The sequence below is a fragment of the Lissotriton vulgaris genome, chromosome 5, assembly GCF_964263255.1.
Source record: "Lissotriton vulgaris chromosome 5, aLisVul1.2, whole genome shotgun sequence".
In the NCBI taxonomy this organism is placed as follows: domain Eukaryota; kingdom Metazoa; phylum Chordata; class Amphibia; order Caudata; family Salamandridae; genus Lissotriton; species Lissotriton vulgaris.
In genome coordinates this window covers 1,223,552,527-1,223,696,705 of record NC_141693.1, presented here as the reverse complement: position 1 = coordinate 1,223,696,705, position 144,179 = coordinate 1,223,552,527, and the positions used below count along the sequence as shown (strand labels likewise).

Sequence of the window (144,179 nt, the reverse complement as noted above, 5' to 3'; positions counted from 1 at the left end):
TGACTTTAGCAATAAACATTTTATCATGAGAGACCAGGCATCTCATTAGGTAGGAATAACCTTTCATTAAATGTAGAACAGTTAATCAACCAAGGTAAACCCTTTCAGTAGGTAAGGACAACCATTTCAATAGATACCTGTAGGCATTCAGGGATTGCAGCACTAAACAGGATAAAACATTTCATTGGAGGTGTAACGTTTCATTACGCCAGACTAAATATTTCATGCAGAATAAGCCTGTCATCAGGTAAAGGTGAACACTTCCTTACGTAAGAATAAACCTTTTTATATGCACTCAGAAATACCCCAGACATTAGAGGTCAGGCAACATCACATTAGGTAAGGCCAACATTTCATTAGGCAAAACCCAACATTTCCTAATCAGGAGTAAACAGAGCATTAGAACTCAGGCCCCATATTATTATGCTGGAACAAAACCTTTCATTGGGTATGCATCAACATTTCATTAACCATGAAATAACATTTCATGAAACCAGCATGTCATTAAACCAGTTTGTTGAAGGGTTAAACGTTTCATTACCCTTATGTGGTGAATTTCAGTACGGCCAGAGTAAGCAGGGCCTAAGGTAAAAAAAGGAGCATAGACACACTAGGCATCAAGAATCAACATCTCCTCAGGAGTAAACATTTCATTTGCTCACTAAAGGCTTTCAGGGAATATCGCATTAGGCAGGCGTAAGAACCTTTCCTCAAGGATCAGGCATCATTCAAAGGTACAGTAACCGACCCCCAGCCAGGCATCAGATGAAAATGTGCATTCAATTAAGCATATAAACTTGGCTTAGGCATAAAAAAACATTTCCTTAGGCCAGACTGAATGAGCGTTCTATTACTCAAGGGTAAACCTTGGGCCCAGGGACCTAATTCAACATTCCACCGGAAGCAGTAACAGACCCCTAGCCAGGGGTTAACTCATGCCCAGCTGTCCCTAATGGCCTTAGTCCATGTTCTGGCCCAGCTCAGGGGCCTTCAATGGGTAAATAGGGCCAATGGGGCCCAACAACAGAGTTCCCCAGGGGAGGGGCGGACTCGGGTCCTCCTGTGATCTTCCGCCCCCTCCCCGGGGGTTTACCTTGGTTCTTCGGCTCCTCTGGGAGCCCTTGCGGAGGTTTCAGCTGGTGGGGAGGGCTCGTGCTCTTTCTAGAGCTCTCCGGTGGCGTTTCCTCCTGTTCCCGGGCCTACGATGACTTCTGAGGCCCGGGAACCAATCCAGAGGCTGGCGTGAAGGGGGCTCGTCCTCCTCGGCCAATCGTAGCACAGGCACGGTGATGTAGGCGGGGAGGCGCTCGAGACTCCTCTGAGCCCACCCCGCGTGCTGAGGCAGCCCCCTGCGTAGGGCCGATAATGGCAGGGGCTGACACGGGGCCTCCGGTGCAGCAGTGGAGGCCCGGCTCTGGCGAGGGACGGTCCCCGGGCCTCCTGAAGGTTCCTGGGGCCGGGGACCAATCAACGAGCTTCTTTGTGGGGGCGCGCCGTGGCCGCCAATGGCAGCGCGGCGCCGGGCGGGGGCGTAGCCGGTGACGTGGCCGGCGCTCCCCCGTCACGTGAGGGGCACAAAGGCTTCACTGAGCCTAACGCGGCCCACTGCAGCACCGCTGTGGCCCTCTCCTCACGCCGGGGGCCCCCGCGAGGATGTCGGCAACAGCAGGAGGGCCCTCCTGGTTAGCGCCGGGCCCGCGGCGGTATCAGACGTCACGTCCCCCGTCACATGACGCGAGGGACGGCTTCAGGCCTAGAGCGGCCCACTTGGGATTCCGGTGGCCCTCTCCTCACACCGGGGGCCGCCGCGACAACGCTGGTCAGGCCGGGAAAGCCCTCCTAGGATCCTGTCCCATGGCGATGGCAGCGGTGCTGGGCAGCCGAGCCGGCTGCGGCGGTGAGTTCAGCAGCGCACTCTGACTTCGCGGCGCTGCGGGGGCAGCCACAGCCCCTTGGGGCACCGACCTAGGGACGGAGGCAGATTCAGGCAAAGCGCTCCGTAGGCGGCAAATGTCTTTAAAGACCCCATGCTTCACAGGGGCATACAGCGCGCTTGTAGGCCACCACGATTCCGGCAGTCTGCAGCTTCCTCTTGGACATAGCCCTGCAGGGCCACAGCTTGTCGCAGGCAGGGAGGCGCTCACGGGGGATAGGGTCTCTGGGGGCCCAACAGTGGGGTGGCACAGCGCTGAGGCTGACAACAATTTTCAGGCAGATTTGGCAGAACAGATAAGGCAGGACAGGCCACACGTCAGTGGCAGATCAGCAAAGTGGGCCCAGGTGGAGTCCGGGAGCGCAGGGGGTGGCACAGCGCCAATACCTGGTTGTTCCCCCGGTTGGAATTTAGACTTCTTCTTGGCGCTTGATGGATTTAGCGCCCTTGTGGATAGTTCCTTGTTTCTTGAAGGGAGGTTGAGTTGAGGGCTGCTGACAGGAATCCTCAGCAGGTCAGTGTAGATGGTCCCTGGGTTCCCCTCCCGCCGGCCAGATCAGTGGGATAGTTCAGGGTTCCTCACTCAACTTGAAAGGCAGCACTAAGCCCTGTCACTCCCAGTGGCATAGGTCCCTGACTAGGCCCTACCGCCTAAATCTCCTGCGTGAGTCCCCCAGCTCAGTGATGCCCCAACTGACTGGAAAGTTTCCCTCCCTTTTCTTTTATAGGCCCAGGTCAGGTGACCACCCTCTAAGGTGGCAAAAACAGACTCCGCCCCTATTCTAGAAGGTTCCAGGAGTTTCACTACTCTAACTGTGGGCAGGCAAGGCAGGCTGGAATAGTTACAATGTTTAGGGGTTCCAGCCAGCTCCTGGCTTCTAGAGTGCGCCTAACACGACCACGCTGCAGTAGCAGGGGTCAGTGGCAGCCATGTTGGGGGAAGAGGGCACCTGCACCTAGCATAGATTTCAACATTACACCGGGCATCTCAACTACACAGGGCCTATACAACTTTATTACGAGGGGGGGACATCCAGAATTAGGGGAGCGAAAAGCGAAAAATGTCAGGGAAAAGGGCCAAGTCCAACAAAATACGTATAAAAAATCATGAAAAATTAAAAGCAATTTGATTGAAAGATTCATTCGGACTGAATTAGTGGTCTATACAGAACAGTTGTTTTGCTCATTGTTTTGTGAAATACATAAAATTATTGCGCAGCACTGGCATATTGTTTTGTTGATTCTCATAGTGGCGTGGCTTTGCTGCGCTGTAGCCAAACCCCTGTTGTTTTTTTGCAAGGCACGATGAGCAGGGGGCAAGCCTCCACTTTCTCCACTTTTTTAAATAGAACAATCCTCTGGTGCAGTGTTCGGTTGCATCGAAGACCTGGCATTGGTCTACCCATGCAGGCTTTTCTGGTGCGCCCCCTCAGACTGTTACTCTACTTTAAGACATTGTTCTGCACATTTATACATTAGGTATGGGCCAAAGCACAACCTTAAAGTTTTGTAAAAAGTTGATTGCAAATTGCACAAAAAACGCATTAAAAAAATAAGACTTTTTAACTTATATATTTTTAAAAAACATTCCTTCAACATTTGTAAGTATTATTTTTAAAACTTGGACACATTCAAGAATATCCTGACGATAGTGCCACACGTGACCGCATGTCTCCAAGTGTTGCTTGTGTCATTTGGCCAAGAAAAAAAGAAGTGTGATTTAGTAGTGGTATGAGGATGATTGTAATGGGGGTGGCAACGCAGCGGTGTTCTTGCCGACACCCCAGACTGACCGCACCCATTTCGTAGCGCCCACAGTCATGTGACCTCAGATGGGGCTGCGCGGAGGCAGTCCAGAGTTAAAATCCAACTATGCGTGTGTCCTTTTTTGAGCGCCGCAACACAGCACAGGGCCTAGACACATGTCTCTGCCCGAAGCATACAGGCCCCAGCGACACGACAACTGGCAACAGAGGCCTTGCAGGATCCACCACCCACAACACAGTACAAGGCAAGCTCTGCTCTGCTCTGCCAGCACCTTCTGCAGCAGGAAGGTGGCTCCACCCATTGACCAGAACCGATCCCAGTTAAGGTTCTGCAGCAGTTTTAGTGGCCCTGCAGCTCTTGGCACACCACCCACACTGAATTCCTATGTCTGTCTAAAAACATGTGCTCAGTGAGCCCAGTTTTTGGAAACCCCAGAAGTCTGGGGAGGGGGAAAGGAAACTTCAAACCTCCATCCCTGTGAGCCTGGCATCCAAGAGGCACAAGCCAACCAGCACGGTAAGCATAACCCCATAGGGCTCAAAACAGAGTAGAGGCCCTTCTCACACCAAAACCCAGTGGAAAAGAGGCAGTAAGAGCACCCAAGCAAGCCAGTCAAGCACACAGCCCTCACCTGCACATAGCCAGTGCCCAGCAGGAATAGGACTAAGGAGGCCATCACACTGTCACCAGTGACCTCACCACCACTGAAGGCAGAACAAGTGCCAAACGTCCACACACATGACATCTGTACTCACCATTGCACCTTTTGTAGTCGTAGGGGCACAATCTTCTCAAGCAGCCAAGTGGGTAGAGCGTCTACAGACATACTTCGCCACAGCGGCACTTGAAGAAGACAGACAAGGACAAACGCTTCGACAACTCAGAGGTACAGCTATCCACAAACTGACTAAGAAGGTACAAGAAGACAGCCCCCCTACACACACCTACACCATGCTGAAAGCAGCCCTCATGGCTCATTTTGCTCTTCTAGCCAATCCAGTCTATGAGCGATTCCTACTCAGGCAAGCGCATCAGACACCTGAAGAATCAGTAGAAAGGCTCTGCGAGCTTGCAACAACATGCACTCTCCCCGATAAGCAGGATGAAATCTGTGGCCAATTCATTTGGGGTTGTGCGTCAGCGAAATGGCATTGGCATGAACACATCCTGCAGGTACCCTGCATGACAATGGATGAGGTCTTCACCATGGGCATGTCAAAGGAGCTGTCAAATCCAAGCGGCCCACAAGGAAGCCATGATCCAACAGGCCATCAAGGCCGAATCTGTCAGCCAAGTTGGTGCCGATGCTTCGATTCAAGCAAAGCCAGACCATTCCAAGACACGGCAAACCACCAGACCATGCTGGTGGTGTGGGGGCCCCACACCGCACATGGGAGAATGCCCAGCCAAAGGACAAAAGTGTTCAGCCTGTGGAAAAATGAACCATTTAGCCATGATCTGCAGATCAACGTCAGCTACAAAGGGACCAAGGAAGAAGTCAACCAGCCAGATGGGTGCAGAACTCAGAGCCGCGGATGAAGAAGACTGTCGACTGGCACTGTCCACTTCTTTCAAATCGTGTCCTGGCTGAGTCTGCCGGGCCCCGCAATGCCAAATCATGGTCGAAGGACAACTGTTAGTGGGGGTAATATACATGGACCTCGATCAAGATTGCTGCACAGGAAGATGGACACACCTCTAACTCTGCGCCCAACCATCATGAGTGTACGCCTGTGCAGGGGCGTAACACAGGCCCCTGCAGCCCCCGCGCTGTGGGGGGCCCTCACCCTCCAGGGGGCCCCGTCAGCACCGCACTTCTGCTGGGGAGCTCTAGATTGAGTCCGGAGAGGGCCCCTTCACGTACCCTGCAGGGGGGCCCCCTCAAGGTTCATTACGCCACTGGGCCTGTGGCACCTCTACGTGCCTCCTGCTAGCATGAGTCTTCAACGCCACCATCAGCCACCAAGGACAAGCCACCCAAATAAAAATCTACATCAGAAAGGAGCGGTGGACATGTTGCTCAGCTGCCACACCGCTGAACGATTACAGCTACTCCACTTCACGTCTGGGGCCCACATCAGCACCATTGACTCTTTGCTGGGCAAATTCGAACAACTATTCTAAGGCATCTGATGCCTTAAAGAGCTATCAGTCCACCTCCATATTGACAAGACGGTGGAACCAGTTGTGCTACACCATCATCGAGCGGCGCTCCCCGCCTATGCCTCAAAGTGGAAGTAGAACTACTTAAGCTGAAGAAGGCCAACATCATCAATAATTTGGAGGGACCAAAGCCATGGGACATTATCAGAGGTGTATTGGCCGTCCTGACTGGCTTCCTGAATGTCAGCGATTACATCTTGGTCAATGCCCCCACCAAGGAAGAACATTGTCATCGACTGCAGTCTGCGTTTCATGGAGTCCAAAGCTGAGGCCCCACTCTACGCAAACAGAAATGTGAGTTTCCGAAGGAGATGTGCATCTTTGGATACTAGTTCTCTGCAAAAGGAATCACGCCTGACCTGATCAAGGTCCACGACACTCAAAATGCACCAGACACCTCCACTGTTATAGGATAAAGAAGTTTCTTTGGAATGGTCACGTATTATGGCCATTTCCTACAAAACCTAACCCAGCTCAATGGGCTGCTGCAGGAACTTACGAAGGTGTCTGGAGCAAGAAAAATCATTCCTAGACACAAAACAAGCTTGGGCCTCCAACACCACCCTCGCTTATGTTGACCCCAGCAAAGACACTGAGTTGTCAGTAGATGCCAGCCCCACAGATCTGGGGGCATTCCTGTCCCAGGAGTAGCTGTGCTGAGAGTGGGTTACCATTGCTAACTGCAACCGTGCTCTGACTCCCACTGAGCAAAGGTACTCCCACATTGAGAAAGAGGCGATCGCTATTCATTAGGGCTGCAGCCATTTGCAAATCTATCTCTAAGGTCACCCATTCGTGGTCAACACAGACCACAAGCCTCATCTACCTCTTTTCAAAGGTTTGGTGTCCAAGCCTCTACAGAGGATCGAGAAGTGGATCCTACATCTCCAAGAGTATCACTTCTTCATGAAAAACTGAAACAGGTCTCACAACCCGGCAGACTACCTCTTGAGGCCCGCAGGACCTGCTACCCCAGAGAAGAGCAAGAGCCGAGGCATACGCGAGAGTCTTAGTAGAGAGCTCGAGTCCACTAACCATCTGGCTGGCCGAGTTTATCAAAGCTACACAAGCTGATGACTGCCTCCAAGAAGCTATAACAGCCACCCAGTCGGAACGGTTAGACACGATCATGGCGACACTGCCTCAGAGGATGGCAGAGGCCCAGAACATGCTCAAATCACTATGCCACGTGCAGGAAGAGCCCATCATCTCAGCCAATGGATGTCTGCTTTGTAGACCTCTCCTGGTGGTGCCAGCCAATCGGACCCAACGGATGGTAGACCTTGCAACCATGTCCACCAATGGTTTGTCGAGACCAAGAGCAGGTTAATAATGAAGTTGTGGTTCCCCGGACTCGATGAGAAGGCAGAAAGGACAGTCCAACAGTGTAGCCTCTGTCAAGCCACTGGGGGAGGTGACCCTCCACCGCCTATCATCACAGAACCATCGCCCGACCGCCCCTGGCAACGCACCAGTGTAGACTTCAGCAGCCTGCCAGGTGTCAACGATCTCCTCAGTGTCGGTGGGGACAATGGAGCGGTGCACTACCAAGTCGGTATTTCATCAAATAAAGAAGCCCGATCAGTGTCTTTGTTGCATCAATCTTTATTATAACAATCCATGTGGTTAGGAACAACACATCAGCCAATGGTTTTGTTCAAGAAATGAACTTCGTCAGGGCTAAAAAGGAAGTTTAAAAGAAAACACAAATAAATGACATATATAGACCAATACGTGTCACATAAGATGCAAAGTGAACAAAACAATGACCACAAATCTATACACTACTTGACATTTGGACATTATACATAAAGAAGGTGTATAGCCGACATAAATACGTAAAACATTAAAAACAGATTGAGGGTCAAACTTGTCACAAAACTAGGTATGCAAAATTGGTGATTGCCAATGTAAACCTTACAGAAACTAATAACCAACATGAGCAAGTATGTGTCAACATATACTCAATGTTGTCTTGTGCCTGTGCGTGTTGTCTAGAATGTCATATAACTATGCACATGGACTCTGTATTGCCCCGGGTCATTGTTTAGTACTCGTGTAAAACAAGAAGACATAAGCTGTAAACATATAAGAAGTCCTGGGTTGTTGATAAACATTAGAAAAAACATATACAGACTATCTGGGTTACGAGAAAGGAACAATCAGGGAACAGCTGGGGTAGGAGAGTCTAAGGTGGCGATCAATATGTGGAGAGAAATATATTTAATCCAAGTCGTTGTCACAGTGCGCATGTGCCCAAACATTTAGCGGGTGGTGTGCAAAAACAGCCCCATTTATTTATTTTGCTTACTAATCATGACTGGATTAGTTAATCGGCAAAGCGGTTTGAGCCTGAAAAGCCTGAAGAGTGATCATATAAACCCGAATGGATGTATATTAAAACGAAGGGTACATACCATAAAGGTTGAAAAATGGATGAACGGCTTGTGCACTTATTGTGTATGGTAACACGGATGTGGGGGCCTCCTTGATATGGGCCAGCAAAGTGGTACCTGAGGATAATGAGAACCCATAAATCATAGAATGTCCTAATCTGGCAGCAGCAACTAAGTAAACGTTTCGTAATATCTAAAGCGTGCGTTAAAAAGAGAAAGGATGGAAAAAGACAGTGGAAAAAAAAGTGGAGAAAACAAAAAATATATATAAAAATACATAAATAAAAACACCACAAGCGTGCCACTGGGGTGTATCCAGATTTTTGGTATAGGAACAGGGTGGCACTATCTATAACGCTTCTCGGGGATGCGAGAGGTTCTCGTTCAATGCATGGACTGCAGCAGTGACACCCTTGTTCCACAATGAGACGGCAGCAGCTCCAGCGGCAACACTTCTCCCACGATGCGTGAAACATCCCCACGATGCTAAACTACAGCGGCGACATCCACGATGCGACAGCAGCAGCGCCGACAATAGCAGCTCCAACAGCTGCGCGCTTCTCAGGGATGCGAGGTGCTCTTCTTCGATGCAGTGCAATGCCACAGTTCCAGCGGCGACACCCTCCTTCGGAGTTGCGACAGCAGGCACAGCGACTGCGACGCGCTCCGACCTCATTGCGAGATTCTTCTCTTGATGAGGTGCAATGCGACAGCTACAGCGGCGACACCCTCCTTTGGAGTTGCGACGGCAGCAGCAGCGACGGCGACCCGCTTCCTCTTCGTTGCGGCACGCTCCTCTACGATGCGGTGCAGTGCGACAGTTCCAGCGGCGACAGCCTCCTTCGGAGTTACGACGGCAGGCACAGCGACGGCGACACGCATCTTGTTAAGTCGTGCTTCCAGCTCCTTGCGACACGCAGTTTTTCAAAAGGCCGAAAATAGCAGTAGGCACTTCCACCAGAACTCTGGGGAGATGGGGGTTGAAGGCTGTTGTCCCGGAGACTTCCGCAGGAGGCAAGCTCTTTTCTAAGCCCTCTGAGATCCTTCACAAGTTGAAAGCAAAGTACACAAAGTTCCTTTCTCCTTCCTTTGGCAGTAAGGCAACCACTGCAGGCCAATTCCCCCAAGCAACACTTCAGCTTGGGAATAGTCTCTCCTCAGTTTCTTCAGGTACCTATCCTCAGTAAAGGTTTCTTTATGTAGTCCAAAAGTGATCTAATTTCATGAGATCAGGGTCCCAATATTTATACCCCAAAATCCATTGTTCTCTGAGGGAAGAGGGGCCTTTGCCGAGTCCAAACCAGTTCTGAAGCACTCAGTTTACCAGACTTCTCCTTTCCTTTCACAGTGCAGGGCAGACACATCAGACGGCCCACAGGAGGTGGAGCCAGCATTGTGGAAGGCAAGTACAGTCCTGAGCACTTTGTTTACAGGACTCCTTCTCTTCTTTCAGTGTGCAGGGCAGAGACATCAGCCGCTCCCCAGGAGGTGGAGCCAGCATCTCGGAAGGCAGGCACAGCCCTCTTCAAGGTTCAGGTGCAACTCCTCCCTCCCATCTAGATGCAGAACTCTCTATTTACCACTGGGCTCACTCATCCTGTCTCTTGGAATCCCCCAGCCCTGTCACTCACAAAACCAGACAAAGGAATACACAACCTAGCAGAGGAAGGTTTGAATGGTTAGACAAGCAAATACCTACTTTCTAAAAGTGGTATTTGGAAACACAGAATGTTAGAACCAACTTCACTAAAAGGTGTACTTTATCATTCTGAGTTCAGGCATACTAAACTCGAATTTCTACCAGGTTCTCTGAGACAGTTAGGATTATAAACATGTAATAATCTAACAGCCCATTCTGGCATATGGAGAAAAGGTAGCCTTGCAATAGTGAAAAACGAAAATGGCTGTAATTCACTATTAGGACATGCCACACACACCAGGGCTTATCCTACCTAATACTTACAATGCACCCTTCCCTTGGGTCTACCATAGGGGTGACTGATGTGAAGAAAGGGGAAGGTTTAGGGACTGGCAAGTGGGTGCACTTGCCCAGTCAGCATGACAGTACCAGACTGCATGCAGGCTCTGCATTGGCAGACCTTAGACACATTTTACAAGGCTGCTTCTGTGGGTTGCACAACCAGTGCAGCAGGCCCACTAGCAGCATTTGAATTTACACGCCCTGGGCACACTCAGCGCACTAGACTAGGGTCTGACAAGTAAACCAAATAGCCAAACATGGAACCACTGATTAATACATCAATTTACAATAGGGAGCACTTGCACTGTGGCACTGGATAGCAGTGTCACAGTGCTCAAAGCATCTAACACAAGCAAAAATACATGAGGCAACAGCAAAAATGGAAGGGAGACCCACACCAATGGTGCTAGGTCTAACAGACGCGATACCGACTTGGGAATGCACCGCTCCATTGTCCTCACAGTTCTGTTTTCCTGCTTGGCAGGTGACATCCCACAACGGCGGGTGCAAGAGCAGATTGTGCACACCGACTACCAACTTTCACCTAAATTACTACCTGGGGAATACACAGAGGAAAGTGCGGCAATTGGAGTCCGCCCTTGGTTCTGTGCTTTATTGATCTCCTCAATGTCATGGACGCCTACTCCCGCTACCCAGATGTGGAAATAGTCTGGATCACCTCAGCTGAGGAAACCATCCCAAAACTAGAAAAGTGATGGCATACCACAGCCTCATCCGAGAACTGTGCACGGAAAATGGCCCACCTTGATGCCCTCAACCCAACAGGGAGGCCGAACGGTTCATGCAAACCCTCACTAAAACCATCTGCATTGCACGCAGTGCAGTGAGAAATCCAGCTACACATTTTTGAAAGACTATCGGCTGTTGCCCCACACGACCACCAGGGTGGCCCAAAGAACTCAGTTATGGGAGGAAGGTCACTAATGTCATCCCCCATCACCATCTGGGAGCAAGCCACAGTACCATTGAACCACAACAAAAACCGCTGCAAGGGAAAAAAAACGCCAAGAGGGAAAGTGCAGAAGAGCATAAACCTCCAAACTCGCCGTTGGAGACAGGGTGCTTGTAAAGGGCTGACACCCGGGGATCAAGTTTCAGCTTCCCTTTGAACTGAACTTATGGAAGACATCGAAATTCAGCGGGACCATTATAACCGCTTCTCAAGGCGAGAGATAGTCACATGAAATGCATCCCATTTCAAAATGTTCATAGCTGAGCTGGGGGAATCAGGACATGCTGGAGTCACAAGACGACCAAGAGGGAGCAGACCTAACACCCACTCCACATCTTGAAGGACTGGGTTCTTTGGACCCAGCGGTGCCAGGGCACAACACCTGAAACCTTCGTGGGTAACCTGCTCCGGCGTACAAATCACAGAGACACGGGACACTTCCTTCGGCGTCAAAGAGTCAAGGTTTATTTACTGCAGGGAACACAGAAGTCACAAGAAGTACATCGAGTGTAGTTCGGGGAGACTGCTTCAAATTGTATTTGTGGATCGCTCCTTTTATACAGTTTCTACCCATAGGATAACATGATACACAATAGTTTACAACCTGGTTCCCACAAGTCGCTCTCAGAGGGGTCGCTTAGATCACTTTGAAACACACAAGATCCGGAACATAAGTGCGGAAACATTTGGCGGTTCCCAACTGTAAAAACCCATCTTCCCACCATTAGCAAATTCCAATCAGTAGTAAAGTAGATCGAAACAGGAACGAAGACAGGTGCAGAGGAAGACGGAGACAGTGGGGAGATCGGAAAGGGTGTAAAAGGGGAGTGTCGAGAAGCACGAGATACAGGCATCAAAGGGACGTGCCTAATGAGATGCACGGCTGAGACAATAAGCCCGTGCGGCAAGATGAGCCTCGAGCGGCGCCATCTGCCTTACAGTAGCATCCCCCTCGTCATAAAGACACTTTCAAAGAACATGTGTCTTCCGCAAATATCTTGGAAGTCCCAGGGTCGCGAAGCGGACAGCGTCCGTTCGCTGGCTACTTGAGGGCAAGAGACAAAATGGATGCCGTATCTAAGATGGAACCCGTGGGTACAGATGACAAACCCACATAACAAACGAACGGTTTAAGTTAGCACAGCGAAACTGCGCACACTTGCTAAACTCGTCATTTGCGGTTCATAGATACTAGACTCGACCATATTCGTGTGAGTCGAAAACACCACTTACAATTGTCACGGAACCTCAGACGCTCCTTTTGCCCTCATGTAGGCAAGCACTAGTCGGAATACTCGATATTCATCAGACCATCAAGATGTCGTTGTAGCATAGCTCTGTCCAACCGAGTCCCCTTGGTAACAGATGGTTGTCTCATACACGTTGTAGCACAGAGGCCACATAAGGCAGGACCACACTGCACACAAAGGCAACACGTGAACAGGAACACTACCACAACCCCGATGATCGTCAGAATCTTCCAACCCCAAGTCGACACCAGGCCCCAAAACCAACCAAGTAGCGTCCAATCCCCTACATCCACGTGTATGGATTCGGAGATCTTGTGCAACTTCGAGATGGCTTGATAGACAGTAGGAGCATTATCTGGAATGAAAATGCAACAGCTCGAATGGATCACTTTACATACCCCACCGCGATCTGCTAAGACAACATCTAAAACCATACGGTTTTGTAATGTCATAAGTCTCTCCGCCTGAAGTTCTGTGGTGATATTACCAAGGGCACTGGCAGTAATGTTAGCTGTCGATTCTACCACTCGAGTCAAATGTCTCAGGTTCCTACTATTAACCATAGGTCCCCAAAACGGGAGGAAACCCTTGAAAAAGTCTCCTGCCTCTTGACCGGCAGTATCCTCTTCACTAATTACGCCTCGTACAACTCTAGTCTTGTGGTAATCGGCATCTACAGTGAACGTCGGAGGCAACAGATTTGCAACAAAACATGAGCCCATGAAGTCTGCGGGCAACCATGTGTATGCACGATCATGACAGATGAAGTACGTACCCTTGGCAGCCAGAAACACAGGGATCGGGGACATTGACAGAACGTAACTTTCAGTGCAAGCACTTACTCCAAGTGAGGCTTGCGAGCCACGACCCACAAGACAAAGATTACCAGTGTGGGGTACGACCCATATTGGAGACGAGCTTTTAAGCTGCTTTTCATTAGTGAACGTACTATATTCCCCTTTATTCGGTGCCCTATAGGCTTGTACCTCTGCCTTAGGGATGAGATAAGCATCATAGATCTCATCTTCCAAATCCTGTATTATCATCGATACCACCCACTGCCATGAGGTAGGACCCGGTTTGGGGGAACGTTCTGGAGAGGGGTGGAAACCTAGTGCGCTTCGAAGCATTGTTTGGTATGCTCGAGCTGACCCTTGGGAACTATACGGTAACACCAGATATGGAATTCCCTTACCCGTAGTATGTGGCATCAACCCACACACCCAACAATTAGTAGTGTTAACCACTAACTGATGCTGATGGAGGAGCTGGATAAAGGAATTGTTGCGGAATTCTACACGTCTAGCCTGTTCGTGTTCTGGTAACATATGAAAGGAATGAGGAGAAGCAGTAGAAGTAATGTTAGGGTAAGGAGTAGGAGTAGGGGTAGGAAGTAAGAAGTAAGACATAGTGTAATACACCCCACCCGCCAAAAATGCGGAAGCAGTTAAAAACAATACAAACAATTGGGATACAAAACATTTCGTACGACTAAGTTTCTGCAGTTTGACTCTATACGCCTGCGTTCCTTCCAAATCGTTCAGCTTTGAAAATGCCATTTCCCTATGACCGTCCGCAACGTTTCTTGACGCACTTCGTTCTGTGCAGCAATAGTCAATTCCCAGGAGTTCCTAGGAACCGACGGCCTTTAACCTAGCGTCAAGACCTACTGTCCAGAAGGAAGTACGCGCGCGGCCCTACGGCCCTCAATACACAATATGTATTTTATTTAGCACAAATAATTCAGCTGTGGAAGGAAAAAGATACAAGAAAAAAATCTTGATATATGTACAAAACAATTTTCAGTGATACGAATCGTTCACAGTTGATCAGGGGAAACGAAGATATTGCAGTTATCAGTTTCAGCAAAGCAAGAAAAAAATTTATTTGTCCTTAGTATGAGAACGCAAAGAATATCGATGTTTCCCAGGACGTGTCTGCTCGTCAAACAAAGGATCTGTCGAAGAGACAGCGTCCTGCTGATCAGTTCGTTGGTCTGGTCTTGAGTCTCTTGCTGACAATGTTCCAACAATGGCTTTCTGCTGCGCTGAGTGTTCACCAACAAGTTGTGCGTCACTGAAAGGTACAAACGCCGGCAATGTCGCTGCTTCTGTTGACGCAATGCCTTTCCTCACCCACGGGTCTGCCGGCAAAGGAATAGGGACTCGCTTACAATGGGTAGCATGTACCCAGTTCTTCCGTCCCTCAAGACAAACGGCAGTCCTCGTGGCCAAAAGCACCTGGTGAGGTCCAACAAAGCGGGGGTCCAGATTCTTCTTGCGCGAAAAATTTCGGGTGACAACCCAATCACCAGGCTGGAGCTGGTGGCCTGGACCCTCCGTCTGCGTCGGCAAGGCGTCGTAAACCTGTTGATGAATTAACCTCAGTTTAGCAGTCAAGTCATGTAAGTAGTCAATCAACATCGGGTACTCAAGATCAACAAACATACCTGGCCTAGGAACCCCCCACACATTCGCAGGACGGCCGAACACTATTTCATAGGGACTAAGCCCTATTCGGGAGTGTACAGTCGCCCTAGTTGACAGTAATGCTAGAGGCAAAGCGTCAGGCCACGAAAGTCCAGTCGTAGCCTGGATCTTCGCTAATTTCAGTTTAAGGGTGCCATTGTACCCTTCAACCAATCCAGCTGACTGGGGATGATTGGCGCTGTGGAATTTTTGACTAATTCCAAGGCCCTTACACACACTCCTCATCACACTTCCAACAAACTCACTTCCGTTATCTGACCACACGACTCTAGGCATTCCATACCGAGGAAAGTATTCCTTCAGTAGGATTTTCGCAGTAGACAAAGCAGTATTATCTTTGAGGGGATAGGCCTCGATCCATCGGGAGAATGCGCAAACCACAACCAAAACGTATTTCAGGTTATTGCATCGCTCCATATGGATGAAGTCCAATTGGATCACCTCAAAGGGATACGAAGGAGGAGCAAAACTGCCAGGGGGAGTTGGTGTTCCTTTGCCAGGATTGTACATTATACACACCATACAATTCTTCACCAAACGTTCAGCACACTTAGTAATTCCATCATTCTTCCACACATCCGCCAACAACTTGCAAATACCTTTCGCGCTAATATGTGCTAACCCATGTGCCATTTGCACAACGGCCAGTACATACGCATCAGGCAACATCCATCTTTTCTGATCTGACAAATCAATCCAGCAACCATTCACATCCAACCTTCCCGTACTTTCTTTCCACTTCATCTTTTCAGTGTCGGTGGCCTCATTCTGAATTGCTTTCACACTCTCTATAGTATTCTCACACATACTTGATTCTGTAGGCCACCTAACCGAATTCGTCACATACATTCGAGTGCTAAGGTTCCGGGCAGTCTCCTTAGCAATCTCATCTGCAAACGCATTACCACGACCAACATCATCCGTCACCTTACGATGCGCACTACATTTAACAATTGCAACTTGAGCAGGCAAAGTCAATGCATCCAAAAGATCGTTCACAAGCTGGCCATGCTGTATTTTCGTGCCATGTGACGTCAAGAAACCACGTTCTCGCCACAATCGTCCGAAACTATGCGCTACACCGAAAGCATACTGACTATCGGTGTACACATTCACACGTTTACCTTTTGCTAATACACATGCTCTAGTAAGAGCGATCAGCTCTGCAGCTTGGGCAGAATTCTGATTCAATCTCGCAGTCTCAACAACAGTATTCAATGTCACCACAGCATAAGCAGTAGTCACATCACCATTCGGCAATTTAAAACATGACCCATCCACATACAGGATGCCATCCGGGTCTTCCAATGGGGTGTTTTTAAGGTCCACACGACCTTTTGTTTCCTCCTCTGTCCGCAAGTAACAGTCATGTTCTGTTACTGCATCTGACTCTGCACTAATTGGTAACAAAGTTGCCGGATTTAGGACATTACAACGTTTTATCTGAATGTGGCTTGCCAAGAGCGTCAATTCGTACCCAGATAACCTCGCACTCGTCAAGTGCTGAGTTTTCGTACGGTTCAAAAGAGTATCGACTGCATGCGGAACCATCACCGTAAGCATATTATCCATGACCAATCCTGCTGATTGTCGGATGGAGACCGCAGCTGCCGCAGTTGCTCTCAAACAACTCGGCAATGCTCTAGCTACTGGGTCTAAGGTCGAGGAAAAATATGCACATGGACGTTGCTTACCACCAAAAGGTTGCGTTAAGACGCTTAAAGCACAACCTTCCCTCTCGTGAACATATAACGTGAACGGCTTGCTGTAATCAGGGGTACCTAACACAGGGGCCGAACACAATGAATCACGTAATTCAGAAAAACGTTTCTGACATTCTTCCGTCCATGGTAAAGGAGTCGAAACATCCTTGCACGTAAGAGCCACCAATGGTTTCGCTAGCAATGAAAAATTAGGAATCCACTGCCTGCAGTACGATGTGATACCTAGAAAGGCACGCACATCTCTTTGGGTTTGTGGCACAGCCATGCGCGCAATCGCTGCAATTCTCTCTGGGGCCAATCTCCTTCCCTCCTTTGACAATAAGTGACCTAGATAGGTTACTTCTTGACAACAATATTGGAGTTTAGAAGGTGACACCTTGTGATTTAACTCACAGAGATGTTGCAGCAACGACACTGTAGCAATTTTGCAAATGTCCTGAGTATCAGCAGCCACCAATAAGTCGTCGACGTATTGGATTAAAGCCGCACCAACCGGCAACCTAAACGCATCTAGTTGACCCTTCAAAGCTTGACTGTAAATCGATGGACTTTCACAGTAGCCCTGAGGAGCGCGTTTGAACCGGAAGCTACGTCCACCAAGAGAGAAACCGAAAAGGTCCCTGCTCTCTTCGGCAATCGGGATGCTGAAAAACGCATTTTTCAAATCAATCACCGAAAACCATGAAGCCGTAGCTGGAATCAGAGTCAGTAGCGCCGTAATGTCAGGCACAACAGGGAATTGAGGAACCACAATTTTATTCACCTCCCGTAAATCAATAACAAAACGATAAACAGGCGGTTTGGTAGGATCAGTACGTTTAAGAATGGGCAGTACAGGACTATTGCACACGTTTCCCCGAGTTTCTTCAATGACATCTTTCTCGATCAAATCATAGATGATCGCTAACAAAGCTCGTTCACCATCCAGGGAGATACGATATTGGGGAATACGTGGCAATCGCACATTCGATTTCAACTGAACAACATAAGGGGAGACATCAAGTAGGCCCACGTCGTTTGGACCCGTCGCCCACAAAGATGCAGGAAGAGAACTCAATTCCGGTGGAAGCTTATCGAGGGACAAGTACATGGGAGAGACTACCCTCTCTCCTAACGTAAGCTTTATACCCGCAGGAGAACAATACAAAGTCGCATACAAGCGTTTAAGCAAATCCAGACCCAAAAGATTTTCACCACAACCAGTGGTTAAAATCAACGGAGCTTCGAGCTCACGAGGCCCAATTTTAAGGGGCAAAGGGCGCGAAACTGGATTGCTAACGGGGGCGCCAGAGAATCCAACAGATACATTTGTTAAGCCAGACAAAGGTGCGCCAGGGAGTTTCGAATGCATGATAGAACTTTTCGCTGCACCAGTGTCCAACAGAAAAGGCTCAACGACGCCCGATGTAGCAACTGCGACGTAAGGCCCTCTCTGATCAACCGGAACTGATACCACTCCCTCTCCTTGTCTTTGGCTGTCCTAGTAATTACTATCGTCAGTTCCCTGATCGACGTAATAATCGTCTACATTGTACTGCGCAGATCGTCCTTGCGATGATCCACGTTGGTCGAAACAATTATTAGAATTTGACGAGTTATCAGAACGGTCGTTCTGAGCACCACGACCTCTACCACGTGATGCGTTCTGTGAACCACCACGACCTCCTCTAGACGAATTACCACCACTACGGTCATTTAAAGCAGGACAATTGAATTTAATGTGTCCCTCCTGTCTACAATAAGCACATTGGTTGTACCCCAACGAAGATCTCTGAAAAGATGAATCATTACGCGGCTGCGATCGATTTGATTGCGACTGCGATCTATTCTGCTGAGGCGCATTCTGATTAGAACGCGGCGGATATGCTTGTTGTAACAACACTTTAGTTTTCAGCTCTTTCGTCTTTTTATCGGCACGGTCATTTTCCTCTTTTTCTCTATTTTCGTAATATTGTGCCGTAGCCAGAATCTGAGCTGAGGTAGAAACGGCCCATGAACTTTCTGAATTTTTCAATTTATTGCACAAGTCGGGCAATAAGTTCGATACAAATTTATCCACAAACAACCTCTGTCCACCCTCAGTACCCATATCCTGCCCACTATGATCGACGAATGTTTCCTCGAACCTCGTAAAGAAGTCTGAAACACTCTCATCTTTCTTCTGCTTACAGGCTGACAACTTGTCCCAATTTACCCTCATAGCTGGCATAAGCGTTTTCATTAACGTAATGATTCGCTGGGGAAGAAGTTCAATCAACTGATCGGGTTTAGTAGCAGCCACTTGTCCAGCGTCTGCCGCTGTAATGGCAGCCCAATCACCACCTAATTCATTCGCGTGATCTTGGTGACGAATCTTGGCCCATACCGGTTGCGGTACGACATTGCCAAACAACATGTCGATATCGGCCAGATTCATTATCGTAGCGTCTACGAGCTGCGATAATTCTTTGTAATACCCCGCAGGATTTTTGCGAGGATCAGGCAAAGTTTGTTTCACCTGAAGCACTTCCGATCGTTTCCAAGGGAGGTGTATCCACACTCTCTGGAAATGTGCTGGTATTGGAGCATTAGCATTAGTATTATCAGCGGGTACCCAAACTGGCGGAACTTCTCGCATAGGATATTGGCCAGACCCATCTCGTTGTTCAATGTCCTCAACGAACAATGCATGAGGAATAGGAGCAGGACGAAGAGATAGCAACCGTTCAATAGCACGTCGGACATTAGTATCGACTATCAGTCCAGTTGCGAACTGAAGCCGAAGATTAGACAGGGCGGTCAGCACCTCGTCAGGCGCAACAGCCGCTATCTGATCATGTAAGAACTTGCACATTTCATCAAACACATATCTCTGAGTAGGTATGTTGAATTGATCAAACGTTTCGAGGACAACACGAGGTGGATTTCTAACAGGGTTTATCATCCAACCCATCGCCATATTGTATAGCGCAACACGTTCTCTATTACCAGGAAGCTGGCTACGTCTCTGTGGACCATCAGAACCAGCAGACCCAAAAACAGGTCCGAGCGACTGAAAGAAGTTTGTCGCAAGGGGAGAATCACGATTACGAGTAGAGGGAGAAGAGTAAGACACAGGACTAACAAGAGAAGGAGTAGAGACATTAGCAACGACAGGGGTTAACAACACAGGAGCAGTAGCGTGAGCAGTAGCGGGAACAGGAGTATGTGGAAGCGGAGGAGCAGTAGGAATAGAAAGAGGCAAAGGAGCAGGAACAGTCGGAAGAGCAAGTGCAGGTTGAGGAACTGGTGGAACAGGTACGGCAGGGACCACAGGAACTGCGGTACCCTGTACGTACGGAGGTGGCGACTTCATAAGATAGGACATTAAAGAATCCTCAACTGCCTCTTCCTTCTTATCCGACTCCGTAGACAAAACAGGATAGCATTTGTCTATGGACATACGCTGTAATCTCTCAAACACTTCCTTATCCTTATCCTCCTTATCACGCTGAAACTGCTCAGCTTTCTTCACTATAGTAGCAACAGTATCTCGCTGACTACGTTTATTTTGTCTGATCTCTTTCTGTCGGGCTTCTTTGCGCCAGAACCGAAAGGCATCAAACATGGCCGGCCTAGATTTACGTTCGAACAACTTTATTTCCAAATTATCTAAGATCGACGCTTCGAAGCTACCGTGAGGTGGCCAACGAAGATCGCCGTCTTTCTTTGTATATTTGATCCAATAATCGTTAAAAGCAATCGGGCCTAGCCCATGTTTGCTATATAAGTCATATGTAGGAGTTCCAACCGGAGGTATCGGACACGAGTCCTCCAGCAGGGAATCCGCACCACAAGGTCTAAAGCAACTGAACAAAGTACTGCGACCAGGCATCTTGCACACTAGCCGAGTTTCACAAACTTCAAGGGTTACGGGATTTCGGGATTTACCAAGTCCCAGCAAAGAACTAAACCCTCGGTCTTTGGCGGCTGCAGTCGTCAAACAAATACAACAACAACAAAGTACGCTAGCAAAGTGTCACCGACAAAAACACTCACACAGCGTGTACAACAAAGACACCCGCTAAAGTGTCTACAACAAAAACACTCGCTAAAGTGTTTACAACAAAGAACTCTGGGAGCGACCCACAAATACTTAACTCAAAGATCAATGGCGTCCTCAGGAAGGCCCGTCAATCGTCTCGCTATACCAAGGTCTACGCCAGGCGCCAAAACAGGTCTACAGTCAGGGTAGCAGTCCGTCGCAGCCGTTAGGAGGCGGGAATCTTCGCGGGAAAAGTCTTCGGGCCACTTATTTCGACAACAGGATCGATGAAGCGGGGTGCACCTTCCCTCGGAGATTTCACACGAAGTTCCTCACGATCGTCAGGCTTGGACCGGTACCACTGATGCAGCCCCACGTTGGGCGCCAACTGAAGGACTGGGTTCTTTGGACCCAGCGGTGCCAGGGCACAACACCTGAAACCTTCGTGGGTAACCTGCTCCGGCGTACAAATCACAGAGACACGGGACACTTCCTTCGGCGTCAAAGAGTCAAGGTTTATTTACTGCAGGGAACACAGAAGTCACAAGAAGTACATCGAGTGTAGTTCGGGGAGACTGCTTCAAATTGTATTTGTGGATCGCTCCTTTTATACAGTTTCTACCCATAGGATAACATGATACACAATAGTTTACAACCTGGTTCCCACAAGTCGCTCTCAGAGGGGTCGCTTAGATCACTTTGAAACACACAAGATCCGGAACATAAGTGCGGAAACATTTGGCGGTTCCCAACTGTAAAAACCCATCTTCCCACCATTAGCAAATTCCAATCAGTAGTAAAGTAGATCGAAACAGGAACGAAGACAGGTGCAGAGGAAGACGGAGACAGTGGGGAGATCGGAAAGGGTGTAAAAGGGGAGTGTCGAGAAGCACGAGATACAGGCATCAAAGGGACGTGCCTAATGAGATGCACGGCTGAGACAATAAGCCCGTGCGGCAAGATGAGCCTCGAGCGGCGCCATCTGCCTTACAGTAGCATCCCCCTCGTCATAAAGACACTTTCAAAGAACATGTGTCTTCCGCAAATATCTTGGAAGTCCCAGGGTCGCGAAGCGGACAGCGTCCGTTCGCTGGCTACTTGAGGGCAAGAGACAAAATGGATGCCGTATCTAAGATGGAACCCGTGGGTACAGATGACAAACCCACATAACAAACGAACGGTTTAAGTTAGCACAGCGAAACTGCGCACACTTGCTAAACTCGTCATTTGCGGTTCATAGATACTAGACTCGACCATATTCGTGTGAGTCGAAAACACCACTTACAATTGTCACGGAACCTCAATCTCCCTGAGAAACTTTCTGTTTCCTTGCCCTCCAGCACGGAGGGAGAACCAGCCCAATCAGCAGCCATGGCCCCGTCACAGAGAGGGCCCACTCAGGGACTGAATTGCCTGGACCAGAGTGGGGTCTCCCGGGGTACCACCTCAGGCAAAACCTGACACTGTCTCAACAGTCCCAGGACTTCGTGATCGTCTGACCTAGAGGTGGCAGTTGGCCAGTGCGGTACCTTCTGTATCCTTTTTTTTACTTACCCTCTGTGCTGGTCGTGCACAGTGTATCCAAGTATTAGCCCTTGTACAGGGCGATCCCGTTGTTGGGACCTGATCCACACAATATGTGGAGGTAAACCTCACAGTTCAGGCAGTTAGCCGCTTTGGTTTATGGTTTTATTTTTGTTATAATAAAATGTATTGGGGCCTGCCACGCATTGGTGTTCCTGCCGACATTCTGGCCAGACCGTGCCCGTTTGGTTGCTCCCGCAGTCATGGGACCGCCCATATAAATAAACAGGTGCAGCTGCACTGAGGCAGTCCTGAGCTAGAATCCAACTACATGTTTGTGTCCTGTTTTGTGCGCTGCAATATGGCGTAAGGCCTAGCCATGTGTACTGGCCCTGAAGATACAGGCCACGGTGACATGACAATGATCATGCAGTTTAGTAAAGCGTAAATGCTGGGATTTGATCCCAGGATTCGTAATGACATGTTATAATTGGCCACTGATTAGATATGTCTATCTCATTCCTTCTCAAAACGAAAACCCACCACCCCGCTCCTTACTTGCTTTCCTGTGTCTTCATTCATAAAAATGAACGTGTCCTTGTGCATTGCAATTAGTGCTCATGTAAAGAGTGGGAATACCTTTGGATTGAGTTCCTGCAATATAAAACTGCAACACCAAAAAAGCTGTGCTCTGGCTGCCCAGCATGGCCTTTATCAGCTGTCGGAGACAGGAGACGAGCAAGCAAAGAGGCAGTGGTGCAGCACCTACCACACGGAACTCAGTGAGGATGGGCAGGGCATCAGCTACCATGAATGCAGAAGTAAGACAGCAAAGCAAACATGGGTCTAAAGAGTGCTTACTTTTATGCAGTTTATTCAATTCCTTTCGCGTTCTATTTTTTATATAGAGCGGACTTGGCCCAAAGGTATCTCCTAGCAGGAAAGACAGGCCGGGTCCTGCCGTCAATTAGAGTTTTGAGTAATGTAAATCATTGTAAAGAATTTGTTGTACCTATTAAATATATATATATATATATATACATACACACACACCTTTTTGCTAGTTTATTAGTTTATTATCCTTTACTGAGTGAGACTTAAGGATTTTCTTAAGCACACAATGCTCACGATGTAGGCTACGCCCCTAATTGTCAGGGTGTAGACTAGCGCGCCTACCTAAAAGACTACGATTCCCTGCACTCCCTGGCAAAGGACTACTTTTCCCACAATCCCCGGCGGGATTACAGGATATCACCGGGCGGAGTCTGCCATTCGGTGCTAGTGATTCCTGTGTTGGAGGCTGCTTTTGTTCCTCAGCTCCAAGGGTTCCAAGCAGCCGGTTTGTTTCCAGCTTGGGAGAGGCGAGAACCAGTAACTGGGTAACATTGTGAATGCGCTGGCTAGCGCGTTCTGTTTTGCAACTTTGTATCGGATGGTTTGTTGAAAAAAGGAACAGCGCTGAGAGTTTGTTTCACCTCTCTGCTGCGAGGGACTGTTACAGACTACATGTTGCAACTTTGTAACGGATTGCTTGTACAGAAGGGAACAGCGCTGAGAGTTTGTTTAGCCTCGGCTGCGAGGGTATTGTACAGACTACATAGCTTCTTGGCACACGTTCCTGGAGGTTCCTGAGCGTGTGTGGTAAAGGAATGAGATTTGGCTATTCAAGTGGCGGAGTGCAGGGGGGGAGTCTGGGACCTCCGCACTGCCGTCACGAAGCATAGGTTTGGGGCTCATTTACTTGGAACTAGTGGATATACAAATACCAAAGCGGAGTGCTGTAGTGAAGAAACTACGCCCTGCCGTGTTTGGTCATCTTTTTGTACTATTTTGATGAAAGGAAAACATATGGGCTTTCAGTTCACAACGGAGTGGATTCCTTTGCTTTTAAGTTGAGCATAAGGGTGCTCATTTACTCCTGGTGATTTTGGCGCATTTCTTTGGAACTAGTTTACAAACATACATAAGCACAAAGGGGTATGTGTATGTTAACGACAATGGCTTCTAGATAATGGAGTACTGTGGGTTGTTGCTAATACCTTCTTTTGTATTGAGCAGGATGGAAGGAAGACGGGAGATGCAGCAATAGGGTGGCGTAGAGTCCATGTATTACAGGTGAATTCAGGGGTTATCGACCTAGTGAGAATTCATGAGAGTAGGTTTAAGTATTGCATTTAACCTTTGTACTTTTGTTTTTCAGTTTCTTTTTCCCTGCTGCCCCTTCCTTCTTCTCTTTGTTCTTTCTGGGTTTTTTCCCCATTTGGGGTTTTTTCCCTCATCGTATCGTCTGAATACCCTGTGTTCATACTTCAGGGTGTTCGGAGGGTCAGGAGGTGGAGCATAGTTGCTGCATGCGGATCCTGCGGAGTGTACATCTGACAGAATCACTAGCCCAAGAATTTCACTCTGCCCGATCCGTGTGTAGCAACGATGGCGTCCATGGAGGATGTGTTACATGCTTTGGTCCTGGTACAGCAGGAATTGGCTTCCTCTAAGGCAGAGACCACTGCATTGCGGGGAAAAGTGGAGCGTCTGAGTAGTAATCCTTTTAACGCCTCCGCTTCGTCTTCTAACGTCCAGGTCACTGTGCCTCCACCAATACCACTGGCTACACCTGAAAGGTTTTCAGGGGACCCTAGGAAGGTACATGTGTTCATGACACAAATCCTAATGCATTTCTCATGTAAGCCGTCTTCATTCCCCACAAACCATTCAAGGGTGGCTTTTTTGATTTCATATCTGACAGGTGATGCAGCGGATTGGGTGGTACCCTTGGTGAAACGTGACGATGCTATTCTGACTGATTGGTCAGCGTTTAAAAATGAATTTGAGAGGGTTTTTGACCGAAGAGCTACTACATTTAGTGCTGATCGGGAATTACTGACTTTGAGACAAGGCAGGGGTGAACTGATTACATATCTTACTGCTTTCAATAGACTTGTGGCAGAAGCAGAATGGCCAGAGGAAAAAAGATTGTCCCTGTTCTATCAAGGGTTACATGATGATTTGAAGGATGTAGTGGCTCAGGTGGATCCACAGCCTACTTCTTTTGTGGACATGGTAAATTTGGTGTTAAGGCTCGATAGTCGTCTTACGGATAGGGGGAGTAACAGGAGACGATGGGAAAGAGGAGCTTACAGTGGTGAAAGAAACCCGCGGAAGGTATCTGGGGGTACTGACAATCCTCCAGAACCTATGGAGATAGGAGCAATTAGAGCACCTCTGTCGAGAGAAGAGAGGGAAGCCAGAAGAGTACAGGGCCTGTGCATGTACTGTGGGAAGAAGGGGCATTACGTTCGGGAATGTCCTTCTAAACCCAAGTCCTCGGGGAATATCAGTAGGTTCAAAAAGGTTGCTGTATCTAGTACAGTACAGGAAAGAGAGAAGAAGGAAGACAACACGTCTAGAGTAGAAGAGGGACATGCGTGGAAACTCACATCTTTGTCCTCTCTGGGTGATGATGAAACAGAGCCGCACTTGGTGGTGGTAATGACACTAGAATACGAACTAGAAAGATGTCAGGTGATGGTAATGTTAGATTCTGGAGCGACTGGTAATTTTGTGGACGAAGGCCTGGTGAGGCGGTTAGCTTTACCTTGTGTCTCTAGAGAGACTCCTGAGGATGTGTTGGCAGTTGATGGGCAACCATTAACATCAGGTCAGATAACGGAAAGAACAGGTGACTTGGGGTTGTCAGTGGTTTCCCATGGATATGTGCATTCTGAGGTGTTGTCTCTGAACATCATCGACGCACCTCAGTACGAAATAATTTTGGGTATGCTTTGGTTACATAAACACAACCCTGTGGTGGATTGGCAGTCGAAAACGTTTCAATTTGTATCTGAGTATTGTAAGGATCATTTAACTCCATGCGTGTCTGCTAATGTCACAGTATTAGCCACCCCGTTTTTGGCAGCTACGGCGGCAGAAAAGAATGTCAGGCTACCAGTTGAATACTCGGCTTATAGTGACGTGTTCAGTGAGGTAAAGGCAGAAAATCTACCCCCTCACAGGGAATACGAATGTCGCATCGATTTAGTGGAGGGGGCTACAATACCATCTTGTAGAGTGTACGCTTTGTCGGTGCCCGAGACCCAACACTTGAAAGAGTACATAGAGCACTATTCTCGTCTGGGGTTCATCCGACCCTCTCGCTCTCCAGCAGCTTCCCCTCTTTTCTGCATAGCGAAAGCCAACGGGGATTTAAGAGCGTGTGTGGACTACCGCGTCTTGAATAGAAACACCATCCGTAACCGGTACCCTCTTCCGCTCATCTTGGTTTTGCTCGATCAGGTGAGAGAGGCCAAGATATATACCCGTTTGGACCTCCGTGGGGCGTATCACCTGGTTCGAGTGAGAGAAGGAGATGAGTGGAAGACGGCGTTCAAGACGCGATTCGGTCTGTACGAATATTTAGTGATGCCTTTTGGGCTTTGTAATGCTCCTGCAGCATTTCAATTTTTCATAAACGATGTCCTGAAGGAATATGTGGATCAATTTGTGGTGATGTACATTGATGACATCTTGATCTACTCACAGGATTTATCATGCCATAAGAATCATGTCTGTAAGGTTTTGGATAAACTAAGGGAACATTGTTTATATGTGAAACTGAGTAAATGTGAGTTCGGGGTGCGTGAGGTGGAGTTTCTGGGTGTGATCCTTAGTCCTAGCGGATTACAGATGTCAGAGAGAAAAGTACAGGCAGTGAGGGATTGGCCAGCCCCTAAGAAAGTGAAAGAGGTGCAGAGCTTCCTGGGGTTCGCAAACTATTATAGGCGGTTCATTTTGCACTTTTCCCAAACCGCTGTCCCCATTACCAGGTTGTTAAGAAAAGGGAAGCCTTTTGAGTGGACTGGGGAGGCGGAGGAGGCGTTTAGAGCTTTAAAAAGGGCATTCACCACAGCACCGGTGTTAGCACATCCTGTCTTGGAACATCCATTCATAGTTGAGGCCGACGCTTCGGATGAAGCCATAGGGGCAGTTCTGTCTCAGAGAGATGTCCACACGGGTCAGCTCCCTCCTGTTGCTTACCTATCGAAGAAGTTGAGCTCGGCTGAGGTCAACTATTCCATCGCAGAGAAAGAACTATTGGCGATTACAAAGGCTTTTCAGGAATGGAGGCCTTATCTGTGGGGGGCTTGTCAGGCTGTGATGGTTTATACCGATCACAGAAATCTCCAATCCATGTCCTCCGCCAGACATCTGACACAAAGGCAGATGCAGTGGATGCTGTTCTTTTCCGAATACAACTTTGTGGTCACTTTTCGTCCTGGCTCAGAGAACAGGAAGGCTGATGCGCTTTCCAGACAGGAAATCCCCTTGAAACAGCGAGAGGAGCAGCAACCCATCATCCCTCCTAATAAAGTGGTGTGTGTGATCCGGGCCGAGCAGTTCCTGGACGACATCAAGGGCTCCAGGTCTTTGGGGTCTTGGGTCAGATGGGCGGCTGACAAACCAGGCAGGAAGGTGAGACAGGGGTTGCCTTTCCAAGGGGAGTGTTTGTTTCTCCCTAATGAAGAGATTAGAAAGAAAGCTTTCAGTTGGTGTCACGAGGCTCCAGCGGCTGGACATCCTGGGATTACCAAGACCGTGGAACTGCTTAGGAGACATTTCTGGTGGGAGTCATTGGTCAAAGACGCGACTCAATAGGTGGGAAGATGTGATACCTGTGCCAGAGCTAAGGGGGAAACAACAAAAAAGAAAGGCTGGTTGATGCCTATGCCCACGCCTAATAGACCATGGATGAACATAAGTCTGGACTTCATTACGGGTCTCCCATCTGATCAGGGAAACACCGCAGTGTTGGTAATAGTGGACAACTTAACAAAGATGGGACACTTTGTACCGTGTGTAAACCTTCCCACGGCTAGTCAAACGGCTCAGATTCTGGCATCTCAAGTGATCCGTTTGCATGGCATTCCGAGAGTCATCATGTCTGATAGGGGACCACAATTTATCGCTCGCTTTTGGCGGATGTGGTGCAGTGCTTTGGGCATAGAGACAGCGCTATCGACCAGCTTCCATCCCCAGACGGATGGCCAGACGGAACGTCTAAATCAAACATTGAAGAAGTATCTGCGCTGTTACGCCAAGGAAGCAAATGAGTCTTGGGTGGACTTATTGTGGATGGCGGAGTTGGCACACAACAATGCTTGGCACAGTTCCATTGGTATGTCACCGTTCAAAGCCAATTATGGTTATGATGTGCAGACCTTGCCTATCAATATCCCTGAGGAATTGGGCGATCAGCCCTCGGTGAGGAAGCGTGTACTGACAATGAGGAGAGTGCATAGAGCGGTGCAGAGACATCTGTTAAAGGCCAAGGAGGTGTACAAACGATGGGAGGACAAGCATCGCGTACCTGGTCCTCAGTTCGAGGTGGGGGATAAGGTGTGGCTTTCGACCAAATACATACGTTTCAAAATGAGAAGTATCTTCCATCCGCGATTCATTGGGCCTTATCCCGTAGTGCGACGTATCAACCCTGTTGCATACAAGCTGAAGTTGCCTAACACGTTGAGAATCCATCCCGTGTTCCATGTGCAGCTACTGAAGAGAGCCCTTACGTCGCGCAGAACCGCGCCCCCTGTCCTGGCCAGTGACGGGAACCAGGAGTACGAGGTGAGGTCTATCCGAGACTCCAAATTCCGCAGAGGGGTGCTGTGGTATCTGGTCTCGTGGAAGGGCTACGGGGCGGAGGAGGATTCATGGGAACCAGTGCACAATATCCATGCTCCTAGGGCGGTGAGGTCTTTCCATGTCAGGTTTCCTGCGAAGCCTGGGCCTAGGAGGCGCTTGGGAGGAGGGCGTACTGTCAGGGTGTAGACTAGCGCGCCTACCTAAAAGACTACGATTCCCTGCACTCCCTGGCAAAGGACTACTTTTCCCACAATCCCCGGCGGGATTACAGGATATCACCGGGCGGAGTCTGCCATTCGGTGCTAGTGATTCCTGTGTTGGAGGCTGCTTTTGTTCCTCAGCTCCAAGGGTTCCAAGCAGCCGGTTTGTTTCCAGCTTGGGAGAGGCGAGAACCAGTAACTGGGTAACATTGTGAATGCGCTGGCTAGCGCGTTCTGTTTTGCAACTTTGTATCGGATGGTTTGTTGAAAAAAGGAACAGCGCTGAGAGTTTGTTTCACCTCTCTGCTGCGAGGGACTGTTACAGACTACATGTTGCAACTTTGTAACGGATTGCTTGTACAGAAGGGAACAGCGCTGAGAGTTTGTTTAGCCTCGGCTGCGAGGGTATTATACAGACTACATAGCTTCTTGGCACACGTTCCTGGAGGTTCCTGAGCGTGTGCGGTAAAGGAATGAGATTTGGCTATTCAAGTGTCAGGACTGTGCCGACCCCCAGCAAGAGACCCCTGTCAGTCCCGGCAGCTAGGGGAAGATTTCCTGTTGAGAGGCTGTTCCCGCTTTGGGGTGCCTTGCAGAAATTGGCTCATGATCACGGCTGGACGGAGGAGTAGCTCGCCTCCGGCTTGTGCCGCCATTTCGATGCAGTTAGCGTTCTAGTCTTTTTCTGCAGTCCGCCATTTCCTAACGCCGCACGTTCTATGTGGCGCACTTCAACTGTCCCTTTCCAGCAGTTAGACGCCCTGAGTTTGGCTCCTGTCAATTCACCGCGTTCTGTCATAGTTTTCCGCAATTCCAGTCAGCTTTCACAGAGACTCTGTCCCGCTACCCCTGGAAGCGTTCCTCGCTTCGTTCCTGAGGATTCCTGCATTCCCGGTTGTGTGCCTCTGACTTGTCGCGGCCTGTGTCTGGCCGTGCGGACTTTGTCAGTCCAGCATTCCTCGTCGGAGTTTCGTTCCAGTGGGCAAGTACCTTCCGCATTGTCTCAGAACCCCGGTAAGAACTTTCATTCTTCAGACTTGCCGGTTCTGTCGTAGCCCAGTGCTTTTGCCCGTCATCTACTCAGAGCCTTCAGAGAATGTTTCCAGAACTGTTCTGAACATCCAGTTGTGACCAGACTTTGAGTGTTTCTCCTTGATTTCGAAATTCGTCAAGTAAATGAGAGTATATATTATATGCATATGGTAATACTGTTGTCTACCACCTCTAACCTTCACATCATCTTTGCAACATCTCTACACAAGCAACAAGAGTTCCAACCCTCACCTCACCTTTGGGACTCATTAAGAGAGAAGCTAACTCCACACAATAACCAGGTATGATTGAGGAGAGTCGAGAGTGAGTGAGTGTGTCGCCCATGATTTATTAGAACGTTAGTAATGTTCTGCTCCCTGTTGCAGGTGTTCCCCAGCCACTCCTTCCAGAGGTAGTACGAGACACCAGTGTGGAAGACTCTCTTTGTTGTTTGTTATCCACTTCCCCTTTCCCTTCCATTCCTGGGCTTGGAGCAATCCGGGTGCAGGGGTGTTTGGGAATTCGGAAACTAGCATCGCTGAAGATAGCCGCTCGCTCCCACGGAGATCTGGATATTTCAGGTACTGCTTCTGACAGATTGAAGTGCCTCAATTATCTTCCGTATGAGCGAGATGGCCGAGGGATTGGATGTCAAAGCTTTGGCTTCTGTGTTAGAGGGACTTCAGAAACAGTTGAGTGAGACGAGGGAGGAAGTTAGGAAATCCAACCAGGAGGCTAGTTATTTAAGACAGAGATTAGATGAACTAGCAGAGAGCCCGCGCCCCAACTTCGGTGGTATAAAATCATCTACCTTTGGTACCGCTCCCTCCTCATCCTCTTCTACGGAGTTTACCACACAGGTGGTGCACGCGATGTCCCCTACCATTCCGTTGGCCCCGCCCGAGAGATTTCAGGGAGATCCCCACAAGGCCCAAATCTTTCTGACCCAGTGTTCCCTGCATTTCTTGTGTAAGCCCATTCTGTTTAAAGAGGATCAGTCGAAAGTGGCTTTTGTCCTGTCTTACCTGAGCGGAGATGCCGCCGCGTGGTCTTTGCCTTTGGTGGCAAGCAACGATCCGGTGTTGTATAAATTCGAAGAATTCAAAGCTGAGTTTTTGCGCATTTTTGACCGAAGAAATGTTTCACAGACCACCGACAATGAACTATTGGAATTGAAACAAGGGAATCGTGAGTTGGTGGCTTACTTGGCACAATTCAATAAATTGATCGTCGAAACGAGTTGGCCAGAGGCTAAGCGGGCGGCCATTTTCTACCGAGGCCTCAAGGATGAGCTGAAGGACGGTTTGGCGCAGATTCCCAAACGACCCACGGATGTGTCAGAACTCATCGACCTTGTATTACAGATTGATCAGAGACTTGCAGAAAGGCGAAGTGAACGACGAAAGGACATCCGTACTCTCCCGCCACGATTCGATCGGTCTCGACCGGAGGTTGTGAAAAACCCAGAAGGCCAAAGCCAGGAAGAACCGATGCAGGTGGGAACCATTCGAGGCCCTCTTACGCAGGAGGAACGAGAAAAGAGGCGCCAAGGTCGATTATGTATGTATTGTGGGCAATCGGGCCATTTTGTCAAGGAATGTCCGAAGAGATCAAAGGCTAGTTCGTGGGTAAAAGATCGGCTCCACCAGTAGACGGAGTTGCACTGGTGGGAGCGAGTGACGAGCCAACTCCCAAGCCACAACTGTTAGCCAACACCCTGCAATCCGCAGCCCCGCATCTGAATTTACTGTGTAGGATCGAGTTTGGAAAAGCTCAGAAGGAGGAGGTTTCGGTGATGGTAGACTCGGGGGCTACAGGGAACTTCTGCGACATCCAGTTTGCCAAGACCTTGGGAATACAGTTTGAGAAGAAACCCAGACCGGAACCAGTGCGAGCAGTGGATGGCACCCAGTTGTCGTCGGGACCCATCGCTTATGATACTGAGTTGATGACAGTGGTGGGCCCCGGAGAGCACCGAAGCTTCATTCGATTTAGTCTCATAGATGCCCCCCAGTTCCAACTCATACTGGGGTTACCCTGGCTCACCGAGCATAACCCGCAGATTGATTGGTCACGGCGTTCTGTAAAGATGAGTTCCGAGTTTTGCTCTGAGCATTGTTTCCAGTTGGCTCCGGAGAGCCCAAGTTCCACGTTGTCCCAAAACCTGGCCAATCAGGTGCAAATGGTGTGTGCTCTGGAGGCCCCAGAGATCCCCGAGGAATACCAGGATCTGAAAGAGGTGTTCAATGAGAAGGAGGCTAAGAAGTTGCCACCCCACCGAGAATATGATTGTCGGATCGAGTTGGAACCAGGGGTGTCCTTGCCATGCAGTAGAATCTATGCGTTGTCGGAACCGGAGAATCTCCATTTGAAGGACTATATTGAACAAAATCTAGCCAATGGATTCATCCGCCCCTCTCAGTCTCCAGTGTCTTCGCCCCTCTTCTTCATTCCGAAGAAGGATGGGACCTTGAGGACTTGCATTGATTATCGGGCATTGAACCTGGCCACCAAGAAGAACCGTTATCCTCTGCCCCTGATTTCAGAACTCTTAGATCAAGTCAAAGATGCCAGTGTGTATACAAAATTGGATTTACGGGGGGCCTATCATTTGGTGCGCATGGCCGAAGGAGAGGAGTGGAAAACTGCCTTTCGAACCAGGTTTGGTTTGTATGAATATCAAGTGATGCCCTTCGGGCTCTGCAATGCCCCCGCAGCGTTCCAGCATTTTGTCAACGATGTGCTTCGGGAGTGTCTGGACCGTTTCGCAGTGGTCTACATCGATGACATCCTTATTTACTCCAACAGCTTAGAGGAACACGTTCATCATGTGCGAGCCATCCTGAAACGCCTACTGGAAAACCATCTCTTTGTCAAACTGGAGAAGTGTGTCTTTCACTCTTCCCGAGTGGAGTTTTTGGGCTTTGTTTTGTCTCCGGAAGGAGTTGCCATGGACGACTCTAAGTTGCAAGCGATCAAGTCTTGGCCGGCGCCCAGATCTGTGAAGGAGATCCAAAGTTTCCTGGGATTCGCCAATTTCTATAGGCGCTTCATCTTGAACTTCTCCGAGAAGGTGAGCCCCATCACTAGGCTGCTAAAGAAAAATGTGCGATTCGTTTGGGAACGAGAATCGGAGGAGGCGTTTCAGCAATTAAAAGAAGCGTTCGTGACAGCCCCAGTACTGCAACACCCCTGTTCGAGTGAGCCCTTTTTCATTGAGGCCGATGCATCCAATTTGGCCATAGGAGGAATCCTGTCGCAGCGCCAGAAGAACACCGGGCAGCTTCATCCAGTGGCGTTCCATTCCCGCAAGCTTACCCCGGCGGAGATAAACTACTCCATTGCTGACAAGGAGCTTTTGGCCGTCAAAGAAGCATTCAAAGTGTGGAGACATTATTTGTTGGGAGCGAAACATGTAGTCACGGTTTTCACAGATCATAGGAATCTACAGTTCCTCAAGTCAGCGCGCACGCTCACCCCCAGGCAATTGCGTTGGTCGCTCTTCTTTGCAGATTATGATTTTGTCCTCACTTACAAGCCTGGCTCCTCCAATGGAAAGGCGGATGCTCTGTCCCGTCTGAGTATGGGAGAGGAAATCAAAACCAAGATGGAAGGATTCATTATTCCGGAGGAGAAGATAGTGGCCATAGCTGTCGAGGACGATTTGGAGGCCCGAATAAAGGAAGAGTTTTCCAAGGCCGAATATTCAGATTGGGAATCAGGTGGTCCAGACCGCAGTGTGAGGAACCAAAGTCCCTTTTGGCAAGAAAAGATGTTTGTCCCCAGTGAGAAATTGCAAGGTGAGGTCATTCAGCACTTTCACGACCACCCGCTAGCAGGCCATAGAGGAGCGAAGAAGACCCTGGACTTAATCAAGAGAACCTTCAGTTGGCCCGGCATGGATGCTCAGGTGAGGCAGTACATCGCCACTTGTGAGCCCTGTGTTAAGGGTAAAAGTATGAGACAGTCCCCGCAGGGCCTGTTAATGCCGTTGCCCATTGCCCCGTCTCCTTGGCATTCAGTCTCCATGGACTTCATAGTAGACCTGCCATCTAGCCAAGGGTATTCCGTCATTTGGGTGGTGGTGGATATGTTTACCAAGATGAGCCATTTTGTCCCTTTGAGGTCCCTCCCCACAGCCTCTCAGTTAGCTACTCTGTTTGTGGATCACATTGTGAAATTACATGGGGTTCCCAAGGTGGTTATCTCCGATCGAGGCCCACAGTTTGTCTCTCGATTTTGGAAGGCTTTCCTCAAGGGTCTAGGAGTGGACTCCCGTTTGTCCACCAGTTTTCACCCGGAAACGGATGGACAGACGGAGCGAGTGAATCAGGATTTGGAACAATATCTCCGCTTGTATTTGATGGATCAGGAGGGGGAATGGCCCTCATTGTTGAGTACGGCAGAGTTCGCGTACAACAATGCCGTCCATTCGTCTACAGGATTTTCCCCTTTTTATCTGAACTCGGGTAGGCATCCTAACATGCTAGTGGGTCGGGTAGACGTGGAGGTCCCAGCAGCCGAAGAGGTTATACACGAGCTACAGAAATCCTATCAGTTAGCCTCTTCCAATCTCCAGAAGGCCAAAGATGCGTACAAGGTACAGGCAGACAAGAAGAGAAAAGAGAGTCCAGTGTATGAATCAGGAGAAAAGGTGTGGATTTCCACTAGGCACATGAGGTTGAGAGGAAATCGAAAGTTCCAACCTAGATTTGTGGGCCCCTACCCTGTGGTGCGAATGATAAACCCAGTGAGTGTGAGAGTGGCTCTCCCCAAGTCATTGAAGATCCATCCTACGTTTCACGTGTCATTGATTAAAAGAAACCCACCTAACTTCAGACGTGTCCAGCCCCCAGCTCCAGTTCAAATTCAGAGTTCAGAGGAATTCGAGGTTAAGAGAATCCTAGACTCCAAACTCAAGAAAGGGAAAATCTTTTACCTCGTGGACTGGAAGGGTTATGGTCCCGAGGAAAGGTCGTGGGAGCCCAGCAGCAACGTTCATGCCCCAAGATTGGTCAGCGAATTCCACAAGGTTCACCCCCAAAAACCCAGGGAGGGGGCTTTGGTGGGGGGTACTGTCAGGACTGTGCCGACCCCCAGCAAGAGACCCCTGTCAGTCCCGGCAGCTAGGGGAAGATTTCCTGTTGAGAGGCTGTTCCCGCTTTGGGGTGCCTTGCAGAAATTGGCTCATGATCACGGCTGGACGGAGGAGTAGCTCGCCTCCGGCTTGTGCCGCCATTTCGATGCAGTTAGCGTTCTAGTCTTTTTCTGCAGTCCGCCATTTCCTAACGCCGCACGTTCTATGTGGCGCACTTCAACTGTCCCTTTCCAGCAGTTAGACGCCCTGAGTTTGGCTCCTGTCAATTCACCGCGTTCTGTCATAGTTTTCCGCAATTCCAGTCAGCTTTCACAGAGACTCTGTCCCGCTACCCCTGGAAGCGTTCCTCGCTTCGTTCCTGAGGATTCCTGCATTCCCGGTTGTGTGCCTCTGAGTTGTCGCGGCCTGTGTCTGGCCGTGCGGACTTTGTCAGTCCAGCATTCCTCGTCGGAGTTTCGTTCCAGTGGGCAAGTACCTTCCGCATTGTCTCAGAACCCCGGTAAGAACTTTCATTCTTCAGACTTGCCGGTTCTGTCGTAGCCCAGTGCTTTTGCCCGTCATCTACTCAGAGCCTTCAGAGAATGTTTCCAGAACTGTTCTGAACATCCAGTTGTGACCAGACTTTGAGTGTTTCTCCTTGATTTCGAAATTCGTCAAGTAAATGAGAGTATATATTATATGCATATGGTAATACTGTTGTCTACCACCTCTAACCTTCACATCATCTTTGCAACATCTCTACACAAGCAACAAGAGTTCCAACCCTCACCACACCTTTGGGACTCATTAAGAGAGAAGCTAACTCCACACAATAACCAGGTATGATTGAGGAGAGTCGAGAGTGAGTGAGTGTGTCGCCCATGATTTATTAGAACGTTAGTAATGTTCTGCTCCCTGTTGCAGGTGTTCCCCAGCCACTCCTTCCAGAGGTAGTACGAGACACCAGTGTGGAAGACTCTCTTTGTTGTTTGTTATCCACTTCCCCTTTCCCTTCCATTCCTGGGCTTGGAGCAATCCGGGTGCAGGGGTGTTTGGGAATTCGGAAACTAGCATCGCTGAAGATAGCCGCTCGCTCCCACGGAGATCTGGATATTTCAGGTACTGCTTCTGACATCAAGTGGCGGAGTGCAGGGGGGGGAGTCTGGGACCTCCGCACTGCCGTCACGAAGCATAGGTTTGGGGCTCATTTACTTGGAACTAGTGGATATACAAATACCAAAGCGGAGTGCTGTAGTGAAGAAACTACGCCCTGCCGTGTTTGGTCATCTTTTTGTACTATTTTGATGGAAGGAAAACATATGGGCTTTCAGTTCACAACGGAGTGGATTCCTTTGCTTTTCTGTTGAGCATAAGGGTGCTCATTTACTCCTGGTGATTTTGGCGCATTTCTTTGGAACTAGTTTACAAACATACATAAGCACAAAGGGGTATGTGTATGTTAACGACAATGGCTTCTAGATAATGGAGTACTGTGGGTTGTTGCTAATACCTTCTTTTGTATTGAGCAGGATGGAAGGAAGACGGGAGATGCAGCAATAGGATGGCGTAGAGTCCATGTATTACAGGTGAATTCAGGGGTTATCGACCTAGTGAGAATTCATGAGAGTAGGTTTAAGTATTGCATTTAACCTTTGTACTTTTGTTTTTCAGTTTCTTTTTCCCTGCTGCCCCTTCCTTCTTCTCTTTGTTCTTTCTGGGTTTTTTCCCCATTTGGGGTTTTTTCCCTCACCGTATCGTCTGAATACCCTGTGTTCATACTTCAGGGTGTTCGGAGGGTCCGGAGGTGGAGCATAGTTGCTGCTTGCCGATCCTGCGGAGTGTACATCTGACACTAATTGGGTTGGCTACACCCCTTTGGCAGGTTTGCTATGCCCCTTTTAAAGACCCCAGCCTCCCCCTTCCACCTTGCAAGTACTGCCCGAGTGTGTTCATTGGCTCACCCGATGGCATGCAGCGCCGTGTTCACTCCTCATTGTAAATTTGTATTTTTTTTCTTGTACATTCCTCACTCCTGCGTGCTTTGTTGGTTTTTGTGTCTATGTAACCTTCATTTTTTGGTCTCCCTGAGCCAATACGCTTGCGCATTGCTACGGCGAGATTATAGTAAGTGGAAAAGAAAAGTCTACCAAAACATCTGCGGATCGCATACAGTTCATGTGAGCTATGCGCGTGCACGTCAGCCATATACCACACCACCATTTGTTGGTGTCTCGGCATCAGACTTTAAAGGCTGCCGCTCCTCCGCCCCCCGTGTGCGCATCGCGCACCACCATTTGTCTGTGCCTCGGCATCAGACTTCAAAGGCTGACGCTCCCCCGCCCCCCCCCCACAGCAATGCCAAGCACACCCCTCACAGTTTAAACTTTTCATTCATTCCTTTTACTTCGTGCTTAGTTTTCTTTCTTTCCACCCCCAACGTATGTTTATTACTTCTTACTTTTATTAGTATGCTAACCTTTTTTCCATCATCCACTATTTTACGTTGTCATTCGTAATATGTTTTCTTCTTTTACATTTTATTCCTTCTGGTCTCTAACTGCAAGATTCGTTCAATCTCTTTCTCATCTTTTATTTCTTTCATGTTGATTTGATTGGTTTTCCACCACTTACTTTTTTCACACACTCCCCTTGCCACTGTTTTTAGGCCATTCCTTTCTTTTACTCCTTAGTTTGCATTTCTTTCCTTTGTCTTCTTTAACACTATTAATCTGGGCGTACCTTATCTTATATTACCTACATTCCCTGATCTTCATTTACTTCCCAGGCCTGGTCTCTTCCTGCAGTTGCTAATCCCATATTCTCGCCCTATCTACATTCACTTCTCGCCTCTTTCCGTAATCGCTCAGCTACTCTGCCATTTCCAGGCTTTTGTTGTCTTTCACTGGTTGACTTTGACATAACTATCACCCCTTCTGTCTTACTTTCACTTTCGAACGTTACTTCTCTAATTCCCTTTCTTTTCTTTCACCCCACTGGTCTCTTTTACTTGCTGCACCTTTACTGCATTTCCTACACTCTCACAAGCATCGCTCTCCCATGGTCCCTGCAGGTGACGTACCTTGGTGTATGCATTGGATAACAGGCTGTTTAGATGCACAGTCAGCCACATAATGCACAGGTGCCTGTAAGAGAGGAGTGACCCTGGGTGCTGCGGTCTAGTGTGTCCGGGCCACGCGCTGTGGCTAGGGGGGTGGTGCTGCTGACAGAGTGGAGAGTGCTTTTGATAGCAGGGTGGAATTAGTGAGGTTGTGAGTCTGCAGCATAAGGGAAGACAATCCCAAAGCAAGGGGTGGATGTGTTTCTGAAGACTCCTTCCTCCCCACCCATGAAAAGGCCTACATGCATGTCCCTCGGGAGACAAGACGGTGGTATGATGCTGGGCAGCTTGCCACCAAATGACGGTCCAGGCCATCAGTCACTCAGGAGATTATGCATACCCCACTTCTGCAGATGGGGTCTTGGCAGTCATGAAAACAGAACTTTATTTTTCTTTTGTGAACCTACAGAACATCTTTTTCCCGATGCACTTCGAAGCAAAATAAGGGCAGCTGAGTAGTCGCAGTTCACAGCTGAGCTATTCGAGACTGTCTGCAGAAGTGCTCTCCTTGGCTTCCTCTTCTACTATTTCTCTTTTCACCCTTTTCAACCACTTTCTCTCTTTCTTCCTAACTATCCCGCCCTTTTAGTCTCGCCTCTCTTCTGTCCGTCTCTTCCACACTCTCTCATTCATTATCTCCTTTTCTCCTCCCCTATCTTCACTTCTGTGTCTTTGTTTGCTGTCATCCCTTCTTTCTTTCTGTTTTCTTCTGCCCTCTCATATATATATATATATATATATATATATATATATATAAATCACCAACAGTCCTGTGCTACTATATCTTATAGTAGACAAATCAGGTACAGACCACAAACGTGTGAGGTAATCTTCTTAGTGCTTTTTTTCTCCATAGTCAACATGACTGGTTTCGGCTGCGTCGCCACAACCTTGATCATATTACATATATATCTCCCAGACGTTATCCCCACTTCTCTACCATTCTCTTTTCTCTATCATGCTCTTGCCTGTCCACCTCTGTTTCTCCACCACCCCTGCTCCCATAATGTGGCCACTTTCTTTTCCTTCTCTGAGCTCCTCTTTCGCCTAATCTCTCACTGCCTTTCTCCCAGTTTCAACCCTGCATTGCTTCTCTGCCCGCCTCTATCAATTTATTTTCTCCTTGGCTTTTCTACATTTCATGGTCTAAATCTCTGTGCCCCTCGTTCTTTTTATGTCTCACTCCCCACAGTCACTGCCTGCCTCAGCTTTACGTTGCCAAAACACAGTTTGCTCTCGAGTATCCATTTCCAATCTCGCATCCAGATACAGGCTGTACCAGAGTAACGTTTTATTAGAAATCACGCAGCAATTCGTTTAATCAAACCGTGGGGAAATGTGTCACTTGCTCAGCCATTTTAATTCCAGGCTGTGTGTTTATCCTGGCCTGTTAGAACCGGCTGTCTCTAGTTGGCAGAGGTATGCACTTCTGACAAATAGGGACACTCCTTTTCTAGTCAGGGCAAGGGGATCACACCCTTCGATAACCCCTGCTCACCCCCTTGGTAGCTTGGCAGAGCAGAACAGGCTTATCTCAGAGGCTGTGTGTTAAGCAATTATGACCACATACAGTAATACAGTGAATACACTACAAATGGACACGACACAGTAGTATTATAAAAATAAGTATTTTTTTATATAAGGCTTAGCACAAGACCAAATAACGGCAACACGGTACACAATCGAAATAAATACTCTGGGAAGGAAAAGGGATAGTTCAAAGGTAGTTTCTTCTTCAGCACGAAAAAGTCTTTAGTATCAAGCAATCTTCTTCTTGGCAATACAGTTCTTAGCAACCGGGTAACCCACACGGGGGCTACACGACGTGGAGGCAAAGTTAATCCAAGGGTTCGGCGTCGACCGCGAGGTGCGCTACGTCGAGCCCGGAGTCACACGGACCCCCAACAACACAGTACCTTGGAAAATGAAGCACACGATGATCAGCGGCGTCGAACGATCCGGCGTCGCGCCTTCGGTGTCAAGCAGGCCTCAGCAGGCGTCGTCGATGATGCGGTTGCACAGAGTGAGCAGCGCTCACGGCGTCGGTGGGCACACGGTTGATGCGATCAGCAGCGGTGCAGACACGAGGTCCTCTGGAGCTAGAGCCGTACTCCCACTCACTGGCGTTGCTGCTGGCGTCGGTCGGGCCCGGCGTCCGGTCGTCGTGATTGCTGGTTCTTTCAGAGGCGCTGGATTCACACTTCCAGCAAATAGCACCTTAGCAGATGAAGTCCTTTAGCCCTGTGACTTCAGCAGGAGACTGGCACTCTTCCAGTCCTTGGAGATTTTCTTAGCAAGCGTGAGAGTACACACACAGTTCCTCTCTCCTGGTTCCTTGGCAAAAATAAAGAAGCACTGCAGGATTCCCCCAACAACAGCACACTGGCAGAAGGGGTAGGCAGTCCTTAGATCAGTAGGCCTCTTGTCCTTGGTTACAGGGTTCCTTGTCAGAAGTGATCTGATTTCCTAGTTCAGGGGTCCTTCTCTTATACCCCTTCTCGTCTTTGATCCCTTTGTCCATGCCGGGGATTTCCCAACATCCTGGGTCTGTGGTGGGTGGAGCTAGGCAGTAGCACCTGGCCTATTCATTGAGCAGGGCTGGGTCCTCAGACGCCCAGCAGGAGGTGGAGCCAGCATTGATACTGGCAGGAGCAGAGCTATCGCCCTCCTGGCAGGAGGTGGGGCTAGGATCGTCCATGGCAGGCACAGAGCCATCAGTCGCTTAGCAGGAGGTGGAGCCAGCATTGTATCAGGCAAGGCAGGCTATCAACCACTACTCTCCCCCTACTCTCAACGTAAATGTCCCACTCATCCCACACTGACTCATCCAGACCTGTGGAGCCACCCAGCTCCTGTCACACACACGCAAGACCAGCAGAAACCAGATATGATTAGACAAGAAAATAGACACTTTCTAAAAGTACTATTTTCGAACCCAGGGCCCAAAAACCATCCACACCAACGGATGCGTAGTTAAACCCCGAGTTCAGGGATACCAAACTCGACATTGCACCATGCTCCCCGAGCCAGCTAGGATCATAGCGTTAACAATCCCGGCGGCCCATTCTATCCAACGGAGAGCAGGCGACCTCACAATAGTGAAGCACGAAGATGGCGGTACTTCACTATCAGGACATGCCAACTTGGTCAGGCGTGTCCTACCTTAGACGTACAATGCACCCTGCCCGTGGGCCTACCATAGGGGTGACTAACATGAAGTCAAGGGAAGGTTGGAGGGGCTGGCAAGTAGGTATACCTGCGCAGCCGGCGTGACAGTACAAGACTGCACGTGGGTCTCGCAATGACCGACCCGTAGACATTCTTTTACGAGGCCGCTCCTGTGGGTGGCACAACACGTGCTGCAAGCCCACGAGCGGCATTTGTATTTACAAGCCCCGGCACGCCGGGTGCACTAGACTAGGGACTGACAGTCAACCAAAATAGGCCAAACATGGATACAATAGATACATCAATTTAACATCGGGAGCACTTGCGCTATGGCACTGATCAGCAGTGACACGGCGCCCAAAGCATATACCAGCAAAACATCGTAAAACAGTAGAGGCAAACAGAAAAAATGGAGGAGAGACTCAAGCCAATGATGTCAGGTCTAACATGGCCCTATTCAGAACTTTTAACTGGCCTGTCCGGCTTCACGGAGGCCCCCCCAAACAGCCCTTTCTTGCATTGGCTTAGGGGAGTTCGTGTATTCACGCTACTTAGTCAACTATGAAGTGCACGTGCTCTCTGGAGGGCCTGCCTGCACTCTCTACCTACATCAGAAGGTGAGATGGCCTGTCTCACTCTATTTGCGTGACATTGGCTGCCTTCTCATTGGACACAGCGCAGCACGTTTTTTACCTCAATACCTCTAATAGAGGACCCCCCCCAAAGTGTGCATTTTTCTCCTGCACATTGCGTAGATGCCTTTAGAGGAAGTTAGACTGCCTGGGGTTCATCTGTCACAAACTGTGGTAGACGATTCAGAAAAGGGGGTGGTGATGAACAGAGTCTCTGAATTAAGCAGACCACTCTTACCCAGTCCAAAGATCAGGGCTTGATCCATCACCGTTATTTATCTCACTGCACCATCCCAGTTCAGAAGCTGGCTATATGCAAATCAGTCTGTCCCTGGCCCAGTGCATCATGGGAACAGGGCAGACTAAACTACCAAGCCAATTCTTCACCAGAAAGGAGACAAGCTACCAGGGACCGGTTTCTGGCATTTCAGCCGTCGTCGGCCCGGCTTGCTTGAATCCTGATGGTGCAGTGAGAAAGGGACTCATGTCCGAGTATACCCTGCCACACCTATAGTGGCCAAAAACGTTTCAGAAAAGGGGGTGGTGATTAACAGAGTGTCTGAATTAAGCAGACCACTCTTACCCAGTCCAAAGATCAGGGCTTGATCCATCACCGTTATTTATCTCACTGCACCATCCCAGTTCAGAAACTGGCTATATGCAAATCAGTCTGTCCCTGGCCCAGTGCATCATGGGAACAGGGCAGACTAAACTACCAAGCCAATTCTTCACCAGAAAGGAGACAAGCTACCGGGGACCGGTTTCTGGCATTTCATTTCATTTCAGTGTGCATTTTTCTCCTGCACATTGCGTAAATGCCTTTAGAGGAAGTTAGACTGCCTGGGGTTCATCTGTCACAAACTGTGGTAGAGCAGAGCCCCACTGAGGATGCCACTGTTTCTTCAGAAGTGTAAACTCCCTGAGTTTACAGTCACAAACTCGGACTGCGAGTTTACTTCGATTGCTCAAGGAAAATAGTCTATTTGATGTCCCCAGGGTGGTCCACATTTTCTACCTAATGGTGTAATGAAACTTGAGGGTGCCCCCCCTGAAAAGTACATAGAGGGCTTTCCTCTGGACTCACTCAGTAGCTCTCAGGCCAGGGTACTGTGCTGAGGGCTCCCCTGGAGCTCTGCACCCCTCTTTATTACACCACTGTAACATTCTACCACTGACTCACCGTTTGGTACGTACTGGTCCCGCTTTTGCCACTCCTTGTCTCTGGGTCTTGAAGGCAGTGACTATAGCAGAACGTACACTGGACATCGTGAGGGGTGGTTGTGTGTGTCAACACTTGACCTCAGAAGAGGAACAAACATTTGCAATGCAATAGGTCTCGCATTACTAAAGTTTAGGCTATTGGTGTTGCATTATTTAGCAATGTCAATAACTCAAACTTCAATCATGCGAGACCTATTGCATTGTAAATGCTTGGTTTTCCTGTTAACCCTTGCTTTTTCCCGGCTCAATCATTCTGTGCTTTGATAAACTGAACATGCTTTGTTGCACTCAACCCTGCGTGTTCTTAGCTTCAGTCTCTGTGCTGCTGCACCACATCACTCAGGAACACCACCGCATCACTCTGGGACACCACCGCATCACTCGGGGACACCACCGCATCACTCGGGGACACCACCACATCACTCAGCCCAACGACATCATCACTCAGCCCAACGACAGCATCACTCAGCACCACAACAGCACTGTCCTTGCGTACTACCAATAATCATTGCCATAGCCAATAGGACTCGCATTAGGAAAGTGTAAGCAATTGGCTTTGTGAATAACAATGCTATTAATTTATATATTTTCAAAGCCAACACATATTAAAAAAATGTGTCATTTACAATACCAATAGCTCACACTTTCCTAATGCGAGACCTATTGCATTGCAAATGCTTGTTAGTCTCCTGTTTTTCTTTGTAATGTTTTATTGAGTTTCCACTGTACTCTTGTAACGTAACTGGCTCTATTTTACAGCGCTCTGACACCTTCGGTAATGTCCGCGCTTCATTAAAATGCACTAAAAAAAGAAAAGAAAAAAAGAAAATAACCGCCATTTCTAGCTTGGTGCTAGAGATGAAACGAATGGCTCTGCATTGTTCTGTGACGCACTTACTGGGCAAAAACGTTTACAAATTAGGAGTTAAGTGGCGGCTGCTGATAGTGCCCATAACTGGCAAAAGATACATACTTTAATACAAACACCAGTGGATTAAGGTATTCGCGGCCACAACCTCCCACTCCTCGTGTTGGCACCGCGGAAGTTGCTAGGAAACAACAGGTGGTAGGCCTGGGAACATGCGCGTCACACCCTCACCTCCTTGTCACAGACGAACCTGCGATGCACAGTGCACCACACGTCACTAAACCAAAACCCCAGTGCAGAGGGGGCGCCCCGGTTCTCCCTCCTCCTCACAGCCAAGCTGCGCACAAACATCGGCCTCGGAGCCCGAACAGAAATGAGTCATCCGCGCTAGGAAGACACGTCGCAACGCTTGCACTTGAAGTTTGTTCCGCTTGCGGCTGGCAGGCAGGAAATCACTGCAGGCAGGAAATGATTGCGGATTGGAATGAGTCTGCCCATGTGCTGGCTTCTCTTTGAAGAGTCGGTGTAAAGTATGGTAAACCTGTGAACACTGGCGATTCGGGGCATCCGGTTTCTGCACAATGTCCCACCTCGTAAATGCGGCAAAACAAACTCGCTTTACTGTGGAGCGAAAATCTCAGAACGGAAAAGACCAGAACCCGTGGAAACGGAAATTAGAAAAATAGCCCTCGAATGTGGGAACTGAGGCAGAGTTTGCAGGAGCCTGGCCCGTCTGTCAGTGTGGGGGTCCTGGGATATACAAATATAAAGGAAGTACAAAGGGGCACGGGGAGGACTACTGGAATTGTGAGGCACGATTCACTTTCTTGGAGTAAGCAAAAGCAGGTAACAAACCATTTCATACATAAATGTTGGGAAAGGCTAGTTTCCCACACAAGCATAAACAAAATAGAAGAACTTTAAAAGGGATATAATGAAGCTAGGGAACCTTGAACTGGTGTTTTATAGCAAGAGGAACTCATAAAGCTGAACCGTGTCCCTGGCAGGAAATGATTGACTTTCCAGCTTGACATCACCAGTCAGGAGTACCCGGATACCCAGTTCAACCTTGCAAGGGCCAATTCACCAGTGACCAATTATTGTGAAAGGCGTTTTGGCAAATCTAAAACCAACATATATCTTTGCCAATCTGGTAGAATAGAAGATCTTCAACACATAAGGCCCATGGTACACTGGTGTGCCCATGTTATCACAAGTTAAACTAAAGGGGTTTTGTCCTACAGGCCCTGGCTGGACAATCAATCTTTGTGCAAATAAGGGGAGTGCCGGGGCTCGAATTTCATTAAAGACTGCTCTTTATTTAACAGCAGCCCTGGAACTTCGTTTTTTGGATTGCGAAGACTCCTGTATTAATTCATACATTATATTTCAATTTACATGAATTTACACATTTGACTTGAGTCAGAGGTTTTAACACACCTATAACTTAAAACAGTTAATACAGACATAAATCATATACATAGTGATATGTGGATACATAAATGACAACATTCAATGACAATTAAACATATTTATTAAACAAAATTGTGTAAATGAAACAACTAAATTCGGTACACCAGAGTTTGTTTCTATAGTAGTCCTAATTTCGCAGTATTCAAAGTTTGTAGGACTAATCACAATGGGCCTTTCAAGTTTGTAATTCCTAAAAATTGACTTAGATCGCCCTATTTGTGAACTTGGATATTCCAATCCTATGACCACCAAGGTGTAGCTTCCCTTGGAATAAGAGCAGTCTTTAATGAAATTCGAGCCCCAGCACTCCCCTTATTTGCACAAAGCATGTTATCACAAGGGCAGAGAAACAATGCTGAAAGGAATATTGACAATATCTCAGATCAAGAGACACTAGGATATGGAACCAGTCCTTCCACATATGATGGAGAATGGCACTATCCCTACCAACACCCTAAAGATGCACACTGCAGGTCGCTTACTAGACACTTATACTGGGATTGATGAACCAAAAATTATTTATTGGTTTCGGTTTACTGCTGACTTGTCAGGCTAACCTACATGGACCTTTTTTTCCCAGATGCTCTTCTAGATATGCAGCTATAAAACGAACATGTGTCTAACCTTATTGAGTGGGCATATCGTCCACCCCTTTCAACCACTGTCTTTCTTTGACTAGCCTCTGAGCCATGGGCTCGAGACTTTGTCAACCACATTTTGCCTCAATCCTGCAGACTAAAAATCTCTCACCTAATGTTATTGGCTGCCTCTGTGCATTCCCCTACCCCTCCAGTTCTTGCACTGAGTTGCAAAAGGGAATACAATATAACTATTACCCTCTCTGTCTGCTCCCCCTGGAATCTTCCCAAGTACCTCGCTTTAATCTGGTAATGCCTCTTGTGTAAGCAAATTAAACCCAGATCTACTGGCTTTGCTAATGCTTGATCTACTTACCCCCTACCGGCTCAACATCCCATCATTACATTACCTTTGGATATGTAAATAATTAACTTTTGAATGCCGAGGTCAAGAAAGAGTAAATATAACTGAATCTAGAGGAAAGTAGACTGATAGGGAAGAAGGTCGCAAGGACAGAGTGGGACCCTCTGATTTTAGGAAACATTCCAGCACATCAAATCGCTAGCCATAGGACATCGAAACTTTCAGGAACTTCCACAGAGTGCTCCTGGTGCGGGGTGTATCATAGGTGTTGCCTGTGTTCCTTTTTCATGACCCCTGGTGTCCATCTAAGTAGCCTCCCTGAGCATGCCCTAAAAGAAGCGGACACCTCTGTGGCCTTAGCAAAAGCGACCATCTTGACATTCATGGAAAGGAGCAAATCTCACTATAGCAAGACAGGGAGGGGAAAAGGTGTGGCTGGTGCAGGATGATCTTGCCACAGTGATGTTCTCAATGTGATGTGGGGTAAGTAGGCGTGGCACATCAGGTCAAAGAGGGGACAAATGTCTTTAGTAATAGGAAACTATAGGGCGGGGGAAAGGCACCATTGTGATGTGGAGAGGAGTCCACAGGTGATGGGGGATAAAGTCCGGGTCTCTCAGACCTTGATGTGCAACTCCTGCATGACACCTTCAAACTAGGGCACTAACTCCATTTTCAGCGGGCTCCCCTTCGAGCAAAGGGCGCTAGCACAGGCCAGTGTCGCGTGCCATAAACGTGGAGAAGACGGAGGCTTCTGAAGGAGCTCAGAATACAGCCAGGCTCACGGACAATGCATGTGACGCAGGCAGTCTCCATGGGTCACGTGACAGCAGGAGAGGGCATGCAGAGGGCGAGGGCCAGACTGCGCTTGTGCTTTACCCATGTGGTGGTCATCTTGAAGGAGAACTTTCTAGTAAGCAGGCACTAGAAGCTTCTACCACATATCTACGAAATGTGACCGCAAGTTTGCACAGGTGATAGACATTTCTTATTTTAGTGCAACTATTTATACATGTTCGTGGAACAGTTTCAGCCAAGGATCTTCATTTCCTGTCTCCTAAAATATTTAGAAAATCTGTGTAAATGTTATTTTATATATGTTATTTTATATACAGTGGTTTCTTCCCTTAATAACTTATTGCATTGTAGGGGTAATACTATTTCTTCGTATGTGGCCGTCAGTAGGGCTGTTTTGAAGTGAAATCTGTCTATTCACTCAGCAGATGAATGTCTAATGTGCAGTGAAATTACTCTATGTTTGTGCAGGGGGATACTTCACACATCCTAGCCACTGAGGGAGGGTACTCCATAATTTCCATTGTTTGCAGATTTCGGAAAACACTAAAGCTGTCCATAGCCAGACCTAAAAAAACGCAGCACTGGTGTTAGATGTTTTTTACATACATTGGAAGGATGAACGTGTAGAGTTTGATGTACATGGGATGGGAGAGGGAGGAGCGCCGGTGCCCTTTAATAAAAATACACACTGAGCATCCTTCAAAGGTGAGCTTCTTCGAGCTTGGTCTGTCACTGAAATAGGACATTTAACACAACATCATCAACAGCTGGTAGAGCGTAGCAAGGTATTTTCAGCAGCTAGTAGTATACTTTAGTAACATGAACAGAACAAAATTCAGGCTGCAGGTTATATATGCATTTTACAGCTTATGAATAGGGAAATAAGACAGCCACACACCCAAGTGAGTAGTTTTTTTTGTTTTAATAAAAGTTGAAATTAAATAAAGTACAGGATAAGCCACTATAAATAGAAATAGGCCTTGCAGAGGAAAGTGCAAGTTATTTGTATTGCGGAATGTGGAGTTAAAATACAATAATGCCCACTCTCAGGATACAATCCTTTAGAACAGTGGAAGGTTGCAGAGTGCAGCTGCCAGCAGAAAACATGCAGGGCATCGACCGGACTGCAGTCAGAGGACTGTCAGGAGCTGCACTTACAGTACAAACCGAAACACAATGTGCACAATCACACGGCAATCCCAGAGTACCGAGAGCTATTCACAAGGCCTTTGAGGAAGACCTTGCAGGGAAAGAGTTTAAGCGTCAAATGTGCGTTGAGAGATTAGGAGGGTTCAGCGTGAAAGCATAGAAAGAGAAAACAGACTTCAAAACATCTCCAGTCTACAGAAATACCCATCACCATAAAAGTGAACTTGTTCTAAATTCTGAAATACGGTAAAACTTGTGCCGCACCTGTTGTAGGACTAGACTGACCGGGTATTCTAACTTCAGTCCAAGTATGTTTAGGGACAGGCGCAGGAGCGGCTTTACCTGTATGTAAAATGACACGTATGTACGATAGGTAATTTGACAGTAGATGTTCTGGAGCCCATGCTTTTACACACCAACCACAAAGTATACACCTTAGACCCAAAGAGCTTAAATTATTAATGGTTTGTTGCAGTGTTCCTGGTGTAGATGAGCAGTAATCTGATGCTTAAAAAGGAGACCCAGACATGTGCTTAGAAACCACGTGTGTCATACATGCTTCTCTCCTCAGGCCTGCAGGTCACTCCTGGGGGAGAAGATTGTAATATTCATTGGGTAACCTTCGCAGCATCCAAGACACCGCTCTGCAGGAGAACCGCCCCAACAACCGCATTTAAATACATAAATACATATGGTTATAACAGTTAACATAGAGAAATAATCCCCAACCTCACCCTTTAATCAAAGTGTGTTTGCAATGCCGCATAACTGGCACTGTGGAGTATTCCAACTGCGAGGGTGTCTTTTACTCATTGAACTGGTAGGGATCCTTATTACTTGGCAATAACTACAGCGCAGTGGGTAAACCCAACTGGAGTTTGCTGCAGGTTAGGATGATCCGGGCCAGTTTTTCCCACAGTGAAAGTAAAGCATGGAATTGTGAGGAGTCAACCGATTTTACCCGCAACGGACACGTTTTTTGCCAATCTGAAATGTGGTTACAAGGTTGAGTGCCCTCACTGTGGAGTCCTTGGGGTCGAAGCACATGAGTTCACATGCTATGAACTGTGTATCTGCAGCAAGGTTAGCACGTGCTACTGTCCAATCTATGAAGATTTTCCGGGGCAGTACTTCATGCAAGGAAGCGCTCTACACCAATATTATTGTGGGCCCATAAAAGAGAACGCCTGGGCTATGAATCTTCCCCAAGCACTTTTTTCTGTAATGGGACATCCGCTTTGAAGGCACTACACACTGCACTTCAGGTAATATGACAGAAAACTCATAATTTAAAATATATATGCCAGACTCACCTCATATAATTTAAAATATAATTCATAAGTGCACGTGGCGGAATGTGAGCTCCCGCCCTGGCTGCGCTCCCACAGATAAACTGCACAGGAGCGGTTTGTACCGTCATACCAGACGAAGGAGGTGCGCAGCATCAAAAACATGCTGGTTTCACTTGCAGGAACCGCCAAGAACGGCATCTCCAAGCCCGCTCAAGTGGAATCCAGGAGTGACCACTTATAAGGCACACACCACAAACTGAAAGGCCTCTTGGTGATGAAATACTAGTTTGGTGGTACACGGAGCGCAAGGAGAGCCGTAGACTCTAGAAGGTACCACAGCAGCTGCCATGGGAGTGAAGTGCAAGCAACACAGGCACCAAACGCTGGACTTCTGCAGAGCAAGACTTCTCTGTAGAACGAAGGCGAGCCATGTTGTGTTTGGGCCGAATGCTTTGCCCTTGCAGTGGCCCGCATACAGAGCAATATTAGTGACACAGCTGTGTACAGGAAGTTCTTGCTCTCATCTGCTAAGAAGGTATTTTTGAGATACACCAGTATCGCACATATTTATCAGTTCCTGTGCAGGGGGCACCCTTTGGTTGGCACCAATTTAGCACCTGGTGCCAAACCCACCCACTGAGAGTCGGGTACCCTAGGGCAGCGGGAGTAGCAGCAAGGAATCCACATCATTCAAAGGAGCAATGGTGACAGGCCCAGCTAGCAAAAGGCACAGTATGAAAGCTTGTGTAGCAAACCAGCATTCTCTACAGGCAATTATTTGGTTCTATGAATTCAAGTCTAAGTAGAAGCAGAAAGTGCAGGGGTTGCTTTAAGATGCCCAGCTCACAAAGACCAGCCCCATGGAGCGGAAGGCTCTGTAACAGTGTAGGAGGGTAGGTGTGGCAGAGGAGAGTCCTGGGGCCACAAATGCACCGCCTCAATTCACAACTCACGCAGGATGGATGACTAGATAGATAGATAGATAGAATGGGAAAGTTGGTTATAAATATATAAAATAAAAATGGTCTAGAATCAAAGCTTTCTGTATTGTACCAAATAATATGATGTTATCACCAGATACTAAGCATGCCTGATGCCAGGACACAATCCACTTCAGCATTGTAAACTACAGAAGAATAGATTGCTGAACGCTTTGAAGAAAACAGTTAAATAACCAAGAACCCACATTTTCTTTATTTGGGGTTGACCGTAACTTCGTGTAGTGTAATCACGCAGCATTACTAAAAACTCTGAGATTACACAAGAAGAAGAATTGTGCATTTAGCACTATTTTCTCAGAGCAAATGATTTCCCTCAAGTACAAAATATGCACGAGGATACATTTTGCGTTAAGCAGTTGCGCTATATGCAACAGAACAAGAATAGCGAGCACAAGCAGCTACTCAGGCACGCAAAATGTTCACTTGGGGTAGGATTTCCCCAAACTTACTCCAGGCATTTAGCTCTATTTTCTTCACAAAAAATGTACCCTTGCGTATAAAATGAATGCAAAGATGCATTTTGCACTAAGAAAGAGAGCTAAATACAACAGAGCACTATTCATGAGCACAAGCCGTCGCTCTTGCCACAAATTGTGCTCTCGCAGTAGGATTTTCCCCCCAAATTACTCTTAAATAAGCGAGCAGGCTTAATTGCATTAATATCCGTAATTCCGTATCAAAAAGTAGCACGTAATTACTGAAATTTCGTCAGTATAATTGGAACTCCTCCTAGGCCTACATTTTTTTTTTAATGAAATGTATAGACCAGATCAGAGACTACTGGTGCCACTTGCACCAAACACTTTGTGGCCTCACGCGGATGTGAACTAGGCCCTCAGTGTACAATGATCATGATAAGGGTTTCAGCAAGTCTGGGTGGTCAACAGCTCACTGGAGATTGGGACCACTACGTCTTTATCAGAGTATGACACCAGTGAATCAAAGGGTTCACAGGCCAAATTAGGAGTCTTGAAAAGAGGCAATACGGGTAACCAAGTTTGACCTCTTGTTGCTTAAGTTCCAAGTTATAGTCTTAATATTTGCCTTCATAAGCTATCCAGTCATCCATCACAGCGAAGTTGGGTCTCAGCTGTTAAGTGCAGGGTTTTGTTTGGAAGATTGCTTGATAATCAGTTATCCAAGGTACAGACCTCTGGGCAGGCCACTGACCCCAAGCTTTTACTCCCCACACAATCACTAGCACCCGGGGGCGTCTAGTTGACATTATTGTTAGTCTCAATCCGTGGCAGCAATGTGGTCAGCAGCTTCTCCATCATCTTTGCACTCTCCCTGCCAGCTTTCAGCACCTCTTCGTGGTTGGCTCGTGCCTCGCTGTTGTAGTCCATCACTGCCTGGTTGGTGATGAGGGAAATGCCGAGCACCCGCAGTCCGCAGTGACGGGCAACGACGACCTCGTGCACCGTGCTCATGCCTAGAGAGTAGAAGGGAGACACAAGGCGGCAAAGTAATGAGGAGGGAGTGGGCTCCAAACCTTACCGACAGAAAGCGCTCCATAAATAAGGGTGGGTGTAACAGGAATGCATGAGTGGGGCACTAAATCTGGTCACCTATCAAACAGTTCCCTAAAACAAAGATTCATCTACTACATAGGAGAACTGTGAAAAACCCAAGAATTTCTGTTTTGGGTGATCAACAATTATTCAGGCTGAGCGACCTTGTCGGTTGGTACTCTCTCGCCCCTTTACTTTCAATCAATATTTCCGCACCTGAAGTACCCCAGAAACGGCACAGCATCCTTACCCACAGCATCTGCCCCCAGACGGTTCAAGAAGCGGCACTCTGCGATGGTCTCGAAGCTGGGGCCCCCTATGCCGCAGTACACCCCCTCGTGAAGCTCCGCCGCATAGCCCAGGTCTCTGCTGGCAGACATGGCCAGCTTCCTCAGGTCACGGTCATAGGCGTCGGACATGGGTGGGAACCGGGGGCCGAACCTGCACCGGCAAAGAATAGAAATTATCAACCAAACACCATGTTCCGAAAGAGACAAAACAGGAGTGGCAACAAGGAGAGTCGACTAATAAGATAAGTAATGAAGGGAAAGTGGAGTGAAGAGAGAGAGAGAAACTGAAGGAGAGTGAAAAGAGAGAAACTGGAGGAGAGTGAAGAGAGAGAAACTGGAGGAGAGTGAAGAGGGAACAGAAAAGTGGAGAAGAGTGGGAAAGGACGAATATGGAAGGGGCACAGAAGGGAGATGAACTGGAAAATAAATGAGGGCCAGAAAAGGGGAAGCAAATGGGAGGTTAAAAAAGAGGAACCGTAAAAGAGATAAGGAAAAAAGGAGAGGGGAGGAAAACTTATGATAGGAAAATTAAAAGTGGACAGGACAGGAAGGTATAGGGTATGAAAGGTGTGGCATTAAGAGGGAGCAGATGGGGTAAAAAAATGGAAGAGGAAGGCATGAAAGATGAAAGGTAGAGAAGAGGTGAGGGGGAAGGAAGATGCAGAAAACAAGTGAGGGAGAGAAAAGTAGCAATGAAACTGTGAGCACTATCAGCAAAGAAACCCACGATGAGAAAGTAAGACTTGGTAAGGGAGTACAATCTCCTGTCAAGGAGGCAGGTCTCCTCACCTGTCTTCATTAGGACCCATTAGTGGGTTCTGCCCCGCAAAGCCTGGAAAGTTGATGTGGTCCTTGATCACCATAATGTGTCCCACTCTGTAATCCTCGTGCAGGCCTCCGGCTGCATTGGTTACGATGAGAGTCTGCACACCAATCAGGTGGAAGACCCGGATTGGGAACGTCACCTTAAAACGAGGGACAGACACATCAGAACTGCATATAGCGACAAGGTGCTCCGCTGAACCTAAATGGTAACACAGTATTAAAACCAAGATCGCGTCTAACCGATATATTGTGTCCTAAACGTGGTTTACAAAAATAATGCCCGCCTGGAGTGAACAATAGAAAACTTACAACCCAAAAAATGTAAACTCATAGGAACGATATTTCGGTAAAAAATATTTAAGACGCGATATTTCTGTCAGACGTATTTTTTCAAATAATATTTTTACATACAACCAAGTGGACCAGCAAGATGCCGTTTGTAGATTTCTCTCTCAAATTCCGACTCAATAAAGGAAAAGCAAACTGTTACCTTCACCTAACTTTCCCAGCTGTGTAAACAGTGTGAAAAGATCTACTTCCTAAACATCTATGCCATTGTCCAGAAGGACAGATCACTACTGGAGCTCTGATATTTGGCAAGCTCTCACGGAAGACATGCACTCAGCAAGTCCTCCACTCACCCACCGGTCGATGGGTCTGTGGTTGAGGCACATTAGTGCGCCGGTTTGTCGGAGGCCATCTCGGTCTCCACCACACGGGCACATCTTCAAAGGCTATAGTTAAAGCCTTTGCATGCATATAATAAGCCAGACCGGATGCACATTTAGGCCAGGCTAAGGCACTGTCGGAGGCAGAATGACAATGGGCTGCTCGGGCTGTCACAGCAGGAGGCGAGTCTGCCCTCTGGCTCCTTAGGTGTGACAGCGGCCTCAAGGAACTGGTGATCGGAAGCTATTAGCACTTGCTTTGCAGGGGACTGGGGCAGGGGAGAGGACTAGAAGGGGCCAGCAAGGGGCTCTTCAGTTATTTTTGCCCCTCCCGCATGCAACAGGGGAGTTTCTTCTGCTCTCCTTTGCCTGCCTTGAATCAATTAATGCAGTCAACAAGGAGGGATTGTGGCCTTAGCAAATTTTGCAACTGGGAAATTCCAAGCACCAGCTCAACATCCTGTGATTCTGGGCAAGTCACTTAATTTACATGATCCCCCAAAAATTAATCTGACCGTTTGGAATGTTTTCTGGTGCTCATGTAAAGCACTGCAAAGTCTCTGGGCCAATTGTGTGCTATATAAAACTGCATGGATGTGAGTAAAGTGGCACTATTTTATGCATTTGTACATTTACACATTAGCGTCATTCCCTTTATTGGAATTTAAACGCGATGTTAGTAGTAAACCCCAAAAAATAGTTACACCTTTCACCAGTCTCTGAGCATTGGAGCGCCTCTCTAAACTACTGTAAAAACAAATATTTAAAAGCCTAGGGCAGTCTAGGTCTAGGTCATTTCCGGTTTCCCAGCAGACATTAATCAAAACGTCCACAGCAAACTTTTAGATAAAAAAGCAATTAAACACGAGTTCCTTGTATTTTTCATAATTCTGAGCTTCGAATATTTTTTGCCACTGGGATGGTGATTTTCAGTTTCAGTACTGGCCCTATAAGCCTTAGAATACTGTACATGTTTGCCAACCCTTCGCTCCATGATCGTAACCAAGCAGTTTATTGCAAAAGGTCGTGATCTGCGAATGCCAGCCTCTATTTTTGGCTGTGGAGGCGGAACTGTGGCCCCAGTCCAACCCTGTCCATGCCGCATTCCACCGGTGTCAGTCAAGATCCCGCCGTCCAAGCTCAAAGTGTCCTTTTTAGGACTCTAAAGTCACTTTAAGTTATGAAGAGACCAGCTGCACCGACTCTTTCTGAATCAGCAACAACATCCTGGTCTAGCACACTTCAAACTGTGAATCTCTGGCGAGGATTGTGTCCGTATATCATGGTCACACATCATTAAAGAACAACATCAACTGCAGAATATGCACCATATCATCAAGGTAAGTATGCTACTCGCAGAAAAAACGCTTCGACGCCTCGTCAGCGGGTAGTAAGTGCTATATAAATGCTATATAAATTGCAATACAATATAGGCGAGTATATGTTTAATATTATTTACACCACATCTATGTACCTTGATGATACGTATATTGTGAAGTTGAGAATAGTTATTCTATACGTACGTGTATATTATTACCTTAGTGATAATTGTTCTTTTATTAACACTCAACATTCTGGCAGTACATGCCTAGAAATACAGCAGTGCCCGTGAGAAAAGCTCGTGGAGTGAACACACTCACCTTCCACAGCGGGTATCCTTCATACATGTGAAACCGCCCCTGCATGCAGACACATGGCTTGCCATTCAAGTTACCAAACACCAACCGCCCAGCGTGGCCAGGGACTGAAAGAAAAAAGTAAACACAATCATGAGAAAAATGCAGTGTGTACCCTCTCCCCCAATTAAACGGTGGGTTATACCCCTGACATCAGCGGGAAGCCATAAAAAGAGACAGCAGCCGAGTAAACAAGAAATCATAAGTTGTCCAATGCCACCGCTACACAAAAGGGCAACAAGGGTTTATTTTATTTTTTTTTTTTTTTTTTTGTGTGTAAGACATTTATTGCACATTGTCATAGAGGTGGTACATACAATTCGCCTACAACCCATTAAGGCCGGATGTGCACATTTCCAGAGAATTGAGTCAGAGGGACTTCCATACACAGCCCATCAGCCGACAACCAGAGGTCCGGCGGCGCGTTTGCAGTGGCAGTGTAGGCTTATTATACAACAATGCAACAGTATGGTATACATGTTCGTTCAGTCTCACATTTTCAGTATTTTTGGCCAGAATCCCCAAAACCCAGGGGAAGGGCATAACATCAGAACAAGAACCCCCCATTAAAACTCAAAGCACTGTGTCACAGCATTCTTCCTCCTTCATTGCCCCGCCATGTATCTCGCAAAGTAGCAGATGACCCGCAGTCAGTGTGCGCTCAGCATGTTTCATTGTCAGAGGCCACTGACAGCAGATATTGTCGGAAAGGTTCCCAGTAGTCTCTGGGGCGGGATCCCATAGGCAGGTCTTCCTCATACGTGAGTAATGTATCTTTGCAGTAGGTCAAATCCTCTAGCCAGTTTTTTACCTTCGGTTTCCGCTTGCTGTTCCAGTGTACGGATATTCTCCTTTTCGCCACCAGTAGTGCAATCACACACAGTTTACGTCGCCATGCTCTCAGTTGTGGCACCAACCCCAGTAGACAGACTTTAGCAGTACATGGCAAGGTAGCTCCCAAGATAGTGTTGACAGTTTGCACCACCTGAACCCAATAGTGCGCTACCGCATCACAGTGCCAAGCTAAGTGTATGAAATCTGCGTGTTCCTGTCCGCATCTAGTGCAGTTGGAGTTGTCTCTCAGACCATATCTATGTAGTCTCTCTGGTGTATGGTACGTGTGATGTAGATATTTATAATGGATCAGCCTGAGATTACCATTTGGTGTCAGCATCCCCGTTAGCATGCAAGAAGTCTCCCACTCCTCCTCCGTTAGGGTGTCCCCCAGTGCAGTGCTCCATTTTTCCCTTGCTTTTGTAGTGTTACCCCCGATGCTAGTTTGCGCGCTGCGGTATAGTCGTGATACCAAGTGAGATGCTGAGGGGGTGGTTAGAACGAGTGTCAGTGGAGCAAGTGGTTGTGGTTCTGCTGGGAACGTCCGAAAATGTTCTTTCACCGCCCTCTGCAGTCTGTAATAGGTGAAACTGAACATCAGGGTTGGATTTTGGATATATGATAGTTGGTCTAGTGTTATAAATTGCCCATCCCTATACAAATCGCCTAGGGTATCAATGCCAGCACTTTTAAGAAGGTCCATCCCCACCTGTTCTTGTGTGACAGATAGTGCCGGATGGTGAGCTAATGGGAGTGTCGGGGCATATAGTGGCGTACACTGTGCCATCCTACTGAGTGTCCTCCATGCGTCTACCGTCGTGTTCACGGGGTTAATGTCGTGATCGTGCAGCCTTGGTCGATTATGTGTTAGAATATTTGTCAGTGGTATGGGATCAGCATCCCCTTTTTCTACTGCGACGTGCGTTAGGAATGGAATCTCGTGGAACCAATAATGCGCAAATTGCGCCTGCGCACACTGATAGTATAGGTAGATGTCTGGTACCTGGAACCCCCCTTTTGCGTACGGCAGTGTCAGAGTCCGTAGTTCTAGCCTAGCCTGTTTCCCCGCCCAGATTAAGGAGAGCATGAGAGATTTTATGTTACGAAACACCTCCGCCGGGGGCTTGATAGGTATATGGTTGAACAGATATAAGAATTTAGGCAGGAGTACCATTTTTACTATGGCGAGCCTATCTGCCAGTGATAGCGGTAGCCCAATCCATCGTTTGACCTTGTCCTCAAGTGCAGATATGGTTCTCCCGTAATTGGTGCGGATGACCAGTTCCGGGTCTCTGTGGAACCATACGCCCAAGTATCTCGTCGGCTCTTCTTGCCATTCCAGGGGGTAGTCCAGCATCGTGGGCTGGGTACTGTCCGTCAGCGGGAGTATTATGGATTTACTCCAGTTGATGTGAAGACCCGAGTAATGGCCGAACTTAATGTATTCCCGCAGCAGCGGGTTGAGGTTTGTCTCCGGGTTTTTGACATAGAGGACCATGTCGTCAGCGTACAAAGCTATGTGTATTGGTCGTGTGGGTAGCTGAATAGCTGAGTAGTGGTAGTGCTGGCGTATTTTACATGCCAGTGGCTCCAGTATGAGGGCAAAGAGCATTGGCGATAGCGGGCATCCCTGTCTAGTGCCACGCTTGATGTCTATCGGAGCTGACAGATGTTTGTTCACCCTTCAACAAGGGTTTATGACAAATCAATCAAGACAGAGTTCAACTCGTTAGGTGGCAGCCACTGTGCTCCCTGGATTAAACAATCAAAAACGTAGCCCCCCAAAACATAAGGAAACAAACTACTGGCCATCTACAAATCACCAACAAAAGTCAGGGCACATTTGCTGAAGTTTGAAACCCGTCCATTGGCTCCTCACAGAGCATAAGATGCAAATCAAAATCCGAGTTACCAAGAAGGGGGGGGGCAATAAAACCCATGTGTTAGATCCATGCAGAAACTATCATGCACAAAGGTTTAAATGCAACCTTAAAAATCCAGTTAAGGTATTTGATTCAAGCACACCAACCCTTTTGTCCACCAGAATGTTTGAGAGGGACTGAAATTACAAGCATTACGTGCCCTGTAAGGCCCTAGCAACGAATCTCATTCCCTAACATTTTTTGTTTTAATAGTCCGACAAGCTCATGAAAACCTACCTTTTTTTCCGACAAGTGTCCTCTACTCTTCTTCTTTCTCCCTGTGACCACATCTGAGTGATCATTACTTGTCCACTTCCCATAACTGAATTTCAATGAACTAAAATCATCTTAATGCTTTATCGGTGTGTTAAAAATACTCCACACTGTAACACAGCAGAAGGTTTAGTGGGGCATTTTCTTATTATCGGAAGCAGAACATCTTTCCACACTTGAACAGACGCCATACGCAGAGCGTGTTTACTCGTTTTGTGGTACAGAGCCCCTGCTTACGAAACTATGCACCCAGTTCCTCCCCATCCAATGCCTTGGTACTTGTGAGATACAGGAACCCTAATCACAGGGGCATCATCAGCTACCACACTGACTTTGGAGGTGCATCACGGCACTGCCGTTTGTTGACTGGACAGACAGAAGAAAACCTTACAGGAGGAAATGTATTGTTTCTGTAGATTTTTTTATTCTGCAGCAAATTCATATATCTGCACTTACAGATCCTACCTTGGGCGACATCCCGCACCAGGAGAATGAACACTAATTATCATCAGATTTATAAAGTTAGAAAAAAGATTCCCCACCAACTGGTCAATCAAAGGATGTAGCCCAGGCTCAAGAACCATTGCTATTGGTATATAAGGCTATATACGTTGTAACGCCTGCATCCACAATTCCAGCCTGCTCAGCAGGGCACCCATCTTGCCCAACCATCCCAGCTAGAAACCTCATGACATATCATTTACAATTACAAGACATGGTAGTTGAAAAGACAAGCTGCCCTCCTACCTGTGCTTTCAGGGAAGTTAGGAATATCTTCATATTTAAAGGCCACTTGCTCCTTTAGAAGATCTGCCAGGTTTCCTAGCCCGGAGCCACAAACAACAGCCACCAGGGGGCGGTGCTCAGTTTTGGCCAGCAGCCAATCGGCTGTCTCTTTGTACTGCTCATAGCTGTACCTGGAAGAAAATAGGACAGAGGTTAGAGACCCACCAAACAACGACAATGGGACTATTTCTGCCCAAAAGTTACGATTACTTGCGTCAATGAACAGAACTATAAAGGAACAAACCATCAAGCTTTAATTTCCTAGGGTCTTTAAAGTTATATATTTTTAAACACTATCAGTTATATGCTGAAAAGGTGAACCCCACTAATTCTTTTTGCCACCAGTCTCAATCATAAGAATCAACATTTCACCAATATCTCCAAGCCAAACAAATAACTAAAATACAATTTAGAAAATCGGCAGTCGTTTTGTGATTAAGCATTAACTTTAATGCCCAAAGACTGAGCAGCAAACACTAAACCAGGCAAGGCACACAGTGCTGCTGTGTGTCACACTGGCTTCCTTCATACGTCACACTTGACAGGCAATGTCACACAGTGAGCTGCAAACCGCTACATATTGGAGTAGGTTCCCAGCTCTTGTGCTGAAGGCTTTTTGCGGTTAAAAACCATTTTGCATTTTAAAAGCCCCCCCTAGTCAGCTTTAGAAGCCTTGGTGGGATGTAGAATGGCCTTTAAAAGCCAATATGGTTTTAAACTCTGCCCCCTCCTCCAGGCCCATTTAGTCAGCGGTGAGCTGATAGGGAGATCTAATAGAGGCCCCACCGCTCACTTGCAGTGAGAACATTTTCTAGGTTGGCATGTCTGGAACACACAGTTACTTTACAGGGTCATATTGGTAATGTGGGCACTCGGGAAATGGCAGAAGGGCCGGTAGCCGAGTTCCAGCTGGGGCTGTTTTTTGGGCAGCCTGGGGGCTGTCTTTGCTGTTATGATGCCGCCAGCGGCCCAGTGGGTACCTGAGTGGCCTTTCTAGAGGCAGATGGGCGGAGGTATCACTCCCTTTCTCTCGCTGGGCCGGCCCATGAGTGTACGCGTATTGAGCGGGGGAGGGGGCCTGAGCAGAAGTGGTCTCACTTGCATTCATGTGTGGCTCAGCAGTGTGAACTAGTCTGTGCATTTCTTTTTTATCTAAGTGAAGTTACTAAAACATGCCTCAACCCCCTTTCTTTCCATAAAACTTCGCTGAAGCAGTGTTTTGCGGAAAGGCAATACGCAAATGTGGGCCAATTTTTTTTGGGTGTGCCCGGGCTCATTGTTGATCCCAATCCAATCTTGCTTGTACAGTGGGTATTATGTGCTCCTCTCATCAAGACATGTTGCCTTAATTCAAAGCAAGGTCGTCCTCGTGTGTTCACCACCACTCCCACACTAAACGCCTAGCTCTTGTGGAACACCACCATGCCGAGAGAAGGTGCCAACAACAGGTGACTGCTGGATGGTGAGTACAAGACTGCGCCAGCGCCTTCGGCAGGCACTCTGTGTTCAGGATTCTGAGACACACAACAGCCAATCTGTTCACTAAAGTACAAACATACTTTGTTAGGCTACAACATTCGGATCCGTGCCACGTCACGCTCCTCATCAGTTCTGTCAGGCATTCGGCATACTGCTCCGGGCACCAGGGAGGGCACGCAGTGAATAATATGCCCATTAATGCGTGGACAGAATCTCTGACCTGTAGGATGAGCAGAAGGGTACAGCTAGTCCACGCCTGACTGAGGGATCGAAGTGTCAAAAGAAGTAGAGGAGCCTAAAGGGGGCAGTAAGCAGGCAGGGCAGACATTTCCCTAGAAGCAGACATCCCAGCAGCGGGTTAAGCGCGCTCACCAGAGGCACAACATTTCACCACTAAACATCGGCTCCCACTCCAGAAGCTGTAACAAGACCCCTCCACCAGATGCTGTCCCATGTGAATGTCACCCCTTGCCCGCTTCTACTGTTCAGCTGGTTTTACTTTACCCTTTTACTGCCCCTCGTTAGGCCGTCACTTATTGCTATTGGCAAAAGGCTTCAAGCCTCGCAAGTACTTGCGCTTTAATATATACATTTTGCAATTATCTCTTTTTTTGGTTGTGTTTTCAATTTCTGCTTATGTTGAGTGATTTTTCGGGGTTTATCATTAAGAAATATTGGTTTTCCAAATGTACTAAGCTACCGACAGGACTATTTTGTTACCTGTACTACTTGACGTAATAACCCAGAATATATATCTTGTGGCATTTATTCCTCATAGTTTAAATTTGGCATGCCATCAGACGTTGGCCACACTACTACAATTCAGCAAAAAAAGAAGGGCAAAACAAAAAAGTGTGATACAGATCTTCAAATATTCACATTTTATACAACATTTCTTTGGAAACATCTTTGAAAAGCCGTATAAATATTTTTTGCCTCTTAATTACGTTGCTTACTAAGGAGTGTGTGCATTTCTGTGACCGGAACAGGTGTGATAACAAGCAGCTGCTATTTCTAACTCATTCCTGAACTGGACCACTAACTCTCATGCAAATCCTGAAATTAGGAGCAGAGGGGTGGGGTTGGTGATGGGGAATAATTAAGATCTTTTGCCGGAGCAAAGCCCCCTTGGCCAACAGGGGTATTGTGAGGCTGAAAAGGTTTATCTAAGGGAGCAAAACTATAAACACTGAACAATGCCAGCTCAATTATCCATAAGGAGGGGAAAACAGCCAGGTCTTTGAGGCTTTCCTGAACTTCTCAAGAGACAGTTACTAACCTAAGAGAAACAACGTTTAGCACGAACTATCTTTAACACGCAGGAACGTTATTCCTTTTTTTTATTTTTTTAAATAACATACTTTATAGTTATTAAAGAAAAAAAGAAGTGGTTTAGGTGCCAGTGGAGGTAAGACTGATTTTAGGTTTTGGAGTGGGTAAAGCAAAAGGGGGTTAAGGAGGATTTTAGGATTTAGGGATGGGTAGGGGGTAGAGGTAAAGGAGGTAAGGGTGAATTTAAGGCTTACAGGTGGGTAGAAGTGAAGGCAGGAAAGAGTGATTTCATGTACAGGTAAAAAGGTATGGGTAATTTTAGGGTTATGGGGTGGGTAGAGGCAAGGCATAAGTCGTGGGACTACGTGGCTATACGGCGTCTACCAACTCGTTTCACTGGGTGGACGCCGTCTACAATGCCAAGAAGACGGGCCCACCTAAATATGCTAAACTCGTCGTGGTTTAATTTTCTTGCACAGGGACACATTCAGCAGCACCTGCATGTCGTTTGCTTTCTGTCTGAGCAGCAAGGTGCAGCTGGCGAGGGGCCTTGTTATTTTACATTTCAGCTGGGCCCAAAAAAAAGGCCTAGTTTAATGGACCATCAGGCTTTCTTTTGTTCCAGTATCCTGGTGGAAGCTATCTGGGCCTCATACCTAGATGAAAATGCAATGGAGGGGAAACAAAGGCACGCAGCTTGTTGTTACTTCACAAGTACTTAAGAGAACCTGCTGTTGACTTTCTTCAGCCCCAGTACATACGAGATATGCATGCACTGTAAGAGTGGCAGAAGTGTTGTTCTGTCCCATTATTCACATAAATAGCAATTTACCACTATTTTGTTTTATTTCTTTTATCACGCTACTTACCCCAACGCAGGATTCAGAGCGCTTTACATCACACTTACACATTATACATTAATATATCATATAAATGTGTACATCAATGTACAGTATGTGTTACAAAAGACAGTGAGTTACGTGGTGTAGGAGTCACGTCCTTCATAGCTCACTGTGCTATTTTAGAAGGATTACAATTTATGAACTACAAGTGAAAAAGCGATCTCTGTCTTAAAAGCAGTAACCACAGTAACCTACTTTACTATCTACGTACAATATAGTCATCTGCATGTTATATGATGTGCTTTGCAGGGGACATATTAACCCTCCATGCTACATTCAAAACTGGTAGTAGACAAACACAGATCTTGCCAGTAAATGTGTTAACCTCCAGAGTTATATGACCATTAGTATTATTCCCTGAGATTTAATTAGCAAACAAAGATCTCTGTAGCACGTGCCTGAACACCAGAAGATATTTTAAAATGCAGACTTTGCAACCAATTAGGCAGAATAGACTTAACACGTTTCTCCTTGTTGCCAATTTCTTTGTGGCAGTCTTAAAAAATAAACATGTAAATTGAGGACCAGATTTTGCTTCGGTGTTGCGTCACTTTTTTGACACAACCATGACCCAAAATCTACTTTGTTAAATATTTTGAAACTCAAATGTACATGTGATAGACTGCTAAACACATGTAAGCAGTCTTAAGTTCGGATGCCACTTCTTGTGATATCGCTTCCTGAGAGGTAATGGGTTGTGATGCCACGCACTGTGATTTCATGCATCATGATATCACTTGCATTCTGCTTAAATTGGTTAGGCCCCACTTCATTTTTTAGGACTGGTGCCCTGGTTAGAGGTAAAGGGAGGTAATGGTGACTTTAGGGTTTGGGAAAGAAAGGACAGGAGGTTAAAAAAAAAAAGGGGGGGGGGGAAAGGGGGGTTTGAGTGGGTTTCCACAAAAATCGAATTGTGTATACATGTATTTTACATAAGGAAGTTTGGGCCCACGCCTCTCAAAAAAATATATGAACTAAAAAATGTGTGGTAAAGGCTAAATAATAACACACGCTGTAAAGGTCAACATGTGGTAGTACACGCGTGGTAAAGGCATGCGTTGTAATGGCACACCCTGTTTCCTTACCGAGACTGTAAGGATGATTTGTATGTCAAGGGCAAACATGAGCATAAAGAAGCAGAAGGATTGAATGAATGTGCCAAAAAGATCATACAAAGATTAAAAAGCTGGGGCCCAAGACCGAGAACTAAAACTACACACCCCAAAGTTCTGGCTGAAGGGAAAAAAGAACGATATCTGTTTGACAAAACATAAAACATAGTTCCCAATAGCTCCAAGCTTTACCACAAATGCTAACAAAACGTGGGGTAAATAAAATAATTAAATAAAGGCACCATGTCCTAAAAGGCATTAATAGCAGGCAGAATCTTCCACAACCTGCCAGAGTCAATTAATTTAATATAACAAATACAAACGAACTATGTGTTTTGAGAAGTAAAACCCTAATTTTCGAGTCTTCCGGTCAACAGCTTTTAATTGAGTCTGCTTGGTTGGTCAACCGGTTGGAAGCAGAAAAGAAGTCTCTTTGATCGTCCTGGACCTTACCTCGGCTAGATTTTGTGAGAAGCGGTTGGGGTACTTATTCAAAGAATCGGAATTTCCCATAACAAATGTAGAACCACCAGGCCTCGCATTTAGCACATCTCCCCCTCCCTTCTCTGTTTTTATTTCACGCAAGGCATTAGGCAACGGCGTGTTTTACGAGTAACAAACACTGAAAGAAAGCGTGTCTACTTAGGAATGGCGAAACGGCTGTCTTACTTAACCCCTTGTCCCCTCCCGCCATGGCACACAGTGTAATTGTGCCCCATCGCTCATTGCTTCCTGAAGACATCGTGCGTCACAAGCCACCCGCCCTCTGCCAGGAACAGGCGCGCCGGTGCTTTCCTGGCAGAGACCACAGTGTGCCATTTATTGAGCAGTCAAGCGCCTCCACGCAGTCTGCTAGACCTGCGCGCGCCTTTTTCCTCTAATACATTTCTCAACGGAGGCATACAAAAAGGTAGTTGATAAAACTAACGTGTAAAACGGCTATGTATTCGACCCCAGCACTCTCCACAAGATCTTGCAAGATCACTTCGCTCATTTTACCCCCATTTTGTGCGCGAAATCGACCAGAAAGTATTAGAGTTATTTGCACGAGCACAGGTTACATTAGAAAAGGTCAAATTCATTTTTAGGCACAGGGAGATAAGGTGACTTGCAGCATCACTGGCTCGAGACATAGCAGGGAATTCAAACCTGGTTCCCAAGTTTAAAAGGCGGCGTCTCTGACCGTACAGCCATATCCTTTCATTCTTCACTAAAACACATACACCCAACCAGTCTCCAAACTCACATCTAAGGAACTATCTACAGCTCCGAGACTATAAACCGATTCTCTTTCAGAACACACATTTAACCCTGGCAGATAGGATGTGCTTTTGATTAACCATTTCGCTCTATTGCCTCCATTCAACTTGCAAACCATCCTGGTGTTTAGGTGATATATTGCGTCATAAAAAATCATTAAATAAACAAATGAACACCGGTTTCAATAGCAAGTGAAATGGCACCAAACTGTAGCCTGGACAACGGAGGTGTCCTCTCCTCAAGTCTGTGCAGGGGACAGGACTCCAGCATCGCCAAGGAGGTTATTAAAAGATGGAGGACCAAGTCTCCCACAGAATCGAAGGAAAAAGGGGTAATTCGTTATTCTTGGGAAACTCTGTACATATTGCTCCAGCAAAAGCCTAAGGGTTTCTTCTTTAGGGATTCGTTCGCTGAACATCTATCTGTAGATACGAATGTCAGCACCAAGCAAAAAGGTGTTCCACAGAAAGCTAAGGAAGTGCAACTTAAAGGCTACCACGGATACTCCTAGCTGGTCACATACAACCAACAGATCAATCCTTTGGGGATATGATCCAGAAGCAGCAAGTGAAAGAAGAGACTCTGTGGCCATCCATCCTAATTAATTCAAACGTTCCTGAATTAGTATGCAGATCCCTTCCAGAAGATTGACTTTGGTTCTGTTTATTTTTTTCACTTGCAGCAACAGGAGTGGACCTCATCTCTCAGATCAGACAGAGTGCGATAAGAGTCAGTGTTGCAGAGAGCGCCCAGAAACAAAGAAATGGAAAGCACCCGAATCCCACTACAATCAAATTCAAAAGAGGAGCTAGAAAATTAAAATGCCCACCACTGCTATCATGCCTCTAATCACACCGAACAAGCAAAGGGAGCAAACCGGATCTTCCTTAGAAGTGTTATCTTCTGCCTTTCACACTCCTTCCATTCATCTATTCCTCCACCTGTTCATCCCTCCATCAGTTGATCCCTTTATCTCTTCATCCATCCACTTGTTCGTCTTTTGATACATACACACATCCTTACATCCGTCAATATATCCATGTAGCCATGAATCCATCCTTTTATTCTTTCCAATCTTTCCATTCTTCCAACCACCAGTTGATCCTATCAATCTTCTAACAATCCCATCAACATTTGATCCATTTTCCCTTCCACTCTCTTCTTTTAGTCTTTTCAAACTTTCATCCATGCAATCTTTTGCCCCTCCTTAATTTCTCCCCTTCATCTTTCCTCGCGATCGCTTCAATTCTTTCAACCTTAATTCCTGCTTTTGTTCTTTCCTTTCTATGTAGCTCCGTGTTTACCATACTGTGGGTCGGCGAGCTAATTTTTGATGGGTCAAGCAATAAATAAAGATGCCTTTAAATGTTGTGTTTAACTTGTCACAATTGCTGGTGATTCAAAGACAGAGGCAAAACCATGGGCTGCTTTTTTTAGATTGGGGTTTACTTTTCTTTCTCTGACTGCTAAGTGAAAGCAGTTTTTAAAGAGAATTATGTAACAATGTCGGATTTTAGTTTTTTTGCGAAACACATAAAACTGTAAATACCTGTAAATGAAGTGTGTGCATCCAACAGTCAGGAAAGCAAAACTGAAGCACTTTTTTGTATTTCTGAAGTGTGCTGGAAACAGATTTTTTATAGGATCAAAACAAATCAAGACACTTACTTGGTGATGTACAAATGATAAATATTCACAGAAATCTGATTTCCACACATTATCCGTTGTGCGCTATAAACCTTTTAGTCAGTCAAACTGTACGTTTGTCCGAATTTAGAGGTCTTTTCAATGTAATAAGTGCTCTATCACACAATGCTTTAGTTACATTCAAACATCGCCCTGACTCTTCCTATAAAAGGTAGTTGGGTCACAAGAGTTTGTTCTTCTAAAAAGTGGGTTGTAGTTCTAAACAATTTCGGGACCAACGATTTAGCCGCTTTATAAAATGTTCTATTTCTCTCGATTTTCATCACTTCTTGTTCTTTGCTTCCTTTTCCATTTGTCAGCCCATGGCCCATACCATTTTGTCATGGTATTCGTAACAGTGTATTTTATGAGCATTTTGTGCACAGAAAGAAGCGACCCATGAGCTAAAAATTAATGTTTTAGTTTGGTACAGTTATGGAGCCCAAAGGAAGCTGCCGTTTAAAATGCTACATAGGGGAGGTCACTACGCCCCTCATTGAATACTGCTGCAACCCCAGAGGGCTATTAGGAAAGGGTCTTCCATCATGTGCAGATGTTTTTCGGTAAACACATCTAATTATAGAGACCAATCAAAGGGGCCAAGCTTGTACGACAAAGTGCCATGATTTTATCTTTCTCCACATATTTCTGCGGCAGATGAGACTGTTCAAGAGTTGTGTAGTTTGAAGTACACTAACACGGTGGGGGCTTCAAGCACTCACACCAGCTGCACTCAGAAAAGTTTCTATATGGGATCACCTTCCTTCATGATCTGTAAAACGTCTAAACCTCAAAAGCAAACACTATTGCTTTCTGTCCCATAATGCGACTAATCTGTAACCCTGTTATTTCTATCTATGTCAATATTTCTTTTTGAATGTATTTGTCCATAACAACAATAAATATGATAAACAAGGGTTGGGCTTGGGCACAGGCAAGTCCCTCGGCTCAACCCCTGTTGCACACAGTCAAAGGCTATGCGCAGCAGGGGTTGGGTCGGGTTAGCACAAGGACTATCAACAGATAAGGTCCTGCGCTTAACCCACCCCAGCAGTCCACTGCTGCCAAAGACCGTGAGCAGCAGGTTTGTTAATAAAGTAAATAAAAATAAACTCACTGAAAAACCCGCAGTTAACTGAGTTATAGCTCTGGCACAAATGCCTAAAACCACGTAAATTTGCCAGTTAAGGTTATCAACACACGCAACACTTGCTACAACTTACTCCGTCCGCAATTTTGCTCTCATGATAACTAATCGTGTTTCGATCCAGCAGTGTGTAGTGTATGCTAAACCATAACTGGAGAAATTCAGTAGGTTTACATGTTTGACCCAGAACCATAACTCAGCTGTTAACTGTAGGTTTTTCAGGGACCTTTTTTTTTGTAAACAATTTTCTTACTTTGTCTCAATACCGCTGCACACTGCCTTTGGTGGCAGGGAGTTCTTGGCATGGCCAGGCCCAGCACTCAACCAACCGCAGGTGGACAAACCCCCAAAGCGCAGAGCACAAGTCACAGTACTTGCCTGCAGCCAGGACTAGTGCCCAACCTACTCCGGGAGGCAATACCTGCTCTGCAGGACCTTTGGACCCTGCGCAGCATTGGGTTGGGCAGAGGGCCTGGCCTGTGCCCAATTTAAAGTGGGCGTCAAATGCCTACTGCCTTCTGCTGAAATGAGGCACTCTAATCCTGCAACACCCCCTTTTTTCTTTTTAGGTCGGAGGCCTAAAAGGCTGCGCTTGCGCAGACTTAGGCTGGAGATTTAATGACTCTTAGTGCGCTGTAGGTCCCGCCTCCCTGCCCTCTCTCTCCTTCATTGGCTGGCTTCCTAAACGGAGGCCAGCCATTGGAGGAGAGATGCGTCACTTCAAACAAGCCCCGTCTTTTTCGGATTCGGGGGCGTCATTTTTGCTGTTCTTTAGACAGTGACGTCATCCGTCACTCAGAACAGCAAAACACGCCCCCGAATTCGAAAAATTCCCGAAGCTTGCGGCCGCCATTTTTTCTCACCCTATTATTGTGTTGCCAGTGTTTACAGCAAGCATGGGTGTCGCCCCTGGCCCCTGACCCCAGCAAAGTGCCCCCACTCCCTCCCCAGCAGAGCACACACGGACAGCAGACGAGCCCGCTTTTCACCCCCTGCATCGGTGAAGGAGGCTGCCGGAATACTTAAAGATACACCCTGCAGTACCTTCCTTTGTCCCAAGAGGGCCGGGCCGGAGCAGTCCATTTTTTCTCCCCCTATTATTGTGTCGCCAGTGTTTACAGCAAGCATGGGTGTGGCCCCTGACCCCTGCAAAGTGCCCCCACTCCCCCCCCCCCCCCAGCAGAGCACACACGGACAGCAGACGAGCCCGCTTTTCACCCCCTGCATCGGTGAAGGAGGCTGCCGGAATACTTAAAGATACACCCTGCAGTACCTTCCTTTGTCCCAAGAGGGCCGGGCCGGAGCAGTGAATCAACCTTGAGGTGAGTCTGGGTCCCGGTTCTTACTCGGTAGCAGCTGGAGGCACACGCGAGAGAGAAGGGCTTCTCCCCCCTTTAACACCCGCGGGGCAGGAAGCTCTCCTTCTACACACCCGCAAACCCGCCCCAAACAGCAGTGGGGACTCGCACCATCACCGTGTGGGCGATAAAGAGTAACCAAAAAAGGGAAGAGGTTTAGGGAAGCCTGGGGGATAGCTCGGGAGGTTGAGAGGTTGCTGCGTGATCTGTGTGTGAACTGCAGTTTACGGCTTACAATCCATTTAGGGGCCTGGGACAGTACAGTCCGTGACGTGTGATATGTACAGAGTACATATTAAGTATTATTGACAGCAGGGGTCTGTAGGATGAAGTACAATAAGGGCTGCAGTATGCGTATCGATAAAGCAAAGAAAGGGTTGTATAGAGGGCGGTGCGACCGGGGCCCCCGCCCCGGGCGCTGACTTCAGGTGTGGGCGCCGTGCTTGCAAGTTAATAATATGGTTTTAAAAGCGCCTGTATATTGTGTGTGCAAAGGGCGCTATTTCCATGCCATATCACGGATGTATATTTTATGTTATCTGCTAAGAGAACCTCCTGCTGTCCCAGACGTCTTTCTTCGACAATGGGGGGTATGCATATTTGTTAATTGCTTTTAAACTTGCTTTTGTTGATCGTTGAATTTTGCCAGTTTGCTACAAAAATAAAATGAACTACAACATATTCAGAAACAAGGTAAATAAAAATAAAAAACTTGTGAAAAATGCAGAAATATGGAAAGTGAAATGTGCCAATTACGTGCGTTAAGTAGTGCATGGTGCGCAATCTTGCCGCTTTGTGGTGCTGCAATAAAAGGTGATCTTAATGTCTAGGCTCTTTGGTACTTATTATATGAATCTTCCATTTGCCCTCCTTCTCCTCTCTCCATTCTCCCCCAACGGAATCTGTGCACAAGGGCATATTTCTTTGGCAGAGTCATTCACCCACTGCACTATATTTCTCTGATGTGGACGGCACCCTAAACCATTTCTTAATATCCTTGGTGAGTACCTCTAGTTGTGATTCGAATGTGCCTGCAGATCTCTTGATCATATCTTTCCAGGCCAACTGATCATCCCATCCTCCAATGCTGATAAAATAAGTATCCTGCGTTGGCCAGTGAAATGCCTGCAGGGCGCCAGATTGGCAGCAGCGTCTCTGTAAAACCAATTTCATATGCACAACAAATCAGAGCTAGCAGTTGCAAATCCTGTGTTATGTAAATGTGTATTTGATGGCCGTGACTCATTGTGTTGTGTGCGGTGCCAATAACGTCTTGTCGGAGATAGCATAGGCACTTCCTCAAAGTTCAGCACGGTGTTGCCACAACACTGGGCAACAAGCACCGGCCTGGCTGCAGTCAGGTATGCGATGAAAGGAGTGTTGTGCACGCCAACGCGCAGTGTGTGGTGCTGAGAGGACAATTACAGCCTTCCTGGGGGCAGTTCAAGTGCAGCTTTTCAAGGCCAAGAGTAATCCTTTTTGAAAATGCAGCTCAGGTGTTTCACAACTTGATCACAATCAAAACAAAACAGAAGATTTAGTTACGGTGCTTAACGCGAACCCTTGCTATCTCTGACGCATCGCAAAAATACTTCTTAGAAAAAAATCAAACCGTGTGGGCACTGATCACACCTTCTCCTCCAGAGATCACTGAGTTTTGCCTACTACATGAAGAAGTTTAGAATTGCTAGCGGCGGAGACAACTCAGTGGGCTAATGCACTAGCTGCACGGGTATGTGGGCTGTGGCAAGGTTGAATCTCGGACTCAAAAAGAGAATCCCCCACATTCCAGCCTCTGAAAACCACTTCGAGTTTTTTTCAGTTTTAAAGAAGGCTGAAGTGAGGCTGCTTTCCAGTGGGCGAGATGCTGACAAAACATTAAGTCATGTCGCCACCTACACTTGTGTATGCCTCGCAGCACCAGTGCCCATCTTCACCACTGAGGTCTGCCCCAACACCATGTCTGTCCTTACACCAGTAAGAGTCTGCCTGTTTCCCTACGCTGGCACCAGTCCCTCAGCAACAGTGTCTGTCCCCAAATGTTGCAGTTTCTGTCTCAGCAAGGAGGGAGCGCATATTTGCAGACGGTATACATGTGAATAGGTCAGCAGCTGTTAAGTGTCTGGGAACCACTAGGAATCCATTTCAGGAAGGGGCCAATGCCACCAGGAAGGCAACATTTTCCCTCTACATGCCTCCGCCAGGCATGCCCTCCACAGACATTTAGGAGCAGTTAGAAGTGTGAGTGCATGGAAAGGAATGTGGGATATGCTCCTTATGGACACCAACTGCTGGAGTCAGTATCAAAGGGTCGCCTCTTCCCCACTTTCCAAGAAGCAGACTCAGTTATAGGTGAGACTCTGTGTGGGTTGCTCTGTGTGTGTGTGGGGGGGGGGTGGCTCTGTGTGTGTGGGGGGGGGGGGGTGGCTCTGTGTGTGTGTGTGGGGGGGTGGCTCTGTGTGTGTGTGTGGCTCTGTGTGTGTTGCTGTGTGGGGGTGGCTCTGTGTGTGTGGCTCTGCGTGTGTGGCTCTGTGTGTGTGTGTAGCTCTGTGTGTGTGGCTCTGGATAGATTTTTTTTGTAGGTGGCTCTATGTGTGGGTGGCTCTGTCTGTGTGAGGGTGACTTTGTGTAGGTGGCTCTGTGTGTGTGGGTGGCTCTATGTGAATGACTCTGTGGGTGGCTCTGTGTGGGTGGCTCTGTATGTGTGTGTGGGTGGCTTTGTGTGTGTGGCTCTGTGTGGGTGTAAATGCAATAGGTCATGCATTTGCAGGGATTAAGCTATTGGCATTGTAAATGACAATGCCATTTATTTAACGATTAAGCTATTGGCAATGTAAATGACAATTCCATTTATTTATGATTTTTAAAAAAAATGTCATCAGCAATGCCAATAGCTCTACCTTTAATAATGCCGAGACCATTGCATTGTAAATGCTTGTTAAATTTCCACTAATGTGTGGGTCCTTTATGGCCCCGTACTTCGGGCCGGGGGACTAAACTGAGCCCTAAAGGCCATTAAAAAAATGCAGGACAAGATGACTGTGCCCATAGACATGTAATGGCTATGGTACAAGACTTTTTTCCGTTGCTTCTGCCAATCAGATCTCTTTGATCCACGGTACCAACTCTAGTAGCACTGACTGGAAAGAGACATGGGAGAAAAGGTTCCCTTGTACAACTAGATTGTTTTTTTTTTTTTTTTTAATACCAGGGCTCCCATACATTATTCACTAGCCCGAATACAGTAGAAATGTACAGAAGTAGGAATCCTTTAAAACTCACTCAGCTAATTTTTTTTAGATGCAAATATTTCTAAACTATCAAATGGATTTACACCAAGCTAATGACATATATACAACAAAATGGTCCTAATGGACACCTAGGATAAACTAGGGCCAATCTTCAGAGGACAGTGCTTCCCCTACAAATGAGGTGCCAGTTGGCCTTCACTGCCAACAGGATCCATCAGTTATCTCCCTCACCAGATTGAGCAGGATTCCAGGTGAGCTTTTCCACATTAGGGAAAGAGTCCGTACCAACTTTACATACATCTTTACTATTATGATTTTAATTATAGTTACACTCCCTCTCCTTCTTAGGTTGCTCCCCTTTCTATCGATCATCCTGTCCTGATGAAGACCAGCATCTAAGGTTCTAACTGCCCATTCCCCAGTTCTGGGTCAAAACGTCGACAATTTCTACTTTTTTCAGCATGTATTGAATATATTTTCCACAGAGGCAATATTGATTCAAGCCATTACCTATATTTAATTGAAGAGAATCTAGCGCTTTGATATGATGAACAGACAGGCTCAAATTGAATTGTTTAAACTGTGGTTCTCCTTTTTTCTTCAATAACTTACGCACAAGCACTTTCTCCGAGAATCTTCTTGCACTTAATGTAGCAACCATTGTATGTAAGTAATGTATATATACTGTTAATTTTCATTATTATTTGAAATACTTGCACCTAATTATTTTTCTTTGTGTAATGTAATGTCTGCGTGCTCTTCCCTTTTCAGAAAAAATATTTACCCCTTTCCTGTGGATTGGTGGTCTATGATTATCAGTGTTGAATCAGGATATGTTAATTAAGTTAGTTTATCCTAGGCGTCCATTAAGACCATTTTGTTGTATGCATCGCATTGTACCCAGGTCCTTCGGCTTTGTGGGTTAGCCCATTATGCAATGACCAAACTAATGACAGCACACTTTCTGAGTAAAGTTCTACATACATGGCAAGTTTGTTCTACATTTTTAGTGGTTCAGGCTGTAAGTGTGAGAAATATTCTCTATAGGAGATAAACTGGAAAAACACTTGTGGTTTTTGGTGTAAAATTGAATTGTGAACGGGTTCAAAACTTCTAGACAAATCAAATAATGGCTTTTAATCGAAAGAGCATCTGAACCATAACTACAAACTACTGACCATCCTGATTATATATATATATATATATATATACACATACATACATACACACACACACACCCTCACTTTCCACTCGTGATAGAATGTAATGCAAGCCCCTCCGGATTTATGCTTCATTGAGAAGCTTATTTGAAAACAAAATGTGACGGTTTTCCACCATTTCTCCTGTCTTCAAATAAACTTCATTAATGAAGCACCATTCCTGAGTGGCTTGCTTTACTCCCTGAGACGAGTGGAAACTGAGATTATATATATATATATATATATATATATATATATATATATATATATATATATATATATATATATATATATATATTATATATATTCATAAAATTTAAATTCTCTCACCAACACTCGACTCTTTGAAGTGGCACTTGAAGAAATAAACTGTACTATGTTAAAGCATAAATAGGCTGCGTAAAATAGAACATAATTCCCAAGTAACACAAATTGAGAACTTCCAAACATGGGCAGATTATCGACACTGCCTCAACCAGTTGCATAGCCACAGGACTATGAGGTTCGGGCCATATGAACACCACTGTACAATTACTTGTATTAGAGCCAGATAGCAGGGAAGTGCCTTTCAGTGAGGCAGGAGGTAGGAGCTGAAAACAATGAGGAAGTAGACGTTACCCATTGCTACCCTGTTAATCCGCTGAAACCACATGGCAGATCGTTGGCTTTTGAAACGTTCCAACAAAGTGTAACTTTATTTCGACATGTGGTCAACTGGTCAGCTTTTGCCATGCTCATCTAGAATTAATGGACACCTCCCCGCCCTCTCCCCAAGTATCCTACACTCCCCTCTGACCTCGAGTCCCAGCACTTGCTCACTTCTTGACCGCCGAAAAAGGAATGAACTGGAAAGGTTACTAACTGGCACCGTGCAAGGAGTCCGCAAATACAAAGGTGACGTTTCTTGCTTTGAACCTTGGTACAATGTGATCTAAGCCAAGACCATGTCGTCCAGAGATCACGCTACAGCACTTTATGAGGCTGGTATCAGTACACCAGATCTCAATGAAGTAAGTAAGTGTTTTATGAACTTGCCAACAGTCCATTACTGATTGATCAACAGACCTGCAGAGTTGCTATCAGTACAGACTGTCTCGGTAGAGCTCCACTTCCCTTCAACCCAGCTCCTTATCTCACTTGATGGCGGTAACCTTAGGAAGCTGAACTAACAACACTCGCTCCCTTCCCTTCTACCTCCACTCTCACTGCCTGCTCTCTCCATCTTCTACCTCCACTCTCTACTCAGCTCCCGTATTGGCTCCATCTTCCACCTCACTCCATTTCTTAAAGCTCCACTCTTCAGTCTCTGCTCACTCCAGCTTCGGCCTTCTTTCTCTCCCCCTACCACAGCGCTCTCTTCAGTCTACATTTGCTTTTAGTCGGTGGCAGCTCCTAATTCTCCCCCTTCAGCTCGTCTTCCAAGCCTAGCTCAAGGATGCCGGACCTGGGAAGGCCGTGAAGAGGTGTGAAAAGATGAGACCGTGAATTAAACACTACTATGGTCTGCGGAAGTGGTAGCAGTATTCGGAGTGTCTCAACCACTCCTGTCCACACCACTTCTGTAAAGACACGTTTGCCCTTTTCTTCCCACCTCTTTGTGTAATCTTCCATCTAAATGTCTTGCACGTCATCTCCATCACTTCCTTCCACATGCATTTCCTTGGGCTAAATCTTTCTCTCTTTTCTAGGTACTGTCATTATTTCAATAGTTGTGATGTTCCTTCACACACTTTACATGAAATGATAATTTCAATTAGTAGGTAAGTAACCATGGCTCTGCATGCTCTACACAGAGGTCAAGGACTGGATGGGCACAGTCAGAAAACCTTTAAGATCCACCGAGAAGCACTGTGAAAACGTGCACCATCTTCAGCTTCAACCCCAGAGCTCTCCATTGTTCATATCATGAACACCCACATCTACACCACCTCTCACAGCCTCCACACTCACACAAATCCATTTACTCTGCCTCCACACCTTAATTTCAGTCTCTCCAATGGCCTCCACATACACACAGTCTCCCACACGGCCTCAATAGCCCTGCTCATACTCTCCCATTCGTTTTCTTCACACTACAACCTCCCTTTCACAATCCAGCCTCTACACACACACACACACACACACACACACACACACACTAATCGCTACATACACACACTATCCCACACAACCCTCTACACGCGTAAACCTCTACATGTAAAAGCAGTGTTAGACACTATTTTCAGTCTCACACGTTTTTTTTTAATCACCCCACCCATCATTTCCCTCTATAGCCTTCGAACACACACACACACACTCTCTCTACTGAGCAAATATTTACCCATCACTCCCCCCCCTAAGGGTCAATATCCTCTCCTTAGCCTCCCCTCTAGATATCTCATCCTTATCTACACTTCCTCACTTGACCTCTACACACTCCCTCTCCCTCAAGCTTTCCACACTTTATCATACTCCTTCCTCTACACACACTGACACTCCAGTCTCAACACATTTACACACGCTCCAGCCTCTACCCAATAACACAAACATACACACTTGCGTCTACAGACGCCCTCTCTTTCCAACCTCCTCATATACACTTTACTCACCCTCCACCTCTCCCATCACTTGCCATCGACTTCACCCACCTGGGTAAAAAAACAAGCATTTTCAATGCTATACGTCCCACATTTGCGAGTGTTTAAACTATTGGCATTGTAAATAACATTGCCTTTTATTTATGTATTTTAAAAGCAACGCATATATAAAAGGCATTGTTATTTTTAATGCCAATGGCTCAAACTCTCCCAAATGTGAGACGTCTAATGGTGGCCATGCCCCTTTCTTTAGATGCTGCTCCTGTATTCAGGTTACAGTGAGCAGCGTCTAAAGAAAAGGGTGCCACCAACATTAAAGTGAAATCATTAAAGAAAATAGTGCTTAACGACTTATAAAGCATACCGTATAACAAAACACGTAAAAAGTCCAGTTGTTATGGGAGGTTACAAATGCAGACAAGGCGGTACCTAGGAGGGACTTTTAAGCCTATTTCACAAAAGAAGAACAAAGATTTAGCAAGGACAGTAACAGGAGCCAATTGAAAAGATGGGCGGAACTTCTATGCCATACCTCAAAGAATGCCTCGAAGAGCCATCCAGGCTCAACCTAAAAAGAAGTGGTCAAATAACTGAAGGCTCAAGGCAGATGTTTTCCTCAGCTCGAAATCCTTTTGGCTCAAAGCGAGCCAAGCTTTCCAGTAGCCACTGCCACCCACCCATGCTCTAACTTCACATGCCAAGAAATAAAGAAAAAGCATTAAACTTTGATGTACAACAAATGAGGGAAAAAGATACCCAATAGTGGCTACACTGTATAAAGTGAAAATAAAAAGCTTGTGATCAATCCCAGTTTCCAGTTCACCAAACTGTAGGTAAAAATATTTTATTTCAAATGCCTCCTATTCTTCATTATCTCACATGAGAGTACCTTGAAAGTTGTGAGTACAGGATGTGAGCTGCATGAAAATCCGATGTATTAAGGTCAAACGCTTCCACAGATTAAGGAAAAACACTTTTCTAATTCTGATGAGTTTGTCCTCATAGTTTTACATAGGTCTGTTGCGCGATTTAAATGCCAAAGGATTTTCATTGTTCAGCTCCTGCACAGGCTCTTAAAGCCCAGCCAGACCCTTCGCTCGGCTCCCCCTGTCCATTTGTTGGCTCGCCCGTCTCTACCAAAAACTCTCACCACAGTCTGTTTCTGGTCTGCTCTCTTTTTGTACATCTCCACACAGTATTCAGCCTCTCTGCACTTTTCATTTCAGCTTCTACTAGAACTCTCCACCCTAAGCCTACACATGCCGTTCTGCTGCCACACGAAATCCGCACAAGTAAACATGCCAAAAGACTAGAGCTGGGCGAGCCACTGAAAGCTCAAACCAGGCTCGAGCCTGAAGCCTGACTCTGGTTCAGCTCAAGGTCCTGTTGGAATCTCCATCCCATAACGAGCCAAGCTTTCATGTGGCTTCTGCCTGCCTCCCACTCTTTAGCTTGGATGTGGCATTGTGGCCTGAGCTGTCGTCTTTGGAACTCGTGAATCAGGTTTAAATCTCGGCATTTGCTCAGCATCCAGTGATTCTGAACAAATAGCTTAATCTTTCCATCCACATAAATAAGGACCTTGTGTAAACCAACTGGCGTAGGTCAAGCATTCCAGTACTTCCCTCCAGTTCCCACTATATACAAATAACAGAAAAAGGTGAAAAAAAGATAAAGAAATATAAATAGATACCCATTTACGGGTTGATTTGTACGAAATAAAACCAAGAACTAGCATAAATCAGGGCTTCCCTGCTCAAACTGTGATTTTAAGCAAATACTTTATTTCACCAAAACTCTTTTCTGTTCATTTTCGTCAGTACACACTTTCAAACATGTGTCTTCATAGCATCAGTTGTACAAAAATATATTGTGCTTGAGTTAATACACTAAAATGTTGCTTTATAGTAATCTCGGACACATACATGATTTACATGGCAGCTATCGTGCATTCTTTGTTCACTAATGGTTTGTGTTTAAAAACTGTTACTTTTAATAAGTGATTCTCAGTGCAGTACTACGCGACGTACTAATAATGTCAAGTCTTCCACCTCTTAATTAAACCTATTTTTTCCATTTTGAAGAAAACGTCATCATGATTTACGAGGTGATTGTTATATGAATTACATAGCCAACATTTTCAGGGCTTAGTCGTGCATGGACTCTAAGATTCTCGTCAGGTGCTTGGCTCGGCTCCGTTTTAATTTTTTGGCTCGGTTACCTCTAGAGACCCGAATCCCACGGGAGATAGACTCCAGAATTTTGAAGGCAAAAACTACTTAAATCTAGCAGTCTCGAGCCTAGTATGACCTTTCATTCAACACAAGTCAATGGGGGAAATACATTTTGTTGGTCTCCACTCTAACCCCCTGAGGGCTCACCCCCAGGGGTTCAATCTCCCCCTCTATATCCCTGCTCATGTTCCCCTCTCGACTTTAATCCTCACCCGCTCCTCGAGCGCACCTCCTCCCCGGGCTCCTCGTGTTCCTTCCTCCGGGGGCTGTGTGGATGCGGGGCCATCACCGTAGCGCGAGACACAGGACTGTCACAGGGCAGACCACCAACTGCAAAGAGCACAAGCTTCCGAAATCACCAGCACGCGTTAGAGACAGCAAGCACGAGGGGGAAGAGCGCGACCTCACAATACCAGACAAATTACACAGCCAAGCGGTTTTAAAAACTCAGTCTATGGGGTTACGTCACACGGCACTCCCATGCCGAGCCCCCTCTGGATCAACACGGAACAGTCATAGATCCGCCCGCCTGACCCCAACATGGCCCCCACCCAGACATCAAAAGTGGCAAAACGCGTGATAGGTTAGCTTCCACATGGTCTAATCCCTGTATTATATAGCACGCACCTCGTGACTTAAATTAATATGGTCATCGTCCTGTGAGCGCAATTTCCTGCCCACGTGTTTATCGATTGTTCCCGTCACTACTTGCAACATAAGGGAAACTCCATTGTGACACAGTTAGCTCTTCGCCGGGGAGACTGATGTGTCCGGTTCCCATGACTTCGCCAAGGGCGGGACCGAGCCGTTGGAAGGGATTGGGTGGTAGTCAATGACGTCATAAACCGTCCCTGTGTATTTATGTACAGCTGTGCTGCTTGAGGTTACCCACACACATAGGCCAAGGTGGGTTATCAGTTGGAATGGCGTGAATAACTCATGCAGTCAAGGTTTTTCTTTGCACGCAAGTAAACTGTAGACATTTTATAAACCGACAGCTCATTCCTAACAAGCATTTGCAATGCAAAAGGTCTCGCATTACTGAAAGTAAACCTATTGCAACATCAGTTCAACTTGACTCGTATACATGTCAATCTTAGTTCCAAATCGATTTATACCGCTTCTGCCCTTTCTAAGCATTATGTATCCAATCTAGTAATACTCAAATTAACCGAACTGGGAAGGATTAATTGGTTTTGCCAGCGTGATCCATACACACGAGACGTCAGCGACAAGTATTAATTAACTGAGCAATGTAGGCACCTTAGAAATACTGTCGAATAGTTCCTATCTGTTTCTGTGCACTTTGTGTTGGCTACAAGGTGGAAGCCGTGCGTGTCACAGCCTACCACAAGTGTTGCACGGATACGGAAAATCGCATTTACGTCTCAGGTAGAGGGGCACTGTGTTGGAGCTCTATTGGGAACCAGGTCAAGTGCCAAATCATGTATAATTAACTATTGTGTACTGGTGTTGACAACATTTTACAGCGATACTTGCAGTGACAATCAGGTACAAATCCAAATTTGCACTGATAAAGCAGCTAAAAATAAAATTGTCTAATTTTTCTACCACTTGGAGGGTCCAAATATTGGTACAAAAATTCCCAGCATCCGGGCAAAACTACATGCCACTTGTGCAGATCACGAGGCTTGGTCTATACAGCCCTCTCCTATCCCCTTGCAGTGCTCTGAAGTGGCCAGCAGACGACCAGTAGTTCTATGAGCTAAAGGGGAGGGCTCCTGCATATGATGACTCTGCGGAGGGGAGCGCCCTACGGACTGTGTTGTACCTGTAGACCGTCGGGGGACTTCGTGGGACCAGGATAACTGCCTACTCCTTGCCTCTGTGGGGCTCATAGACTGTGTGGAACTGTGCTTCTCTGCACCGGCAGGGCTGCGAGCAGCTTGGCAGGGACTCAATTGCCCAGGAGTCCCTGCTCGTAACAGCTGAGGCCGCTCTCCCTGCCGGTCACGCCCCCTGCCCTAGCTCTACTTAAGTGTTTGGAGAGACCGCTGCGCGGTAGCGCGCGGGAGCGCCCGGGGCTAAGCCCGGGCAAAGGGCGGGCCCTCTACGGCCCTCAAAGGCCGGATACGGACGGGACGGGCCACCCCCCTTTCGGTTGACACAATAAAGGCATATTATTCATATGGTAAAGACCCCTTCTATTTACCTGGTTTATATACCTTCGGATTTCTGCATACCCCACGGCCCTATAGCCCATTCCCACCATGACCTCCAAGGGGGACCATACCACCGGTGAAGCGTGCGCTGGGGAAATGTATTCTCTAATAGATGAATTAAATCTTCTTTGTAAAACCAAGTATACCACACTGGAAACTCCACCCATGACTAAAAGTGCAGGTACCCCCATAGATATGGCCACCCCTCCAGATTCCCCAACATTAACTAACTTTTCCCTCAACCCGACCATGTTAAGTACTGAACTTTCTCAGGCTTCCTTCGCGAAAGGGAAACTTAACGATGTTAACCGTGGTGGAAATAAATCCCAAATTGAAAAACAGTCTCGTACCCCATCCTGTGCTAATTTCCCAACGACTCCTCTGATTGCTGAATCTCCCCAAGTACAAACACCCCCCCCCTTCTCCATTTAATACCCCTTATTGAACAAATGGTTAGTGCTATGATAGCCCCACTGTTAGAAAAAATTGTCATTTTAGGGGATAGGCTTTCTGGGATAGAGAAAGCCATTAAGTTAAACTTGCAGGCTGATAAATGTAGTGACGCCTCCAATTGCCCTAAGACATTTCCTACCCGTTTAGGTTTAAATCCACCTGTGCAGGAAAAAACCTGTCAACCACAATCTATTGGCCCTGGCGCCCCAGGGCAACAAACAGCTAAACACCCTGTAAAAGTCCCTCTTTCTCATCCGGCCGCACCCAGAGCAGGCCTAAATAATGTGCATTCCATCCACTTACCACCGGAAGCGGCCCCATACGTGTGCATCCTTGCGGGTGTACCCCCCCTTCCACCTGGCAAAATTGAGAGACAATATGACCTGCTTCATAAAACTAAATTTTGGCTGTCAAAGCATAGGCCACTGCCCCGTAACTTATACGGAGCAATTAGGAGCGTTAGAAGGGTGGGCTGGTTGGGCTCTCTTCCCAAAGATGTGGCGGGGGACTTGGTACTTGTGCGTTTTAGAGATCGAAATATTGTACCTTATTTGAAAACCTGCCCGCCCCAAGTAAGAGATGGCCCAATATCTTTATGGGACCTACATGATTTCTACCCCATAAAACCGTGTTTCCCTCCCTGAATATCTGGAATGAACTTAAGTTATTCTTTATGAATTCCTCCGATACTGCCTAAATCTTTATGTTTGGGACTCTATTTTTCTGTACTTTGGTCTCTTAAAATGTATTTTAATAATTGGTCTGTAAATTGCATCTGCTGTAAACTTTTATGGTTTTTTTTTCAAGAACCGAATAAAGTATTTTGATGATGATGATGATGATGACTCTTGAAGGCCCAGTGATGCTGCGACTGTCTTTGCTAATTATTGTTCTAGATAACGCAAATTCCACACAAGGTCTCAGAGCTCTGTGCACAAGAGGTTGTTCGAACACAAGACAACTGTGAATTGTTTGGTGACACAACAGAGCAGAGCAGATTGTTGACAATGCAATATTGTCCCGAGATTAGCAGTGGATTCCAGAACAAGAAATGTACAATCCTCTCTGTAGAGGATGCTGCAGGGCACACAAAGTAGTTTTATTAACAAACAAATTACACTGAAATGGGTACTTGTGCACTCTAAACTGGAAACATGGTGAATAACACAAGAAACGTGGGATTAGACAGTGCTGCCACATCTGGGACTGATAGAAAGGCCATGATGAGGCAGGACACACAGCTCCTGTCCTGAAGAGCTGGGTGATCCTCTGTCTTGACAAAACACCAGCTGGGTCACGCAGCTTCTCATCCACTTATGGCAAGCGTGTCTCTGAACCTGCGAGAGGAGTAATTAGCCTCTGGCACAACACAGACATCTCTGCCTCAGCAAGGGTTCGGCTGGGAGTTGCCCCAGACCAGACCCACACCCACACCCACCCCTGCATAATACAGCTTCTCTTCAACTTCACTCAATCTTTTCTAAAAAAAAAAAAAAAAATGACTGCTACACGTTTTACATTTTGTACATTTACTTTAGGTACAATCCCGGCACCGGGCTTTGGCTGTAAACATCTTCAGCTAAAGCACGGCTGCCGTGATTGCTTTAAAAATAAAAAAATAGTAAAAAAAATGCTTTTCTATTTCCTTTCTTATGAAGCAATCGCAGCAACACGCTTTAGCCTAAGATGTTTAAAGCTAAACCGCGAGTGCCGTCATTGCATGCAAAGGACTAAACAGGAAAAAAGGCATGCAGTAGTCCGGGCTGCAAATACATTACAACCTCAAGCACTATTTCCTTAAATGGTTTTCTCCTGCCTCCTTTTGCTGGTAGAAGAAAACCATTTAAGAAAATAGTGCTTGAGGCTGTAATTATCACAAATGGAGTAACACCACAAGTGAGAGGGCCAGTCCTCAAGAGATGTTACAAAAGGAGACCAGGGGGTACCAAGGAGGGACTAATAAGCCTATTCACTAATGAAAAGTAACAACTTAGAATGGACAGTAACAGCAGCCAATTGAAAAGATAGGCGGGAAATGGGAAGAGCTTCAAGTCCATACCTGAATACACCATGCCTCACAGAACAGCGAATGCGCTGACCAGGCTCGACCTAAAAAAGAGACGGGTAGCAACAAATCTTATTCCGTGGGCCTATGTCATGGATCCAGGTGGTCCCACAATTGTAAGGCTTTACTACATACCTTTTTTGTTTGTTAGCAATCCATTTTATTCAATTGTGAAAACAGGACTGCAAGTTCTTGAGAAGGGCTATTGTTGTAAAAGTGTGTTTCGCGTTAGGGATGCACATTCTAATAGGGCAAGAGGCGTAGTTAATTAAAAAAAAGTGTTCCTAGGCTGTCTGTGGTGATAGCAGAGAGGCACATCTTCTCTGCAGCAAGCTGTGTTGTGTTCTGTAGTTACAATAAAAATAGGATAGATATCCGTGTTTTACACCTTAAAGTGAATTTTCCTACAATGTTTCTAAGTATTGGTTCCTAGAACAGGCTTCTTTAAGAACTAGCCCGTGAACTACAGGTAGCTCTCCAGCTACCTGTAAATAGGTCTCTAGTGTGCCGCACAGCTTACTAAATCAGAAGCTTTTGCATGGTTTAATTATTATATGTACACGAAAACAGAAAAACATGTACTCAAGATAAAAATGTATTTTCAAAACTTTTTTCAGAAGCTTATGTTTTGAGAAAAAGGGTTGAATTTGCAAAATATATTTAAAGCTGACACACGAGTGATTAGTCATGTGGCAGAGGGGAAACATATTACTCGGTAGCCAAGGGCATTGCAGCTGGGGCTGTGATGTATAACCCATGTACAGGCATTCAAAACTGATAGACGCCTTTTTTTACACTACTGCAAAAAACCCTGACTGATTCAATAAAGTGATCCGTACTGGCAATTGTGCATGGGGTGGCCACCACTGTAATTGTGCCCGATATGGCTACTATTACAACACTAAAGATATTAGTAGCGCTGGATGATTTTCAATAAATATAAGTAGGTCTTGTTACAAAAAAGGTTGGAGACCCTGCTCTAGAGCCCTTAAATCTCACATCCCACCTTAGCCCTTTGGAGAAATGTAAGTTTACTTGCATCCCCTGGCTCCTCGTCCTCAATAAGTGTAATTCCACGATAACTGCTATGCAGAGTTCACACACATGATGTAAAGGTCCTAATTACAGATTGAAAGAATGCCTGGCTGCCGTCATGCTATGCCCAGTCTGAGGTGTAAATGTGAATCAAGGAGGGAGGTCACTCCCAAGCCACAAATGAATCCTCTTGATGTCAATCGTGGCTTGGGCGTCCTTGCTGTGGTTGGTACAATGAAACATTGCCCATAACAAGCATTGAAAATGCAATAGGTCTCGCAGCATTAGAGTTAGTGCTTTTAGAATTGTTTATGGGCTTTTTTTGTAAATCTTTAGCATTTTTTTTTCCTGTAGCCAATGCTAAAGAATTAGAAATAAAAAAAGCCATAAACAATTCTAAAAGCTCTAACTCAAATGCTCCGAGACCTATTGCACTGTGTGAGGGTGAGGGGTTGAGGGTGAGTGAGGGTCAGGGTGGGTGAGGGTGAATGAGGGTGAGTGAGGGTGAGTGAGGGTGAGTGAGGGGTTGAGGGTGAGTGAGGGGTTGAGGGTGAGTGAGGGGTTGAGGGTGAGTGAGAGTGAGTGAGGGTGAGTGAGGGTGAGTGTGAGTTAGGGTGAGGGGTTGAGGGTGGGTGAGGGGTTGAGGGTGAGTGAGGATGAGTGAGGGGTTGAGGGTGAGTGAGGGTGAGTGAGTGAGGGTGAGTGAGGGTGAGTGAGGGTGAGTGAGAGTGAGTGAGAGTGAGGGTGAGTGAGGGGTTTAGGGTGAGTGAGTGAGGGTGAGGGGTTGAGGGTGAGGGGTTGAGGGTGAGGGGTTGAGGGTGAGGGGTTGAGGGTGAGGGGTTGAGGGTGAGTAAGGGTGAGTGAGAGTGAGTGAGAGTGAGGGTGAGTGAGGGGTTGAGGGTGAGTGAGTGAGGGTGAGGGGTTGAGGGTGAGGGGTTGAGGGTGAGGGGTTGAGGGTGAGGGGTTGAGGGTGAGTGAGTGAGGGTGAGGGGTTGAGGGTGAGTGAGGGTGAGGGGTTGAGGGTGAGTGAGGGTGAGGGGTTGAGGGGGAGGGGTTGAGGGTGGGTGAGGGGTTCAGGGTGAGGGGTTGAGGGGTTGAGGGTGAGTGAGGGGTTGAGGGTGAGTGAGGGGTTGAGGGGGAGGGGTCGAGGGGGAGGGGTTGAGGGTGAGTGAGGGTGAGTGAGTGAGAGTGAGGGGTTGAGGGTGAGTGAGTGAGGGTGAGGGGTTGAGGGTGAGGGGTTGAGGGTGAGGGGTTGAGGGTGAGTGAGTGAGGGGTTGAGGGTGAGGGGTTGAGGTTGAGGGTGGTTGAGTGAGGATGAGTGAGAGTGAGGGTTAGTGAGGGGTTGAGGGTGAGGGGTTGAGGGTGAGTGAGTGAGGGTGAGGGGTTGAGGGTGAGTGAGGGTGAGGGGTTGAGGGTGAGTGAGGATGAGTGAGAGTGAGGGTGAGTGAGGGGTTGAGGGTGAGGGGTTGAGGGTGAGGGTGAGTGAGGGGTTGAGGGTGAGTGAGGGTGAGTGAGGGTGAGGGGTTGAGGGGGAGGGGTTGAGGGGGAGGGGTCGAGGGGGAGGGGTTGAGGGGTTGAGGGGTTGAGGGTGAGTGAGGGTGAGTGAGTGAGGGTGAGGGGTTGAGGGTGAGTGAGTGAGGGTGAGGGGTTGAGGGTGGGTGAGTGAGGGTGAGGGTTTGAGGGTGAGGGGTGTCCCCAAACAGAAAGTTCCAAACTTTGCCAATGTCAACATTGAATGAGTTTGCTCAAGCAGCGATTTGCTCCTTTGGCATACACAGAACTAAAGATGCTTAATAAAATCTTTTTTTTATGTCCGAAATACAAGTGCCAGACATGCAAGTTACTGAGGCTCCTTGTTTGAGGAATTTGATAGATGATAAATCTCAACAACTATGGAGCCTACTAATCAGTTTACAAAGCGCAGAATAATACATGCGTAAAGACACGGTTTACGGAACAAGAACTACATGCTTATAGCGGTATCTTTTTTTTAGTTTTATATAGCGCGAACTAGACCCGAAGATATCGGGTATAAGAGCACGTTACATGAGCACCAGTTTTGTTACAGATGGACACATTCATATTTTTTGTTTGTTTGGGACGGGGAGATTACTTAGGTAATTTGCCAAGAATCAAGAGGATGTTGAGCGTCGTTCCCGATACTCGAACCCGAGCTCCCAGCTTTAGAGGTCGATCGCGCGAGCCTTAAGCCTACATCCTCTGTATAAAAGAGTTAAAGAACACAGTTTTAACTGACTTAAACATATATTTTTTTAAACAAGTAATGAAAATCGAATGCATAAATTGAAAGCGGGATAAACATGAACCAATTGCCGCTGCTGTTCATCAGCAGCGAAGATTTTCTACACTCTAGGGCACTTCGATATTACTAAGCTTTACACATTCTAGCCGGTCGTGTTCTAGCTGGCACTTTTCGATTCAATAAAACTTTTAGCTACACATACCTAACCCCACGAAATCTAGAGCGATGGGATCTATGGCTCTGTCTTACATTTTCCACAGCAATTGTTATGAATGAAATTCCTTACACACCCAAACTTAGAAAATAAGTTCTACGATAAGGTGGGAAGAAGAAAGTCGTCATTCACAATAGTAAAGCCTTACTTCTGTTAGAATGCTTCTGTAAGGAGGATAGACAGGGAAACGACAAGGGGTTACAAATATCACACCATGGTCTGGGCGAATTGTATATATATATATATATATAACATATTATATAAGGAAGCTGCCGGGCATTATAAACACCGCCACGGTCCTACCTAAAAGAAGTCACGGTGTAGCCATGTCGAAGTCGGGTCCGTAACAGTCTGTGCCCCTGACTGGGCCGGCTGTGTTGTGGATGAGAAGAGGAGAGTCTGAGTGCAGCAAACCCGGATGAGTCTGGCATTATCTACCTGCCAATGCCATGCGCCGCTCCCTCGTCTGCCCCGGATCTCAAACCGTGGCTCCCGGTGATTGGTTTGCTCGTGGCTCCATCTAGATTCACACCAATCACAGTCAGACGGGTAGCCAGAAACCGAGCAACCGCTGTAGTTGGATGGACATCATTGGATGACTGCAGCACAGACCCAAAAGAAAGACTTCGAAGGTGTGCTAAATAGCGAGGCGAAATGAATGACTGCAGCACAGACCCAAAAGAAAGACTTCGAAGGTGTGCTAAATAGCGAGGCGAAATGAAAATTGATGTACTCACTTTCAACTCTGTCCACACACGTGTTAGTTATAAACATGGTCTCAAAATATTGTCTAGTCTGTGGTACATTTTTCTAAAAAAATTGCGAATAAACGTGAATGGGGGGAGGAGGGAGGAGAAATGCGTCTCGGCCGGAGCAGGGAGAGCGGGCTTTGGAATGTAATTGACACGGCCGGCCGGTCGTGAAACTGAAAGCATGGCCGGCCGGCCGTGAAAGCCTTTGATGCGGCAGGGGAAATGCGAGACGGCGGGAAGGGGAGGGGGCGGAGCGGGTAAACAAAGACGGACGTGCGCGCGCTTTTAAGCTCAATGCGCATGCGCATTGAGCTTAAAAGTCACGGGCAATGCAAGGAATCGCCACGATTCCTTGCAGTGTGGATAAAGAGTTGATAAGCCCCCATAGTCTCGCTTGCTCGATGCGCATGCGCATCGACAGGCGAGACCTAAAAACGGGTGATCGAAGAGGAGACTGCCTTGGGGAGTGCGCAGGGCTCCGACACAACACATCAAATATGTGAATGAGACTGGCCGGGTGACTGAGGGGTGTATGCCTGACTAGTCTGAGAGTTTTGTAGAAGTGCTCTGGAAGAATGAGGGGCGACCAATTAGTCTGCAGTGTTGGGAGTTTCCTTGAACAACTGCAGCTGCAGCCTTTGCATCTAGCACTTCAGTATTCACTGACAGCAGGGGAAGGTATGACATTAGTTATTACCCTCATCTGCTGTCCCTAGCTAGACTGTAGACATGTTCCTCCTTTCATAGTCCATTGCTATTGGAGCAACTAGTAACATGAATTCATCTTTTCTGTAAGGTGGCCTTCAGTTTAGAACAGGACATATTTCCACTTACGGATGAATGGAGGAGCCCAATCTGTTCTTTTGCTCCTCCATTCAAATACTGTGATTGCTTGAGAGTTCTTGCGACTAGACGTAGACACCGAATTTATCCAAAAGTGCTGTTCTCCTCCACGTTCTTCTCAACACTCCCATCATATGTGCCTTCTGGTACAGATTTTCCGAAAATCATGTTTAACCCTTACTATTTTCTCAAGTCAGACATATTCCGAATAATAGAACGCTGATCCAATAGTACAGAGACTATTGTTCACTTGAGTAGCTTATATAGTTGTGTCTTCAAAGGTGGTATAATTTTTTTCACCTCCCAGTTGAGTACTTGGGCCATAGCTTCTTTTTTTGTCTTAGCTTTTTATTGGTTTATTTCTGCGGTAGTCTTCTTGTGTCTTTATTTTAGTGATCAGCTCATTGGAGATTGCATCCCAAAAAGATTTAATATGTAATATCACCCTGTGGTGCATTCTGGGTTGCTTAACTTTGCAGGTATTCTGGGTAATTCTTTTGAGGCGCATTGTGCATTGACTATTCGTGTTGGGTAGTGTAGTCTTTTTTTCTTTGCTGTTTTGAATATTGGTTTATATGCCCTGTTATGGCTTAGTAGAACGATTTTACCCTTCTAGTCATTTGACTTTCCCCATTTACGTTGTAATGCCCCCAAATATTTTTTTCAGTTTCTTTATTTTTGTCTTTATTACATTGGGCTTTGTTCTTTGTTAAGCTGCTGTGAAAGTCTTCCCTGGTATCTATTTGCTCACGCCATTGGTGAGCCAGTTGTAGAACATGGCCATTTGAACTCTGTAAGATAATTGGGTGAGGTATGAATCCAATGTTCTGACGCTTACTTTTTTCCATTGTCTGTAACTAATATTTTTCTGGGTCATCTCAGTTTAGCTGTATTTGGCGTAGAGGTTAATGTTGAAAGAGATAACCTGGTGGTCGCTGTAGATTATGGCAGATTTTATTGCAACAGTGGTATGTACATGGATGGTAAGATTACATTCAGGTGTGTCCTTCTGTAGGTTTTGATCCTAGTACAAGTTCATAGAAGTTTAAGGCCTTTTTTTTAAACCCAGATGGTCAAGAATGTCAATGTCCTCTAAGGTATGTACATTGCTGTGGTTTAATGTGGTCTCTATTACATCAGTTAATTCATGCTTGAAACTCCTGTCACTTGGAGGTGATCTTTATTTCAGAAGGACTAAGCAAGAAAAAGTAGGAATGGGAAAATGTCTAACCAGTATAGATTCACGTTCAGCGAAGGTACAAATTTTCAATATTTGTGTGTCCATTGTTTTTTTTAAACAACTGTAGCCAACCCTTGTCTTTTTGAGGTGGTTGCTTTAGATGGTACCATGTTCTGGGAGGACGGCATCATGACAGGTTGGGCAGGCGTTGCTGAGCCAGGTTTCTGTTATGAAGAGAAGTTCTCGTGATAAGACCCAGATCAAGTCATCGGTGGTTAGACTCTTCTATTTGTGGACTGGGTGGTGAGAAGGCAGTTCAGCTGCTGTCACAGGCCCCATTATTATACTAAGGTGAAACAGAAAGAGATGGGGAAACGGAACAGGTGAGGCGCATAGGAGCGGTATCTGGGCTGAGGATGGGAGAGCACTTGGGGCCGACCTTAGATAGTTTGTGATTTTTCTAATACTACTTTGATTAGGTCTGCTGTATTTTGAGTATTTTTACAAGCCTATGTCATGGATTTTGGTTATTTTTTGTTTACAATGCGGCGCACCATGGCGCAAGGAGAGACAGATGCGTGGCGCATCTGTCAACGTATGGGTGATGAAGTGCTCAAGTCATGTCGCAAGCGCGACGCAACTCCAGCACTGCTCAGGGGCATCCTATACTTGCAATGCTGCGTCACTCCTTACTCCTGTCACAAGCAGGCGTATGGTTTTGACGCAGCATGGACGTAAAAGTGACTCAGTGAAATCATGTAGATTTCACTGCGTCACTTTTAACGGGGCTTCCTTGCGATGGAACGCCCACCCTGCTTACATTATACCTGTCGTAGGTATAATGTAGCGCAGGGCTTTAAACGTGACGCATCTCACTACATGCGTCACGTTGTAAATCTGTTGCATAGAGGCACATGGGTTACGACGCAGCTGCATCACAGAAGTGACGCAACAGTGTTGTAAAGATGATGCAAGGGGCTTGTAAATCTGCCCTATAGTATTTCCACCCCTCACTGTTCTTTCGTTTTACCACATGATTCTGTGCCATCAGTGCACAAATTATCTAGTCCTGGACTACTGAATGATTTTTCTGTTGCATCTACTCAATTGGCTCAATTAAACTGAACCAACACTACAACTCCCTGGACACAGCTACTTAGCAACTTTAAGGCCAAGATTGCAAACCGTTTTCCTGAGACCTGGTAACTCTCTGCTTTCCGTTTTTGCTTAGGAGGGGACCTTTTGCAATCGCTCAGCACTTTTGGTTGAATGCGTGCATGTTTTGCATTGGTTTGTATTGCCACTTGTGCACGTTTGGCGTTTACCTTGCGGGAGCAAGCAGCGGCGCCATCTGTTGGTAATTATCGCGCCGCTTTAATTTTCGCTGCCGCGGGGCTGCGCTTGTTGTTCTTGTAAGTAAAGTGATATTTTGGTTATTGCAAGTTACATGAGGTTTTCGGAAAGGTGACTTTTTGGCTGTTTTATCAAAATTGTGTTGTCTGCAGGTTTTAGCTGCTCCAGACAGTTTTTGGTTAAATGAGTCTGTTTGCTCTGAATGTTGATTTTTTAAATTTATTTTTCGAGTACAGTGCTGATCAAAGGGTGGTGATGAAAAGGCGTAGTCTATTTTTAGCATTCAAAGTTCGTTTTCTGCTGTGAATAAATGAGCTAGTTAGCTGAAAAGGAAAGTATGCAAAATCAAATGTGTAAAGTTCCCGTTTCATAATTAACAATAGAGATGTGATTACCATGAATTATGGACCGTAATTCAGGTGTATGACGTCACTGATGCAAATTTTAGGTTGTAAAACTACTGCTGGTTGTACGATAACTATCGCCAAAAATGCACTTAAAGATATTCTGTCCCGGCGTATTTTAAATAAACATCAATGCACTATTTATTTATTGCTGCTCTCCACAGAAAAGTGAAAGGCAACAGCCTCAGAAAGTAAAGTGCAGGTCTCCTGTCTCGCACACAAAGCGCCGAATCGCCACAAGGCACTTTATAATAAGATACAAAATATGCACGTACTTTGCTGTTTATACTTGTGGTAGGTGATTTCTTTTGCAAGTTTTGTATTTAAGGCGCGTATTCATTGTTTGTATTATTTTATGCTATAAAGAGTCTTTAAGGCGCTGGACACAGCCATAACGTCTAAAAAGATGTTTGTGGAACATGTCTTTCTGAGCTCAGCCACAAGTTACGCCCCCACTCTTTGGGAAGTTCGTTCATTACTGGGCAGGAATAAAAAATGCTTCAGTTTTCTTGATGTCGCGGTTGAAAGTACATTTCTTTTCTCCCCTAGATCGTTGAAACGCGTCTTCCTGTTTCAAGGCACTTTTGTGGCATTCAAGGATTTAGCGATTTCCAATGGTGCAGATTTCACAGACACCTAAACATTAAGGGGCGTTGTTACTTGCTCCAGGTGGCGACAGTAAAAAAAAACAAGCATTGGCATAGCCAATAGGTCTCGCCTTTGACTAAACACTTATAAGTTCCCAAAGGCGAGACCAATTGGCTATGCCAATGCTTGTTACTATTGCTCTCGTCTTCTTCCTCCTCGTTCTCAGTTCTGGCTTCTTCCTTCCATTTTGTCCTCCCATCCTCGGTCCCTTTCCTTTTCCTTGTTCCCCTCATTCCCACCCCTCATTTCCTGGACTGTGTAATCCTCTTTCCTTCTCCCACTCTCTCTTTTCCCTGGTTCTCCTTGGTTCCTCTGCTTCCTTTATACTCTGTTCTCTTGCCATCTCACCTTCTCTCTCTTCCACCTTTCTCCTCCGCTGTTGAGTCTTAAAGTATCCTGAAGACGGGTCTGAGAAGGACTGGCTCCCTGTCTTTTTCTTTTTATAAATGTGCAATGTTAGATGGCCTTGGAAGATGGAAATCCTAAAAAAATACAATCTAAGGAGCAGTTTAAAATGTTTTGGTTCAAATGCAATCAGTTTGAAAAGTTGAAAGAAAAGAAAATCACTTTGAAATTGTTAACTGTGCATGTGTTTTACATCTTATCTAGGCAGCAGCTGCAGCCTTCTGCTGAGACTGAACGGAACCAATGCTAGCTCACCCTCCCACAAACCCCACACTCCTCCACCATTCCACCCGGCACATTCAATTGTTGGTATTGAGCGGTAGCAGCTGCTTTTGCTGTCTTCTTATATTATAGCCCTGACACTGCTCTTGCTACCCCGGACACTGCTCTTGCTACCACGAATCTCAGGGGCCATGAAAACAGCTACAGAACATAAAGCAACTCTAGGTCATTTATGTAGCATTTCTTACCGTTCACCTGAACCATCAGTAGATAATAGGCAACTGTTGAGGGATTAAGAGTGGGACAGGGGATCAACGCTGTGATGTCATCAAAGATCAAATGGGGCGTGATGTAATTTCATGACCCCTTTCTTCACCTTAAGATAAACCCTTCTTCTCTTGGGATAAGAGAATGGGACTCTTTTTAATGAGCCGCGACACAGCCAAGTTTGGTCGGATCTTAAGATCTGGAAGTATATTCCAAGTGATGCTAGATTTGATGTGGGCTATGGTATGACCTATCTTAGACCGAAGAGCAGTCCTCCTCAAACATAGATACATCTTTCCTGTCAGAGGTCAAAATACCCAGTGCCAGTGAGACACAACCTGTTTGTGGAAGTTTATTCTATTCCTAAGGCTTCTCTCTCATTTCCTCTCTTCTTATCTTTTTCATAGGGAAATGAAGGGGAGTGTGCCTATTAATCTCCATCTGTAACTCCGCCAATTCTTTCTTCCTCTTGAGGGCTGGGAGGGGAATTTGTCGGTCTGGGAGAGGCATCTGATGAAGTCTGAGTGTGCACGCTGTTAGCATAATGGCTGTAGACACTGTTAGAATGGCGAAGGTCTCATCTCCTGGTGGCCTTGGATTTTGTGGGCCTAGGATTCTAACAGGCCACCATGATGATTAGTTAATCTTTACGCAGACTCTGATTCCTCCCTATGACATAACTGCACAGGAGCTAGGTCTAGGTCTAAATCAAGAACTACCTGCCCACGCTATGCAGGCCTAAACCGAGGGCTAGCTACCAGAGCTTGCTTGGAACCTAGCCTCTCAGGACTAACTTCCAAATTTACAGGTCTTGAACTGAGGCATCACTCCACAGTCCTTGAAGTGAGGAAGTAGAAACAAAACCATGCACCTAGGTGCACTCTCCAGACCTTGAACTGTGGTCCTACTCACCAGGCCTTGAACTGGGCCTATTCCTGGGCGCACCCGAATCTACCCTGAATAGACTGCAGCAAGTGCAGAACGCGGCTGCCAGGCTTTTGACGGGTCTCCCTAGGCGTCAATCTGCCCGCCCGGCGTTGAGGGCACTGCACTGGCTCCCTGTGAGGGACAGGGTGAAATTCAAGTCACTCTGCATCGCCCACAAAGTTCTGCACGGGGTGGGTCCACCTATTCTGGAGGAGATGGTCCAGCCCTATAAGGCCTCTCGCTCCCTTCGCTCTGACCACCAACATCTCCTTCAGGTTGGCAGGGTGAAAAAGGCAAGAACTGGTGGCAGAAGGTTTTCAATAAATGTGGCCTCCTTGTGGAACTCACTGCCCTTACAACTGCGCTCCGAAGCCAGTCTTCTTAGGTTCCGTAAACTTTTAAAAACTTTTTTGTTCTCTGTTTAATTTTTGCATTCTTTTAGTAGTGTTATGTTCTGATAAGCGCGGGGATGCCTATTGGTAACCAGGCGCTATACAAAACTCAGAATAATAATAATAATAATTGTGGCGCTGCTCTCCAGACCTTGAACTGTGGTCCTGCTCACCAGGCCTTGAACTGTGGCGCTGCTCTCCAGGCCTTGAACTGTGGCGCTGCTCTCCAGACCTTGAACTGTGGCGCTGCTCTCCAGGCCTTGAACTGTGGCGCTGCTCTCCAGACCTTGAACTGTGGTCCTGCTCTCCAGACCTTGAACTGTGGTCCTGCTCTCCAGGCCTTGAATTGTGGCGCTGCTCTCCAGGCCTTGAACTGTGGCGCTGCTCTCCAGACCTTGAACTGTGGTCCTGCTCTCCAGACCTTGAACTGTGGCGCTGCTCTCCAGACCTTGAACTGTGGCGCTGCTCTCCAGGCCTTGAACTGTGGCGCTGCTCTCCAGACCTTGAACTGTGGTCCTGCTCTCCAGACCTTGAACTGTGGTCCTGCTCTCCAGGCCTTGAATTGTGGCGCTGCTCTCCAGGCCTTGAACTGTGGCGCTGCTCTCCAGGCCTTGAACTGTGGTCCTGCTCTCCAGGCCTTGAACTGTGGTCCTGCTCTCCAGGCCTTGAACTGTGGTCTTGCTCTCCAGACCTTGCACTGTGGCGCTGCTCTCCAGACCTTGAACTGTGGCGCTGCTCTCCAGGCCTTGAACTGTGGTCCTGCTCTCCAGGCCTTGAATTGTGGCGCTGCTCTCCAGGCCTTGAACTGTGGCGCTGCTCTCCAGACCTTGAACTGTGGTCCTGCTCTCCAGACCTTGAACTGTGGCGCTGCTCTCCAGACCTTGAACTGTGGTACTGCTCTCCAGGCCTTGAACTGTGGTCCTGCTCTCCAGGCCTTGAACTGTGGTCCTGCTCACCAGCCTTGAACTGTGGTCCTGCTCTCCAGGCCTTGAACTTTGGTCCTGCTCTCCAGGCCTTGAACTGTGGTCCTGCTCTCCAGGCCTTGAACTGTGGTCCTGCTCACCAGGCCTTGAACTGTGGCGCTGCTCTCCAGACCTTGAACTGTGGTCCTGCTCTCCAGGCCTTGAACTGTGGCCCTGCTCTCCAGGCCTTGAACTGTGGTGCTGCTCGAACTGTGGCCCTGCTCTCCAGGCCTTGAACTGTGGCGCTGCTCTCCAGGCTTGAACTGTGGCGCTGCTCTCCAGGCCTTGAACTGTGGCGCTGCTCTCCAGACCTTGAACTGTGGTCCTGCTCTCCAGACCTTGAACTGTGGTCCTGCTCTCCAGGCCTTGAATTGTGGCGCTGCTCTCCAGGCCTTGAACTGTGGCGCTGCTCTCCAGACCTTGAACTGTGGTCCTGCTCTCCAGACCTTGAACTGTGGCGCTGCTCTCCAGACCTTGAACTGTGGCGCTGCTCTCCAGGCCTTGAACTGTGGCGCTGCTCTCCAGACCTTGAACTGTGGTCCTGCTCTCCAGACCTTGAACTGTGGTCCTGCTCTCCAGGCCTTGAATTGTGGCGCTGCTCTCCAGGCCTTGAACTGTGGCGCTGCTCTCCAGGCCTTGAACTGTGGTCCTGCTCTCCAGACCTTGAACTGTGGTGCTGCTCTCCAGGCCTTGAACTGTGGTCCTGCTCTCCAGGCCTTGAACTGTGGTCTTGCTCTCCAGACCTTGCACTGTGGCGCTGCTCTCCAGACCTTGAACTGTGGCGCTGCTCTCCAGGCCTTGAACTGTGGTCCTGCTCTCCAGACCTTGAACTGTGGCGCTGCTCTCCAGACCTTGAACTGTGGTGCTGCTCTCCAGGCCTTGAACTGTGGTCCTGCTCTCCAGGCCTTGAACTGTGGTCCTGCTCACCAGGCCTTGAACTGTGGTCCTGCTCTCCAGGCCTTGAACTTTGGTCCTGCTCTCCAGGCCTTGAACTGTGGTCCTGCTCTCCAGGCCTTGAACTGTGGTCCTGCTCACCAGGCCTTGAACTGTGGCGCTGCTCTCCAGACCTTGAACTGTGGTCCTGCTCACAAGGCCTTGAACTGTGGCGCTGCTCTCCAGACCTTGAACTGTGGCGCTGCTCTCCAGACCTTGAACTGTGGTGCTGCTCTCCAGGCCTTGAACTGTGGCGCTGCTCTCCAGGCCTTGAACTGTGGCGCTGCTCTCCAGGCCTTGAACTGTGGTCCTGCTCTCCAGACCTTGAACTATGGTCCTGCTCTCCAGGCCTTGAACTGTGGCGCTGCTCTCCAGACCTTGAACTGTGGTCCTGCTCTCCAGGCCTTGAACTGTGGTCCTGCTCTCCAGGCCTTGAACTGTGGTCCTGCTCACCAGGCCTTGAACTGTGGCGCTGCTCTCCAGGCTTGAACTGTGGCACTGCTCTCCAGGCCTTGGACTGTGGCGCTGCTCTCCAGGCTTGAGCTGTGGTGCTGCTCTCCAGACCTTGAACTGTGGCGCTGCTCTCCAGGCCTTGAACTGTGGTGCTGCTCTCCAGGCCTTGAACAGTGGTCCTGCTCTCCAGGCCTTGAACTGTGGTCCTGCTCACCAGGCCTTGAACTGTGGCGCTGCTCTACAGGCCTTGAACTGTGGTCCTGCTCTCCAGGCCTTGAACTGCGGTCCTGCTCTCCAGGCCTTGAACTGTGGCGCTGCTCTCCAGGCCTTGAACTGTGGCGCTGCACTCCAGGATTGAACTGTGGTCCTGCTCTCCAGGCCTTGAACTGTGGCACTGCTCTCCAGGCCTTATGCCTTGAACTGTGGCCCTGCTCTCCAGGCCTTATGCCTTGAACTGTGGCGCTGCTCTCCAGGCCTTATGCCTTGAACTGTGGCGCTGCTCTCCAGGCCTTGAACTGTGGCGCTGCTTTCCAGGCCTTGAATTGTGGCGCTGCTCTCCAGGCCTTGAACTGTGGTCCTGCTCTCCAGGCCTTGAACTGTGGCGCTGCTCACCAGGCCTTGAACTGTGGCGCTGCTCTCCAGGCCTTGAACTGTGGCGCTGCTCTCCAGGCCTTAGGCTTTGAACTGTGGCCTTGCTCTCCAGGCCTTGAACTGTGGCGCTGCTCTCCAGGCCTTGAACTGTGGCGCTGCTCTCCAGGCCTTGAACTGTGGTGCTGCTCTCCAGGCCTTGAACTGTGGTGCTGCTCTCCAGGCCTTGAACTGTGGTCCTGCTCTCCAGGCCTTGAACTGTGGTGCTGCTCTCCAGGCCTTGAACTGTGGCCCTGCTCTCCAGGCCTTGAACTGTGGCGCTGCTCTCCAGGCCTTGAACTCTGGAGCTGCTCTCCAGGCCTTGAACTGTGGTCCTGCTCTCCAGGCCTTGAACTGTGGCGCTGCTCTCCAGGTCTTGAACTGTGGTCCTGGTCTCCAGGCCTTGAACTGCAGCGCTGCTCTCCAGGCCTTGAACTGTGGCGCTGCTCTCCAGGCCTTGAACTGTGGCGCTGCTTTCCAGGCCTTGAACTGTGGCCCTGCTCTCCAGGCCTTGAACTGTGGTGCTGCTCGAACTGTGGCCCTGCTCTCCAGGCCTTGAACTGTGGCGCTGCTCTCCAGGCTTGAACTGTGGCGCTGCTCTCCAGGCCTTGAACTGTGGCGCTGCTCTCCAGGCTTGAACTGTGGCGCTGCTCTCCAGGCTTGAACTGTGGCGCTGCTCTCCAGGCTTGAACTGTGGCGCTGCTCTCCAGGCCTTGAACTGTGGCGCTGCTCTCCAGGCTTGAACTGTGGCGCTGCTCTCCAGGCTTGAACTGTGGCGCTGCTCTCCAGGCTTGAACTGTGGCGCTGCTCTCCAGGCCTTGAACTGTGGCCCTGCTCTCCAGGCCTTGACCGAGGTCTGCTTTCCCAGTCATAGGCGGAGGCCTATCTTCCCAGGCCTTAATGATCGTCGAGCTCCTCATGCTTTTAATTTAGACCTTTCTAGGCAGGCGTTGCTCTGAAATAGTGTCATAGGGACTTGTTTCTGGAACATGCTGTACCCAAACATCCCCATGGGCTGATGAGGGCATAGGTAATAACGTCAGCAGAGTGAAAAAAACATAATATTATGGTCGTGCTATCACATGTACAGCTCAATGTCCAGTAGTTCACACGGGAGAAACGGTAGGCTTTTCAACCAAAAGTTATTTTTTAACAGAAAACAGGAAGGTATAACTGTGTGACAGGCCACTGGAGTCAGACAAGCATGACGCTCAGGTGTGACTCTCGCCCCTGAGTAACCTTTTCAGACTTACTTCCCACTTCTATATACACACAAAGCAGGCTACAGAGGCACAACGAATGAATGTGCAGCGAAGGGTGAAAGTAGTGTTACTGTTGTCAAACTATGTATGCCTGGTGCTGTGATAAAAATACAAGACAATGCCCTGTATTTTGATAGCATAATGTCTCGGTATATGCAGTGCACGTACATAAACATTCACATTCAGCAATGGACCGCAACACGCGACCTGGAAACACATCATCCCTTGACAAGCAGTCACGTGGAAATGCATTTCAGACAGACCTGCGTCTAAAGGTAGATGTGCGCTATAGACATACTGATAACATGACGTTTTCTATTCAAATTCCTTCATTAGGTTTTTTACATATAAACACTGAGCTTTCATTAGGGCAGTCACTTCTCACTTCACATTGCTGGCCGAGCGCAGGCATGTGTCTCAATGAATGCGGTGACCCAATGCAGTCACTTCTAACCTAAGACAACCACAGGGGGGGAGTGGCCCCGCCACGGCCTCCCTTGAGGTTGGACCAAGGTCTGCAACTCCCAAAAGGTCAGCGTTGGACTGAGCATGGACGAGCCTGTCATGCCCATTTAAACCGGCAGACAGTGCACATCTTGGGAGGGTCACTAACTAGTCATTAGGTAAATATACAAGAAAATTAAAATCACTTATGTGGGGCGGGGGTCTTTAGGACTTTACAGAGGCTGAGTGTTGTGACCTTGTTAAGAGAGAGAAGGCTGGAAAGAACTGACGTTGAACATCAGCTTCTGCCATCAGTGTCCAAGGATGGTGTCAGTACAACTAGTCGCCCCTTCGCACACCACCCGAGTGGGGTGTCTGTGCCCCCGTCTCCTGGACCCAGCTTTATACGTTTATGGTCTCTGTCTTTGGCCGGAAGCATAGCACTGATCCTTGTACTCATGACGCCCAAGATCACACATGAGTGACCTAAGATTGCAAAGCAGTGTGCTAAAGCATCAAAGTAATGGGCCAAGACCCATGCCATGTAGGTTTCATTAACGCCGCACGTGCAGTGGCATTGGGGCCCAGGAGTGCAGCTAGCCCCCTGCACCCTTATCATGTATTGTACAACCCGACTTGATGGGAAGGGGTGCTTTACTTTTTAGGTCTCGCCTGTCGATGCGCATGCGCATCGAGCAAGCGAGAGTATTGGGACTTATCCACTCTTTATCCACACTGCAAGGAATCGTGGCGATTCCTTGCAGTGCCCGTGACTTTTAAGCTCAATGCGCATGCGCATTGAGCTTAAAAGCGCGTGCATGTCCGTCTTTGTTTACCCGCTCCGCCCCCTCCCCTTCCCGCCGTGTCGCATTTCTCCTCCCCCCTCCCCTCTCTTCCCTCCGTCTTGTTTGTTATTTTACCCGCTCCGCCCCCTCCCCGCCGTGTCGCATTTCTCCTCCCCCTCCCCTCTCTTCCCTCCGTCTTGTTTTTTGTTTATTTTACCCGCCGTGTCGCCGTGTCTCCGATCCTTTCGCTTGAGGAGAAAATAACGCTAATATACAATTGCGGCACAGTACACGTGAGCCTCGCCGAGCTCAAGCGCCCCAATGCTGACAATCAATGCATCACTTCACTCGAAATGGCAGAGCAAACACCCGCCCCCCAGCACGCACCACCAAAAGGAATGCTGTGACCCCCAACGGAGCACCACAATGGCAATTACCAAACACCCGCCCCCCAGCACGCACCACCAAAAGGAATACTGTGACCCCCAACGGAGCACCACAATGGCAATTACCTCGTACAAACAGCAGCCGCCAACACGCAACTCTGAACGTAAACCCGAACAACACGCATGTGCCATCACCAGGCTATCAAATCCACCCGTGATAAGTCAACCAGCAAAGGCCAGAGCACACTGACAAAAGAGAAGGCGGCTGCTCCAGACTGGGACGAGTCTGCACAAAATGCTCCAATGTCCGACATCCCATACAGAACCGCACCACCGCACATTTCCAAATGCCCCTTTACTTGAGATGCCAGACTGTTGAACGATTCCTAAACTGGCTTCATGTAAAGTCTTGCACATGTAATAAAATGAATGCATGCTGATATCATTCCCAGTAGTTTTATCACCGTTCTCACTGTCAGAGTCTGAGATGTCTGGTATAGGTGCGTCTGTTGCAGTAGTGCCAGCAACATGTATGGGTTATGCAAGTATTAATTATGTAATCTGCAGAGTTTGAGGGGTGATATATTCATACCAACTGTGAATACCAAATGGTAAAGTAGAGCAACTACTTTTTGCAGATTGTGTTGACATTGGAAGAAAGAACTTGCCCTGAACAGCTTATCATCCAAGTATGGCTACTCGTGAACAACTCCGATACATCCAATGAGCTGGATGCATCTTTCACATCTATGGCAGCAGCACTCTTCCAATTGCAGTATGAGCTCCTGTGAAGTTGGCAATTGAAACAGCTATGACTTGATGAACTTCTTTACATATCGGAGATATTATAGGTGGCGCCTTAAGTTGGGGGTGGGACGAGATTCATTTATGGGAAGGGGTGGCTCCTATTGTTGTGTGCCATCTTGTTTTGCCTCTGCTCTCAAAGGTATGTTTTGCTGCCAATGCTCCAGATTATGAAAAGTCAATGGAGTGGGTTGTTTTTGAGGCATTGTTTTGCAGGTTGTCTCTTGTAACCTATTCTAAACATTGGACTGCCCCTGCCACAGGAGGCCCTCACTTGTAAAACCCACTTTGCCTCTTCCCTCCGTCTTGTTTTTTGTTTATTTTACCCGCCGTGTCGCCGTGTCTCCGATCCTTTCGCTTGAGGAGAAAATAACGCTAATATACAATTGCGGCACAGTACACGTGAGCCTCGCCGAGCTCAAGCGCCCCAATGCTGACAATCAATGCATCACTTCACTCGAAATGGCAGAGCAAACACCCGCCCCCCAGCACGCACCACCAAAAGGAATGCTGTGACCCCCAACGGAGCACCACAATGGCAATTACCAAACACCCGCCCCCCAGCACGCACCACCAAAAGGAATGCTGTGACCCCCAACGGAGCACCACAATGGCAATTACCTCGTACAAACAGCAGCCGCCAACACGCATTGAGCTTAAAAGCGCGTGCACGTCCGTCTTTGTTTACCCGCTCCGCCCCCTCCCCTTCCCGCCGTGTCGCATTTCTCCTCCCCCCTCCCCTCTCTTCCCTCCGTCTTGTTTGTTATTTTACCCGCTCCGCCCCCTCCCCGCCGTGTCGCATTTCTCCTCCCCCTCCCCTCTCTTCCCTCCGTCTTGTTTTTTGTTTATTTTACCCGCCGTGTCGCCGTGTCTCCGATCCTTTCGCTTGAGGAGAAAATAACGCTAATATACAATTGCGGCACAGTACACGTGAGCCTCGCCGAGCTCAAGCGCCCCAATGCTAACAATCAATGCATCACTTCACTCGAAATGGCAGAGCAAACTCCCGCCCCCCAGCACGCACCACCAAAAGGAATGCTGTGACCCCCAACGGAGCACCACAATGGCAATTACCAAACACCCGCCCCCCAGCACGCACCACCAAAAGGAATGCTGTGACCCCCAACGGAGCACCACAATGGCAATTACCTCGTACAAACAGCAGCCGCCAACACGCAACTCTGAACGTAAACCCGAACAACACGCATGTGCCATCACCAGGCTATCAAATCCACCCGTGATAAGTCAACCAGCAAAGGCCAGAGCACACTGACAAAAGAGAAGGCGGCTGCTCCAGACTGGGACGAGTCTGCACAAAATGCTCCAATGTCCGACATCCCATACAGAACCATACCACCGCACATTTCCAAATGCCCCTTTACTTGAGATGCCAGACTGTTGAACGATTCCTAAACTGGCTTCATGTAAAGTCTTGCACATGTAATAAAATGAATGCATGCTGATATCATTCCCAGTAGTTTTATCACCGTTCTCACTGTCAGAGTCTGAGATGTCTGGTATAGGTGCGTCTGTTGCAGTAGTGCCAGCAACATGTATGGGTTATGCAAGTATTAATTATGTAATCTGCAGAGTTTGAGGGGTGATATATTCATACCAACTGTGAATACCAAATGGTAAAGTAGAGCAACTACTTTTTGCAGATTGTGTTGACATTGGAAGAAAGAACTTGCCCTGAACAGCTTATCATCCAAGTATGGCTACTCGTGAACAACTCCGATACATCCAATGAGCTGGATGCATCTTTCACATCTATGGCAGCAGCACTCTTCCAATTGCAGTATGAGCTCCTGTGAAGTTGGCAATTGAAACAGCTATGACTTGATGAACTTCTTTACATATCGGAGATATTATAGGTGGCGCCTTAAGTTGGGGGTGGGACGAGATTCATTTATGGGAAGGGGTGGCTCCTATTGTTGTGTGCCATCTTGTTTTGCCTCTGCTCTCAAAGGTATGTTTTGCTGCCAATGCTCCAGATTATGAAAAGTCAATGGAGTGGGTTGTTTTTGAGGCATTGTTTTGCAGGTTGTCTCTTGTAACCTATTCTAAACATTGGACTGCCCCTGCCACAGGAGGCCCTCACTTGTAAAACCCACTTTGCCTCTTCCCTCCGTCTTGTTTTTTGTTTATTTTACCCGCCGTGTCGCCGTGTCTCCGATCCTTTCGCTTGAGGAGAAAATAACGCTAATATACAATTGCGGCACAGTACACGTGAGCCTCGCCGAGCTCAAGCGCCCCAATGCTGACAATCAATGCATCACTTCACTCGAAATGGCAGAGCAAACACCCGCCCCCCAGCACGCACCACCAAAAGGAATGCTGTGACCCCCAACGGAGCACCACAATGGCAATTACCAAACACCCGCCCCCCAGCACGCACCACCAAAAGGAATGCTGTGACCCCCAACGGAGCACCACAATGGCAATTACCTCGTACAAACAGCAGCCGCCAACACGCAACTCTGAACGTAAACCCGAACAACACGCATGTGCCATCACCAGGCTATCAAATCCACCCGTGATAAGTCAACCAGCAAAGGCCAGAGCACACTGACAAAAGAGAAGGCGGCTGCTCCAGACTGGGACGAGTCTGCACAAAATGCTCCAATGTCCGACATCCCATACAGAACCGCACCACCGTCAGCTCAGCCGAGCTGGTCGAAAAGGGCGAGCTGGTCCACAGAGCCCCACGACAGCGATGCAGCCGCCTGGCTCCATGGAATTAAATGGCCAGCAGGACTGCAGTGCACTAGCACACGACAAATGCTCTTAGACTGTCGTGTCTCCGATCCTTTCGCTTGAGGAGAAAATAACGCTAATATACAATTGCGTAGAATGGTTTGGTTTTTCATTTTTACTCACAAGTTTACTTTGCTGGTGGCACTGCCTTTATAAGAGGCCTGCTAAATACTGCTGCTGCTCCAAGAACAGTGCCCGCCTCCACGTCGTGCTGAACTCTGGCGGCAATGACTCTTGCGGTGCGTGTGCCGGGGCGTGGTCACGTGGAATTTAATTTGGAAAAAAAAGGTTACGCAGGCTGTTGTAGACTGCCCCTACCCCCCACAGGACCAAATGCAGCCCTGGCCCGCCCCCAGCAACACTGAACCGAAGCAGACCAAGCAAATACGAACGAACGACGTGGAGAATTTATGATCGGCACTGTCGGCTCTCTCAGAATGAGCAACATAGCAACACTCTTCTTCAACAGGAAGAGGGAAGACTAGTTTGAACACTGAAGTGAGTCAGTTATTTACTTTGTATGACGCCACATGTAGTGAGTTTGGAAGCGTCCTGCTTAATGTGAGTTCAAGTTGGCAGACTAGTATAGTGTAGACCCGGCCCAAACTGAGTTTTAAAATGACGTTCGGAAGCCCCCCCACCTTTCACTTCTGAAAGATATTGAGTCATTTGACACACAAAAATACTGACTGGAGCACAGAAGTGTGTTTTCACAACAAAGAACAGACGTTAATTGTTACAGCACTGTAGTTTTGCAGCAAAATTGAGTTTGCGATGCACTCGCTATTTTGGAGAGTTGCACTACAAAAGCAGAAAAGCTATGTTAGTGCAGAAACTGTAGCTGTAAAATTAGCTTGTTGTTCACCCCACTCACCCACACTGTACTAGAAACAATTCCTCATTAAAACATGAACTCCAACAAGCAATGTGGCGGCAGAAGGCAAGGCAAGGTGTGGACTACAAGATTACTGGCATGGCAGGCACAAATGATGCGTAAGTCTTTGAGTCTTTGCACATACATACCTAGAAGATCACCTCACACTCACTCACCCTCACCCTCTCTCACCCTCTACCCTCACTCACCCTCAATCCCTCACTCACCCTCACCCACCCTCACCCTCACTCACCCTCACCTTCACTCACCCTCACTCACCCTCACTCACCCTCTACCCTCACTCACCCTCAATACCTCACCCTCACTCACACTCACCCTCACTCACCCTCACTCACCCTCACCCTCACTCACCCTCACCCTCACTCACCCTCACCCTCACTCACCCTCACTCTCACCCTCACTCACTCACCCTCACCCTCACTCACCCTCACTCTCACCCTCACTCACCCTCACTCACCCTCACTCTCACTCACCCTCAACCCCTCACCCTCACTCACCCTCAACCCCTCACTCACCCTCACTCACCCTCACCCACCCTCACCCTCACTCACCCTCACTCACCCTCAACCCCTCACCCTCACACAGTGCAATAGGTCTCGGAGCATTTGAGTTAGAGCTTTTAGAAATGTTTATGGCTTTTTTTTTTAATTCTTTAGCATTGGCTACAGGAAACAAAAATGCTAAAGATTTACAAAAAAACCCATAAACAATTCTAAAAGCACTAACTCTAATGCTGCGAGACCTATTGCATTTCCAATGCTTGTTTGCATTAGTCACTATGAAGCCAAGTTCTACATTGCTGGGCCTTGTCCACACTCTGGTGGGCCAAGATCACACAAAGCAATAGGGCGAGAAAGTGTGGTTTCAGTCATATATGTTGGTTTACGAAAATAATATGCCTGGGGTAGTGGAAATGACATCACAGACTCTTTGTTCGATGACAATATCAGGTTCATCGACAATCAATACGTAATGGTTTAGTTTTTTGCACAGAGTAGTTATTTTGTCTCATTCGAGGGCGCTCACGTGCCTCTTTCGCAGGGGGGGCTTGGGGGAGGGAGCCGACCGCCGGGAGGTCTCCTCCCCCGGGCGGTTTTGTGAGGGCTGCGAGGGGTTTTCCTTTAGAAGTTGCCAGAAGTTTCCAGATTTGGGCTGGTCTAGTAGGACCAGCATAGCCCAATTATAAATCTCCCAACCACTGCCTACCAGCCACCATTTTAGGTTTGGTGACCTGGTGGCTAGGAGGGCTTGTAGCTTTTTTGTCAGGGCTTGTTAATTGTGAGGTGTTTATTTGGCTTTGTGTGAGGCTTATTGTCATCTTAATTTCTAGAATGGAGGATGCTCGCGTGATCGAAGCGATGCGCCTGCTAGCTGAGGCAGGTCGCATGGATTTGTTGGCAGGAGGTGTGCCGGCGCGTCCCCAGCGCCAGGCGTCGGCTGGCGTGGTCGCTGCAGTACTGGCGTGCTCGTCGCCGAAGTAGAGACGCCCGAGCCAGGTAAGCGAAAGGGGCCGGTCCTGTACGAGGAAACCGGCCCCTTCATGGCAGGCGCGTGTGGCGGCGGGGGAGGGGGGAGCGCCGGTAACTTTGGGCGCTCCTGTAGTTGTTGGTGCTGGCGCGGGACCGGCCCCCTTGGTGGTTACTGAGGCCCGGGGTCGGGCGGGAGGCGCTCCGGCGGCAGGGCAGACGGCTCGCATGCAGCAGGGTCAGGCGTCTGGCGCGCATGTGGTTTCTTCGGCGGGGCGGGCAGGGAAAGGTTTGGAGGCAGAAGCGCTCGCGTCCGCTCCAGTTTTACCGGCCAAGCGGGGAGGGGGGGGGCGGAGAGGGAGTAAGAAGCGCTCCGCTTCTGACCCCATAGGGGAGCGCCGTGTGGAGCCTGCGCTTGTCGTGTCTGCGCGAGGGGCGCGCAGGGGCTCTTTTCAATTGAATGATTGGCAGGGGGCACGGCAGCAGCACGATATTCCGGATTTGGTTATTGCACAGCAATTTGTGGCAGAGACACAGCTGGTTGCTGACCCACGCTTTGGGATGTTGTTAACCCCTCAAACCTTGCTGTATCAGAGATGGATGTGGCTGATGTTAGGGTTTCTAGCCAGTTTGTTACAGGTGGGTTGGGAAGACAGGTTGGTATGGAGCCTCATTCTGGCCAGGTTGTTTTTTCCACAGGATGTTGTTACTGCTCATGGGGATTTGGACAGTAATGTGGGCAGCCCGTTATTATTCTCTACCCCTGGTTCTTATGTGGGTGCTGCTTTGTCTGTTGGAGGGGGATCCAGAGGGGAGGGTGAGTGGGCCCAGATGGGTGAAAATAGTTCTATGTCTGGTGAGGTTTTGGGCCAGGACTCTTCAATGTCAGGGGCTGTTGTGTTTCCTGGTTTTCAGGAGGGGGGTGTCCGTTTGCGGAGGGATGACAGGAGTTTGTCACAGGGGGGGCATGGAGCCTTTCATGGTGAGAGTCGGGGGTCTGCACCTGTGCATGACCCAAGGTTGGGGGGACTTGGTAGGGCTGTGGTGGATGATTTTGTGGGGTTGGCTCACCCTGGTGTGAGGTTTGCAGGGGCTGTGGGTTTATCAAATACGTTGTTGGAGCGTGCGGGGATTTCCAGGCAGGTGAGTGGTGGGCCTGTGCACGGGGATGCTAGAGGTCCTTATCTCATGTTCGGTTCTCCTGGATAGCAGCATTTCGGTACGGCAGGTTTGGCGCAGCGTGGTTTTCACAAGGATATTGAGGGCTACGTGGGGGGTGCGGGGGCCCCTCTTCAGGCTTCTTCTTTAGCGGCAGCGGGCGGTAACTTGGATGAGAGTGACGATGATGAGATGGTAGGCGACTCTCCGATTAGGGGAGTGCCTTTGAGAAGTTGTATTAGGGGGCGTTCTTTGGAGAGGTGTCAGGGGGCGATTGTGGATGCTAATTTACAGAGGCCAAGGTCTGTTTCAGGTTTTGTATTCAGGGACCCTAGCACACCAGTCCAAACTTTTCTTTTCAGGATAGGAATAGGTGCGGAGGTCCAGACTTGGCAGGGCGCAGTCCAGTCCCATCTCGCCAAGGGGAAGTGAGGAGAGTGCCTAGCGCGGCCCTCTCTGTTCCACCGAGGGATCCCGCCGCGGCCAGCACACGAGGGTCTGGCGTGACCCCGCTGGCCCCAACGAGTAGCAGGTATAGGTGGCAGGCCTTGCCGGCGGCTATGGAGCAACAGAGTCAACGCGCAGGGAGGTACAGGCGCGCACAGTCTGCTCCCCCCCCCTGGAGTTTCGAAATCTTTTAAAATGTACAGTTGTTGATACCGGGTTAGGTAAGACCCATGGTGACGTAATGCATAACAGTGTGGATTCTGTGGTATTGGACTACGATGAGGAGAGTCCTGAGGAAGGTGAATTGCGGGATCCTGAGGGGGGGTGCCCTCTCATGCTTCTCATAGTATTTTACAGGCTCCAGTGGTCCAGAGGCAACTGCAAGGGAGAAGAGAGCACGGCCCATCGGGTAGGGCGCCTCGCAGACCGGATGCATTGTCCTCGGCGCCACGGGCGGAGCCATCGAGAGCTGTCTCTCTGTTGCCAGGTGAGCAAACGGCCCCACAGGCCAAACCTGTTATGGTGTCTGTGGGTACCGGTGGTGAAACTGATGTGGTCATTGGTGATGGCCGTCTGGTCAAAGGTCGTTATGTAAAAGACACAGCGTTATGGCTGGTGCTTCCAGCAAAGTTACAGACAAAGTGGACAGTGGTGTTATGGCTGGTGCTTCCAGCAACGTTATGGCTGGTGCTTCCAGCAAAGTTACAGACAAAGTGGACAGTGGTGTTATGGCTGGTGCTTCCAGCAACGTTATGGCTGGTGCTTCCAGCAAAGTTACAGACAAAGTGGACAGTGGTGTTATGGCTGGTGCTTCCAGCAATGTTAAAGAGCCAGTGGCCAGTAAAGAGTTGGAAATCAAAAAAAAAAAAAAATTACCATACAAGGGGGTTACGAAACCTCTGGGTGCTCATATAATGCTAGGTACCAAAGAACATATTTGGAATGGTGAGTATGTGGAGCTCCTTAAGCTTCTACACCGGGAAGTCCGGTCTAAGGAAGGGTCCAAAGAGGAGGAATTTGAGCTGGCTAAACACCCTAGAGTGCCTTTGAATATCGAGAACTGGACAGCTGCGTTCTTGATTTATGCTAGTGTATATTGCGAAAAGTTCCCTGAGCGCAGCGTGTCCCTTTTTAAATACATGGATGTGATTCGTAAGGCTCAGATCACCGGGGGTGGTTTTGCCTGGTCTCCATATGACGAGGAATTTAGGGCCAGGATGGCTTGGGACCCTGAGGCTAAGTGGGGGGAGCTGGATAATGACTTGTGGCAACGTACAATGGGGTCAGCGTCAGGGGGGAAAACCTTTTTCACGGCCAGTGGTTTGCCGTTAGTACCGGCCCCCTTTTAGAGGAAGCCCACCCGGGGAGGGGTGGGGGCCACTGCAACCATGCATTCAGGGCCTGGTTTCTGTTGGGAATTTAATAAGGGCTCCTGCACCAGAGAGTATTGTAAATGTAAACATGAATGCTCAGGTTGTGGTAGGAAACACCCGTTGTCCAAGTGTTGGGACAACCAGCCATCGGAGAGCACACATGGAAAGCAAACGGTTTCAGGAACATCAAAATACGTCATCACATTTTTCAGGGGGAAGGGGATACAGAGGTGCTAAGGGTGCTGGGTCCAAGGGCTCGTACGCCAGTTAATTTAGAAGGCTGCACATTGCTTTACATGATTTCGAAGATGAGTCAGCAACATTTAGGTCTGCCAATTTAAAATCAGCTTCTGAACATGCCACAGTGGTACAAGACGAACTTAATAAAGAGGTACATGACCTGAAGGGTCGTCTGTTAATGATTTTATTGACCCAGAGGCAGTGTCTGTCTCTTACTCTTCGGTTGACGTGGCCATGTCACTTGTTGTGACCGCGGGCGCAGCCGCTGAGATGGCTAAGTGTGACATCAAGTCTGCTTTTCGGTTGTTGCCTGTCCACCCGGACGATTGGAGCCTTTTAGGTATTCAATTCGCTGGTAAATGGTACGTGGACAAGGCTCTGCCGATGGGCTGCTCCATATCATGTGCCTTGTTTGAGTGTTTTAGTACTTTTCTGCAATGGTACTTTTCCCATCAATCCGGTCATTCACTGGTAACGCAATATCTCGATGACTTTTTCTTTGTCGGATCCCCGGGCTCCGCGGAGTGCCAGAAGGCTCTGGACACTTTCCAAGGGCTTATGGAGGATCTGGGAGTCCCTTTGGCTCCCGAGAAAACAATGGGCCCTGCCACTGTCCTCTCCTTTTTGGGTATTGAAATATATTCTGTGGTTATGTCAGCTCGCCTGCCCGAGGACAAAAGGGGTCAACATGGTTGAATTATTGGATGTGATCTTGACAACGAGAAAAGTGTTGGTGAAAGAAATTCAAGTGCTTCTGGGCCATTTGAATTTTGCTTGCAGAGTGGTGAGAGCGGGCAGGACCTTTTGTAGAAGACTGGGCAGGGCTTTGGCAGGTCATCAATTACCCCACCATCGTGTTCGTCTGTCTGCTGGGGTTAAGGAGGATTTGAGAATGTGGAAGTTTTTCCTGAATTCCTTCAATGGTGTCCCCTGGGTCAGAGATGTTGATTTTCAGTGGGATGTACAAATGTTTTCGGATGCTGCTGGCAGTGATGGTTTTGGGCTCTTTTGGAATGGCAAATGGTGTGCAGAACGTTGGCCTGATGAATGGTTGAATGGGGGTCGCAGCATCACTTTCCTGGAACTGTTCCCTTTATTGGTCGCCTTGACCCTGTGGGGGGAGGAATTGGCACACAAAAAAGTGCTTTTTCGTGTGGATAACATGGCTGTTGTGGAGGTAGTGAACCGTCAATCTGCCAGGGACAAACAAGTGTTGAAACTTATGAGAGTTTTCGTTCTGGGTTGTTTGAAACACGATATTCATTTTCGTGCCCTCAACATTCCTGGCGTGGCCAATGACATTGCGGATGCTCTGTCTCGTTCACAGTGGGGGAGATTCCGTGGACTGGCGAGGGACGCAGACAGATCCCCGACTCTGATGCCGAGTCGTCTGTGGCACGTCGGCGAGGTCGGGTCGTACAATTGGTGGTAGGTCCTTTGTCTGTGTCTACGCGTTCTGCGTATTCCCTTGCGTGGAAAGAATTCCTGGAATCTGGTGCTGTCAGAAGGGATCTGTCGCGTCGGTCGGTTGCTGTTGTCAATTTTATACTGGACCTCATGGATAAGGGTTTAACCAAAGTAACCATTGTTGGGAAACTGGCGGGGATTGCTTTCATGGGGAAGTTGTTGTGGGGCTATCCTCCATCAGCGGGGGAAATTGGTAGGAGGATGCTTGAGGGTTGGGCCAGGGAGCAAGGGCACGTTGGTAGATCCAGAGCCCCCCCTATCTTGGCAAGTTCTTGCCAGTCTAAGCACGGTTTTGCCTTTAGTTTGTTCAGATGATTTTGAGGCATGTGTTTTCTCAATGCTAATGGCGTTCATGTTTTTTGGAGCTTTCAGGGTATCGGAGTTGTTGGGTCGAAATATAAGTGTGGATTGTTTTGGAAGGACGTTTTTTGTTATGATGAGGGAGTCCACGTCTGGTTGGCCAGTTCTACAACTGATCAGCCGGGTAAGGGGAAAGGTGTGTGGTTACAGGCACGTGCTCCAAAGCTTACTTGCCCTCTACTGCTGGCGCGGCGCTGGCGTTCATTATGTGGGGGTGGCGTTGAAGTCCTTGTTTTCCAACATATCAATGGCACCCCTGTAACAACTTGTCAATTACGAATGGTTTTGAGCACAGCTCTACAGCACATAGGTCTCGATGGCAATCTCTATGGTAATCACTCTTTCCGAATAGGTGCAGCCACTGAGGCTTTTAACAGAGGTTGGTCCGAGAGGGATATTATGCGATTGGGGCGCTGGTCTTCCAACTGTTTCCAGCGTTATGTGAGGAGCTCTGTGGAGGAGGCGCATGCGTCGTCCTCTTTCACATGATTCTAACTCTTTTTTCTTTTTCAGGATCCGTTGCTGGGCCTCGCTCTTCGGTGGTAACGGTCTGAATACTGGGGCATTCCTTTGTCAAGTGGGCCAGAGTCCAGGCAGCGAGGAGTTACTTTGGAGAACTACTTGGTTTCAATGATCGAATGTTTAACGTTATTTGGAAGGGTAAAGGCGGGATGCTCTGGAGAGAGTTAATCCCTTGTTTGAACAACAACTTGGTGGGCGGTTTATGCCCGGATATTTTAGTTATTCATTTGGGAGATAATGACTTATGTGCGACGTAAGGTGTAGTCTTGCTGCGAGCTATGAAACAAGATTTAGGCCTCATTAAGGACCTATGGGCTGGATGTCATGTTTTTTGGACAGACTTGATACCTCGTAGGATATGGAGAGGAGCGGTGAACCCCAGGGCTGTCGATCGGGCTAGGATGGAAGTGAATTCAGAGGTGTCTCGTTGCTGTAGGAGCCTTGGTTTCAGCAGGATTTCTCACAGGGACATTAGGTTTGAGTCTGTTGAGTTTTTCAGGGATGATGGAGTTCATTTGTCCCGTGTGGGCATGGATCTTTACTTGTTGGAGTTCCGTGAGGTCTTAGCCCGGGCATTGGCCATGCAGCGCTGATTCTCTTCTTTCCCTTTCGCTTCGCGGTTGGGGGGGCAGAAAGGGAGGCGTGTCTTCCCCGCCTACCTTTCTGGGTGGCGGTGTTTTTGTGTATCATTACGGTTTTAGGCAGATTGCTGGTTGAGTATTAGTTCGAGTATTTCTTTGACAAGTGCTGGGGTATGTTGGTCATGGTTTGACCGTTCAGTTTTGTGAGGGGGGTATCTGCAGGAGTGCAGGGTCAGGCAGGGTTTATGGTTATGGAGGACCTGACCGTTGTTATGCAATTGTGGTTTGACAAATAAAGTTTTAACGATGACGTATGTTTTGATCAATGACGAAATGTTTTATTGATGACGTAATGTTTTATTGATGACGTAATGTTATAATGCTGTTATATTGTTTATTGATGTATTGTTGGGAGGGGGAGGGCTCAAATGTTTTAGGGGTGGGGGAGGGTTCGGGGGGCTGAGTTTGTAGTTATTTATTTATTTAGTGAGGTTTAGTTTTGTAAGGCGTTGCCAAGGTTTGTATTTGTAATGTGCACCTGTGTCTTAATAAAGCGGCCTTTTACACACACAAACAACTTTTGGTCTACTTTTCTCCCACCCCTCGCCCTCCCTCCCAAGGGGGGCTTGGGGGAGGGAGCCGACCGCCGGGAGGTCTCCTCCCCCGGGCGGTTTGGGAGGGCTGCGAGGGGTTTTCCTTTAGAAGTTGCCAGAAGTTTCCAGATTTGGGCTGGTCTAGTAGGACCAGCATAGCCCAATTATAAATCTCCCAACCACTGCCTACCAGCCACCATTTTAGGTTTGGTGACCTGGTGGCTAGGAGGGCTTGTAGCTTTTTTGTCCCACCCTCCCTCCCTCTTTTTTGCATTGATGTTCTTTTTTCCCCTCGCTTCCTAGTTTTTTCCCATTTTTTGGTGTTTTTGTTCCAATTTCTTTTTTAAGAAAAAGGCTGTTTTGTGGGCCACCGGTGTGTAGGGGTTTTTTCTTGTATTTGTATTCGTCGCTAGACACAGGTGCTGTGCGGTGTTTTTGTGTATCATTACGGTTTTAGGCAGATTGCTGGTTGAGTATTAGTTCGAGTATTTCTTTGACAAGTGCAGGGGTATGTTGGTCATGGTTTGACCGTTCAGTTTTGTGAGGGGGGTATCTGCAGGAGTGCAGGGTCAGGCAGGGTTTATGGTTATGGAGGACCTGACCGTTGTTATGCAATTGTGGTTTGACGAATAAAGTTTTAACGATGACGTATGTTTTGATCAATGACGAAATGTTTTATTGATGACGTAATGTTTTATTGATGACGTAATGTTATAATGCTGTTATATTGTTTATTGATGTATTGTTGGGAGGGGGAGGGCTCAAATGTTTTAGGGGTGGGGGAGGGTTCGGGGGGCTGAGTTTGTAGTTATTTATTTATTTAGTGAGGTTTAGTTTTGTAAGGCGTTGCCAAGGTTTGTATTTGTAATGTGCACCTGTGTCTTAATAAAGCGGCCTTTTACACACACAAACAACTTTTGGTCTACTTTTCTCCCACCCCTCGCCCTCCCTCCCAATATAGCATGGTCTGACTCTTTCAAAGGATGAGCCCTTCACCCACACCTGGAGGCGTGCGTCACCAGAGGCGTGCTTCTTGGCCGGCACCCGCTGCGGTCAGGCCGGCTCTCCAGAGCCTTGAACTGAGAGAGAGTGCTTGTGGGGTGTGAAGATTTGTGTGTGTGATCTGAAATGATATTAAGAGTAGGGGGGGGGGGCATTTTTGTTCCATAATTCGCCTCTTTACGGCTCTTGTTTGCTGTAGATGGGTGGGCTGCAGGAGATCGCGGAGAGGGAAGTGCAGAGAGCTAACAGAAGAGAACTCCCAAAGCCCGGGTTACTCGTTCTTCTTTCCATGTCCTCTGCGACGAGGGGTGGCAAAGGTACTGACTGCCAGGGATAGCAAAGGACAAGCCGGGAATAGGAGCTACTGCGCCTGGTGACTTGTAACGTCCAAAGGGTGTAGTGCAGTGCGAGCTGGTAATGAATGGGGTGACGAGTGCTTGAATGAACGACCGTAGTGTGACGTATACTTAGAAATCCACAAGCAATGAGGGCAAGACTGGGGTAGGGTGATTCTTGCTTCTTCTAAATGTGCAGAAGGGAATCTTTACACTCTGGTGTCTCACAAGGAGAAGGAACTCAAATGATGAACTTCTTCTCTAGGCACCAAGAGGCGGAATAACCTAACTCCGCCTTCAGGAGCCGTGTGAGTCAATATGGGGTTATTGAGCACTTCCTCTGCTTTCCTCCTAATCCAGCTGCCATAAACCTGCACATAAGAGGTCACTATAAAATATTAAGTCTCAAGATCAGAGTTTAAGTGTGCCGGGTCCTGCCGGTGCTCAACAATGGCAGTTCTAGAAAACAGGTGCCGAGACGGGTCTCTATCTGGCTCTCCATTTTTGCCCTCACCCTCAGGATGAAAAAAAAATCTTACCTCTGCAACACTACCTCCCACCCTTCAATGCCTTTGAAACAACTGTAAAGAAACCTGTTCTATATCTTTCACAGTCTCATTTCAGAACTGAAGATCTGTACAACGAAGCTTTATTTATCTTATGCATGGCAAAGCCAAAAGTCCTGGCTTGTTGTAAGTGTAATGCTACGTGTTTCATTGTATATTCATTGTATATCTGGATGCAATGATGGAAGAAACAAATTACCAATCGGCCGCACACCATGCTAAACACGGATTTTTAGCTTACTTTATAAGCCACGCCCTAATCACATCGGCCACGCCCCTTTGGAAGACCGCCCCCCACCCACCCCCAGTTTTTTCATCCCACTTAAAGCCCTACTCAATATTATAGCCCACATTGTGATTTTGTTTTCCTTGTTTACGTGTCAAACACCACCGAGGGCAGTTCCTGAACTGTAGTACTCCCAGCTGATGCTGGATGACCACTTCCGGCCTGTGGTGTAAAGGGGACACTTCCTACCAGAGCCGAGCAATGGACAACCATTCTCCCAATAGAGCGAAGCAAATGGCAGCGCCCTTCGGCACACACATCCATTCCACACGTAGAATTCTCATCAGAGATCCAAGATTTAGCAGGTCATGAAACAATACGACACACCGTTAAAAAATATGAAACGGTATAGAGACAAAATATCGACTCCAAAATATCGACTGGACATAATATCGAGTTTTAAATATAGACTGGACAAAATATCGACTGGACATAATATCGACTACAAAAATATTGTTTTTCAGGTAAGTGAAGTAATATCGACTGTATAAAATATAGATAGCAAAAATATCGATTTTTTTATAATATATAATATTTTATAGTGTATTTTTATGTAATAATATGTGTGAATAGTGTGTATTAATGTTATAAAATATTTTATTACATGAATTTTGTTTTGATAATAATTGCGTAATGTAATTCTGTAGCGGGTTGTGGGTTTATAGGGGAATAGGGTGGGAAGTAATTTAATAATAATTAATTAATATATGTTTGTTAATATTTTTAATTAATAATTAATTGATAATTAATTAATATTAATTAGTTAATTAATTAATATAATTTTGAATATATTTTGTATTAGTAAATAATTGTTAATTAATTAATTGTAATTAGTTAATTACATTAATTAGAGTACATTTTTTATATATATAATTTTGTGTTATTTTTAAGTAATTAATTTAGAAAAAATAATATTAATTATTAAAATAATTACACCTAATGTTCTAATATATTTACTTTATTGTTATTGTTAATTAATAATTAATTGGTAATTAAATAATATTGATAAATTTTGGGTAAAGGAGCATTTTTAGGGTTCAGGGTCAGTTTTCAGTTCATGGGTAAAGGGGTATTTTTAGGGTTCAGGGTCAGTTTTCAGTTCATGGGTAAAGGGGTATTTTTAGGGTTCAGGGTCAGTTTTCAGGTCATGGGTAAAGGGGTATTTTTAGGGTTCAGGGTCACTTTTCAGTTCATGGGTAAAGGGGTATTTTTAGGGTTCAGGGTCAGTTTTCAGGTCATGGGTAAAGGGGTATTTTTAGGGTTCAGGGTCAGTTTTCAGGTCATGGGTAAAGGGGTATTTTTAGGGTTCAGGGTCAGTTTTCAGGTCATGGGTAAAGGGGTATTTTTAGGGTTCAGGGTCAGTTTTCAGTTCATGGGTAAAGGGGTATTTTTAGGGTTCAGGGTCAGTTTTCAGTTCATGGGTAAAGGGGTATTTTTAGGGTTCAGGGTCAGTTTTCAGGTCATGGGTAAAGGGGTATTTTTAGGGTTCAGGGTCAGTTTTGGGTTTTTGGGTAAAGGGGTATTTTTAGGGTTCAGGGTCAGTTTTGGGTTTTTGGGTAAAGGGGTATTTTTAGGGTTCAGGGTCAACAAATAAGATTTTAAAAAATTATTTTTATTATTTTCATTTATTATTTTATTATTATAATTTAATTTAAGTCGTTTTAAGTATATTTTAGTAATTAAAATTTAATATTAATTTAATTTAACACTGTTTTTAATAAAGTCGATATTTTTTACATCTATATTTTTGTTAACGATATTTTGTACTCGATATTTTTGTACTTACCTGTTTGTAGATACAAACTCGATATTTTGACTGTCGATATTTTGTCCACGATATTTTGGCAAGTCGATATTTTGTCAGTCGATATTATTTCAGTGATCCATATGAAACACAACCAAATACCAGGCCAACAAACAATTTTAACTCTGGTCAAAATTATCTGTACCCCCGAACCGTTCAGGTTGCAAATTCATAAAATTGGTAGTAAGCACTGAAGATAACAAAACGTGACATACAGAGCATATATCCTCGCAGATGTTATCTTGTTGCCCTCCTAAGAAAACTTAATTTTAACCAAATTAGACCAGCATTTAAATATTAACAGCTTTTGCACAGTGACAGTGTTCTCCAGGTAATAGAATTCTTAAAACTAACTGTTAAACTAATGTATGTGTCTTGTAAAGCACACTGCTGCCCTGAGGCGTCGTGGCGCTGTAGACTGCTGGGGAACCCGTACTGGCTTTCCCTGTGAGATGGTCCCTACTGGGTATCTGCAAGGTGAAACCAGGCATCCCGGCGAATGTGGGGGGCCGTTATATAGATGAGGCAAGCTAATGCCCAGAGTTGCCGAGTGCCATCCCTGGTTAGAGTAGGCACCGAGGCGAGAATTATCGAGTCCGCTGACCCTGGTCCACGACCCTGCCGCGTCAGGAATTGAACCCTGGTCCCGGGCCGTTCTCTGTTTCCAGGTCTGCCGCCTCTAACCAGTGAGCCACATCACTCCACTGAACTGAGAAACTGCTTAGACAAATGATATTGTATTTACTATTTGCACTTTACTATCTATCCGGTTTACTTAACTGGCATTGGGACACGTGTAATATGACTTTTCTATGTGACTACGAATTATTGTAATACCATGAGTAATGTTTTTAATTGTATTGTATATATGTGTACTTTTATGGTGTGAAATATAACCGAAATAAAGTCTCTATTGAATTGAATTGAATTGACATACAGAGCAAGTATTCTGTTAAGTACTGTGATAAGGTCAGAGGAGTCAACTGCATTAATAACCTGACAGCAAGCTGATTTAGGGGCTTGGGAGTGGCTACCTTGCGATCCACCCGCCAGCGACCGCGATACAGCCTAGCCAGCGCACCTTCCTTTTGGATGCCACTCGAGCCCTGGCCGTACATCCCTGTCTGCTATCGTCTACTGAAGCACCATATGCAGTTGGTGGTTCACAACACTCAATCATACTTTAGAAGGAATAAATGCGCATTCTGTAGAATTGTTATTCTTATACTGTATTGTTATTTGGCAATAGGTGCTGTTATGGTTGGCATTGTGTGAAGGCAAGGTTTTTTTCTCTCTACCTGCAGGTGTTGCCTGCTCTCTGAGCCCCGCCAATCTGCCCCCTTAATTCAAAGGCTCGGAATTCATCTGAAGCACGTTTCCCTACATCTAAATACGCACCAGGGTGGAGAACCGTGCATAATACCCCCTGCAGGCACTTGCAAAAGGACTCTTTCAATACAAGCTAAGCTGTGCCTGTCCCATTAGATCAGTCACTCTCAGAGAGTTCACTGAGCAGGAAATTCCGGTTTATGGCGCGGTTCTTACAGACTTTGCCAGCCATCCACACCCGTGAAAATGTAGTCGTTTTTCAGACACTTCCCGCCTCCCCTTACATGTAAACCTGTAAATTACTTTAGGGCTCTAACCAGGTATGTCCATTAGTGGGTGGTTGATCCTTCTTGGCCATAAAGTGGTGTCTCGTATTTTTCACTTCCTCTGTCTGGACATTGCATTATCTATCACTTGAGCTGTGTTATTTTGTGACTGGCTTGTGCCCCCACCTCATGCCTGGGTGAAGCCCTCAGATTAGTTGTCTCCATATTTGAATCAGACATGATACAACCGTGTGTCTGGTCTCATCTCTGTCCTGGTGCAGTGTGAGCACATTAAGCTGTAACCACTATTGGACCTACGGACATTTTTGGGGGGCCTTTTGAACTGAATGTTTTGAGAAAAGCAAGGCCAGGGAATACTGAGGTAACCCACAGGGCTCAAGCTTGCTTAGGGGCCACACAGGGGAGTTGTCTTGGCTGCCCAGGTCCCAGCCGATGTGATGCTGGGGTCATGATTGAATGCTTCTCTTATCTGCTTTGTTTTCAGGCCGGCCTATGAAGGCTTAGTTTGAAAAACAGAAACATCTTCTGCTGGTGGCCAAGTGCCAAGTCTTGGAGCTTATTCTTCTGTTGGACTGGGCAGACTTCCAGAATATTTTGGCGTTTCTAGCTAGAAGAAAAGTTTTGATTTGTCCTCCTGACACGAGCTTCTTAAAGGGGTCTTCCTGTGAATGATGTCAAAATATGCCTCAAAACTCACATAGACCTCATCAAACAAAGAAACATTTTGGGATGCGTACTGTTAGTGATTATTAGTGATGCACGACTCCTTATCCACACTATGCCGCATGCGTAGAAGATATACTAGGAGATCACACACAGTTATCCCACAACATTTCCAACCTCAGAGCTCCTTTTTCAGTGTACTGACCTATTTGTTTTTTGCTTGTTTGTAAATGACATCAAAGCTCTTTATAAAATATACATGTGGGAACCCTCGTGGCACCACCAGTGGATAGTGCACGATTCTAGTGCTCGGACTGGAGGTCAACCATGTCCATCAGTCAGCTAATGGTCATATGGATTCCTGTGGGTGACCATTCACGAGTCATTGATCTGTGTTGGAGTTTGTGGAAACTCTAAAAAAAAAAGATGCTAATTTTTTAGACTCAATTGAAGTCTAGGTAGTTTGGACTGTTTTGTTTAGATGTGGACTCATAGCACCAAGCTTCCGGCTCAGTTCTCTCAAAGTTCTACTTCATGGTAGTTATGGTTGAATTTAGCTTGGGTGATCAGATTTACAATCACATAACTAAGGTAGATCACTTGGCATGCACATGCACAACACATGAACCTGACCCGTTGCTCCACTGGGTGCCAGTGACCTTGTAACTGAACAAAGTGCTATGATCCGGTCAAAGCAGGCCACGTCATAGTGCTTTTTGTGTTAGGAGGGGCAAGACAATAAACTCAACATGGGGGGGCGAAGAGAATCAGCGTTGGCTCAACATCCTGTGATTCTGAGCTTTTCAGTGACTTTCAGCCATGCTGAACAGCAGATGTGCTGCTAGACAATATGGATTAAAGACATTCACATTGACAAGGCCAATAGCTCGGGCATCGCTACCTATTGGCTTTGCCAATGCTTGTTTAAGACTTGATGACATGGCGCCCTTTTCTCTTGATGCACTTCCAAATCTTATTGTAACATGTAAAAGACATTAGTATAGAAAATGTCATTTAGGGAAGAAAAGGGCCCTGCAATACAGAGAGCCATCATTACTCGTTGCTCAAGTAAATGAGAACTGTATTCTCCTGGGGTGACAGCAGTCCTCAGGTCCCAACTTCGATTTGCAGCTTCATAGTTGTTTGGGGGATGTGCACAAGATCAAGATCACAAATGGCTTGTTGCAAGCCTGAGCGTCTGCACAGAAGGAGGTAGTAACATGCATGAGGTCAGATGTGCTCCCAGTTAGAATGCGCGCTGGCACTTCAGGCTTTGGCAGTCCTACTGTGTATCCTTATTTAACCCAGTCCTCCCGTTGGCAGTCCTACTGTGTATCCTTATTTAACCCAGTCCTCCCGTTGGCAGTCCTACTGTGTGTCCTTATTTAATCCATCTCTTGTGCTTTCTGTTGCCATTATCGGTCATGGGGCTGAATCACAAGTCAGAAATGAAGCATGGTTGGCTTTCCTTACTGTCGGTGTTCTGGAAATTTGTGAGCTCAGACGGAGCTGGGGCGGAAAGAGGAAGAACGTTGTCCCAGAGAGTCCATAGTGACCAGAGGGCGCTAGTGCATGGCGCAATACGCTCAGCTCACTGAGGGCAAACGATCTGGCTTATCTCCTCAAAAGCCATGACCCTCAACGGACACAGAGGCCTAGTTCTGCTCACTGAGTGAGTACAGGAGCCTTGCAGAGCGAGCTGCTAACTGAAGTTACAGGAGCAGAGGGCTCTAGTCACTGAGGGCCCATAGGAGTATGCTTAAATAGGGCACACAAGCTTGACTCAATGTCCTGATGACTTAGTGATGTGCTCTTTGAGGGCTCAAGAGGCTGTCTCTGTATTTTGCTTATAAAGTTTACATAAATGTGGGGCTGTGTTCTGTTCACTGAGGGCAAAGGAACCAGGAGAATAAACTGTGCAAATGGAGTAAATGTAGGACCCCAGAAAACCCTGACACCTAGAACACACTCAGTCTCTCAACCAATACAAATCCAAGTATTTTCAAAAATTGCATCACTATGTCCTCATCACCGATGCCTCTCATTTACTATATTTCATGCGCACCTTAAGCCCCCTTCAAGCTCACAAATGACTCAATAATCCTCTGCTCTTTCTACCAGTTACTTGTCTTTCTTACCTCACTATCCATGCATTCCTTTCTAACTGGTACCTACAGCAATGTATTTCCATGCACTCCACAGCCGGTCCGGCACTGCACTGTTGGACTCACAGGGCTCCAATTCTTGTGGTAAAGGGACTATATTGACTTAAAGTATTAATTCCATTTTTTTATTGTGCTCTTTAATTTGTTATTTACAATCTTGTTTCAGTACAATAATGGTAATCAGTTCAAATTCAGTTTTTCGCTTGAATGATGGCATCTGAGGAGCGCGCTGTCATAAATTTGGGAGCATGTACATTTTGATGGCGTTGTACTTTAAACCAGTAATATATGTACATATGAAAAAGAATACTACTGGAATCTAGTGCAGTAACCATGAAGATGGCCATCTGCATCTCTTGGCCAGAAACAACTGTTCTCAATTCTTTTTAATGTGGCCCAAGATCTTGCAAAGGACTACCCTTACGATATTTTGACCCTCTATACACTCATCAGGAATTTACCATCCACCATCTTGACCCCGTTGCTCATCCTCCACGAAATGTATGATGAACATGACCCCATGCTCAGAGAATTCAAAGCCAGCCTTGGGAGCTATCTTTTATGATCAGAGAGTAATAAATAACCAAGGATCCATCTACTACCCCAATTGTAAATTATCCTATTGTAAAACTAAACTGTTATCTGGTGTTACGTCTTCCGTCAATGACTCAAGCATCCACTTTGGTTTCTTTCTCTTCCCTTATCAGCACACCATGCTAACTATCATCCTTCTCTATGAACAGTGTTTCTATGAGAAATATCCTGCTGCTTGTGTCAAATAAATAACTATTCACCAGACTCCCCTTATGATTACTCCGTCTCTCATCCTTTCCTCTCCATGCAAAGTGAGGCATCTAGGAGGCATGCTCTCCTTCCAGTTGTGGCTTGTCAAGGGGTTGCAATTCGCGTTGTTGGAAGGGGGCTTAACTTGTCCTGTTTTATGTAGACAGTTCTCTGTGTGCTCTTTTTAGGTCGAGGACCGTCGCACTGCGTAGCAGTGGGCAGAGCCGAAGATTTTATGTTTCTTAGAGGGGGTTGGAACCCCCCCCTCTTCTCCATTGGCTGGCCTAGTAAATACTGGCCAGCCATTGGAGGAGAGGGGCGTCACTCGGTTCAAGGCCCGTCTTTTTCGGATTCCTGGGCGTTTTTTTAAGCTTCTTTCTTGTTTACTTTCTCTCCTCTTCCCATTGGCTGGAATTTTACCTTCCAGCCAATGGGAAGAGGAGAGAATGAAAACCCCGCCCCCGAATCTGAAAAAGACGATCCCTCTGCCTCGCCTCGGAGAAACGTGGACGTGAGGAGGCACCTCTACTGCTTTTTGTGAATGCACATGCAGTTTATCTATATAAAACGCATCATATAAATAAAATAAATAGCAACGTTATGTGCACGCTTTATTTCACATACTGGTGTTTCTTTTTGTAATTTTTGGGGTTTTTTAATTTCTGCAACACATCGATGTCCCGTGTTATGCCTTCATCCAATCGATTACAATGGGCCAGCTCCGCCGTCGAATGGTTTTGTGCAACGCATGCTCTGCTTTTCACGTATTGGCTGGTAGGGATGTTCTTCACTCCTACCGTGCCACCAGATCCACTCTAGCCATCCTTGAAATCGTTGAGTATTTTTCTATTGGTTATGGTTACCGTGATGCGGCTAGCTGGCAGCCAATCCGCTCTTGCCACACTCTGGGTCCGGGTGTGAGTGTTGATACTTCCAGTGATCTCGGGCCGCTGCTTTCCCTCTTCTGCGGATTACAGAGCTGGGAAGCGGCGAAGCTGCAGTGACAGGACCCGTGACCCCCTAGCCTGCTGAGTCGTTCACCATGGCCCGCTTCGCCCTTCTACTCCCATCTGCCTTCGCCCTGTTGTTTTTCAGTGTTGCCTCAGCTTCTGACGTGCTCGAGTGAGAGCGGGGTGAAGCTGTGCGGGCGGGAGTTCATCTGCACCGTGGTCATGTCCTGCGGGGGGTCCCGGTGGAAGCGCTACTCCCCGGAGCCGGGCCAAGGCAGCACCAACCCCTACAGTGAGTACTCATGGTGGGGCGGGGGGTCTCCCCAGCTACCCTGTCTGCCCCTTTCCGACCCTCACTAACTCTCTGTTTCTGCTTTTGTTTCTCTCCCTTTGCCCTCTCACCTGCTGCCCCCTCCCCTCGGTGTCTCATACTCTGACACGCTTCGCCTCTCCCTGTCTCTCCCTCTGCACGATCTGTGGTTTCCTGTGTCTTTCTCTCTCTTTCTCTTCCATGCCCTTCCTTTGTCGTGTGTTCTCCCTTTTCTTACTTCCTCTTGTCTCCTCCCAACACTGATTCTTGCTCCATCCTTTCTGTTTCTCCTTCACACTCTCTGTTGCATCCCGCTGTCTCTCACCCCCTTCACTTTCTTTGTCTTCTTTTATCTTTGTTCTTTATTTCTCTTTCTCCTGCCCCCCCCCCCCCCTTCTCTCCTTTCTCTCTTTAAGGTTAACGTGACGTGGCTAGCTGGCAGCCAATCTGCTCTTGCCACACTCTGGGTCCGAGTGTGAGTGTTGATACTTCCGGTGATCTCGGGCTGCTGCTTTCCCTCTTCTGTGTGTGTGGGGCTCTGTGTGTGTGCGCGGGGCTCTGTGTGTGTGTGTGTGGGGTGGCTCTGTGTGTGTGTGTGCAGGGGCTCTGTGTGTCGGGGGCTCTGTGTGTGTGTGTGGCTCTGTGTGTGTGTGTGTGGCTCTGTGTGTGTGTGTGGGGGGCTCTGTGTGTGTGTGGGGGGCTCTGTGTGTGTGGGGGGCTCTGTGTGTGTGTGGGGCTCTGTGTGTGTGGGGGGGGCTTTGTGTGTGTGGGGGGCTCTGTGTGTGTGGAGGGGCTCTGTGTGTGTGTGTGTGTGTGTCTCTGTGTGTCTCTGTGGGGCTCTGTGTGGCTCTTTGGGGCTCTGTGTGTGGGGGGCTCTGTGTGTCTCTGTGTGTGTGTGTCTGTGTCTGTGTGTCTCTGTGTGTGTGTGTGTCTCTGTATGTGTCCCTGTGTGTGTTTGTGTGTGTGTGTGTGTGTGTGTGTGTGTGTCTGTGTGTGTGTGTCTCTGTGTGTGTGTATGTCTGTGTGTGTGTGTATGTCTCTGTGTGTGTATGTCTGTGTGTGTGTGTGTGTGTCTCTGTGTGTGGGTGTGTGTGTGTGTGTGTGTGTGTGTGTGTGTGTGTGTGTGTGTGTGTGTGTGTGTGTGTGTGAGTGTGTGTGTGTGTGTGTGTGTGTGTGTGGCTCTGTGTGTGTGTGTGTGTGTGGCTTTGTGTGTGTGTGTGTGTGGCTCTATGGGTGGCTCTGTGTGAGTGGCTCTGTATGTGTGTGTGGGTGGCTTTGTGTGGGTGGCTCTGTATGTGTATGTGGGTAGCTTTGTGTGTGTGGCTCTGTGTGGGTGTAAATGCAATAGGTCATGCATTTGCGAGCGATGAAGCTATTGGCATTGTAAATGACAATGCCATTTATTTAATGATGAAGCTATTGGCAATGTAAATGACAATGCCATTTATTTATGATAAAAAAAGCCAATATCTCTACCTTTAATAATGCCGAGACCATTGCATTGTAATGCTTGTTTAGTATGCGACGCTTGGAATCGAAATAGAAGTAGCAACATGGGGGTAAGCACAAAGTCAGTTTTGAGTAAAAAAGTATACAATTGGATATATAATGCATAGTTGTTGCCATTTTTCCCTTATTTTCTAAGGGGGAGAACCATCCCAAACCCCTTTGTGGGCATCAGGCTCACTCCTTGACAGGGTTTATACACACACTATGCCTCTCTCAGTTCCTGCACTGAATCACAGAATCCCCCTGAGTAGAATTCGGAGGAGGAATGGCCACCAAAGGCCGACTCCAGCCATTGGCTGCATTTCGGGGAATGGATGAAAGGTGTCATGGAACCTTTGTGGGGAATCTGATTTTCCAGAAGTTGATGATGTCCTAGACAAAAGTGGAATTTCACTTTCACAAAGCCATAAACCACCAAAAATAGTCACCAACTTTAAATGAGGACATTTCCTTGTGGGAATCATGAACTTCTAGATGCATATCACACAGAAAAACTAACCCTCTTAGCTTCCTGCAGGAATCTGTAGCTTTCTTGACGTGGAGGATGCATATCCACACATCTTCTACAGATCCTGACTCTGAAGGAAGACTGGAGATCTCTGAGATTCTTCTTCCCCCTTTTACACTTATGTTCGGGCAAAAAAACAGAGTATTTACAAACATTCTAACTTTTCTGGTTGGCGGTTTCCATTAGCAGTGTATTTCTTAAGGCATCACGATGATGGGTCCATCCATGTATTTTTCCTAGCCCGGCCACCGGTCGGCTGGATGTCATCTTCCAGACACTGAGCGTCCTGTCCTGAACCTCCTCATCAAGTTCCAAAAGTCCTGCTTGAACCTTCAGGATTTGTCATTTTTTGGAGCTCGATCCCAGGCCAAGTTGAGGAGAGTGTGTTGGTCCTTTACAAGGATAGAGAATGCCATGGGCAAGAGTAAATCTCTGAACACTTGCAGGACAAGGGGATGGAAATGTTGTGAATGCCCACAAACTCACAAGTTTGTAGGCGATCACAAACTCCCAGTGCTTGGAACACCCACATCCCACCTACCGGGTGGGGTATTGTGTAATTTTGGGGTAATATTACTCTGGAGTGAAAGGATTCACTTCTTTAGAGTCACCGTGTGAGAAGCGCTATATTAATGCCATTGCGGCTATCTGATTATCTCAGCCTGACGGACTGCTCCCCCTCCCGTCATCACGTATCCGCAGGCCACGGAGAAGGCCCAACTCCAGCATGTTGCACGGATGCCGAAACTGCCCAGAAAGTTGGGGTGACCAGATCTTGAGAACCAAAAACCGGGATATTAGGAAAAAAAGGACTACCATTTTTCATCAACAGAATGGTGCAGAATTACAATTTTCATCAACATAAGGTCACAGAAAAGGCATTAAGAAAATAAAATGTATTTTCTACAACCAACTTCATACATATTAATTAAACTGCTTACTTATAACAGCTGCTCACTAGCACAGCCTTATAAGACCCAAAAAAGTGCCTCTCAATACTTTCAGTCGACCCCCTCTATAAACCGGGACATGAGCCAAAATTACCGAAATCTGCCGGGGCAGCCGATGAAAAACCGGGACTATCCGGGCAGATCCGGATCGTCTGGTCACCCTACAGAAAGTACAAACGGCGCTTTTATCCACCGTTCTGTTTGTGCGCTTTATTCGCTTTAGCTGTGCACGTCTGACGTCATCGCCACCTCAAGAAAACCGCACTCTACTTTCTTCAAGAAGGATGGGGGGTTAAAAAGAGGGAGGGGTGCGGGATAAAGGGCGCAGGGGAGGCGAAAAGGACAGAGGAAAGGCGGGGGTGGGTTAGGGTAATACTACATGAGGTAGAGCAGAGTGTATGGAGGAAAGCGGGAGGAGGGAAAGGGTGACTGTGTACACAGTTTTCACTTCCCCATTAGGACATGGCCTGCAGGGTCCCAGCCGTCTGGTTTCACCGCGGTTGCGCTCTGCTGCGTTCCAGATGCGGTATGTCTGAATGACTCAATTCAGAGGAGGATTTAGCGAACACACCTCCTAAGACGGGCCAATCATTACTGGCGATCTCAGACACACCCCCTCCACCCACTTCCAGCGCTGTAGGCCTAGCTGAGAAACAGTCCCTTGCATGTGACTCAGTCACGCAGCTTTCCGATTACATGTTATCTTGAAAACTTTGAAACAGAAGAATATATAAGGGAAATGACATGCGATAGACCTAATTAATGCCCCTGCTGCAAAAAAACTGTTTGTGATGTGTAGGGTACACAGTCCAGTTACCAATCAGCAAGACAGCTAAGGGGGTCGTCTTCCCGATGCAATTACAGTGATAATGCACACAGGGCAGGTTTGCCCGCTGCAGAGGTGCGTTGTGACCCCGTGTTCCTATCACAGTCAGACCGTTCGCGTTGTTGAATTGCCTGCGGATGATTTTCTATACAATAAGACTAGCAGATCACATGTTCCTGGTCTGGAGTTGTAGAATAACTCGGCGGGGCTTAGGGGACGTGGGGCTTGTGATGGGCAAGAGGCTTTATGGGTCTGCTGCACAGATTTACTTGTAACCAAACGGCCGTCAGTTGAGTTCCGATCCCAGTGAGATACCGCTAGGGCTCGGCTTCCTTCTGTGTGCCCCCTGCACGTGCAGATCTGAATCTCTGCAGGGCCAACGTGGCTAGTCACCATTCTTAGGTCGATAAAATACACATGCTAGCAATGAAAGTCGTTTCTGCATCTGCTTCGCAGTGTGTGGGTATTTACTATTCTATCGATTCATCTGCTAAAATCACTAAAAATAGAAGAACGTGCATTTCAATGTTCAGCACGATGGGTTTCTTAGTGGAAAAAAATACCTATAATATATGCAAATTTGCCAGTTATATATATATATATAAAAGTCTGGGCTAAAGATGAAGCTCAAACACACACTCGATCTGTGCACATTTCCTACTCCTCCCTACGGTATGATGAGCAGATCACTCCCAGTCAACGAGGAGACTGTACTGTTGCTTGGCTGTACTTGTACACAACTGCAATCTGCTTATTTGATACAGTTGGATCCAACATTGAAATCAAGATTAAAGATATTAACATGCATTACATTGTACTTATATAGTGCTTCATCCCGCCGGACGAGGTACTACAGCGCTTTGCAGGATGGCGGCACTCTACTCTTGGGATTGTGCTTGGTTGGAAATGGGTTGGGTTGTAGTGCAGCCTATATGCAGAGTCTTTCGGTCTTCTGTGTGATGGCCAGAGTTGTCATCGATCTTATCATGCACGTATGACTAATCGCCAGATCTACCCACTACTGCATTCTAAAAATCACAACGCTAGGCTGAACTTAGCACCATCCCAGATACAGGGAAGAATACCGCAGTGAAAGTGTGAATTTGTCACCGACCGCGGGCAGATGAAGCATAAATCTAACAGCAGAACAAATGCAACATACACTCTCTCTAGTACTGTCCTCTAATCTTGCACTTGCCTGATACACTGACTTGTGCACCTCACTACAACACTACTAATTTATCGAACCCACATGTTACAAGCGAAGGATGATCATAGAGAAAGCAAGTGACCCAATACACCACATCATGGCTCGACACAAACTGCATGTGAGCAGCTCCTACTACAAAGCATACCAGCATTATTATTATTATTACATTTGTACAGCGCGCAGCTACCCGAAGGATGCCTGCCATAGCCCTGGAAGTTATCATTGCGCCATGCATTTCGTCCTATAAACATTCAATCGATACAATCTGCTATTTGTCGTCTGGTAAAACTCAAAGACACAATTACATTTTACAATAGAGCAGTGCCTTTAGCGCCAATGCTGCACATGCCTTTCCTTGTTATCCTAAATGTCAGGCTCTAGCACCGGGATGACCGCTGCAGTGGACAAGCTGCGGACCGGGTGAGGCAAACGGGAGAGCCTGGAGGAAAGTCCCACGAGGCCTGCGCGGAGCATGGTTGGACCACTGGATTAGGAGTTTTCGCTTTGTGCGAAATGCTGCACTCTGTTCGAAGAATAAACACAAACGGGAGGGTTGGGCCTGTAAGGGCAGAGCCAGCACAGTGAAGGTTGTAAGTTGAATATGAACACAACAAGCGGTTGGGTGGGGGCATGAATATGAAAGGAATACAGAGAGCGCTGTTGGGACGTGAAGGGAACATGGAGAACGTGGGAGGAGAGGAGGCGATGGGGACAAGCACACATGCACTGGCAGAGACAATGCTCGTGCCACTTAGGTGAAAAAACAGGACTGTCCCGGCAAACCTAAACTTGTGCTTAATGTCTCAAATGACCGATTTTAATTTTTTGTTAAAGGCAAACCAATAAATTAAAAAAGAAACACTTCCACGTTAGGAACAATTGTTGAGAGGCTACCGCAATTGTGACATCACAGCATGTACTCCCGCAGTTGGCCAACCTATTGTAGGTGAGTGGATCGTTCTATCCTATGGCTGTGGGGGGACAAACCTTAACTTTCCCTCACCTCCAATCCATATCAGTGCCAGGGCGCGGGTATTTTACACTTGGTACCCTTCAAGAGCGGGAATTGACTTGGGTCACTGAATCGGCTATAAACCGGCACGGTGCATTTTAACAAAGTCAAGTGTTCGGTCAGCTCTGCTGGTGTGTGAGTTTATTCTAAAGCCTCGCTGTGATATGGGGCAATGTTACAAATTGCTGGGGTAACATGAGAAGTATGACTCCTTCCAGAAGTGACTGGCAAACACAGGTGGGTAGTTCTGCTTGAATTTATCCAGGTACCCACTTCCTGCACACCAAAAACAGGCGGCGCCGTGCGGTCACATCTCACATGACCCGACAGGGACAAGAAACACTCACCTAGCATCAGTACTTCCCCGACTGCTCATGCCGGTTTTCTCTGCGCTCTCTTAGGGTGGCGCCAAAAAAATTGCCTTCCTCCCTTCAGTAGCAGTGGCAGTAAGAACCGCCTCAAGCAGCCACTAGTCCATTCCCATTTTTTTTTTCATTTTAAGGGCCACTTATTTCGCTGGTGGTAAAGTATTCTGCTGCGCGAATGTACATTTCAGCCGCGGCCGCCATCTTGACTGGCAACATTTAATTATAAAGTGATTAGCCGGGCCGCCGTGGCGCGCACACCCGGCACCTAGCGCTATGTTTGCTCAAGATGATGCATTTCACGAGGACGAGTGCTGAAATGCTCGACTGAGAATATTTTCTTCAAGGAAACTGATCCTCGTCAGCTCAGACAGTTCTAGTCTAAGCGAAGGGGATACACTTAACCCCTTAACTGTCGCAACTTTTAGTTACCATAAGAGAGAGCGCGAGGGCGGATACACAGTCATGACGACGACCGCGATTGTCCCTGCTTTAAAAGTGAAAGCGGGCATGGTGCGCTGAGCGCAAATTAAAAAACAAGTAGTCCCTAGAAGAATAGATAACAAGCAGCAGCGGAAATAAACTGTAGTTGGTCCGTGCTGCTTCCTGAAAAACGGAAGCATAACGGAAGTGGTGTTTCAAACCCCCAGCCAATCAATGAGCTACATAAAAATAGCAATGCCAGGTTTAACCAATGGCAAGCTATATAACAAATATAAACTCAATGGGTGGAGTTTCACCCCTTATACTGACTACTTGATGCCTCGTAGAAGCAGCGCATGCGTTGCCTATGTGAGACCTAAAAAGCATTGTCCTTTACAAGACCAATAGCTCAAACTGTTGCAAATGCGAGACCTCTGTGGCACCCATGCTCTAGCTTTCAACATCGGAAGCTAAAGTGTGAGTGCCCCGATTGTAGCAAAATTAACTCAATAGAAAACATGACTACGGCTAAGAAGGGATTGAAATGAATGTTCTGGTTGCTAAGGATGAACAGGGAGCGCATGCAACCGTTCTTGTAACTGATTTTGTATTTCTGCACATGTAGCCCTTCATTGCAAATGGAAAATACTACAAGTACCAGAATGCACCTGTACACAGCTGGGCAAGTTAGTTTACTAACATAGAACCAACACACTGTTGTCAAAGTTTATCACATTGAGTCAAATTGCAGAGTGATGTGTTGGAATTATTTGGGGGAACACAAGGGGTTCCACATTTGTTATTACTGTGTCCTGCACACATGAATTACCTCATCTGATCAAGTGATTGTTTCAATGTGACTGTTGTATTGCCTTTGGCCACACTGCTGCAAAATGCTGGTACCTGAAAGGCCTGGACTGGGTGCGAGTTTCACATAAGACATTTGTGTCCCTTGATAAACAGGCATCAGCTAAGAGAAGTACGTTTAGCAGGACGAATAAGCATAACTATGGGCCAGATGTAGGTGGCCGTTTGAGGCCATTTACCGAGCGGTAACGGCCGATTTTGGCCGTTACCGATCGGTAAATGGGTGACAGGTATGTAGGGGGCATTATTTTACCGAATCGGTAAAATTACCGATTCTGTAAAATAAAAATTCGGTAATTTTACCGATTCTGAGGCATCCAGATGTAAGTGGGACTCTTCAGAGTCCCAGAGGCCTTACCCAATTGGTATTTTACCATCAAATCCAATTTGATGGTAAAATACCGATTCCGGTGTGCATGCACATGTGTGCATGCACACCTATGCCATGTGACAGGCAGACCTGCCCTTAGGGCATGTATGCCTGCCACATGGCACCCAAGCCTGTTTGGGGGTGCCAGAGGGTGTCAAAGTGACACCCCCTGCACCCTTGCGAAAATCGTTATTTACCGATTCGGTAATGCCCATTCATTCCTATGGGCTTCGAAGCCCATAGGAATGAATGGGCATTACCGATTCGGTATTTACCGAATCGGTAAATACCGAATTCTTCCGAATCGGTATTCCAGCACATCTGGAATACCTACATATCCACCCCTTAGATTTACCGATTTTTAATTACCGAATCGGTAAAATTCGGTAATTAAAAATCGGTAAATCTATTTTACCTACATCTGGCCCTAGAAGACAATAAAAAAGTGACTTTTCTTACAATGCTTAAACATCTCCATATGCATGTGTTAACTGTGAAAAAAGTTGAAGCAGCTGTCTGGGATGAGAAAACACTTGTGTACACAGTGTGTGCACAAAAGACCTCCATAAAAAGGACAATGTGACGATTGTGCGTTTACTTTGGGCATATTGTTGTCCTACAGTGTTGTATATGAACGACATTTGTAATGGGACACATTTTTGTGTCTCACTACAGAGGCCCTTGTGTTTCTCTTCTTTGCACCATCGAGAGACTCCTACGCCAACCACACTATGTAGCGGTGCAGCAGTACAGCCTGGTTCTAAGTTTTGTTTCTGTCATTTTTGTGTTCATGACTGGATGGCCTACATGACAGCGGGTGAAACGGCACCTGATGTAGGGTTGCCTGCCAGATATTTCGCCTCCAAAGTAGCTGCGTCCAAAATGGAAGGAGCCACGTAGCACATTTTTTTTTTAAGTTCAAAATGATTTTATTGAATTATTTTGTAAACAGAAGAAATAGACAAATACAATACAAAAAGAATAAATTTTACATGCGTAAATAGTGCACATTTTAATAGAACATGTTCGACGTCCACCATAGCAGATAGAAATGTCACGTCAGACATAGGTATTAGGAATGTAGCCCCAAAGTGAGGGAACACAGCAGAGACCCAAAAAAACGACTACCTAACGTGATGTGGCCAGCAACATTATGCATTCATTTTAATTAAAGTCTACCACCATTTCCAAGTTTATGCAATGCATGGTAGCACAGCAGTCATTCAAGATTGAGCATGTGGTCCACCGATGCCAGCGATACCATCAGGCCTTGGGGTCACTGGTGGTTTGTCTGTCAACATACAATAAATAGGGTGGTTGTTTCATCAGAGCTGAAGATGGGGAACCCATGTTTTTTGGCAAATCCTCTGGTTCTGCTCTGATTTTGTGATTTAGAATAAATGTACTTCAGACATCGGCTTCTCCATTCCATGTAGAATATATTGAAACTCCCCCAGAGCTCTGCTGTTCCCAGGTACACGTTTTTCCTTTCACTTCGTACATTGATATAATTCTAAAAACAGGACTACAAGTACCAGAATGCAAAGCCAGCATCTGGATTGATGAATCACTTATGCATGAAACTAAGAAACCTTAGAGTTCTGGGTTCAGTTGGTGCCTGTTATCTAGCTGAAATACCCATTACTACAATGTATTGCAAGGGACCTTGCACGTTCCAAGTGTAATGCAAACATTCACTATTGGGTATTGCTGGGAATGAGGCATTTTTGATCACGGGTATTTGTCATTGGTATCAATGTGTGAATGCCTAGACTGCAGCAGATGCGTTTGAGAGGCATGCAGGTCCCGGAATTACATCATTATTGTGCTGTATTGTGGACTAGATCCGGGGTATCAGGAAGCCATAGATGTAAAACTATAACACAAAATGTCTGCCTGTATTCCCAGAATTTATAGGTTTGCTGTTGGCCTCTCAAATCCTAGCTTCAGGCTGCTACCGGAGGAAACAAACACATGCTAATTGAGAACGTAAATTGTGATACACTGTTTGCCAGCAATGTTGCTGAACGCCTTATCCCCAGGGATTCTGCAATTATTACTGTACTCTTTCCAAGTGCTAGTACTAACACATAGACCAGTATCTAATGTGTGCACGCGGTGGGGCACCAGACTTACACCCTCTTTGGAGACTCGGGCTTTTTTCCATCCCCAGGCTTCGACCCAAAGCAAAAGAGAAAGGTCAGATTAGGGAGAATGAAGGGAAAATGGAAGACCGGAAAAGAGCGACAAAAGAAGAAATCGGGTCCAAAACAAAACCTAGAAGAGTGTGGGAAGGAGACAGGAAGTGTCGGGTGGATGACGTCGTGGTCTCAAGAGTAGGCAGCAGTGTGCTCCTACGAAAAACTTTGGGCGCTTGCACTTATTTGTTTTTACAAGTTAAAAAAAATAAAAAATATATATATACAGAGAGAGAGAGAGAGAGAGAGAGAGAAGAAGAAGAGAGACAGGCAGAGAGAGAGAGATGGAGAGACAGAGAGGGAGAGAGAGAGAGAAAGAGAGGCAGAGAGAGAGAGACAGAGAGAGACAGAGAGAGAAAGAGAGAGAGAGAGAGAGAGGGGGGGAGGGAGGGAGAGAGAAAAAGAGACAGGCAGAGAAGGAGAGACATTACAAAAACCAAAAGCAAATGAAAGTGGGTAGTGGGTACATTTGAGCAGGAGATTCTGAAAGGCTCGCGAGGACGTGAGACCTCTGGGGAGTCTGGTACCTGCCGTCCTTTGCAGGGGCCTGGGTCGTCATCTTCCGGTCTCCCTGCGGCGCCTGCGGTGGGCTCTGTGCGGAGGACGCCTGCCTTCGGGTCTCACCCTTGCGTGGGATGGATGCGTCGTTGGCGGTGCTCTGGATGAACAGCTGGATTCGGTCTTCAGTGACTCGCTGCCGATCGAGGGGACGGCTGTGTCTGCGGTGCTCCTGAGTCTTCTGTGCCCGGCCCACCCGCGACACCCGATATAAGGAGGCGTGGGAGAGAGGCTTGCATCACCTGCGGCGTCTGTGCACCGCCCGCCTCTGAACGCCCGCCTTGATCTCACTCCAACCAGAAATACCTGCTCAAGAAGATGCTTCACTTCTGTTACCGGAGGGGGAGGGGCCGTGTTAACCTATGAGGGGAGAGCCGACAGTGGCATGAGATCCAGGGAGTGCCAGGATGGCAGCGACTGAGTAAATGACTACGTTCTCAAACCGACAGGGCCAGACTGCAAGCAAACCTACTCCTGGCAAGGACCAGCAAAGCAGCCCTCGCCGCACCAGGCATCTCGGCAGTTCTTGAAGCAGAGGCGGCTTTTGGTGTGGGCGACCTTGGCCCAAGCCCAGGGTGCCTCGGTCCAGAGAGGAGCATTGAGCGTGCTTGGCAAACGGCTTGTAATTTTCCCTCGCTTTTAAGAACAATCTGATTTATAATCAGCTCGAGTGCCCCTTCCAGTCACTCACTCCTCTTCTGCCTGCTGCCTGGGATGATGTTCCGATTGTGCACAGTGTCAGACCCTTGTGCCCCTGCCAGGCCTTGGGTGTGGTGCTTGGGGCAGAAATGGCAGGGATAGCGGCAGTGGTGGCTGCTCGCATTAGGAAGTGGTGAAGCAGCGAGGGAAAGACAAAAAAAAACACAGAAGGTATAATTAAAACATATACAATTGTACTTACCTGCAGCTCCCGCGACCACCGCCTTGCTCTTATCTCCCGAACCTCGAATCCGTCAGTCCATGGCTGGCAGGCGGGCAACTAGAGCCAAATTTCGGGGGGGGGGGGGGGCGGCTGAACAATATTTCGGAGGGAGCTAATTCAAACAACCATAGACAGAGTGGCTGTAAGAAGGGGTGAGAACATAACAAAAGCCTAATTTACAAGTAAATGGTCAAGGTTCAAAGGTTCAAAATAAGCTTTATTCGATATTTAGACAAATATCATATAAGCATACCTTCATATACATAATTTAAAATACATTTATGCAACAAATAATTGAAAATGTCTCAGTTTAAAATTTCATACAAAGCTTCGGGAAAAATTAAAAGTCTACGTTAGAAAAGGCAGATTAAAAACAGAGAGGAGTAATCGCTATCTCCAATCTCAATCTAAGGTTTTCCTAAATTTTATCACTAATTTTAAAAACTGTTCCATTTTGATTGTCACCTCCTTATCCTCAAGTTCCTGTAACCGCTCAAAAGCAGTTTTACATGTCTTGATATTCCATCTCTTTAGTAGGGGTAATAATAGGGCTTTTCTCAGAGTCCCGTAATACTTACAGAAGAGAACGGTGTGAATGTTAGATTGTTGTGAAGTAGTATCACAGGGACAGAGACAGGTGATCCGTGACCAGTCGTTGCATTTTGGGAATGTTACGTATCGATAAAAAGAGCCCATTCTGAATCTGGTGAGTAACATCCTTGAGTAGCATGGAAAATCTGATGATAGGTATGATTGAAGGCCCTTCTGAAGTGTTACCCTTTGATATGCCAGGATGGTGTCAGAAAATGTTTGTTTGTTCCATCTGACTGATTCCAAATGCGCCATTAAAATCTTTCTCAAATGTTTTCGAGAAATATTTTCCAGTGACGATGGATCTGTAAACCACTCTTGGTGCCCGATCTCAAAAAAGAAATTTCTGACATAGTTCAACCAATTCGATTGGTTGGAATGTTTAGCCCCTTCCAATTTAAGAATGTCTTGTAGCACCTCTCTATTAAAAGCAGTCTCAGGGGTAGTCCAAATTTTATGCCAGAGAAGGGGGGGTTCGGTTTTTATAGTATCTGTTATATACGGGAGATCCAGCTCAATGTGCATTTTATATACAGAGGTTGCCTTTGAGACAGCGAGGAGATACCTTAGAACAGGGGTCTCCAACCTTTTGTGTAGTGTGAGCTACTTCTGGTCAGTGAAAATCGTCGTGAGCTACTAAACCCCAAGCAACTCGCGCACTTTTTTCGGGCGACCTCCCCCGCCCAGTTTTATTGACGTTAAGCCTATTTCTTCAGAGCCCATGGGCCCCATACTGTGGCTTCAAAACAATAACACTGAAAGAAACAACTTTTTTTCCCTTTTTACCTGTGCACTGCCTTCTGCAGCACAGTGAGACAAAAAGCTAAAGCACAAGCCACAACAGTGACACAATAAAAGCACAAGCCGTGCAAGAGGAGGCTGATGCTTGTCGGAATGGGACAGAAAAGAGGCTCTGGCACCAAATTAAAAGCAGCCCCATAAGCCGTGTCTGATGGCTCACTGCACTAAAGCAGCCACTGCAGGGGCCTTTGCTTAATCTCATGGTCACAGGTTTAAATCCCAGCAGGTCCACTCATCCTTTCATCCATTTGAGGTCGATATAATGAATAGCCTTGAGTTGGGTGAAAATAAACATCTGTTATTCAGCCCCAGGACACCTTCGGGTAATCGTGTGCTTTGCAACTAGACCTGTTATGTTATTAAATATAGGGCAGGCAAATGAAATAGCTCAAACAAAGTGGCCCACATTTGCAAAATAAGTAAAACTTAGACATGTTGTAGGACGGTGTTTTTCAAGGTATTGAAGACTACTTGGCTATTTGTGCTTGCAGCAGGCAATGTTTGGTACTAACAGAAAAATTTACAATAAAAAGTAGCCCACCAGCCAATAAAATCGGCACACAAATATCCAAAAACCCACAGACAAGCATTGGCACAGACTACCAACCAATAAAATTGTCACACAAACAGACCACAAAACAACCATACATAACATCCTGAGTGGCCACACAACACCATGAAACAGTCAAGGCCTCACTGTGGGGAGGCCAGAGCTGCCCGTGTCCCTGAAGAGCACACAGAGGCCAGTGAAAAGGCACATTGTGGTCCAGCCCACCTCTGGTTCAGTCAGCACAGGCTCAGAATGGACCAGCTTGAGAGGTGCTTCCGGTGCACTCTAACTGCCCCATGCCCATGCTATCGCCCCCTGCACCCTGTCACCTGTTTCTGCTCTCTGTCCTCCCCTGCTCTCACTCAGTGCTTCCGGTACCCCCGGTCTGTCCGGTTCTGTGCCACAGGACCCTGCCTCTGTCCCACTCCTTACTCACTGCATATCCATGGCTAAGGTCCCTGCACCTGTACCTGCCCTGCTCACCACTGTCTTCTATCGCTGCACTCCCCCCTATCCCTTGTTCTGCCCAACATGTCTGCCTTTCTGCCTCTGCTCCCTGTCCCAACCCCTGCACTCTGTCCTGGCTCCCGGACACGCTCTCTGTTACTGCACCTTGCCCATGCTCCCTGTCCCTTCTCTAACCCTACACTGCCCGTATCCTGCCCTTGCTCCTGTCCTGAGCCCTGTTCACCATCTTTGGCTCTCCCTCACTCTTTCCTTGGCCCCCTCTCTCCCGGTCTACGCCCTTAGTCTGTCAGTGACATCTCGACAATCTTCTCGTCGAACCCTCTGTCTCTCTCCATCCCACTGTCTCTCCCCAGCCCCACCCTCTACTCCTATCCCTACTGTCTCCCCCAGGCCCCCTCTCTGTCCTGCCTCTCATGGTATCTCTGCGCCTCCACTGTCTCTCCCGAGCCCCTCTCTTGCCAGCCCCTCACTGTCTCTCTCCGCCCAAACTGTCTCTCGCCAGCCCCTCTCTCTCCCCAGCCCCTCTCTCTCTTGCTCCTCGCGGTCTCTTTCAGTACAGCTGCCCCTCTCTCTCCCTCACTCACTCTCCAGCCCTCCAGTCTCTCCCTAGCACCACTGTCTCCTCCTGCCCGTCCTGCCCCTCACCGAGATCGATTCCTGCTGCGGTGCGGGTGACCTCACCTCCTGCTGCCGAGTTGTGGGGGCTGCTAGGGGTATTTGCGGCAAATCATTGGAGCTTGTAGGAGCGCGGCCTGCTTGCACCATGCTCAGCTGTCAGAAGAGCTGCAGGTAAAATCAAGCCCCTCCTGCGCCCCCTCCCCCACGGTACAGAGAGCCGAGCCCCCCGGTAATCTTTCTTAAAATGTATTCCACAATCCCCTGCACACTGTGGTTGTTAAAAAGCAAAACTTGGGAATGAGCAGATGCCCCCGCGCCCAGGGAGGGGCGCCCTTGAGCTCCTCCGGGGTCCCAGGAATGGAGGGCAGGCAGCCCAGGGGGGGTGCGCACTTGACTCCTCCAGGGTCCCAGGCTGCTGAAGGAAAGGCTGAGGGGATATCAATGGGCGGCGCAGACAAAGAAAAGAAATCTGCGAGTATTTCAGGCTGCGCCCCCGGGGGTGGGTCTCTGTGTCCTCTCAGACCTCAGCCTGCTTGCGGGAGCGGCGTGGACTAGGAGCGGGTACTCGGTGGCAGAGTGAGGCAAGGTGGGTCGGGGAGGGGGGCTTAGTAGTTGCGCCCGCACAGCAGGACTAGAGTTATAATTCACAGGCGAGTTGAGTTGAGAGCCCACGCCCAACACCTCTAATCGTCTCCGGGTCTCACCGGCGGTGAGTCTGTGCCCTTAGGGCATTTTCCTTTTTCCCTCGACGCGAGACTGCAACAAAGGAACGTCATCCTCTTCGACCCGCCCCACCCCATCTGAGCGCAAGCCAATTGGAGCGTTGGGTGAGGGCGGGCAAAAGACACGGAAATAAGCCTAAACAGCCGAAAATAAAACTAATGGGCTAAAAAATTGAGCAGCACTCGGCGAGCTACTCACAGGGTCTCAGCGAGCTACCGGTAGCTCGCGATCCACCGGTTGGAGACCCCTGCCTTAGAAATTGATTTTCCAGGGTTTGTATCATTGAGATGTTTTTATCTACTCCCCAGAGGCCAGCCCCGTAGATAGCGGTAGATGCACATTTTGCTTTATATATAGTTAGTAGTTGTTTAACTGGTCTGCCCCCTATCTTTCCTGCAAAATCCCGGAGACCTCCAATCGCTCTCAAAAAAGCGAGTTTCCTCTTCTCTATTGCCGCTTTCCAGAGTAACTTTCTATGTAGACAGATTCCCAAATATGTAAAAGCCTCCACTGTCTCCAATCTTTGGTCCTCAATAAAGATGGGGCATGGGATTTTTTGTCTTTTGTTACATAGCATGGTGTACGATTTTGCTATGTTGACTTTAAGGCCCCTGTCATTCATAAAAGTCGTGAAAGCTGATACTGCCTTTTGTAGGCCCATTCTGGTCTGGGATAGAATTGCAGCATCATCTGCATATAGCAGAATTGGAACCGATTGTCCTCCTATTTTTGGGAAGTCACACTCGATGGTTTTGAGATGCTCGCCAATCGCGTTTATATAAAGGGAGAAAAGCAGGGGAGCCAAAATGCACCCCTGTCTAACCCCTCTATTGATGTTGAAACGTGGCGAGCACTCTCCCCTCAGTCCATATCTCACTCTGGCTCCTGCATCACGGTACAAAGCCTTAATGAAAAGAAGGATTGATGGATCCATCCCGAAGTGGTTTAAGATATCCCATAGTTGGTCATGCAGGACACAGTCGAATGCTGAGGTGAGATCTATGTATGTTATATACAGACTGTGCCCTTTGATGTCGATGTATTTTGACTTAATTAGGTGTAAATTGAGGACCTGTTCAGTTGTACCTCTGCCTGACCGAAAACCATATTGTAGATTTGAGAGTATATCTTTTTCCTCTATCCAGGTGGTTAATCTTTTCAAGATTATACGTCCAACAATTTTCATTAAGGTGTCGAGGAGAGATATGGGCCTGTAGCACGATGGCAGATGTCTGTCTCCTTTTTTAAAGATTGGTATTACTATAGCCTCTCCCCAAGTTGGCAGGAGCTTTGTGATGCTTATAGAGTTAAGGACAGAGGTCAATAGGGGAACCCAGAATTCCATCTCTGCCTTGTACACATCTGCAGGGATTGCATCCGGTCCGGGGGCCTTCCCAGGCGGGCTTTCTTTAATGGCTGATTTCACCTCCTCAAGTGAAAAAAGGATTTGGCATGGAGTATCCCGGATTACGTTTATGGAATATGGATCCGGGTTGAGGTTATTTAAACATGCGGGTTTAGTGTAGAGCTTCTGGAAGTGCGCCCCCCACATCTCTCCATTTATTGCCATGTCCAGGTTCCTCACGGGCATTTTTACCCATGGCAAGGGGGAATTAATAAGTCTCCAAAAAGCTGACATATCCCCCATCTCCGATGTTTCCACCAATTTCTGCCATGCTTCCTGTTTCAGTTCCCTTTTTCTCTGTTTTATGGCTAGACGATATTGATTTCTGGCCTGGCGTATTTCTACTTGAGGTTTAGGTTGGACACGCAGCAAATTCTTTAGGGAATTCAATGCCTTCGTACATTTTGAATCGAACCACCCATTTTGAACCAATGTACCTGTTTTAAACTGTCTCGTCAAGAGTTCTTTCAAGGTACTCTGAATTTTAATGAAAGCATTACAGATATCATCGGGATTGTCCTGTTTAGAAAGACAAGTATGGATCTCCTCCCTCCTTTTATTGACTAGGTGTTTGAGGAGGTTTTTTGGGTTGATTTTATCCCATTTGACACAATATCCGTTTTTTGCTCCCAACATAATTGGTTGTTCGTAAGAATCTTTATTTGAGTTCCGGCTCAGCGATGGTCCCGGTAAGTCTAAGGTCATGGACAGAGGATAGTGGTCACTGTGTGGATGGTCGAGTGTGTTCCAATCTTGTATTAACGAAGCATGTGCTTCAGAGAATAATAGGAAGTCTATGATGGTGTTCCTGCCTCTGCCATGAAAGGTTGGTTTAAGGGGGCAAGGGGTCTGCAGGAGCTCATTTACCAAATGTAAGTTAAAAAAGGTCACAAAAGTGTTAAAAAGATCCCCTGTCTTTGTATGCAAAAAATGGCTAAAGGTGGAGAAACCAGGGTCTGAGGCATATGTATCATAAATGTCACAACCATCTCTTTCTGTGTTTGGGCAGATATGGCAGTTTAAATCGCCCGCAAGAAGAATTGCACACTCTCCACCCAAGTTTTCTTTAGTCGTAAGCATGGCTTGATGTAAATTGTCCATGGCTTTCTCTAATTGGTCTGCAGGTAGATTATTATAAAAATTTATAATTAGCAATGACAATGACGGGGCGATGTCCAGTACAATTATCTGAAAGGAATCTCTCAGTAATGTTTTCCTAATCTTCTGACCGACTGTTACACTAATGTAGGTGCATAGACCCCCCTTGTGTCTGCCCCATTTAGTCGCAGCAGCCGGTGAATGGAATGTCTTAAAGCCTTGAAGGTGGATGGGAGAAATCGCCCAAGTTTCCTGGAAGCACAGGATGGAATACTGATTTACCACCTTTATCCAATCCGGAAGAATAGTTTTAGAAGAGAGTCCTGCTAGATTCCACGAAAGGAACTGTAAATTGCCAGTTTTGTTCTTGTCTGGCATGTTGTTAGAGTGTAAATTGGCATTTGTACTAATGGGAAGACAACTTAGACTATTTTCTTTGCCCCTGTCAGTGGTTTGGAGTCTATTATTTACCCCGTTATGTGGGGAGTTTTTATTTGAGCCCTTTTCATGATTAACCTGCTTATGATTGGAGTGAGCGATGGTGCTCTCAGATCTCCTACAGCCGTCATTTACTTGCTTCTCTTGAACAAGTCATTCTACGTCTTCCATACCGCAGAGTGGCTCAAAGAAGTTATAACAGGGTATATTCCAATTTGGGTGGAAGAAGGAGGGGCGTGTGACATTGCCCTGTGGATAAAACTGTGGAGTCGGCGGTAGAAAGAGATTGTTTGAGGGAAAGAATATCTGGTCTCTTACTCCCTGGGTAAGGTGGTTATTTCCATACTGCGCAAATGAATGTTTAGGATAGTGAGATTTATGTGGCTTGGAAGACATTAACGCTTCAGGGTAAAAGTAGGCTAAGGGTTTTGGGAGGATTGGTCCCCTGTGGAGTCCCGAGAACCAGTCTGTAATATGTGCAATGACCCTCGGATCTTTAAAGGTGACAATAACCACATCCCCTTCTATGTCTTTGGGGCGAATACCAACCCAGTCAGTTCTTCTCACCATTATTATGTCCCCATTTATATGAGGGGGTAGGGGCCTATTTTCCCTGAGCCAGAAAATCACCTTGTTTTTTAAACTGTGATGATTTTCGTATCCTCCTGTACTTGAAAGTGGTGCGACCCCCGTTAGTATGATAACATTTTGTGATGCTGTCGGGGGTAGGTCGACATATCTTTTACCTGGCCGTTTATCCTGTATCACGGCAGGGTGGGTTTTTTCCCGAGTAGGAGGGGGATTTCCCATTTTTGCTGAGGCAATGAGAGAGTTGATTTGTGTCGAATTTGCCTGCGTATGAGGAGGCGCTTTTGAAGAAGCAGCTGGTTTTTGAGTGGTTAGTGGCTTCTTTGTGGAGACTAACGGTTGAGTTTTATTCTGGTTTGATACCGGGGTTTGCTTGATAGGCATCTGTTCTTTTATCGGTTTTTCGCAACTAGGTTTCCCCCCCCCAATTTTCGTGATAGTGGGATTAACTGTAGTGGTTGTGATTTTTGCTTCCTGTTTAGATTTGTCGCCGGATTTTAACATGGAGTCAGGATTTGCTACTTGGGCTTGGGTCAGGGTCTCCGAGAGAGTGTGCAGTTCAGTAGCTATTCTTTTCACTCTCTCGAGTATTGGTGTTAATAATGCCTTCACAAGATGTTCCATGGCGTCCACAAAATCTTTAATTGTGGGAGGGACGCAGGAAGTTAATGTTTCCCGCGGTGGTTTTGGTATTCCTTCTACAATTTGTAGCAATTCTTTTGTGAGTATGTCCTTAGCCGAGGTTTGAGTTTTGGGGGTATTTTTCGTTGGTAATTTTTTCCTCCGTTTTTTGGGCGGGGATCGAATAATAGGCTGATTCTTTTTGGGTTTCTGTTTCCCTTTAGTCACTTTATCTGACTTTACTACCACTGGGGAAGGGTGGAACATGGTAATCTTTTGTGTGGCCTGGGAGGATGGAATTTCTATGATATCCGGCCCCACGAACTCCGCAGTCTTTGGCAGGTTTGGTGTAACCAAGTCTATGAGGTCGGCGGATGCCGTGGTTATAAGATAGACATTTTTTAAAGGGGATGGGAGGAGAGATCCATTATTTGGCGGGAAGTAGGATTGAAAAACTGAGGGCACATTATCAGTATTCATTAAATCCTCTAGCGTGATTTTTAAGGTGGAATTAAGTGGGCTGGGCTCAAGAGTAGGTGAGGGAACTGGAATGAGAATGTTATTTTTAAGTTGCTCAATAGATTGTCTCCTTGCAATGCGCCTCTCTGCCAAGGCCAGATCTCTATCAATTTCGCCCTTTACTTTGGAGAAGAACTTGTCCAGAGGGCCACAGATTAAGCTCCCTTCACCCATAGGTTGAGCTTCGCATCCAGGTTTCGCCATGATTGTATGTCTTTAGGACGAGGGCGCAGGTTATGGGGGTGGCCCGGCCCGGCCTAGTCAGGCCTTGGAGGGCCGTAGAGGGCCCGCCCTTTGCCCGGGCTTAGCCCCGGGCACTCCCCCGCGCGCTCCCGCGCGGCGGATGTACTACCGGTAATATAT

General features: G+C 47.2%; 1 protein-coding gene across 2 annotated transcripts; it reads right to left on the bottom strand.

The window, feature by feature from the left end:
- Positions 1-48,281: 48,281 nt before the first annotated feature.
- LOC147712347 (purine nucleoside phosphorylase-like) lies at positions 48,282-134,653 on the bottom strand. Of its 2 annotated transcripts, none has more exons than XM_086923045.1 (6): positions 134,444-134,653; positions 59,563-59,732; positions 55,751-55,854; positions 53,407-53,582; positions 52,578-52,768; positions 48,282-52,248 (listed from the first exon to the last, which is right to left on the bottom strand). In XM_086923045.1, the coding sequence occupies exons 1-6, from the start codon at positions 134,473-134,475 to the stop codon at positions 52,031-52,033; spliced, it is 891 nt and encodes a 296-aa protein (XP_086779171.1). In that variant the 5' UTR covers positions 134,476-134,653; the 3' UTR covers positions 48,282-52,030. The 2 variants fall into 2 exon arrangements, with proteins under 2 accessions (XP_086779171.1, XP_086779169.1); XM_086923043.1 differs by lacking the exon at positions 134,444-134,653 and adding an exon at positions 79,290-79,494.
- Between the last annotated feature and the right edge of the window lie 9,526 nt (positions 134,654-144,179).

Bases quoted from the DNA above. Each gene is read 5' to 3' on its own strand.
- LOC147712347 (XM_086923043.1), bottom strand. From the start codon at position 79,363: ATGGCCCCGCATCCACACAGCCCCCGGAGGAAGGAACACGAGGAGCCC. The intron at 55,855-59,562 runs GTAGGAGGGCAG...TTTTTCTTTCAG, and splicing joins TAACTTCCCTGAAAGCACAG to TCCCTGGCCACGCTGGGCGG. The intron at 52,769-53,406 runs GTGAGGAGACCT...TTGCCGGTGCAG, and splicing joins ATGGGTCCTAATGAAGACAG to GTTCGGCCCCCGGTTCCCAC.